This window comes from Melanostigma gelatinosum (assembly GCF_949748355.1).
Source record: "Melanostigma gelatinosum genome assembly, chromosome: 1".
NCBI lineage: Eukaryota > Metazoa > Chordata > Actinopteri > Perciformes > Zoarcidae > Melanostigma > Melanostigma gelatinosum.
This window is the reverse complement of record NC_136634.1, coordinates 11,826,703-11,935,922: the sequence shown is the minus strand read 5'-3', so window position 1 is coordinate 11,935,922 and position 109,220 is coordinate 11,826,703. Positions and strand designations below refer to the sequence as shown.

General features: G+C 42.4%; 4 protein-coding genes across 5 annotated transcripts in view; 1 reads left to right on the top strand and 3 right to left on the bottom strand.

Annotated features, from left to right (window-relative positions):
* Positions 1–16,808: 16,808 nt before the first annotated feature.
* LOC306781148 (chromodomain-helicase-DNA-binding protein 2-like) lies at positions 16,809–39,428 on the bottom strand. 2 transcript variants are annotated; one of them, XM_079273866.1, is made up of 37 exons: positions 39,264–39,428; positions 36,692–36,758; positions 36,503–36,573; positions 34,144–34,203; positions 30,837–32,736; positions 27,333–27,567; positions 26,665–26,751; positions 26,435–26,496; positions 25,933–26,088; positions 25,679–25,806; positions 25,361–25,586; positions 25,159–25,259; positions 25,025–25,066; positions 24,736–24,914; positions 24,515–24,639; positions 24,178–24,394; positions 24,001–24,090; positions 23,693–23,883; positions 23,377–23,565; positions 23,103–23,265; positions 22,825–22,977; positions 22,217–22,288; positions 21,804–21,953; positions 21,564–21,715; positions 21,384–21,480; positions 21,204–21,296; positions 20,921–21,097; positions 20,558–20,757; positions 20,429–20,470; positions 20,178–20,317; positions 19,949–20,087; positions 19,717–19,867; positions 19,326–19,448; positions 19,121–19,243; positions 18,701–18,841; positions 18,376–18,492; positions 16,809–18,264 (listed from the first exon to the last, which is right to left on the bottom strand). In XM_079273866.1, exons 5-37 carry the CDS (start codon positions 30,896–30,898, stop codon positions 18,106–18,108), a joined length of 4,482 nt encoding a protein of 1,493 aa, XP_079129992.1. In that variant the 5' UTR covers positions 30,899–32,736; positions 34,144–34,203; positions 36,503–36,573; positions 36,692–36,758; positions 39,264–39,428; the 3' UTR covers positions 16,809–18,105. The 2 variants fall into 2 exon arrangements, with proteins under 2 accessions (XP_079129992.1, XP_079129991.1); XM_079273865.1 differs by lacking the exons at positions 34,144–34,203; positions 36,503–36,573; positions 36,692–36,758; positions 39,264–39,428 and having other exon boundaries at positions 19,127–19,243; positions 30,837–30,913.
* Positions 39,429–46,442: 7,014 nt separating this feature from the next.
* On the bottom strand, positions 46,443–59,223 carry st8sia2 (ST8 alpha-N-acetyl-neuraminide alpha-2,8-sialyltransferase 2). Its single transcript, XM_079273600.1, has 6 exons — positions 58,632–59,223; positions 57,157–57,213; positions 55,979–56,119; positions 55,623–55,880; positions 52,956–53,249; positions 46,443–50,864 (listed from the first exon to the last, which is right to left on the bottom strand). Exons 1-6 carry the CDS (start codon positions 58,811–58,813, stop codon positions 50,552–50,554), a joined length of 1,245 nt encoding a protein of 414 aa, XP_079129726.1. The 5' UTR covers positions 58,814–59,223; the 3' UTR covers positions 46,443–50,551.
* A 3,990-nt stretch (positions 59,224–63,213) lies between these two features.
* Positions 63,214–92,801, bottom strand: slco3a1a (solute carrier organic anion transporter family member 3A1a). Its single transcript, XM_079288219.1, has 10 exons — positions 92,217–92,801; positions 84,426–84,882; positions 69,368–69,466; positions 69,005–69,277; positions 68,401–68,565; positions 68,113–68,311; positions 66,685–66,853; positions 66,182–66,354; positions 66,006–66,070; positions 63,214–65,355 (listed from the first exon to the last, which is right to left on the bottom strand). Exons 1-10 carry the CDS (start codon positions 92,373–92,375, stop codon positions 65,003–65,005), a joined length of 2,112 nt encoding a protein of 703 aa, XP_079144345.1. The 5' UTR covers positions 92,376–92,801; the 3' UTR covers positions 63,214–65,002.
* A 16,021-nt stretch (positions 92,802–108,822) lies between these two features.
* LOC306786456 (ras-related and estrogen-regulated growth inhibitor-like protein) overlaps positions 108,823–109,220 on the top strand; it is a gene marked incomplete at both ends in the record, with an annotated part of 1,293 nt that continues 895 nt past the window's right edge. The window contains 3 exons of the mRNA XM_079281235.1: positions 108,823–108,871; positions 108,965–109,018; positions 109,104–109,171. Of these exons, the coding sequence (XP_079137361.1) occupies positions 108,823–108,871; positions 108,965–109,018; positions 109,104–109,171 (171 nt within the window). The remainder of the gene's footprint in view (positions 108,872–108,964; positions 109,019–109,103; positions 109,172–109,220) is intronic.

Genomic DNA, 109,220 nt, shown 5'->3' with positions numbered 1-109,220 from the left:
TAGTGGTAAAATTTCAACCCATGTCAGCTTTGATGCTACACATGTTTTCGCTATTTTTGATTTTAGCGTCTGATTTGCCCTCTCTACCAGTCCTTGTGACTGTGAATGATACACTGATCCAGATCTACTTCCTGCAAATGCTTATTACTGAAATGTGAACCATTATCGGACCTTATGCATCTAGGAACACCATAGCGAGGTATCAGTTGTGTTTGCAGCCACTTTATTACTGTCTGTGCGTCTTCTCTTTTAGTTGGGATTGCCTCCACCCACTTTGAGAATCTGTCAACCATTACCAAGATGTACCTTTTTCCTTGTACTCTGTTTTCATGTCCCATGTCAGGTAAGTATCTGCTGGTGTCTTGGAAGCAGGCTGATGGTACAGGATAAGAGCCCATAGGTGTTTTGTACGGTTTCTTCACATTGTGATCTCCACAGGTGGTGCATTCGTCGCAGAAGAGGGGCACCATACTTTCCATGTGTGGGTGCCACCACAGTGTTTGCATCCTTTGTAATGTTCCTTTCTTTCCTTCGTGCGTGCCTCTGATATCAGTGAGACACACAATTCTGCTGGTGCTACCACTCTGCCATCATGGGATCTCCAAAGTCCACTTTCTCCTTTTGTTGCTCCTTTCCTTTGCCATTCGGACCATTCGTATGGTCCAGCCTTCTTCTGTATCTCAATCAGTGTTTCTTCAGTGATTTCTGGTTCTTGTATGGCTGTTTTCAGAACCATCTGTTTTGGTCTGTATCCTCTTCTTCTTTAGCCGCTTCATCTGCCATGTCGTTTCCCACACTTATTCTGGTTTTTGCTTTGCCATCTTGTCCTTTGCATTTCATGATTGCCACTCTTTTTGGTAGCTTCATAGCTTCCACCAGTGCCATGATTTCCTTCTTGTGTTTGATGGGTGCGTCCATTGATGTTGTGTATCCTCTTCTTCGCCACATGGGCCCATCAACGTGAGCTGCTCCATGTGCGTAAGCAGAATCTGTGAAGATGTTTACTGATTTTCCTTCTGCTATTTTTAAGGCTTGTATGAGCGCTTCGACTTCTGCCAGTTGCGCTGATGCTGGTTGAGGTAGGATACCTGATGCTACTATTGAGTGTTCCATATCTTCGAATTGTCTCACCACAGCATAGGATGCTGTGTTTCCTTCATCTCCTTTGTAGCAACATTCTTCCTGTTTCATAGACAATGTGTGCTCTTGTGCATTCTTTTTGAATTTTCGATTTTCTTTTCCGATTTTCTTGTAGCTCCGAATGTGAATTTCTTTGCTTAGGAGGATTCTTTGATTTTCTTGTAGCTCCGAATGTGAATTTCTTTGCTTAGGAGGATTCTTTGATGCAGCTCCTTCTCCCCCTTTTTTCTGATACAAAACTGCATTAACATCCCTCTTTTTGTTCAGAAACATCTAGGTGGAAAGGGAATGAATAGTCAATTCTTGAAGTGCCGATGCATGTGACAGAGTCTACGTGAGAATGGTGAACACATCTTCTGTTTCTTGTGTTCAAACTAAAGGGGCTGAGGTGTTTCATGATGGAGGATGCTTTGTCTGTGGGCTGTGGGCTGTGGGTTGTGGGCTGTGGGTCGCTTGATGAGAGGATGCGACCCAGGAAAGTGACTTGTCTCCTACATGTTTGGACCTTGGTTCTCTTTTGAGGCTAATAGTTGCAGCAGTCATTCTCCAAATTGCACAGATAAGTGCTCACTTTTGCTGACATGACTTCCTCCTCTGCAATGTTTTCAATAAAAAAGTCTGAATTCAGTATTCCCAAATGTCCACCAGATGGAGCCAAAGCTCCTGTCCACTGTTCTTGTTGCAGTTCCTGAAGTGGCCACAGAAAGAGCCAAAACTCATGTCAAATGTCCTTCGAAATCAGTACAGTTCTAAACTCATTTCGAGGTCTCTGTGTGAATAGATAAAAAAGAAACTCTTCTCCCACTCTAAGATGGCAGTTTTATGCCCTAATCTGATGGTTTAAGCAAGCGTTACATTCCAGGGTCACTGTTATCTGTTCCTGTCGTACGAAAGGATGACGGAGTGCTCCTTTCGGCGTTTTTGACCTACATACAGTGACCTCACAACTCCGCAATATAGCTTTACAAGTATAACGCATATTATTTAACAGTGTATGAATATATTTTATTTACAACTCCCCCTTTTTACCCCTGCTAGGTGTGAACGTCTATGTTTTTAATTACTCAATCAATGGCTGTAACTCTATGGTTTAGATCATCTATCATCTGAATCAGAAGTTGGTGGGGGTGCTTTGTCTAGTACGGGTGTGTGTGTCTGATGCGGGGATGGAGAGGGAAGAGGGGCAGTTGAATTAGATAGGTGCTGGTGTGTGTGTGTTACGTGGTTTCGAATTTCTCAGATTAGTATGGCAACTATATGCTCATAAACCCCCCCCCTTTTTAGTTTTCTTCAGCTCTCTGTCCTTGGAGCCGATACACTCCCTACGGCTGCAACTGTTTTGTTATCAGGAATGCTTATTCCTCCCTTATTTTCCCAGCGTCTGTTTGACTGAATGAATCCCTGCTGTGTTTCCGCATTAAACTTTGCTGACGGTCTCTATGAAATACAAATTCCACTATATTTGAAGTCTTTATACCTACTCCAATAAAACTAACACTTTAGGTTAACCCTCAGCTGTCTCTCAGTTTATTCTAATGTTTTATGTTTGTGTGTGAGTGCAACGTCTGTGTCTAATGCGTGTTTTTTCTGCTCAACTGACCATCAACTTTGAAATCACACACGAACTTGTTGCCACTGTTGGGCTCTGACCATGTGGCTTAAACATGTGCTGTGGACAAAGAAAATCAGGCCTTAACTTTTTCAAGCAAAGGTCTCATCCTGATTTGTAGTTGATAAGAGAAAAGGGATTTCACACTCAGGTGTGAATTCCCCCCCCCAAATAACCATGGTAACCGCGGCAATCTCATTGGCCGAGAGCCAAGAGACCCCAGGACCCCTGTGGTTCAGCCGATGTTCTATAAAACTGTTTTTAGTTCACACTTCTAGGCTTTTTCCAATCGACCTCGGTTGAGTTAGGGAGCACGCAACCGCTCTTCACCCGGACCTTCGTCCTGGACGCATGAAGATACATCGGCCTCTCCTCCCCCCTCCAGCACGACGGAGGCCACGAGGACGCAACGGCCCTTCTCCCCTACTCAAACCCTGTCAGGTCACGAGCCGTTTTGCTGGACGAAACGACAGTGTTCCACTTTGAGTACGGCTCCACTCAGCCCGCGAGACGAATCTGCTTCAGCGATCCGTTCACTGCTTTTTGCTCCTTTTTCTTTCCGTGCACAAACCGGCACAGAGGAGCCCGACGAAGCCTCGCTCCTCTCGTGACCGAGGATTCCCGGCAAGACGCGCAGACACGTCGTCTCATCCGAAGTTAACTGTTCTCCCTGCAGCGAGTACAGACCGGACCTGCGTTTGCTCCAGAGCCACGCTAACGGACCGAAGCCGCGCCAGCTCACCGCCGCGCGACACACAGCGCCCGCTGCCAAGCCGCGCCGACCCGCAAGCTCCCCCCTGTCCCCCTTCCCGACGAGGAAAACGGACAGCTTTGCCACAAACACTTCCACGTTGCAACGAAGCATCTACAAGTAAGATTCTTGGCATTTGGGCATAGCTTAGCTTAAATTAACTTAAGTTTAATTCAGGCCATTCATTTATATGTTGATATTCCCGTGTTTTTGTGTGTTTAAGACTGTCGCGTGATATTGAGGTATTACGCAATCATTACGGCGCAGAGAAGCGCCGCTGTATTTGTGTATCAACTATGACTGTTTCTTTGGGATTAATTTCATTCATTGTCTTCCACTCCGTGTGGAAGTTCTCTTTTCATTAACTCGACTCGGTGAGTGAGCTGAGGTGCGTGGTTTATCACGGCATAAGTTACCGGCAGTTCTCAAGACGACAGCGGTATATTTATGCGTGATAGAGCCAGCCAACTCAGGCTCACTACAACGCGCACCGCGCGCAGAAGTCTGATTCATGAGCCCCCACCTTTTTTCTCTTTCCTCCTTTCACGAAACACACACACACACAGCTCCGAATTCTACCCCTGGGGAACCTCGTTCAAACGAGCGCCTCACATCACGTGCTGCCCAGGCAAACGTGAATTACGCACAGCAGCCCCATTCTGCCATTTTGTCCGGGTCCCTCGACTCCGCCATCTTTGTAGTTTCTAGCTGTAGTTCTTAAGGCCCCTCCCCTTTGGCCAGCGTCACTCGACGCCGCCATCTTTGTAGTCTTTAGCGTAGCTGTAAGACTCCTTCCTGTTCACCCACAGACCCACACACACACACATACACATACACACACAGACATACACCCTCATCCATTTTATTCATTCTTTAGTTTAGGCATATAAAATTGTATGATAATGTTTGTTGGTTGCAATATTAATTGATTTGATCATTTATTATTTTGATTCAATAAACTCTGTTATACTTTCAGGAGCAGTCGTCTGTGATTACTTGTGCATATGTATTTGATAAGACTGTATGTAGTGGCCTGTGCTCGAACTTAAAAACCTTCACTGTCACTGAATGTATAGTCATACGCAGACTATTGACATTATGAGTGACTACTAATTATGAGACTTAGTTTTATCGTTTGGTTATTGGTCCCTGTTCGCAGGGTGGTGCCCCGTTTATATTAATAATCATTAATAATTGTTACATACATCAATAATTCTATTGATGTCAAGAATTCAGTTTCTTAAATGCTGATAACCCAAACACGCTCCTTTAGATCCCAACATAATGGTGCCCCGTGTGAGGCTACGTTATTCCAGTTTTGTTACAGTATATATGCACATTAATCCATAATTATTTTTGAATAATTAATTTTCCAAAAAATATTTTTTTCGAAAAATTATTTTTTTTCTTCTTTTGAATGATCCAAATTCCTGAAACTTATTTCCCAAAATAGGTAGGCTTTGATCTTCAAAATCTTGTCTTATTGTAATTAAATTTTTGATTTTAAATCCAGATTTTTAATCTTAATCTTTAATTCCCTTCTCGAAATTTTATTTCGTTTCCAGGTTTAATTATTCGTTTCATTTCTTAAAACTAACAGCCAGCTGTGTAGTAGATTTGATCGTTTATTTGTAATACCTTGCTTGCTTTCTTAAATCCCTCAAAGAAGTTACACACAGCTGTCACAGGCCCAAAGTGCTAAACTACATTAGCATTTTCGCACCTCTGGCTGCAAAGCAGTAGTGATACCTCAGAGCAGCAACAGTAGAAACGTAAGTCACAGAGCTAGACATTTCACTGTGCGCCTGCATGAACCGTAACACTAACAGTAATTAACATCTAACAGTAGAAATCCTAAGTTACCGAACTAGACATTTCACTGAGAACCGTAACACTAACAGTTTCCGTTCTAACACTAGGGAATTAACAACTACTGGGAGTCGTGCTCATTAGAGAGAATGAGTAACGAGAAATCCCCCATTCCTGGAGCTGTAGCTCCAGAAGACACCGCATTACGAGATGCGGTGGCTGATGTCCTCGGACTCACAGCAAAGGAAAGAGAGTACTTTGAAAAATACACTGCTGTCCTATGCGACGAGCAATTAGAGCAGCTGGTGGCTTATGTAAATAACCCAGCAGGTAACAGAGAGCGCCTGATTCAGGACGTAATCGGCGAAATACTGCTCATCTACCATCAGAAAATGCAGCTGCAAGCTGCCCGAACCCGGGCACAGAGCGACGAGCAGCAACGCGAGATCTGGACACTCCGAACCGAGGTTCAGGAGTTGTCACGTGACTGTAGAGCCCTACAGTCAGAAAATAGTAGCCTGCGCAGTGACCTCAGAGAGGTCAACCTAGAACTCTCTAAAGCATTAGAGAGTGATGACAAACTGAAAGCGCTTCAAGGTGTTCCAGCAACCCCGGTAGGTACCGCTACCCCCTATCGAGCCTTTCAGCCCAGTCATTTCTTGGTCTCGGCTCCCTCATTCCCCGAGACCCGAACCACCTTGCATTTCTTGAAAGCGACATCCGCAACCAGGAGGAGAGAGGACCAACACCAGGTCCTAGTCGGCCCAGGTGGCTTCAAAACCACCTCAGGCGAACGCAATCCTCCACGCAGTTCACGAGCGCGACAAGAACTGACCCCATCCCCCTCAGGGAGGGAGGATGATAGTCGTTACCACCATCGCGAGTATGGAGACTCGGACGGCCCAGGCCCCATCAACCTTGGAGGCCTGCATACTCGACAGATTGAGTCTCTGGTGAAAGCCGTAGAGCGCTTCAACCCCGATAATCACGACTCGAGCATCGATGACTACCTAAGGGAGATCGATCGCTGCCTCCTCGACCTATCGCGCCCCTCATCGCGCGAAAAGCTAAAGCTAGTGTGGAAAACCACTGCGCGAAGCGTCCACGCTTTCGTGGAAACGCTCCAGCCGAGCATCCGCGACTGCTATTCATCCCTTTGTCACGCCCTTAGGGAGGAGTACTCCCTGTACTCTAACCCAGCTTCTGCCATCCTCTGCGCCTTTGCCATTTCCCAGGAAAGGCTAGAGTCTCCGAGAGACTACTTCAGGCGCTTGAGATCTGCGTACTTCCAAGGACGTAACGCCCCAGGTCTAGAAGAAGACCATGCCTTCAAGTCGCTATTCCTGCACAATCTCCACGACAACGTGAGATACGATGTTACCATGCACTGCAGAACGAGTAACCTCACCATGCCAGAGATTAGGAAATACGCGCAACTTGCATGGGAGACACGCGGACGGCCGACAAATCGGTACGAAGACACCGCCATAGTCTTAGGCATCCAACAGTCGAGCGACTCCGACCTAGCGTCGGAAGACGACGAGAGGACTTGGCCTAGCGAGCCCTGTTCACCCCCGAGGAACAGACGACCCTGGCGGTCGAAAGACCGACGGAACCAGGGGGGTGAAAGACGCCCTCAAGGGCAACCCATCAGGTAACGCTGACTCGCAGCCCACCTGACTAAGCCAAGTGACCTTTCCCCCTGCTGCCAAGTCGACGTGGTAGGGGGGGGGAAGATAACTCAGCACACTTCCGGAAACGACCACTCCCATTTCGCACCTCGTTCTTCAACCTTCTTGGGCGACCTTGTTTGCAAAGGCAATGCCCGTTATGTATATATCTATACATATTCTTCAGTCCTACTGGGGGGTCATAACACTCTTGCTCTACCCGACTCCGGGTCAGAAACGAGCCTCATGTGTTCCCCCACCTTTTCGCATACACCTCTAGGGTGCCACAACCTTAGAGGCCCTTTCGAGCACCCTAGCTCGTAAGATCTTTCGTCAACTAAGCCTTATTCTCCTGCTCTCTCAGCATGAGCCACCTCCAGCTTGTTCCACGAAGCCACCGCCTTCTTTCAGCCGAGTCATCGGCCGGGCCTGTCAAGTCGCCAGTGCCGTAGGTAACTGAACTTGACCTGTGCGCCGGACCTGTCTCCATCTCTAATTAGGAGGGTGGGGGGAGGGAGATATCACCAGCCCGCCATGACACACTCCAGAATGAAACTGTTCGCGACGTTTCCCTGAGTGCTGACGGTAACGTGGGATATCCGCCCTCGCCACTTGAACAGCGCGAGGGGGGTGGGATCTCTGACAACAGAAACTTAGAGAGATACACTTCACAGGAAGTACACTCTAATCTCGCCAGTGCCGAAACCAACCGGCAGAATGGCGGCTTACTATTGACTACTAACGTTTAACTGCATGCTCCAACTCACCCTGTAGACATGCACTAACCGCTAACACATCCAACTTCAACCAGAACAGTTGCATGACCTGAAAAACGTTCATTGCGACTGTAAACTGATGCTCCACTCTCATGAACAACTCTTTGCATGCTTTATAGACTCTACCAGAAGTAACCAAAGAAGACATAACCTCTGCCGTAGCAGTCAGATTTAACCCAGGACCTCATCCGAGAAGGTTCAGCTGTCAACAGCTGGAGCAGCGAGAGACCAGCCTAGCTAGTCACACTAGCCGTGCTAACGAAATCTGTAAATCTGCTACCACTACTGTTATGCAACCCTCACAGGTACCTCTGGCCTATAGTCTTGGCAACGCAACTCCAATATCGATAGATTCTAAAACTTAGACACAGGACTCGCTCTAAATCTACCGATTAGAGAGAGAGATAGACGCACATATCATGTACTAATATATCCAGAAGCGACAGACTAAACTGGATTCCCTCCTATTCGTAACACCACGTAGCCAACCTACGACTGCTCCGCCGACGGACTCCAGTCCTGTCTAGGAGGTGAACCAGTAACCACTGTTTGCCCCTCACCTGCTTCTTGTCTTTCTATTCTTTCCTTCTCTCTCTTTTGTGTTTTGTTTTGTTTATTTGGGTTGTTACTTTCTTTGACACTATGCCGCAATGCTAGATTATCACAACATCATAATAAGCGATTGAATTATTTGGGAATAATGTTTTGCTCACCTATGATTTGAATTGTGTATGATAGTAGATGTAGGTAGAAGTAGTTAAAGTCATCTGCCCAGATGCCACCTTAGTCATCTGCCCAGATGCCAATGAACTCTGAACAATGAACTCTGAACTTGAACACCATGAACTTGACCACTATGAACCTTGAACTCTATGAACAATGAACACTGCCTGTTTTAACCACTGCTTTTGGTCTCAGGAACACTTGGACTGTCTCACCTCTTCAGGTTTCCCCACCACATGGATGCACATGCCAGCCCTTGGTTTGCTCTAAAGACCGAAGCCAACACCTCGCTCTTCAGAACAAAGGGGGGATGTTGGGCTCTGACCATGTGGCTTAAACATGTGCTGTGGACAAAGAAAATCAGGCCTTAACTTTTTCAAGCAAAGGTCTCATCCTGATTTGTAGTTGATAAGAGAAAAGGGATTTCACACTCAGGTGTGAATTCCCCCCCCCAAATAACCATGGTAACCGCGGCAATCTCATTGGCCGAGAGCCAAGAGACCCCAGGACCCCTGTGGTTCAGCCGATGTTCTATAAAACTGTTTTTAGTTCACACTTCTAGGCTTTTTCCAATCGACCTCGGTTGAGTTAGGGAGCACGCAACCGCTCTTCACCCGGACCTTCGTCCTGGACGCATGAAGATACATCGGCCTCTCCTCCCCCCTCCAGCACGACGGAGGCCACGAGGACGCAACGGCCCTTCTCCCCTACTCAAACCCTGTCAGGTCACGAGCCGTTTTGCTGGACGAAACGACAGTGTTCCACTTTGAGTACGGCTCCACTCAGCCCGCGAGACGAATCTGCTTCAGCGATCCGTTCACTGCTTTTTGCTCCTTTTTCTTTCCGTGCACAAACCGGCACAGAGGAGCCCGACGAAGCCTCGCTCCTCTCGTGACCGAGGATTCCCGGCAAGACGCGCAGACACGTCGTCTCATCCGAAGTTAACTGTTCTCCCTGCAGCGAGTACAGACCGGACCTGCGTTTGCTCCAGAGCCACGCTAACGGACCGAAGCCGCGCCAGCTCACCGCCGCGCGACACACAGCGCCCGCTGCCAAGCCGCGCCGACCCGCAAGCTCCCCCCTGTCCCCCTTCCCGACGAGGAAAACGGACAGCTTTGCCACAAACACTTCCACGTTGCAACGAAGCATCTACAAGTAAGATTCTTGGCATTTGGGCATAGCTTAGCTTAAATTAACTTAAGTTTAATTCAGGCCATTCATTTATATGTTGATATTCCCGTGTTTTTGTGTGTTTAAGACTGTCGCGTGATATTGAGGTATTACGCAATCATTACGGCGCAGAGAAGCGCCGCTGTATTTGTGTATCAACTATGACTGTTTCTTTGGGATTAATTTCATTCATTGTCTTCCACTCCGTGTGGAAGTTCTCTTTTCATTAACTCGACTCGGTGAGTGAGCTGAGGTGCGTGGTTTATCACGGCATAAGTTACCGGCAGTTCTCAAGACGACAGCGGTATATTTATGCGTGATAGAGCCAGCCAACTCAGGCTCACTACAACGCGCACCGCGCGCAGAAGTCTGATTCATGAGCCCCCACCTTTTTTCTCTTTCCTCCTTTCACGAAACACACACACACACAGCTCCGAATTCTACCCCTGGGGAACCTCGTTCAAACGAGCGCCTCACATCACGTGCTGCCCAGGCAAACGTGAATTACGCACAGCAGCCCCATTCTGCCATTTTGTCCGGGTCCCTCGACTCCGCCATCTTTGTAGTTTCTAGCTGTAGTTCTTAAGGCCCCTCCCCTTTGGCCAGCGTCACTCGACGCCGCCATCTTTGTAGTCTTTAGCGTAGCTGTAAGACTCCTTCCTGTTCACCCACAGACCCACACACACACACATACACATACACACACAGACATACACCCTCATCCATTTTATTCATTCTTTAGTTTAGGCATATAAAATTGTATGATAATGTTTGTTGGTTGCAATATTAATTGATTTGATCATTTATTATTTTGATTCAATAAACTCTGTTATACTTTCAGGAGCAGTCGTCTGTGATTACTTGTGCATATGTATTTGATAAGACTGTATGTAGTGGCCTGTGCTCGAACTTAAAAACCTTCACTGTCACTGAATGTATAGTCATACGCAGACTATTGACATTATGAGTGACTACTAATTATGAGACTTAGTTTTATCGTTTGGTTATTGGTCCCTGTTCGCAGGGTGGTGCCCCGTTTATATTAATAATCATTAATAATTGTTACATACATCAATAATTCTATTGATGTCAAGAATTCAGTTTCTTAAATGCTGATAACCCAAACACGCTCCTTTAGATCCCAACACCACACATCAACTCAGCTTCAGCTCTCAGCTCTCAGCTGTCTCTCTCTCATATGTACGCTTCAAACATTCACTTTCATTCAAACAAAATTGCAACACACTGCCATTTTTGAAATGCGCACAGATCACAAATACGGTAAAGGAATATCTTTAGAAATACAGTCAAACAAATAAACAAAAGTTAAAACGTACTCCTCAGCGGCTCAGCTGTCAGCTCGCTCATGTACGCTCCAAATAGTCCCACTCATTCAAACAAACTTGACAAATGCTGTTAGATGATGAACAAAAGTGAAAACGTATACCTCAGCAAATAGTCACACGCATTCATACTCTCAAACTAAGCAAACCGACACCTCTTGGCCACCGCACAAATGACAAACTGCTTCTCAGCAAACAAACACAGTCTAATGATAAACACAAATTAAAACCAAATCTGAAATGCGCACAATTCACAAATACGGTCTAGAATGTAATTAATATCTTTACAAATGCAGTGAAACAATGAACACAAAGTAGAACATACACGGCTGTCTCTAAAGACAATTAATACACAAATTAAAACATACACTGCCGTCTCTTTAAACATAAATCAGTCACAAGCGCGGACCTTTAGAGGAGATGTACAGCTCTTTTTTTTACACACTCATCGCATTTCAACAGCAAGTTTCTTTTTTCTCAACCTCATCAAACAGACTGTGGCGTCACTGATCTTTCGATCACAACGCAAATGACAAACTGCTTTTTCAGCAAACAAACACAGTCAAATTATAAAGGATTCTTTCCCTATCGTACACATATCAAAGAAAACAGCGCTATTTTAATGCATCACAGCGACCGCTGCGTATCATAAAACACAAGTACAATATCTGCTTTGGCTGGGCCGCGAGCACGGCCCTTCCGCGTGGAAGTCCGCGGTGCTACCAACCACACCACCAACGCAATACATCAAACAACACAATTTAATACACTTTAAGTAACCTAGGACTCTGCGGGTCCTTTTCGCTTCTGGTTACTTTATTACACAGCGTCCGTTATCAACGACACATCAATTAACGTAAATTTTGTGCTCTCGCCCAGAAACTCCGTCGAGGATACTCTAAGCAGAGATATCATGGTTTTCCACTAAACGCCACACACAAATTTAGTATCCGGAGATTTGATGATCTCAATAAGGTAATTTTCTCTTCGTCCGCTATCAACGATGCATCTGCTAACTTAAAACCTGTGCTCCCGTGCAGAAACTTTCTAAGAGTTACTCTAAGCAGAGTTAACTTGGTTTTTACACCACACGTAACACACTCGATGCCTTGATACGGTAATATTTCACGGTCAATTCTCTCAATACAGTTTATCAATGACATCAATGACATATACATATATCCCCGTCATGTTATGCAATTTCTTCGTAGCCCAAAACGTCCTATAATTACGTTAAAGATTACGCTTTATTTGTGGCAGGAATTTGAGCGCTTCATGCGAGGCGCGTGACCGCGACAGAAGAGGCGCGCGACCGCGTCTCACACTACTTCACTCTACGCTGCCACAAAAAACGTCATTTTTCGCCTTTTATCTAACGTCTTCTGCTGGACTCATTCACGCATATGTACAAAAAACCCCAAATGCTGGGCTGAACAACCCTGCCGCTGTGTGATTACTCTTTACAATACTTTTATGACTATGTAATACTTACAGTTCGGACAGTCGGATAAAATTTGGAGTATGTCTATAATACAATATGCAGAATTCAGTTAAATAGGCTTCTGCTCACCTTGTTAGTTGTGTCGACACTATCAGACTGTTCCCGAACTGCAGGCACGACCTGGTGGCAAATACCAGGGCTCCCAACCTCCAGGGAGACTCGCATTTTGTTTTCTGAAACACAGATAGAGAGGTCTGTTAACATTCCAACCCGATATGCTCTGTATCAAACTTGCCCGCATCCTCCACCAATTTGTTGTGAAAATAAAGCTATCTTTCACACTTAGAGCAGGTTTAAGAATGAAACAGAAGCTCTCAGAGGCGTATAGTAATATCAAAGCAATAGATTTATTTATCAACAGAGTTATTCATCAAACAAGCTTGGGTGCTAATGGATGAACTTCGCAGAGATTCACCATGAGACACGCTTGAACACATCAGCGTGAAGCTTAATATAGGGGGTCCACCCCTTGATACACATTGGTCAAAGTCAAAGATGCAGGCGTGGCACGTTTGTACGTTATGGCACCTGGGTGGAAGCCGTGAATGTCCATCCACCTTGGCCCCTCCCAGTAGGCGTTGGTTTCCATCAGTGTGAGTGAGGTGTTGCATGAGACAAGACCTGAGAAAGTGTGTGTGAAGAAGCCGGGCTCAGCTGGGGCGTTGTCCCTCGCTTGAATCTAACTGTCCATTGTGTCTTTCTTATCTTCTCTAAAGATGGCTGCCTGTTCCTTGTGGCGCAGTTAAATAAGTAACCTTCCTCCTGCTTCTCTCTGGCCCTGCTGTGTTGTGAGCACTGTATAAGTGGTTAATAGAGCTGCATAAGCTAATGGTTATTAAAACTACAAATATGCTAGTGATTAATTAAACTGTATATAAGCTAGTTGCTACTTAAAGCTGCATATAAACTAGCTGCTGATTAAGCTGTATATAAGCTAATTGCTGATTAAAGCTGTATATAAGCTAATTTTATCAACACGCTTCGCATTACTGTGTGAACAGCCGAAACTGCCAGCGATAAGCCGATTCTCCATAATATGACAGCTGCTGTCGCATTTCATCCAGACCGCAGAAACTACTGAATGAACACCCTGCTTGCTTCTTTTTATTATTGTCATTATTTCGGCACCATGGTGACATACAATCTAGTATTAACTTTCCTCATCGCGGCTCTCTGGCGGGTCGGTGGCGAACCACAAACTCCGTCTTCACCTGCGACGCAGTTAAATTCAACATCGTTGTTGGTCACCAGCGAAGATCAAGAGCTCACACACAATGTCACAGACGCCGGCGGCGTGGGATCCCGGATTTCATCTCTAATGACGCATCTTCCAGTTCTGAAAAACATTGTTATTTTCATCTGCGTGTTAACAGCTGTTCTCATCACATGCCTGGTCATCAAAGTGGTCAGGTAGGTCAGGGTTGATCTCTTCTATTAGACGGTTCTATAATAAGCAGCGTTGCAATGATGCAGTCACAGTTTGGTGACCACGGTGTAAATGTCGCTCTTTGTAGTGTTTCTGGTAAATTCATCGATTGGGAGCACGTGGTTGTGTTCGGTCTGGGCCTGTTCATAATATTCCTTCTGCGTGAAGGCACTCAGCAGCCTGATGGTGCTGTATGTGGGCTATTTTGTGTCCTTATGTGTTTGTGACCATACCATCTCTGTATTCATCACATATGATTTATTTTAGGTGTACTGTTTTCATATTTCATATTGTGGCTGCAATTATTCATGACAATTCTGATTGCAGATGAATCTGTTGCTTTTTTTCCGGTTAATCAGTGGATCTTTTAGTAAATAAGATATCAGAAAATAGTGACGTCTTTGAATTGCTTTACAAAGATTTGAAACAAGGGGAAAAAGCATATTTAATCTTCATTTGAAAAGGTATGAATAGAATTTGGCATTTCGGTTGATAAATCACACAATTTACACACAAATGGTGGCAATCAATTTTCAATTAATGTCGATTGAATAATCGTTCCAGCACGTTTTCTTCCTCGGGAAGTATTAGTTTGAGGTTGTAAGATGTCACCGCTTTAATCCTCACTATCTGAACTGGAATAGCTGCACAGCTGATGTTGTGGTTTAGTCAGTCAGACTAAATGGGCGAGATTGCATTTCTTCTGCTCGGCTCATGTTTGGCAACGTTTTTCTTCCTCACAGATCTGGGAGACGATTGAGAAAAACAAGGAAATATGACATTATAACGACACCTGCCGAGCGTGTGGAGATGGCCCCTCTTAATGAGGAGAACGACGATGAGGACGACTCGACCCTCTTTGACGTCAAATACAGGTTTGTTTGTTTCTTTAATTTAAAATGCGTCATGTTATTCTCAGCTGGAAGAACACTTTAGTTTTTCTACTGTTTCTACTGACCAAATAAGAACGATTGCAGGCCGAATCCCATTGCGAGAGATGTCCACACATGAGATACAGTTACTGTAACAGTGGAGATATTCATCAGTTCACACTCTGGCCCTTTATTTCTACAGAAATGCATCTGTACAGAATATTTCCCAAATAAATAGTGCTTCTTTGAAAGGGTTTAGCTCAGTCAAACAAATGAAACATAAAAGATTAGTGTATTTTCAAAGAACTGAACCCTTTTGTAGTAATTTTGTCCTTTTGAATTGTCTGGTTTTACTTCTCTTGTTTTTCCTCAATGCCTCTACTTATCTAACCAATGTTGTGGTCACATATGTTAACCTTTATTTCCCTAAGGTAACGCACATGACTCTCTTTTGACTGTCAAATGTTGCTGGGTGGCACCATAGTTTTGACAAAGTTAGTGTAGTGCCACTAAAGCGGATGTCTGACTGCTTTTACTATTGTCCTTAATATTAAGCACACAACAATTAGAAGTACTGCCATGCAGTATAAAACCACAGCGTCAGAATAGGAATATCAAAGTATGCATTTCAATGTGTATTTCTCACTTGAACTTCCTGAAGAAACATTGCAGGTATCTGATGTTGGTATTAGGTTTCACCCTTCCGTCCTCTCCATTGTTCTTTAACGCACAACACTTCCTCAAAGGAAGACACGACGTCCTGTTTACCTGACATTCTCGACATGCAAGTCAGACCGGACTGCAGGGGAACGTTTCCTCCTAACCATATGGGCGCACCAGATACAGTTCACTGTAACTGAGTTTTCATTTTGTTTTGCAGGTGAATCCCAGCATGGACATCACTATTTGACAACTGCTGTCTTGCACGGGACAACTGAAGTGATTTCCTGTTGTGTTTTTTTGTGTGGTTGAAGATCAGCAACTTCATATTCTGCTTGTGCATGGCTTTCATCTGTGTTACAAGGACGGGAGCCACGTGGATATCATTGTTTGCAGCTTTACGGCTGCTTTATGTGGCACAAATTACCTGCACACTTCTCTCTGATATTACATTTTCTGACAGTTCTTGCCATTTAAATTTCTACGCTTGAGCTACAGGAGGAGTTTATAGTAGAAAGGAACCAGCGCCTGCTTTGATATACACTCATTAAAAATTAAGCCCACCAGTCATTGCATCAAATGTCAACATGCAACAAATATTACGCAGAGAATACTCTATTGAACTGAAAAATGTGCACACTTTGAAGAATCTATTGACATACAGCAATTGATTTTTTTTTAAACAAAAATTTCATACCAAATATATTTCTATCTACCAACCACTTTGCTGTGCATATATACTGTTGAAGGTGGTCTGTCCTTTTATGTATGAAGTAAGCGTATATTTTTTTACTGTATGTGGTAGACGTTCCTGTTTTGCTGCTATCTCAGCTGACTTACGTTTTTTCGAGGTTCAAATTTGATTAAAAGCTCAAATAATACAGTCAGGGTACATTTGTGAGGTGTTTATGAAATGCATCTGTTTGCTCTGAATGTGAATCCTGTGATCAAGTGTGTTCAATCATGTGATAATGTCGTTTAATCAAACAACCACAGTATTTAACATGTGCGACACGCACTCGGTGTCTTATTTTCCAAATCAAAGACAATGTTACGTCAAAATGATCCCAAAATCTGGTATCTCTTGTTTGAGATATGAACAGTCAGTAAAGTATACATGGATCATCTCCCACCATCATTTCTGCTGATGGCTCACTGACTCTTGTAATGTCTAACTAGAAATGGACTGTTTCCACCCCTGAAGAGTTGGCTGGCTTTGACTGTTGTGGGAAATGTTTTGACAATGTGAGTTTAAAATGGAAGTTTTACTCGATTGTGAATAAGTCCGTAAAACCACTTGGCCCACTAAATAGAGTTAATTACTTTAAAAAAAATAAAATAACTCAAAGCACAACTGGTTCGTTGAAATTGTTCTATCTTTATTTCAAATACAGAATATATAATTAACCAAAAGTCTGATATAAAGTACACAGAAGAAATAACAGAGTTCACAAACGTCTCTGTCTGCACACTAAATTGAGTTAAAGGAAACTAACACCGTTGCAGAACACACCTAGATTAGGTTTCTGCACTAAATGGTGTTGTAGGAGACTTTGTTTTTTTTAATCCAAACTGTTATTTGATTGAGTGCACCGTGGCCTCCAGCTGTGTCTGAATGACTACTACCACAGAAAATATTGCAATGCCCAACTTGTACAACTTTTTCTTTGCAGGAGAAGGAACAGTGTGTCATAAACAGAGTTTCTGACATTCACAGAAGATTGGATACCTTTGTTGTCGCTGTTTGACATACAAGCGACATGGAGTGATGTGTGTGAATGTCTGAAAAGGTTTTTGAATCAAACTGTCAAACATGTTTTTGATACAGTGATCGTTAGCAGATTTCTGGCTATTTCCCGTGTTATCCATCAGACTGTATGACCACTGTTCATTTCAGGAGTGTGTCATGTCTCATTTTAGTTTCGGACTATGTGCAGATCAGATTTCTGCCTGTTTGTCTGAGTGTGTCTTCCATCATGGAGACGTCTTATTTTATCTTTATTCGTTGGTGAAACTGTGGAAAAACCCTGCTCATGTACAGAGGCTGATTCTATGCTTTTATTAGAACTGAGTCCTCTGCTACAGACAGTTCCTGTTGTAAAATGAATTCACGTCATTGTGGTAACTATTTGAAGACTGTAGCTAATTCCCCTATTCCCACATCTAAACCAAAAACAAGTTTTGCAAGTTTATTGACGAAAAACAAAGTCCCTGTTTAATTTTTTGACACAGAGATGTGTGTACTCACAGCTGTTTCCTCCGTTTCCATTTCTTTGAAAACGAGACTGAAATAAAACTGCTTCCTTTGAAGTGTGAACGCGTTTTAAGGGAGAGGCTTGAAGTGTTGTTTTTTTTCCCCCATTCTGATCTTTTGTGTGTTCTGACCCAGAAATGTACATTCACTTTGTCATAACTGCACAGTTGAAGAGTCCTTGAGTCACACTGAATATTTTCAGAACTAAAAAAATGAAATATACTCACGTTGTTATGTATCAAGACCAAGCATGCAAAAGCATTTGTTTGCGGGAATTTGGACATCAAGCAGATGTTAACATGAAGAATACATGACAAAAAGTCCAGTAAAACTATACAGCACCATCCCATGCGTTTTTTGTCAGAAACCACGTCAGTAGAAAGTAAATTTCAGATTCTGGGTTAATTAATTTTTTTTTTTTTAAGGCACTCTGTGATTCGGTCTCCAATCTTCAGGAGGCATGTGCGGGTGTGCTGGAGCTGCTCCTGGTCAGACAGACCCTCATCTGGTTTATCCAGCTGCTTCAGGGCCTTTTTCACCGGCCTCATGCGCTCCTTACACTGGACACAATGTGTACAAAGTGCTGGTGTTATTGTAATGCACTGCTCGCAAGTTGCTTATCAAAGGTCACCGGCTTAATTCTTTGCACAGGAATGAAAGAAGAGACTTACAACACTGAAAGTGTCCTGGTCGAGTTCATCATCGTCGTTTCCTTCAATGGGAACGGGGTCTGACCCAGCCGTTATGTGAACTGGACCTTGAGTCTTCTTCCCTTTGACCGCTTTAGCCTGGAAGACAAAAACAGCACACATAAAGACAAGCAACCCATTTCTGCCATTCATGCCGTCAATGGCTGATTCACAGGATGGTGACGGACTTCATCGCCGCGTTTCAATGCTATAATGAAGTGCAGCATATAAAACATTATTCCATCAACCTTATATCCATGCAAGTTTGAGAACCCATGATGAGGTCATGAATTCTCTGCTGAAATACCTTCTCTTTTCTGGGCTTGGCACCCTTTTTCTCTTTGTCCCCGTCCTTCTCCTTTTTAGGAGTTCCCTGTTTTTCTTTGTTCTCTTTGTTGTCCTCCTTCTTTTGTCTTTTCTTGGCGGGGGACTTCTCTGTTCCATCATCCTGTTCCAACGCGAGACAGCGTGTGTTAAAACAGCGTAACAGTAGGTCTTACTGCGAGAGAGGATTTACCGAATCAAGTGGAGCATTGCTCTGCCTCTCTAAAGATAAAGCTGACTTACACGTCTTTGTTAAAGTGGTGACGTTGTAGTTCCCTACTTCACGGGGCCTGACTTATAGTCTGGCGGGTCATTTATCCGCCACTGCATTTAAGTTTTTGGTTCAAATCAAACCGCAACACAGAAGCACAACTCAGCCTCCAGACCAGCAGGTGACACCGACCTTTACCTCGCCCTCCTCCGACGGGTTGTCGGACAGGCGGGGGGAGGAGATGTCGTTGCCCTGCTCATCCTTGAGGATCTTGTTCTCCTTTTTCACCCGAGGCTTCCTCTTCTTCACTTTGACCTTTGGAGGAACAGACTGGATGAGCGGTGCGCGTCAAAGGCAAACGCCGTGTGGTGAGAACAGTACAGACGAGTCAGCGTACCTCCTCCCCTGCTTTAGACAGGTCTGCGTTGTCTTGTTCTTTTTTCAGCAGCTTGAGGAGATGCTCGGCTCTCGCCTGCAACTGCTTTGCCTGAGGCTTCTTGCTCGGATCGTCTGGGAGAATCTGTGCAATGGGAGGTGACTGTTAGACTGATGATTGAAAGAGGTGCTGATTGTAGTGCAAGTGCTAATAAGAGGACGGAGGAATCTATCTGACCAGAACTTATAAAAACAACATTCTCAGAGCTTTTACAATATTTAAAAACGGGCCAGTTTTGGTCCAAAAGTACAAAATTAATGCATGCGTTGAAGTCGAGTGTGTGCTGAATTCCTAATATTTAGATTTTCATTCATCTCCGACTTGGTGATAAAGGTAGAAATTAGAGATTTGCCTTATCAGCGAGTTTAAGGTCAGGATCCGTCTTGATCAGATCCCAGTTGCCAAAGCCGTGCTCATAGATACCAAGCAGCAGCTGAACGTCATCCTGCAGCTCCCAGTCTACATCAAAGTGGGCCACCTTGACTCTGCATGTCAGATTGAAGCTGTGGGAAACACATTTGTCAAATGTAATCATTTGTAATGCAACGCCCGTGTTGCTCCTCATCTCTGCAGCGGTGTCTTACTTATTTCTCTCGGCAGGATTAGAAGGCACCACTTTGTGCAGCGGCTCAAACTCTTCCTCGTGCTGGATGATGGACTTGGCGTTGACCTGCACTCCCGAGATCTTGATGTTAATTCCTCGCCGCTTCCCAGGACCTTTAGCTGAAACAACAACATGCGTGTTTGTTGGGGGCCCCGGAAAAAAAAATGCTACGATGTCAAAGACACTCTCACCAAGTAAAGGCAACATACCTTCAACTGGGTTCTCTTTAAGGTGCTCCTCGTGCTCCTGCACTGCAGTCACACAACTGGTATGAATCAGTTCACCGAGTCTCTTCAGGTCTGCAATGGACTTGTCAACCAGCTCAGAGTCTCGGGCAATGGCCTCCAACCTGGATACAGAGAGACGCACGTGACTCTTTGAGCTATTACGATGTCTAACAAAGCATGCGATCCAATGATGAGCCGTACATTTACTATTAATATCATTTAACAAAGCTGACCTTTCGAGTGGAGATCCAAATTTCTTGTATGCCTTAATGAACCTGTTAATGATATTATAATGAATACATTAAATTGTGTTCACGGAAGGGAACTTCACTGTGATACAAAATAAAAAGTAAGTACTTTACCTGCGGATCTCTGCATCGGTGAAACCCTCCACATTGTTTTTGCGGGCTCTGGGTCTGCCTCTCTTCTTGGGCTTCCTGTCGTCGTCACTGTCATCGGTCTCACTTTCGGAGCCTGAGGAGCGGTTCTTCAGCTTGGAGCCCACATCGCTGTCGCTGTCGCTGTCGCTGTCGCTGTCGCTGTCGCTGTCATTGGCCCGAGCCTGAAAAGACAAGAGGAACCAGAGCAACACCTTATGACCAGATTTACATCAGCTGCTGGCAGACAGAAAGCCGTGTAAAGTAGGATTCAGAGATGCAACACTTCATCGTGTCTGTTGCTGAAATGTGTGCACAAACACAAGTTAAAGTCAAGCAACAAAATACATCTGTAAGAATCCTCCTTCTGCTTCTGGGCAGCATGAAGATGTCGTCCATCTCCCGCTGCTTCTCCTCCTCCTCGACTTTGCGTCGCTGCTCTTCGGGGATGATGTCATTCCATTCCCGTATGGACCGGTCCTCAAACTCTGGAACGCTCTCCTCCATGCTTGAGAAATTGGCTACCTGCAGCGACACGAGGAGGAAGGGCGGGACAAATCAGATTTATGCAAGAGGGGGATCTTTGGATGCTTCACAACAATGCTACGGTATACAAAGAAGTGACGGGAACCTTAAACTGAGACAGAAGTTCATCCGTCGCACTTGAGCCCTGGTCACTTTCTCTTGTTTCAGCCAACCTCAGGATATCCTCAATATCCATCTCCTACAGGAAGAAACACATTCCGGTTCAACTCCACAAATACGTAACATGTATTTTTAATGCACACAAGAGTATTACTTGATGGAATACCTGCGGTTCAGACTCCTCTCCTTCTGCCTCTTTGAAGAGCTCCTCTGCACCAAACTTGAGGATGGCGGTCAGTTCTTCTTTGTTGAATGGGTTTGAACTGGGAAACAAAAACAAAAACAATGTTGAACACACAGAGGTTCAGTGTCCAAATATTAAACAAGATGATTTCTGACATCTTACTTCGTGTTTGTGTCCGAGTTGCTGTCAAGTACAGTTCGACCAGTGGTGTCCATCCTCTGGATGACAAGATGGTCCAAAACCATCTTCTTCTTTGCCCTCTCAATGATGTCCTCCTCCACTGTCCCTTTGGTGACCAGTCGATAAATATTCACCTACGAGAGGAAAGCATTGCTGTACAACTATCTTCTTCATTCTATGTCACATGTACAGTGAAAGTCATGATTTGGGGCGAAGGGTTACCTGTTTCTTCTGGCCGATCCTGTGAGCCCTGGCTTGTGCCTGCAGGTCGTTTTGAGGGTTCCAGTCAGAGTCAAAGATGATGACGGTGTCCGCCGAGGCCAAGTTTATCCCTAAACCTCCAGCTCTGGTGGACAACAGGAAGCAGAAGTCCTGGAAAATGGATGAAACTGTTAATACGGATCTCATTTAGCAATACACCACACACCATTTGGAAACGCCTGATGAATAAGAGCAAAATAGTAAACGTGAATGAACTGCTGCTGTATATTTGATCCTTTTTACACCATTTATAAAATACATCCTGCAAAAAAATGAACCGTATGTTTGTTTGAAACAGTCATCATCCCAATAAGATAAGAGTCCTGTTTGTAATATGCAAATATTCAACTAAAATAAAATATGAGTATACATACCTCTGAGCCTTCTGCATTAAAGTGGTCAAGGGCTTGCTTTCGTATTTCTCCCTTAATGGAACCGTCCAGCCGCTAAGGAGGAAAGAGACAGCGAGAGAGACATTGACATGCCATCGTACCCATACGTCTCCGTGCTCAGACCGATCACAGCAGTGTACACCGATGTCGACACACCGTCAGCAACAACAACCAAAGTCCAGTGACTTTCCGGGAGTTAGTCTGGTCTCCAGCGGAAAACAACTTGTTGATATAAATAACATAACAGGATCTCTCAGCCCGGCGGAGTACATGTGCACCAACACTGACATCCGACCCAACAGCTCCCTGCACTGTAAACACCAATGAAGACAACAAACTGTCAGACTAGACACCGTTTCTGGAGGTACTGGTGATACGATGATGAGGTTTTTAGAAAATCTGATGGTTGACGAGCTGACAGCACTACATGCTTGATTTCATGGACATTTTTCAGCAAATAAGAACAAAAAAAGGGTAGTCTTAGTACATTTCACAGTTATGTTCCAAAAATCATTTCCTTTTGGCAGAGAACCAATCAGACGTGTCGTACGGAGATGCACAATGAAGCCCTGCAGATGTTGACAGCGTACCTGGAACGGGTAGCGATTCTTGGCGAGGTATTCAGCCAGAATGTCCAACATCCTGACCATCTGGGAGAAGATCAGGACTCGGTTGCCTCTTTCTCGGAGTCTGGTCAGCAGCTTGTCCAGCAGCACCAGCTTCCCGCTGCCCCGCACTACACTCTGAAAAAAAGTACAAAGACGGGACACATGAAGAAGCACCGAGCCCTCACTTTGGACTCGTTTCCTTTGCAGAGATATCCGGAGGTGTTGCTGGGAGCTAAGGAGGGTTCAATCAGGAGACATACCTGCAGGTGTTCCTGTTGTGTTTCACCATCTATATCCTCAGGCTGTTTAATGAGGAAACTGTGGTTGCAGCACTTTCTAAGCTCCATAACGATGTTCAGGAAGCCAGAGGAGCTGCCTTGGGTGCCTTTGTAAAGAGCTCTATAGTTCCTCATCAAAATCCACCTGGAGATATTGAGGAACAAATGAAGTTAATGGGGAGGAGAAATGCAGCTACTGTACAAGACGCTGAAAGACTGAAGTAGTGAAAACAAAAAGACAAAAATACAATCATACTTGTAGAACTGTTTTTGCTGTGCAGTCATGTCTACACGGAGAATCTGCTCTACTTTGGCGGGGAGAGATTTCTCCACGTCTTTCTTAACACGCCGCAGAAGGAAGGGCTCGAGGACTTTGTGAAGACTCTGATAACCGTTGTCACTTCCTTTCCCGTGTACATCGTCAAAATCCTCCCAGGAATCAAACCTGTTGTGCACGACAAAGACAACAGACGTCACTCATCCACGGCTGGGAGTCAAACCGGTGGTGTTTCCCTGCTTTTCCTTGGGTATCATGTAAAAAAAAAAAGAAAAACGTCTAAACCAGGACGTACTTGTCAGGCATGAGGAAGTGCAACAGTGACCAGAGCTCTTTGAGGGAGTTCTGCAGTGGCGTGCCGGTAATGAGGAGCCTGTGGTTAGACCTGAACTCCATTAATGATTTGTACAGCAGGGAGTCATCATTCTTCAGCCTGTGAGCTTCATCCACACCCAGAAACGCCCAGTTGATGTTCCCAAGCACCCCCTGCAGACAAACGGTAAGCTCTCGTAAGCCGCAGTGATCCGAATCTCTTCAGGCACAGACATACGGCAAAGAAAACCAGAAACACAACCGTGAAGAAATGCTGATCCCGGCACCTACCTTGTCTTTGAGCAGAATTTCATAAGTGGTTAACAGTGCATTGAAACGGATTATTTTCGTTTGATGGTTTACCCACTCGTAGTCACGGATCTACATCGAACAGGAGCAAAAACACAAGTTCATGTAACCAACTCCGTAGAGACCAACAGACTCTAAGACATTCAGGAGTCAACGTACCGATTTCCTGCTCATGACGTCACCGAGGTAGACCACCACGTTCATGTGAGGAGCCCAGGTTTCAAACTCCCTCTGCCAGGAGCTGAGCGTGGACAGAGGCACCACCACTAAGAAGGGTCCGTACAGCTGATGCTGGTTAAACAGGTACGACAGGAAGGAGATGGTCTGGATGGTCTTTCCCAGCCCCATCTCATCAGCGAGGATAACGCTATTGCACCTGAGGACGGAGGAATAAAAGAAAAAGGCACTTTTAAAAGAAAAGAAAAGACACTTTTTCAAATGAGGTACCATAATCAAAACCAACCCAGGTATATTACAACACTCATTTACACAGTACCTGCACCAGGAGTGGGCCAACCAGTTCACCCCATCCAGCTGATAATCTCTCAGTTGAAGGTTATCATCTCCAATATACGGCGGTTGCTCCTTCAGAGGAGAGAACCTCGGTCTTTGCTTTAACACCTGAAATGATCGTTAGAAAAACACATTTAACGAGGAGGAGAAAAATAAAAAAACAAATCATGAAGACTCTTCCATCTTGGGTCATTCCACTCTTACCTTGCAGTCTTTAGAGGGGACGGATTTACTGGAGATTCGGTTCTTGAAGCGGTCGATGCAGTGCTGGAACTTCCTTCCAACCAGGGCTCCATCCTCCCAGCTGCACTCGGAATAGGGCAGGCCCATCCACTTGCATAGATACTCCGGCTCATTGGAGGACGGCGTCTTGTGACTGTGAGCTGTTGAATAAAAAGAGCAGACAAATGATTACGACAAAAGTAACATTCAGAACATTTAAAAAGTCAACAGAATGCAACAGTGATGGTAAGAAATCAGAAAATGGACTTACAGGGGAACTCAGTGGATCCTGGTGTCTTCCCAGTTTTTGTTGCTGTTGACAATAAAATTCTTTTCAGTAAATCTTAAGGGTAATTTTTTTTAAAAGACGATCTGCTGCAAATACGTCAGACAATGAATTCGTACCGATAATGCGCTCCACAATCTGAAACTGCTTGTTCAAGTCATATATGAGCTCCATTTGGCAGTTATGGAACTCTACATCCTCAGGAGACACTCTGCTCAACCTACAATCAAGGAACAGAGCAGACAGTGAAAACCCTCAAAAGATGAACATCAGCAAGACATTCGTCTGTTGCCGTGAGGACGCGTGGTTTTTTTTTTTTACCATGAATTGAGCTCATCTTGTTTCTTTTTGTAGTTGTCCATTTTCTTTAGTCCCTTGACCTTCTGCTGCAGCAGGGTGTCCATGCTCTCCCACGTGTTGTGGATGTAGGACCAGCCCTTCCACTTGATCAGATAGTGAGTCTCCCCTTCATCGCTCTCGGGGTCAAAGCCTTCATTCGGGTCCCCGTTTTCCTGCACGGAATACCCAGTAGTGGTGGCCCCGGTGGCTAGAGGAGAAAAAAAACAAAAAACTTTTAGACATTTTAATGAGATACAAAACGGCTTTCAAAATAGGAAGAGTCACGTTAAAATGCCCAACCTCCTTTTTTGCCCGTCCTGGTGTCCATAATCTTCTCAATGGTCTCGCTGTCGTCATCCTGCTCCTGCTCGGCTACGTCCCCCGTCATTTCAATCAGGTCATCAGAGTCCGTTTCAAAGTCTTTGTAACTGTGACACAACAGACCCGGGGACAAGCATTAGCCTGACGTGCTGAAAACTAAACAAAACGTCCAGGTGGAAAGATTCGCCGCAGCGGGACACGGCTGATGAACCGCTTTGGGTTCAGAAATGCACCTTTTGACTTTTGTTGCACCCCTTTTTCGAGTCTGTCTCTTTGGAGTGCCATCGTCGTCGTCTTCATCGTCGTCTTCAGCAGAGGAGTCCTGTTTCCTGGACTTCCTGCTTTTTTGAGACAGTTGCTTTTTGTTGCTTGATGATTTGGTCTGAGGTCTGTAAATCACACAGTTACGCAAACAAACACACAAACCACTTTAGGAACCAGCCTCCTGGATCATCGTCGCAGTGGGTTTTGGGCTCTTTTGGCCGACTGTGTGTGACAACATTTCTTTTACGATTTTGAAAAATGTTTGTGTCATGATTGGAATACATTTTACATGTTGTATTTTAGACACCATGCTGCAGGTGTGAACTACTTCACAGCAAAGTAAAAGCATCTTGCTAAAAAAAGGAGTTTGGTGCAAGTGTCTCAACATGGCAGAATTGAAAGAATAAGGGGCTGCAACATGAAATTAAATAACAACAAATACCCAAAGATGTTCTCAGTCTTCACACTTACTCTTTTTTTTTAATTCGGGATGATTTTCTCTTGGGACTCTCACTCTCAGAGTCACTGCTCCCCTGTAAATAGTCAGAAGAGCTTTGTTTCCACATGAACTGTAGCAGCACTTCTTCACAGTGTCCACTAGGTGGCACAAGAGGCTCGTTGATGCCAATAGATTGTAAAAAGCCGGGCCATGATGAATATCAGTATTCTTTGTCTTTATTGTTTCAAAAACATCTGCTTACCCCAGCTCCGATGTTTAAACGAGCCGGCTCCTGTCTACTGCGGTTCGACCTCCTGACTCCATATACATCTGGATGTTCGTCCCACATCTGTAAACAGAGCGACTGCTATCAGAGAGAACCACTTTACAAATATGTCACGTCAGATTATAATTTGTAGGAATGTGCCATCAGGCTGCAAATACTCGTTCCATTATCTGACTCTCAATGAATTGATTAGTCTATGAAATACTGGGATATAGCGACAAATGTCCCATTCAGTCAGAGTCCACGGCGGCGTTTTTAAATGCCTTACTTTGTCTTTTTTAGAGTTACATAAAAGTACATAAAACAGAGAAAACATTCTCAATCAAGAAAGCTTTAAAGAGTGATATTTTGTGGCTCTTATGCTTACAAAATGACAATGAAATTACAAATCAATTGTCAAAATAATTGCTTATGACGACTTTTGCAGCTACCTCGCCACCAGCTGCTACCTACTGGCTGCAGTCTAACATGGACACAAAGAGGGAAGTAAGAAACGTGGCTTAACACTACAAACGTCTTGCATTTTAAACCTTCCTAATGACATTAAGAGCCTGATTAAACAAACAAAGTTAACAGGAAGCGCTTTAGAAACAGGAAGCGGCCACAGGAGAGCTTTCAGCAGCCAGGTGACCTTTCACCTTTACCTTCTTCACATCTGCCAGTCGCTCCTTCTTTCTAACTGGCTTGTCTTTCACTCCTGCTGTGGTTTGCTGTGATTTGGACTCTGCAGACTCGCTCTCGGACTCCGAGTGACCGTGTGACTCTGAGGAGCTGTTGGACTCGGAGTTGTGGGATCTCCTCCTCTCACTGCCATGCTCGCTCTCCGACTGACTCGCCGACTCCGACGCAGAGCGGTTGGATTCCTCTGAGGCCGAGTTGCTACAGGAACAAGAACACGTTGATTCTTTTCCATTTTGCACAGTGCATTTGTTGAGCACCATTTTACACCAAACAACAATTCTGTACACCAAACAACGACACGTGTGAGTAGAGTTGTGGCAGCAACTTAAAAATAAATAAACTCAAAGTGCACACACTCTCACTGAGACACGGAGAAGAGCTTGATGGCATGAGTGAATGGTGACCGTCAGCTGAGAGGAAACAGAAACCTAATTACATCATGCAGCATCTTCTTTAGTCCGCTTACAGTCGTATAATAAGCTCATTCTCTCTAAGGCACACAAATCGACTTAGTCCTTTTGAAAAGACGGACTTTTAATTCATCAGTAAATTACCGAGTTAAAACTGAGTTTAACACGTCAGCGCTGCTTTGAGTGCAAAAATATTTCCTCTCTGCTAACCTACATTGATATAATAAAGTGGAACAGAATGAAAAGGCCAACACAGTTAACACTTAAGAACCTTAGCTGATGACTCCTTAAACTGAAGTGTCTGCTTGTGACCCATCGTCACAGGTTACAGCCTGAGTTCAATAAGTGTTTTGAGCATTTAACATAATTCAGATTCAAGAGGCCTGAAAAGGACGACGTACTCAGTATCACAAGAAAAGGGAAAATATTAAAGAATATAAACAATTTGTGGAATAGAAAAAAGTAAAAAACAATCTTTATCATATTTTGACCCCTCAGATTTATTGAGCCTCCTTTAAACCCCCTGGTTGGTAACAAACCACTGTCACAGCATGGGGGGGGACTCACCGCACCAGAGGAGCTTAAGGGGTATATCCTGATGCAATTGATTTGAAACAAAAGTATACATTTTGTAAACAATAACACTATTAGACTGTATCTGGTATGACTGTACGTTAATGTTATGGGGGGCGAGCTTGAAATGGTGATCTCTCCTGTCTGGGTTTCTCTGCGTGCAGTACCTCGTCTGGACACATGGGGGAGCACTCACTCAGTGTAACTCACTGCCTCACATGGATCTCTCTGGAGAGAGATGGGTTTATGTATAACTAAGAAAAACATTTATGATTGTCGTTTCATCTTTTGTTATTTTTTAGAACAAAATAATTCATATTTGTCTTACTGTGTATAGAATGACCATGACTGTATTCTGACATTGATACAACTAAAATAAATGAATTAACATGACTGGTGTTAATGTCAGTATTATGAATGAGTTACTACTGGAGCGAGTTACTAAATTTCACAGCCTGCAATAAGCAGCAGCCTCGATTGCCTAACTCGGAAGTGCATGCCTTCTTCCGCTTTAAATGAGGTCAATAGTGGGCGGGACATGGTGAAAATCTCGAATTATCATTGGCTGGCGTGTTACTAGGTGGAACTCTAGCCTATTAGAGCGCAGTGTGCAGGCCTTTAAAGGTCTGAACTCTTCCTGTTCCTCCTCCGTGTAGTTCTGAGCTTTAATACAGATAAGTGAGCAAGCTGGGCCCACAAAGCAAGGGCCATTTTGTGACTCAGGAGAGCATGTGAATATACATATATATGTATATAGCACTTTTATCATAATTAATGTTGCATAGAGTCAAACAAGTTTCTGTTCTTTCTGCTGCAGTGCATGCCCACAGTGCTCATCTAGCAGTCTGTAAAAGTTAGGCTGTCATCAGTAGCAGAGGACATATTTCACACACACACAGCTGAAAATACCAAAATGGCTGCCACAAGATCACACAGAAAAACTACACGTGTGATGTAACCTGCTGCAGTGTACAGTCAGTAAAATGCTGTGAGGGTGATTACCTGCATTTAGTATCCAAACTTCTGTGTCTTTATCTAAAAACACAACAGGCTATTGTGATCAGGCTGCATTATTTATTGTGAAAACATGGCAGCAATCCTAACACTAAGAATGTATGTTGGGCCACAGCATTTACACAATAAACAAACATTTAAAATAAGAACAGTAATGGCTGGCCACTTGTGCAGTTTCTGAATTCCTGCAGTGTTCTGACACCATGCAAATGCACCGGTTATTAGTTTTAAAACACATCTTTATTGATGAAAATAGAGGTGTTTCCACTCGTTTTGATATTTGAAGATTCAGATACCTGAGGATAATGAATACACAAAGTTTTACTATCTTCCTAAAAAGAAAAGCAGACAATACTGTGAAATATATATATTTAAGTGTCAAGACTCTTGGCCATAAGCACTTAAATATAATCCACCTGTCAAGTAATACAGATAGCCAGATTTAAACAGAACAGTGTTATTCTGTAACATTCACAAGCATCAAACGGGTTCAACTAACACCATCAATATCCATAAAGCCAATATTAATACAATAAGTGCCGTTTAAACATATCTGATGACAGTAAATGCATGTGTTAGGGGCCAGCAATGAATTAAATATCTGGCTTGACAAGTGAAAACAACCATTCAATATTCTAATAATAATAAACATTTGATTTCAGAGAAATATATAAGACTGAAATAGTTCATAAGGCCCTAAAACTAAAGTAAAATCAACCTTCTCCTGAAAACATATGTTACATAAGCATGTAAACATTGACATACTGTCATAATACACAGAGTAAAGTAGTTTTAAGTTTTGCTATCCATCTAAAACAAGAGACAATTACATAAAAAGACATTCAAATGTTTGAGACGAAGGGCTTGAATGAGCTGGAGTGAGTCTAAACTCACTTGGATTTCATAAAACTCTCTAATTTGATCAAAACTTCAACTACAGGTCCAGATAAAAGCTTACAGATTGATGTAAAAATAAAAAAATAAAGTAAATTAAAGCAACATGCAACCTGATTTAAGGCCAAAGAAGTAATGATAAAGTATGTTATATACAACACATCTTAAAGACTGACCATGAGTGACATCAAAGCAAAACATTGTGTGAAATAAATAAAAACCAAAAGCAACAACGTGGATAAAATGGTGCAATGCAGCAACAACTAGTTAGACAAGGTCGTTACATGAAACATCTGTGACGAACCATCAGAACATAAAACAGGACAGATGTTTACCTGTGGTCTAACACTGAACACGTTGTGGGCAATGATCTCTTAACACAGGCCTGGAACCTCAGTATTGAGTGTAAGAAATGGTCAAATCAGGGTGTGGCTGTTAAACAATAGCAAGGTCATCCGTGACAGTGGTACACTTCTTTAAAACCACGTCGCACACACACACACACGATCAACCATGCTTGACATGTAAACAATCACAGCAGATATGAAAAGAGTATAAAATGTACAAGGAGCATACCTTGATGCATTGCTTTGAGTCGATGCTTCCTCCTCTTGTTTTTTACTTTTATTCTTCATCATGGTAGTATCCTGAAAACCTTTTTGGTAGGATGATCTTTAGTCCTGGTATTTACTGTCAAAAAGTTAGAGCAAGCAGGAACTATCATAAAAGTCCCACAAGACAGCCTGTGCTCCAGTGGCAGTAAAAACCTCAGGCGGTGCGACACGAGCTAAGAAAAGGGCATTAAATCCAAAGATTTTAGTAGTATTACTTGTATCGCTAATTTAAAATACAGCTGAGAAATGCTGCTATAATAGGTTTAATATCCGACGTGAGTCCTTCAATACACGGATCAAGCCGCATGCAATTAATTATAACTGCGTCATCACATGAAGGGGTTGGAAAAATAACATTTAAGGACGAAACAAATCCGTTAACTATAAACTACACAATGTAAACAGACCGATTCAATGTGAAGAAAGGCTGTAACCTATAAATGAACGATTAGATTCGCGTTCATTTTTTTTTTTATCCGACTCGAAATAAAAACAGCAAGCTGTGAAAAAAAAAGAACCAAACAATAAATTAGAAATAAAACAAAAAAAAGCTTTGGTTCGTAAAAGCTTTTCGGCCTTTAAAGTCTGCTGTCAGGCTGAGAGCGACAGAGAGCCGCTGAGTAAAGATGGAGGCGCCATAGCAGGCAGACCTCAGTCTGGAAAACAACGACGAGCAGCTCGCTCTGCTCACGGCTCGTTCAGCTCGACAAAACGGCCCAAAAAACACGCGAAAACGCCCAAATACGCGATAAAACACCGATCGTATGAACAGCACTTTAATTTTTTGTCAGAATCGAGCGGTCTCCGTCGAAAAACGGCCGAGAGAAACGGTCTGACGAAAGCCCATGGCACCCTTCCCAAGGCTCAGCCGCCAACTAGAGCTCCTTCCTAGCTCTGAAAGCTTCGCCTTTGATTGACGTTATTTCCATTTACCCCCACACTCAGGTGATGTTTAAGTCCCACCCCTTTTAATACGTTTAAAATGTGCATTTATATGTAAACTGAACGGTCATTTAAAGCCCAATACCTGAGGTTGAGACCTTTACTTCCAACTTCGTAAAAAAAGTACTTATATTGAGAGGTTTAAAAGTATATAAATTGGGGTTGCACCAAATGCATCACTTCCTGCTCAGACAGGAAGAAGGACGACCAGAGGCCATTTTAGAGAGCCTTTGGAAACCATTTCTGTTCAGACAAAATCCTTTGTTGAAGCTTGCTAAATACAAAATGTGTGTCTTTAAATGGATTAAGCGAAGACTTCGCGTTGGGACTGATTGGAACCGACTCATTTTCAAGCACTTTCCCTTCATCTCAATAATCAAGTGATAATGTTTCTTCGTAGAACAACACTTGAATAAGAGAGCATTACTTCAGGAGACTCATCAACCCAGGACGAAGCTAATGCTAATCTATGAATTAGCAAACATTGATAGTGCTAACCAAATTAATTTGTTGTACGGATTAGCGGAAATATTAAAACCAAGAGCCGAGCTAAAGGACTTCAACGTTAGCCAAATATTACGCTCAATGTCCTATTGTGATTTTCTGTATAATTAGTTATTGAAACAAAGCCAGGAAAAAAAAATACGATCACATACACTTTATTTAAGAACAACATTTGAAAATCAAATGTACAAAGGCGGATTTTGCGTTTCCCAAAAATAACAGTGTCATTTTTTCAAAGTCCGCTATGCAGCCAGCAACAGTGTCCATGTTGTCGTAAAAAATAAAAATCCAAACGTCAAAGTCCAGTCCAAAAAGAAAAAGGTTTCATCGTGTCAAATTTTGGTTAACTGCCAAATCACTTTTCCATCTTCACGTGAAACAACGCTGTCTCCACTTCAGTAATATCCAGTTGACGTCTTGATAGGACAAAAACAAGAAGGAAACAATGTGAGGCCACAGTGCAACTGAAACCAGCAATGATTCACTGTCCAGCAGTTAAACAAGGCTCGCTAAACTAATACGCTCATTCACATTCATGGCTAGCTTTCACATGCGTTGGCCAACATTAAGAATGTGCACGTGTCATTCTGAAAAATTTGTTTGACCAAGTACATTTAATTCTTTTGAAACTAATTTGCTATTCTCTTAAATGTCATCTCATCGACAACGTATCGAACGCTAGCGACGGATTGTTGGACGTTTGTAATCCAGTGTCAAAACTTATATATTTAAGACCAAACTTGTTGATGCCAAACGGTGATGTTTTAAGTTCCAATAACACATTCAATACAACTTTTTATGCATCACATGTAACGAATAAACACATGTTGGCAGGATGTTGCACATAGGAATTCTTGGTACGAGGTTGCACAGTGAGAAACAAGCCGTTCGGGTAATGGAAGATCTGTCAAACTGTTGTAAGGCTCTGGATTGACAGTTTAGTGGATTCAAAGAAATCCGCAGAATGAAGTCAGAGTCGAGTAAATGCGACAACAATTTGCAAATAAATTCATCAACTGACCAACAGGGGTGTGCCGAGTCTAGAGACAGCCTAATTCACAACATGCAATTTGCATAAATCTTAATTACGCAACAGCAATGTTCAAATCAATTACGATCAAAACACTGGCATGTGGGGAAACAACGCTGTATGCTAATTAGTATCCATATAGACGTAATAAACAAAATGTTTACCAAAGTCATCAAAGCAAATTCATGATCGACCAACATTATCGCATCCAATAAAAGCAACCCTTCAAAACAGCAATTTCACACATCTGCTCAAAATCAGAAAAATAAATACCCCTGTAGCTCTATAGGTGTTGAAATATGGCATTAACACAAAGTTCTTACAAGGCATCGGCCATGTTTTATCCTGTTTTTAACTTTAAGGCCAATAACCTTTCAGAGATCTTAGCAAAGATGGATGACATAGAAACTCCTGGAGAAAGGTGGGCTTTCTGTAAAGTACCAACAGGAGGCAATGCAGTCAATGTCCACATAAAGCCACAGTAAAAATAGCGTAATTATTAATAATGGAAGTAGCCACATAATGAAAATTGTTGCGCATGTACTACCATAAAGTTACATTTACAAAATGACTGTTTGTTACACTACCTGCTGACATCTTAAGTCTTTTGCTAGCTTTTAGAACTAAAAGTGAATAGTAGCAATAAATAATCAAGATAAATGATGGGTACAGTGTGTTGTACTCAACCTATCTGAATGGGATGTCGGGAACATTTCCCCGAGAGTCAAATTTTCTGTTCATTATATCAATGAGCTCAGTTAATAAATACTTAATTCAAACAAAGAAAACTTACAGAGCTGTCTTCTTTTTCTTCAAAATTCGAAAATCTTCACACCATGTCTTCAGGTATCCGCTGTGGAAAAGATAAGACAATTAATGATACCCATATTAACCCACATCAACACACAGATGGAACAATAAGTGACCAATTACTAAGTGAATCAATGTGATTGGCGCTTAGGTCTTCGGATTATAAATGTTCTTTGCAACCGACTAAAGATGGACGGACAAAACCAAAGTTTTCCAGCATACAATCATTTGAATGTGAGGAATGAGTTCATCTCAAAAGACCGCAATAACTATAGATCAATATCTGATGTTCCATACGGCAAATGTTTTTGCTGGAAATTGATTTTTAAAAAAAATTGTTCTTTTTTAAACAGAAGCCAAAGTCTTTGACTTTATTGAAACCTTCACCACTGCAACATTCTAGATGGCCGTTACTAAAAATACTTATTGTAAGCCTATTGTTGTGCGGGTTAAACCAACATTGTGAGGTTTAAAAAAAAAAAAAAAAATCTTTCTCACAACAGAAGAAGCGATGCCAGTATGACTTAACTTAAGTCAGTGAAGCATATTTAACGAACTGCAGCCGTGAACCCAACTTGTCTCTCGGTGGGGTTGGCTGTTCTTGTGCTGGGTGGTGCAGTTATGTGCTCATGGGAAACTCCTCTCATAGTGGTCAAATGATTGCAAAATGGAAACCGCTTTTTGTTTACATTATTCTCAAATCTACCAAATACATTTTCTCACATTAAGAAAATCATATTGCTAGCTGTATGTTTTGCTTTTATGTTGTTTTTGGGGAAAGTCGTCTGTTGTTAGGACTCCTGACAGTTTCTACTGCTCCTTCTAAAACGTTGGAAAAAGAAAACAAAAGAAAATATAAATTTGAAGAGGGCAGCCAAATAATTTTGTTTTCTAGACTCGGAGCAACTTTCTACCAATTGTTGTTTTTTGTTTGGGAACGTGCATAGAAAAATATTTATTGTTTCATCTTCAGAGAAGATTGAATGGACTGAATCAGTGTCAATGTTTTGCTGTACATACTGATCAGAATGGTGCATGTTGAGACATTTCTCACGTTTAAAATTTTCTTATTCATATTTAGGTAGAAATGTTTTTTGCAACACTGTTCGTTTGAAAGCAAATATCATTGCAGCTGCAAATGAGGTTGTGATTAACAATGTTGTGATTTTGATTTGGATGAAATGAAGGTGTTGTCTGAGAATGGTGTCCAGCTGTCACATCGAAAGCAGTGGCACGAGGAAATAATGAACGCAGATAAATGCACCCCATGTCCCCCATTATTAAACGCATTTTGGACAGATTGATATTAAAATAACTAATGTGGCTGTTGTCATGATGCCCGCTGTGGGTCAAAATTAAAATAGCCCTTTTAGAGCGCGGCTGCCAAATTAGCAAATCATTCTTCTACGATTACTTTGGCAAACTGCCACCAGTTTGCTAACTTACTACATGTAATCAAAAAATGTTAATGTAATCGAATTGGGATAGTTTGCACAGGTTGTCAAACTATTGACAGATGTGGCACCATGAGCGATGTTTAGCATCCAATGGCCGACTTATACTAGGTGTCTTAGTACAATTCTTTAATTGGAGTAAAACTCTAAAAAACGGCAAATGATCCGGGATCAAAGGTCGCATGTCAAGTCTCGTCACACTGCCGATCCGACGCATCAAGTTTACTTCTCGCCGAGGAGTCAGTTAATCAATGGCCTTTTCACAAACAACGCGCTCTAAAACCCAACGTTTCCAATGGCTTGCGCTACACCTCAGCGGCGTTTCGCTGCCTTGAGCAAAGCGTGGGCCCAGTACGCCACTCGCCGAGCAAGTGATCAACCTGTGGGTGCAGCAAATGTTTTAACTATGATTGATGAGCGCAATGTGATGATCGTCAGTTGTTATGATAAAAAGAATAAATATTTTACGGTTAGCTAGCTAGTTGAAAGACCATCATTGATATTGTACATATCTGAATGTTATTTTTAAATAACTGAATGTTTACTACAAAAAAATACACAAAGGAATCAGAACTGGATGCATCCTATGATTTTTTATCGTGTTTCAGAAGTGTGCTTGTCAATTTTTTTTAATGATGAGCCAAAACCCCAAGTGTCAAAGTATTGTACCCAAGTGTCAAAGTATTGTACACTTTATTCGATTCATTTACATAATTATTTTAAACTAACTACGCAAATGTCTCTCTCACGGTACGGTTCTTGATCACTTACACATTTTTTATTAATATGTGAATACTTGCCACATCATACACTAGGGGGCAGAAATTACTTTTCGTCAAAAGAAACCGTTACTGAACACATTTAATCTATTTAAAAACATATACTTACAAATCTCTGTTGCAGTGCGAATCTCCCGCATCCTTCGATTCACGGCTCCGTGATGGTTAAATGTCAACCCCCTTTAAAAAGATAAAATAACGGTTCAGAGAGGAGACGTGATAGCAGCACCCCCTACTGGCTACACGTGTGAAGCAGTAAGGACAATGGAGCTGGTTAGTCGGATTAAACGGTACATACCATTTAGCTCGGATCAGATGATCCCTTTTCTTCGTTGACACACATTTGCTAAACTTCAAGGGAATCCCTGCAAAAGACAAAAACATGATTTATTTTAGTAGTCGCAATTAACAAAAATCGCAACATGGGTCGGCATAAAATGCGAAATTTAATAGGTTATTCGTTTTAAGATCATTTTTTAGAATGTTTCAGGGCTCATTAAGATATTAACAGAATTCTAAATAACTCGTAGCTTGTGTAGTTGGAAAAATGTTTCATCTTTGTGCGCTTTGGCGACACAAAATGGAAGTAAATTCGTGTTAAACGGGAACCTCTGCCTCAGGATAGCAGTGAGAAGACATTTTGTTATGTGCAGGGTGGTAGTAATCTTTTGGATTTAGCAATATAGCTTAAGATGTAACAATCTGTTATAAAAGATTGTATGTTATCTGTTTTAGTAGCTGTAGTATTTACCGTCACATGTGGATAAATCCACAACCTTGTCCATGAGACTGTGGTATTAAAATGTATTTATTTATTTTTTTAACATTAATACAATATTTTGAGTTTCCTCAAATTCTCATTGAAGTGTGGCTTTCTAACATAAAAGTCTTCCTTTACACATCTTGCCGATGTTAATGTAAATGGGAAACAAAATGAATGTAGATATTTAAATTATTCTCCATTCAGTGTGATAAAGGGTTAAAAGCCAACACCCTATTCTGTATTTCGAAGTATATCTAAGCTTTCATCACATACAGAACCTTTATTTGGCAAACAAAGCAAGTATAGCTTAAGTATTGAGTCTACAATGGAGTGGTCTCGTGTGACGTCACAGTTTAGCTGTCGGCCATGTTGGAGTACACACAAAGCCACTGGCATGCACGGCTGAGTCGCATAACCTATCGGTGGTGAACTTTTGTGCTGTCTTTGGTTGTGGCAGCAGAGCTGATAGAGACAAGAAATCATTCTTTCGTTTGCCAGCGGTCATTACACATCAAGGAAATGACACGAAGGAGCTATCCAAGCGAAGTCGCGAGAAATGGCTGTCACGCATCTCTCGAGATATAACGGAATGGAATTTGGCGTACACTCGAGTATGTGCGGATCACTTTATAAGTGGTCAGTGATTTTATTTGCAAATTCGTTTGTGAACAGTATTTAATAAAGGAAATATAAATTAAACTTTTACATGAGAAGGTTACCGAAGCTTCATCGGCCGGTGACAGCAGTCGGTACCAGAGACGTGTCGAGCGCGTACAACAGGCGAAACACAGAGATGCAGCCTCAGCATTGCTTGATATGAGTTTAACGTCGGATCATATATATATATATATATATATATATATATATGTGTGTGTGTGTGGGGGGGGGGTGACGTTAGGAGTTAGTTTAAAGTGAATTCCTGCACACAATGACATGCACGTACAATGTAAACAAACACACGTGTCTGTTTGCGCTGAGTAAACATAGAATATTGCTAAATATCGGACCAGATCTGTATATATTTACCCTTCCAATGACGATATGAGAATTCTCGACGACCGTTGCTTTTAACGTCTCGGACCCATCCACTGACAAACTGATTATAAGCGTCGAGCCCTTTGTAGCACTCCAGCTCGTCTTTTGTGTAAGGACTGGGGGTGTTCACGAGATACGTGTAGATGTTGGCGTAGTTTACCGATGGAAGATAAGTAGGATCGGCACTGAAACGATCTGCACTCATCGTATAGGGATCCAAGTTACCAATAACCTTCAATTTGGCCAGGTAGCGAACCTTTGATGCACTATCCAGTGATTCAAAGTATTGTATTTTCGCCGCACTTCCTTGTTTACGCGCCGCCATGTAGGATCTGTATGTACTCCAACATGGCCGACCGACCTCGTAACTAAGGAGATCGTGACGTCGGTGAGACCACTCCATAGACAAATTCTTCACAATAGTCATATTGAGAGCATTTTGGCAACTTGTCACAATTTATTTATAATCTATTTATAATTAATAACTATTTAGCATCCAAGACTTTCTTAAATATGGTTAGAAACTACATCTATACACCAAAATCACAAATAATGTGAATTATAATCAATTTTTAAATATTTTTTTGATGTACATTCCAAGTAAAAACCTCAAAAAACGAATTTACTGAAAAGAAACTAAATAAAAACGCTTCATCTTGAAGTGTTGGTGTCCACGAGTCTCAATACAGCGTTTAAAAGGGTAAACGAAGACTGCACGAGACGTTTATGTCGAGTAAATTCAGACACGAGCATTTGCCCTTTTCAAGGACAAAGCACATTTTAAATGCGTAGGTTGAAATAACTCCAAACAGGTCGAGAACAAACGTGCCTGTCAAAGTACTAACCACGTCAACTCGAAGTAGAGCTAGCAAACATGCAATTCCCATGAACTAAAACACAAATAAATGCAGTTAACGCTCTCTGGGCCGGTTTTCTGTGTTCTTCGCTGAGAACACACCATGGCCATTTCTTTACAACACTGCGTCTAACTGTCGTCCTATCCACCATTTTGACGATCACCCGAGTCGTATTTTAACAGCTACAAATGTCTTGATTGCTCGTTAGTTCTTACCCATTGCTCAGGCCATAGCTACCCGCCGTCATCTACCCGGTCTTCTGTCGTCTTTTTGGGCATTTTTAGTCGTTTTGGTGAGTCTTTCGGCCGCATCTTTTCCGCCCTTCCTCTTCTCCGTTCTCTTCGCCTCGCTCCTCTGTAGTGTGTGTCCTCCTCGCTCCCTCTGCCTGAGCCCATATCCTACAGCGGCTCTGCCCACTTTGCGCTCAACGTAAGCCAAACTCCACTTCCTCTCCAGCCCCATCCAGCTAACTCTAGCAGCCTATACTGACCCTCAAAAAACCGCCGAAACTCTTCTTGCATTTAGCTGAGCCCAAAACTATAACAAAGCATGAAACAAAAAGTGGCATTGACAACACTTTATGGAGGAATATCAACAATATTAAAACAAAACTGTTATTGTCATCAACCACGTGTGACCCACTGATATGAAACTATTTGTAAATAACATCTATGTATTTGTAAAACAGTGATACATTGTAATATATGTAGATACCTGTTTAGTGGTATTGCTGTAAATATTAAGATAAATGCATATTCGAAAAACACATTTTCCTCTTTACACTGGTCCAGTGTGCCTGTTTTCAGACTAAATAAATGCCTTTCCTCAAAACACCTATATAGTAGGCCTAAGGCCTTCTTTAAACACGTTTGAAAAGGTGAAAGATAGTGTATTGTAAATGCAGATCTGTCAATAAATTGTCAATAACATGTTTATGGTTTATGTAGCCCCATAATTCAGACGTCAGGCTTAGTTCCTGATAGTGATGTAGGCTACCTGACTATGGCCATGTCACAGTAATGAAGGAGTGATAGGGGCCATGCATCATTCCATTTTGGAGTGAGATATGTCATTTCTTAAAATGTTTGCTGCTCTATTACAAACCTATACAAACAATGAATCTGAAGTCAAACTGTGCAGCTGCCTCCTTAGGGCTTCTCTGATTCTGGATAATAATAACTGAAAGTGAACGCCTGTCTTGTTTGTGATCAAATCAATTGAGATTGCATATATCATTTGATTTAACTGAAAAAAAAAGTTTGAACACAGTCTAATGGAGACAACCAAAATTAGCAAACGTTGGCTGTTCAGTCAGTGCAGCCTTTCTTGGACAGTCCATGGAGTCTGTGGTATGCACTCCACCCCCATCACCGACCAATGAGATGTGTGCCACGACAGCGCATGCTCTCTGCAGAGGAAGATTTCCTTAAAAAGATCTTCAGCCTAGCAACAAGCGAGCCCTCTCTGCAAATGCAATTCCAGACTAGTAAGTGAACTCAACACAGTCTTGTACTGACTGGCTGGTTGGATCAGTTTGAACAGGGAAGTGCTTACCCACCAGATCCCAAAATAGTGTCTTTAACCTTAACGTCACCTGAATGTTGCAATCTCAAATTGTGCTTTTACAGATTGAGAATTGGAATAATTGGCACTGTTGTTGCAGCACAAAGCTCAGTGAATATCAATAAGAATGCAATACAATACAATGTTATTGTGAAGTCGCTGCAATCAAATGTTCCATTAATGTGTTGCCATTTTATATAGAAGAAGACTCCAGTTAGCAGTCAGCAGGGAGAGCTTTTTATTGGCCCTTTATATACACAATAGTATGACTTACAATGACACATAAGCACACTCTGGACTCACACTAATCTGCAGCACAAAACAAGTCTTTGTGAGAATGGGAATGCGGAAATGCAGCCATTAGTTTTGTTGAAAGAAAAGTAGCCTTTGCTGTTACAGAAGGGTGTGCCTCAACAGCACTAACAACAGGTAGGGTTGCATTCATGGCTGTTGTATTTCAGGTCAAAGCACACACACCAGATGTCATTTTACACTGCAAATTACCTTTAACAGTTGACATAAGAACAGGTCTGCTATGTTCTTATGTTTGCTTTTTTAATTAGCGAGACAAAGGATTCGGTATACTGGTGTGGTCATGTTGTTCCACAAACAGCGGAGATTAATGGTGAGGCATGTCCAGGACTTATATGGCTTGGAGGGACTAGAGTATCAAGTTTCAAATGACTCAAGTATAATCTTCATTGAATTTAACACAATAAACATATATATATATATATATATATATATATATATATATATATATATATATATATATATATATATATATATATATATATATATATATATATATATATTAACAAAAAACTAAAGTAAATACTAAATATCACAGCAGTGCATCATTTCCAGACAGTTTCAAATGTTCAAAATGTATTTCCCGTATTTTCAGGGTATATTCCCAGTACAAACAAATTGACTCGTTAATTGATTTCCTTTCCAATTATAAGGCTTATACATTCACTCTTAAACAATAAATGAATTAACCGTTTTCCTCTCTGCACTTTACACAAATAACCCGAACATTGGACATTGAACATAAGACATTTTACTTAACCTGCTAGGTGTTGCATATGTATTGTAATAATATATATATATATGTTGATTGTCCTAACTGTGTTTAATTGCAGCTAAACTGAATAGGAAGTGTAAAAAGACAAACTGTGGTGTAAGCCAGTGAAAAGCAATGTAACCTGATCACCGTGGTCACATTCAGAGCTGCTTCTCTGTGCAAAGTGCAGGCCGTCCTCTCAGAATGTGACAACCCCCTTTCGCTTCAGACCTGTATCTTCCCTTGTGAGGACGAGGGAAAGTGTCCTCAATAAGAAATAAAACTCAACATCAACATAGTGCACAGGCACCATATGACTTTGTGTGCATGTTTGTGTTCAGTGTGTTCCTCCCTTCCTCTCCTGCTTCAGATCCTGTCCCTAAGGCCCTCTCACAGCAGTCGGTGCTGAATTTTGAACTGTGCGTTGAAAGAAAATGCATGTTGTTGTTTTGTGCTGCCATCTAGTGGGCTTTGATCAGCTCTCACACGCAGGAGAGGATTATAAAGGGGCCAGCACTCCCCAACAGTAGGTGTAGAGAAATAAGATCAGACATCAAAACAGACAGAACCACACAGGCTGTCTTTGTTTTCAGATTCAAGGTTTGCACACTGTGAGGGATTTCAGAAGTAATGTTAATGGCAAAGACCGTACCCACTAGCCGCTGAAGGGATTCTTTTGTGTTGGTCTACTTTTTCAAAAGGACAATGTAGACTGTAAACCCATGAGTCCAGTGGAAATATAAGTCGTGGCTCTCTGTGTGTCTGAGTGAGTGAGACAAGGACACATATTTATTTTGTGTTTGCGTTATGCTTATATATTAGGACATTAGTGATCGAATGATTGCTTATCAACGTCTTGGCTGGTCAAGATTTTCCCTTGGATCTGCAGCCGTGACCCAAGAGTCTGCTGCCCTTGGAAAATGTGTGTTTGCTGTGGCTCAGGGGAAAACAAAGAAATGCTGCCTTCAGATGCTGTTGGAAATTTGTCATTTACCAGTGAACTCCAAATGTGCAGCGAAGTGGTAAGAGAACGTTAGACTGAATGACACCCAAGCCTTTAGGATGGGATGTGCACTGCGCACTCTGTCAAAAGGTATTGTAGTATTTAGAATTTGTAGACATAAGAATTGGTGCTATTTTCCATGTTTTGTCATTTTACATAAAATAATCTATTGCAACACTATTGGCTGACGTCTACGTCGAGCTGTGTCTCTTCTTCTGCAAAGGAAACAATGCAGAGATCCAAATATAAGACTCTAAATAGAGCCATGTCGAGCATTGATGCCACCACGTTTACGTCCTGATGTTTGAAAGACACACGTTGGACATTATGTGTTAAGCTTACTGCAATACCTTTGACTATTAATTCATAACATCTGTATCTCTGATATTAAAAAAATGAAATCAGCAAATGTAGTTTTTATTCCCCTGAATTGTATTCCTGGTAGTATGTGAAACTTCAGTTTTTCCACTTTATACTTCTACTCCCCTACATTTTAGCCAATGTTGTACTTTTTACTTCAATACACATATTAGATAACTCCACTGCACACCATTAGTTATTAGTTACTTTACAGATTTGGATTATTAATATGGGGCAGGCTGAGGCTCAGAGGTAGAGCGGTCCCCCAGCTCCTCCAGTCCTTGGGCAAGACACTTAATCCCAAATTGCTCCCTTAGGCTGTGCCTTCGGTGTATGTGTTGGGTATGAATGAGTTAATTAGTCCTGATGGGCATTAATGGGTGAATAACATGTAATGTTTAGCGCTGTGAGTGGTCGGAAGACTGGAAGGTGCTTCAAGTACAAATCCATTTACCATCATACAAAATACAAGTCAACTATTGCATTCTGATGTATTATTATGGATTAAAGCTGGCCGGCAGTTTACAAGAATACAATAAAATACAATACAATACAAGAAATATAATAATCAGCCCCACCTTTACCATGATGCTTACATATGAATGCATCACCAATTATAATCCAATGATGCTAAAAGGCATACGTACCGGTATGCACTTTTACTTCAGTAAGATTTTGAATCCAGGATTTTTTTAGTAGTTCTACAGTAAAAATATTGCTATATTTATAAAAGCAGCCTAAAATATACGAGTCTCCTCCTCCACTGGGGTCTAGTCTTTTACTTTATATCTAAATGTAGTATTATATTATATTATATGATGTTATATTACATGATAGTATATTTTCTTTAAAAGCGTAATCAAACATAAGCCACTAAAACAAATAGTCGACTGAATCTGCCCAACATGTTCTTCGTGTTGACAAGCAGGTCTGCAGGTGTTAGGAAGTACGAGGCTGCAGTGAAGGCAGCACCAACCCACACGCTGCTCCTCTTCAGCACCGGGATCAGTGGGCCAGCCTGCAGAGCTCTTCCGGAGGCGGATAGTCCCCATCTCTACCCTGCACACAGCCCAAATGCTATCAGGAAGGATTGCTGTCACTCACCTCAAGGGAAACACGTTTTGGAAGCGAACGCAAGCTACGGCCTAGAAGTCCACCATTAGGAGGAGCTCGGAGGAGGAGGGAGATGGATGTTAGCGCTTCGCATTACTGTGTGAACAGCCGAAACTGCCAGCGATAAGCCGATTCTCCATAATATGACAGCTGCTGTCGCATTTCATCCAGACCGCAGAAACGACTGAATGAACACCCTGCTTGCTTCTTTTTATTATTGTCATTATTTCGGCACCATGGTGACATACAATCTAGTATTAACTTTCCTCATCGCGGCTCTCTGGCGGGTCGGTGGCGAACCACAAACTCCGTCTTCACCTGCGACGCAGTTAAATTCAACATCGTTGTTGGTCACCAGCGAAGATCAAGAGCTCACACACAATGTCACAGACGCCGGCGGCGTGGGATCCCGGATTTCATCTCTAATGACGCATCTTCCAGTTCTGAAAAACATTGTTATTTTCATCTGCGTGTTAACAGCTGTTCTCATCACATGCCTGGTCATCAAAGTGGTCAGGTAGGTCAGGGTTGATCTCTTCTATTAGACGGTTCTATAAGAAGCAGCGTTGCAATGATGCAGTCACAGTTTGGTGACCACGGTGTAAATGTCGCTCTTTGTAGTGTTTCTGGTAAATTCATCGATTGGGAGCACGTGGTTGTGTTCGGTCTGGGCCTGTTCATAATATTCCTTCTGTGTGAAGGCACTCAGCAGCCTGATGGTGCTGTATGTGGGCTATTTTGTGTCCTTATGTGTTTGTGACCATACCATCTCTGTATTCATCACATATGATTTATTTTAGGTGTACTGTTTTCATATTTCATATTGTGGCTGCAATTATTCATGACAATTCTGATTGCAGATGAATCTGTTGCTTTTTTTCCGGTTAATCGGTGGATCTTTTAGTAAATAAGATATCAGAAAATAGTGACGTCTTTGAATTGCTTTACAAAGATTTGAAACAAGGGGAAAAAGCATATTTAATCTTCATTTGAAAAGGTATGAATAGAATTTGGCATTTCGGTTGATAAATCACACAATTTACACACAAATGGTGGCAATCAATTTTCAATTAATGTCGATTGAATAATCGTTCCAGCACGTTTTCTTCCTCGGGAAGTATTAGTTTGAGGTTGTACGATGTCACCGCTTTAATCCTCACTATCTGAACTGGAATAGCTGCACAGCTGATGTTGTGGTTTAGTCAGTCAGACTAAATGGGCGAGATTGCATTTCTTCTGCTCGGCTCATGTTTGGCAACGTTTTTCTTCCTCACAGATCTGGGAGACGATTGAGAAAAACAAGGAAATATGACATTATAACGACACCTGCTGAGCGTGTGGAGATGGCCCCTCTTAATGAGGAGAACGACGATGAGGACGACTCGACCCTCTTTGACATCAAATACAGGTTTGTTTGTTTCTTTAATTTAAAATGCGTCATGTTATTCTCAGCTGGAAGAACACTTTAGTTGTTCTACTGTTTCTACTGACCAAATAAGAACGATTGCAGGCCGAATCCCATTGCGAGAGATGTCCACACATGAGATACAGTGACTGTAACAGTGGAGATATTCATCAGTTCACACTCTGGCCCTTTATTTCTACAGAAATGCATCTGTACAGAATATCTCCCAAATAAATAGTGCGTCTTTGAAAGGGTTTAGCTCAGTCAAACAAATGAAACATAAAAGATGAGTGTATTTTCAAAGAACTGAACCCTTTGTAGTAATTTTGTCCTTTTGAATTGTCTGGTTTTACTTCTCTTGCTTTTCCTCAATGCCTCTACTTATCTAACCAATGTTGTGGTCACATATGTTAACCTTTATTTCCCTAAGGTAACGCACCTGACTCTCTTTTGACTGTCAAATGTTGCTGGGTGGCACCATAGTTTTGACAAAGTTAGTGTAGTGCCACTAAAGCGGATGTCTGACTGCTTTTACTATTGTCCTTAATATTAAGCACACAACAATTAGAAGTACTGCCATGCAGTATAAAACCACAGCGTCAGAATAGGAATATCAAAGTATGCATTTCAATGTGTGTTTCTCACTTGAACTTCCTGAAGAAACATTGCAGGTATCTGATGTTGGTATTAGGTTTCACCCTTCCGTCCTCTCCATTGTTCTTTAACGCACAACACTTCCTCAAAGGAAGACACGACGTCCTGTTTACCTGACATTCTCGACATGCAAGTCAGACCGGACTGCAGGGGAACGTTTCCTCCTAACCATATGGGCGCACCAGATACAGTTCACTGTAACTGAGTTTTCATTTTGTTTTGCAGGTGAATCCCAGCATGGACATCACTATTTGACAACTGCTGTCTTGCACGGGACAACTGAAGTGATTTCCTGTTGTGTTTTTTTTGTGTGGTTGAAGATCAGCAACTTCATATTCTGCTTGTGCATGGCTTTCATCTGTGTTACAAGGACGGGAGCCACGTGGATATCATTGTTTGCAGCTTTACGGCTGCTTCATGTGGCACAAATTACCTGCACACTTCTCTCTGATATTACATTTTCTGACAGTTCTTGCCATTTAAATTTCTACGCTTGAGCTACAGGAGGAGTTTATAGTAGAAAGGAACCAGCGCCTGCTTTGATATACACTCATTAAAAATTAAGACCACCAGTCATTGCATCAAATGTCAACATGCAACAAATATTACGCAGAGAATACTCTATTGAACTGAAAAATGTGCACACTTTGAAGAATCTATTGACATACAGCAATTGATTTTTTTTTTAAACAAAAATTTCATACCAAATATATTTCTACCTACCAACCACTTTGCTGTGCATATATACTGTTGAAGGTGGTCTGTCCTTTTATGTATGAAGTAAGCGTATATTTTTTTACTGTATGTGGTAGACGTTCCTGTTTTGCTGCTATCTCAGCTGACTTACGTTTTTTCGAGGTTCAAATTTGATTAAAAGCTCAAATAATACAGTCAGGGTACATTTGTGAGGTGTTTATGAAATGCATCTGTTTGCTCTGAATGTGAATCCTGTGATCAAGTGTGTTCAATCATGTGATAATGTCGTTTAATCAAACAACCACAGTATTTAACATGTGCGACACGCACTCGGTGTCTTATTTTCTAAATCAAAGACAATGTTACGTCAAAATGATCCCAAAATCTGGTATCTCTTGTTTGAGATATGAACAGTCAGTAAAGTATACATGGAACATCTCCCACCATCATTTCTGCTGATGGCTCACTGACTCTTGTAATGTCTAACTAGAAATGGACTGTTTCCCCCCCTGAAGAGTTGGCTGGCTTTGACTGTTGTGGGAAATGTTTTGACAATGCGAGTTTAAAATGGAAGTTTTACTTGATTGTGAATAAGTCCGTAAAACCACTTGGCCCACTAAATAGTTAATTACTTAAAAAAAAAAAAAAAACTCAAAGCACAACTGGTTCGTTGAAATTGTTCTATCTTTATTTCAAATACAGAATATATAATTAACAAAAAGTCTGATATAAAGTACACAGAAGAAATAACAGAGTTCACAAACGTCTCTGTATGCACACTAAATTGAGTTAAAGGAAACTAACACCGTTGCAAAACACACCTAGATTAGGTTTCTGCACTAAATGGTGTTGTAGGAGACTTTTTTTTTATTTTTTATCCAAACTGTTATTTGATTGAGTGCACCGTGGCCTCCAGCTGTGTCTGAATGACTACTACCACAGAAAATATTGCAATGCCCAACTTGTACAACTTTTTCTTTGCAGGAGAAGGAACAGTGTGTCATAAACAGAGTTTCTGACATTCACAGAAGATTGGATACCTTTGTTGTCGCTGGTTGACATACAAGCGACATGGAGTGATGTGTGTGAATGTCTGAAAAGGTTTTTGAATCAAACTGTCAAACATGTTTTTGATACAGTGATCGTTAGCAGATTTCTGGCTATTTCCCGTGTTATCCATCAGACTGTATGACCACTGTTCATTTCAGGAGTGTGTCATGTCTCATTTTAGTTTCGGACTATGTGCAGATCAGATTTCTGCCTGTTTGTCTGAGTGTGTCTTCCATCATGGAGACGTCTTATTTTATCTTTATTCGTTGGTGAAACTGTGGAAAAACCCTGCTCATGTACAGAGGCTGATTCTATGCTTTTATTAGAACTGAGTCCTCTGCTACAGACAGTTCCTGTTGTAAAATGAATTCACGTCATTGTGGTAACTATTTGAAGACTGTAGCTAATTCCCCTATTCCCACATCTAAACCAAAAACAAGTTTTGCAAGTTTATTGACGAAAAACAAAGTCCCTGTTTAATTTTTTGACACAGAGATGTGTGTACTCACAGCTGTTTCCTCCGTTTCCATTTCTTTGAAAACGCGACTGAAATAAAACTGCTTCCTTTGAAGTGTGAACGCGTTTTAAGGGAGAGGCTTGAAGTGTTGTTTTTTCCCCCCATTCTGATCTTTTGTGTGTTCTGACCCAGAAATGTACATTCACTTTGTCATAACTGCACAGTTGAAGAGTCCTTGAGTCACACTGAATATTTTCAGAACTAAAAAAATGAAATATACTCACGTTATGTATCAAGACCAAGCATGCAAAAGCATTTGTTTTGCGGGAATTTGGACATCAAGCAGATGTTAACATGAAGTATACATGACAAAAAGTCCAGTAAAACTATACAGCACCATCCCATGCGTTTTTTGTCAGAAACCACATCAGTAGAAAGTCAATTTCAGATTCTGGGTTAATTAATTATTTTCTAATTTGCTGAGCTCAGAGGAGCTTTCACAAATCTTGTATTGCCTCCGACTGCTCACGTCTAGTACAACTTTTGTGTCTATTCTTAACTTTACCCGTGGCGTCGGCCAACATACAAGTCAACTGGTGCATCTTGTCAAAACATGAAGAAATCACATGACAGGCTGCTCGTTTAGCTGCAGAGCTCTTGGAGCAATTCAAATTTGTCTGTTAGTTGTTATTGAAAGAGGCAGTTTGTTGCAGAGAAATACCCAAATCATTTGCCAAAAAGCACATATCAAGACAACTCCTAAAAAACCTAAAAACTGAACTTTGAAACTTCAAAGTACAGAAGTATAATACAAACTAGCTTTGAACTGATGTATTGGTTTGACAAATACGTCTGGTACGGCCTTAGAATAAACAGAATTACATGTAACTCTGTCCCATTGTGTTAAGAATAACTTGGATAAACCCAGTTGTATTTCTGGGCTTGTGAATGGTCTAATTTATTGATTATTATTATTACAGGCATAAAATACTGGCAACTTCAATCAAAATCCACAAATATCTATATCAACCTATGTTGGTTGAAATACTAACCCAAACCCTCTACACAAGTACAATTCATACATCATTTTAAATGGATAAAGGCATACACGTTATCGGTTTGTACTCTGTTATTGCACTACTGCTAACTAACTATTCATTTATTTAAAGCACATTACGAGGTTCATTTCTTTTGTAAGAATATCACCAATGCATTCATTTGAAAAAAAAAAAAAAAAGCTAAGTTCTCACTTACTACCAACACACAGCTACAGCCTCACTACCAATATTTGCGGTGCAGAAACAAGGCTGGTGTTCGTTGAGAGAAGTTCACAAGTGAGTTTACCGCCGCCCTACGTCTGTGCAAACAGTCTTATGTGAACAGCGGGTACACTCCTTCGTTATGCTCACAGAAGCTCGATACAATTCAACGTGTCTCCTTTCGGCTCTCAGGGTAGATCCGACGTTATCACCTGGCAGCTCTGGTTGACTTGACTTTGGGAATTCTTTGCTTATGAATAACCTGTTTTACACCAGCGGCTTTATAAGAAGCTACAAAAGCACAAAATGTTCTCTACCAGAGGAAAGTTGTGTTATCACAAGTTGAACATCATATTAAAACAAACAGTTGACCAACAATTTCTCTGTCATCATTGATCTCCCTGATTATTAAGTGCTTCCATCTTGTGGGCCACAAAAAGTGTCTCACAGGAGCCAATAATTCAGCAGCTCCTCGTGACGTTGACATGCTGGGTAAATTACAACACACCTGTAATGGAGCCCTGTTAATCATTAATACATGGCATCTAAAAATATGTTCTGATTCCGTAATTTATAACCATACTGGAAAACGTGATGCCCTTTTAAAAACGGTCTGTTTAAGAAAAATAAGGGGCGAACAGATGACAGTGTCTCCATGGACACCGGTAGAAAAGGCTCTCATTATTTTAAAGGCTGCCATAGAAATCTCATTAAAGTTAAAACACACCAGTGAAACAAGTCACTAAAAGAGCTTGAAATAGAAAAAAATTCATTCCACGAATGAAAATAAGTGAATTAAAATTTCACAAAAGTACGGTTACGAGAAAACAGCGTGTACGGAGTCCGCTCAAAGTGTTTTCCACGGAGATCCTTTGAGCTACTTGCTCCGCAGCTCCTTCTGTGGTCTGCTGGCTGACTCACAGGTCCCAGTGTGGAGCTGGAGCGCCCCCTGTCTGTGCAACGCGCTAAGGGTCCTGAACTCCAAAGGCATGGTGTGAGGGCTGGAGCTGGACGTGTACTCGTACTTCAGAGCGTCGTAGTAGTGGTATTTGACTGGTTTGCCCTGCGGGTCGAGCGGGAAGGGCCAGAAGCCGTAAAGATGGATCTCTTCACAGAAGCGAGTGGCCATCGTGTACATGAGGAGCCCAGTGGTCGGACGCTTTATGTGGACGTTGTTGGTTAGCCAATACCTGTTGACAAAGACATATAGTGTGTGAGTGGCTGCATCCGATAACTCGATACCTGCCACCTAGAAATACAGCAAAGGGAAGAATGAGCTCTAAGTAGCACACTTAAGTCAGTATTCACTAGGAGGCAACACTTCTCCTTCAGTGAAACCTTCCTCCCTCAGAGTTTTGATATAAATCCAGATATATATATATAGAATGCCGGATCACACAGCGTGCAGCTGAATCCTAAGAAGTCACTCGAGTAAAAAAAAAATGTAGAGCCTGCCGGATACGTTTCTCCTCTGTGGACCACCGAGCTGCCCCTTCAAAGACCAACTGCTACAGATAATCAATACGTGAGCTTTTCACCTCTTCTTCTGTTTGCTCAGTGGATGAACTGCAAAAATATCACCCTCAACAAGTTATTTTGAAAATCTTGATTTTAAATGAATGCTGAAGCAGCTGGCTGATAAATTGATAGAAAATGAATTCTCTGGTTCCAGTTCCGAGCTACCTTTTGTCTCTTTTACATCGTTGTAAAATGAATATGTTTGAGCTTTTGTTCATTGGACAAAATAAGCAATCAGAAGATGTCATTTTAGCCTCTTGAATCGAGTGCAGCCATCTGCCCAGGAAACAAACAACATCTATTTGTCTTAGATCTGGACAAAGACATGTAATAATGAAAGTAAAAAAAAAAGAAGAATTCTCTCACCACATTGGCAGAGCTTTTACTGCATGTATCTTTGGAAAAATAACTCTTGTTTATTACTTGTTCAGGATATGTTTTGCAGCATGTTTGAAAAGAAGAAGCTGCACACACTGCCGCTGCTCTGCACACTTGCATTCTTCTTCTTCTTCAGGTGACCTCGGAGCTGCTAGGACAGATGCTGCCCTCAGAAGCAGCTTCAGGGACAAGGCGGTCAGACGTGCACTTGCCCCGACTTCATTTTCCTTTCCAGTCACTCGCCCATTTCTCCAGCCTCGGGGCTACGGCTGCCTTCTCTGGCTGTACGCTCCGTGGTTAGAGTGGAAGGTCACCTTGAGATGCAGAGGTTGTACTGTTTAAAGCAGTTTGTGTGACATGAAGGAAAACTCTGGAGGGCAGGTTTACAGTGCAACCGAACGACTACAGCAGGTGATCAGCATCTTAACACGCAGCGGAGACAGCCTGATTATCAGCAAAATGGTCCGATTGTGGCGTTTGGTTGGAGTGAATACGAGTAGATCTTTTGTCCTCTAGGGCACATGACGGGGAGTCAAAGTCCAGTCGTACTGAGAAAATGACGAGGTCAGGGGGAGCTTTTATCAGACACCACATTAAAAAGCAATAAGGCATTGGATTCATCTCCAAAATGATTTTAGGTGACTGCTTTTCTCTTGTTAAACACTGACCAAACAGACTAGAAAAAAGTAATGGCCCAATTCGACCCTTTTGCAATTAGAGTGTTACTTGGGGCAGACAAAATGGCATAATCTGGAGACTGAACAGCGGTTGTTAGGCTTTCAACAAAGCAGAAAAGATCCCGAGCAGAGTCTGCTTGTGATGAGAGAGAACCAATGACAGCAACACAAATTGCACAGATGGGTTTTAGAACAGCCTGCAGGCAGTGAAGGCTGTATTTTGACAGATCTGGAAAAAAAATCCTCAAAAAAAGATCCAGTTCTAAAATAAATCATCAGAAATAATAAGGATAATCAAAATGTGAAGGTCCTATTATACCACAGCTTAACAGCATATCTTATTTGTATCAATATCTAAATATCTAAAAACAACTATTTGGAGCAAACAAGTAAGTGATATTTTGCACATGGTTTGACATTTTGGGAAATGCCATTATTTGCTTTCTTGCAGAGCACTTTTCTGTAGAGTTCCTGCTTTTTGCCTGATAACTGCACCGGGACGACAAGATTACGGGAAACCACTGCACTTGGCGTTGGATCACCAAGAAATAGCCAAAGCATGTAGCTCACATTAAAAGCACAAAGTGTGTGTTTGCAGTCGAGCTAGCAGCATGGCTCTAGGGAGGGAAGTATCGCTCAGTTTTCATCATGCTGCTCACAGGAGCTCTGAACCCGGAGCAGCGGTTGCCAGCCTGAGCCGTCTCTTACCCTCTGACAGCATGGAGAAGGCGCAGCGAGGGGAAGGCGGTGCGAACGTCCACAGTGTGCAACAGGATGAGACGAAGGGCCCACTCCACGCGCTCCTCTCCCCCCTTGGCCATGAAGGCCGGGATCCACAGCACGCTGCCGCTGAGGCTTTGAAGCCGCTGCAGGAAGCGGCCCCTCCACTCTTCGCTGACCAGGTCCCGGAAGGCCCGCTGCACCACCGAAGGGTTCATGGTCACCAAGTTGGTCCGCCACCCTACGTCCCGAGAGTACTCCTCCACTGGTGCCAGGTTGCACCTTACAACAAGCAAAGCAGATTCATTGACTGAGAAAGCTTTGACGTTACACATAGAGCGAGCACATTTTCTTCTTACATTAGTCTCAACTCACACTTGTGGGACAGATCCTGAAAGGCCTCTCTGTGTGTAGTGGACTGCTGTTAATCATTTGATCAAAGTTTAAAAAAATTCAGAATTCAGAAACTTCAACAGACTTCTCTCCTGGCTTTTTAGCACCCTAAAGCATTTCTGGAAATGAATATAAAGACAGCTCCTTCCCTCATTTGTTTTGTTAAACTCTGATTCATCTCAGGTGCAGATGGGTGACAAACCTGAATAAAAGAGTGTGGAAAACATTATTTAACTAATGCAGGGTGTGAGGGCTCACTGAATGGTTTGATAAATATGAAAATGTTTCATATGCTATGATCTTCAGTCACCAGACTCACAAGTGGGCTTAAATGAAAGCCACAAATCTACACTTCAATCACACATGTCCTTAAAGTGAGCTTAAATGATTTGATGTACCCGTTTTGAGAAGTCATTCATTTCACGAGCAGATTACAGTGACTGCTACTCTGCAATGGTTACTTAACTTCAGACGTGTACCTTTTCAAAAATCGTTTTCTTCCGGCACCTCGCACATTACGAACACATTTACATTTAGTTTTTCCCCTTTAAATCTACCCTCCATCTGTTTGTGTCCCCAAGCTATAGTCAGACCATTTGTCAGGCAGAAGTGTCTACCAGGAGAGAAACAATACAAGTGCCATTCAGCAGAAAAGCAGCATGACCTTTTTAGTTTATTGCCGTTAACCTCGGCCTCCGAGTAAATACCAGAAAACACAAAGACGTAATTATCTTCACGGTGCAGCAACTCTCTTCGCTCCAGTGTGGAAGGACAGCGAACCGGGAGTGCTCGCGTTTAACAACTTAACGGATTCTAATTTTAAACCTGTGGTCGCTGTCCAGTGAAAACCCACGTCTCCAAAACATCAACAACACAATTCATTTCATTCAATTTAGTCCGTTTCATCGGGGAAAAAAAAAAAATTCCAAATCATGATGAATAGATGCATGACTTTCACTGGACAGTAACTTACCACTGCAGCTTAATGGTTGCCGTCAAAATACTATGACAGCTGATGCACCTGCTGCAGGAAACAGTTCAAAGATCACATGCAAGAGGAAAACAGGACAAACATGCACCATCAGCCGACTCTAATTTATCCTTGAAAGCTCTAATAAATTGCTCAAGTACGCCAAATGATTCCATTACATCATCACAAGACACAAATGATCTCGAACCCAAAATGCTGTCAACCTACTCAGTGGAACCGCAGCGTATAGGGCAGAGAACTATATTTAGCTGAGGCATTATCTCCGGATCGGACACGTGAACGTCAGAGTAAAATCCTCGGCTTCTCAAAAATGCCACTTTCCCTGTTGTCTGCCTTCAGCCAACCATTACCGCCGTCATTATCGTGCTGCGGTGGTCGAGAAATCACGACCTCGCCTCGTCAGCACAACATCGCAGCACTTAGAGAAGACGAGATTCGCCGACAACAGAATCAATTTCAGAATAAGAAAGGGACACAAAAGGATTTTGAGGCCTATTCAGCTGTCGATCAATCCGCTCAATGAGGTGGTACCACACACACAGCTACTTCCTGCTCCATTGATACAGCAACATTAACGTCATTGATTTATTAGAGGCTGTTTCTCACAGTACTCACCTCTGCAGTTACTGCACGTTTTGTTAGATTGTTCTGCTGTCCACAGAATCCCAACAAGAATATATTTCGTTTTTTTGCATCTTTCATTATAATACAACCCCAGACAGATTTATTTCCCTCCGATGACAAGTGAATAGTGATAAATAACCCACTCAGCGACTCCTTAAAACACAAGGCAGAGCCGGCTGATGGCAGAGCCGGCTGATGGCTTCGCGAACACAATCCTCTGGTAAATGAGAGCAGGACCCCTGAGAGCGCCGGCGTTTCTCTAAGAAGCACAATGTGTTTCTGCTGGATGCAAAAGACCTTTCAAAATGTCACTCTAATGTATGATCGTGCATTTAATTGCTCTCAGTCCGGCAGCTCATTTCCAACTTTTAAATCATTTTTTAAAAAAGCGTTTACCAGCTTTTTCAAAAGTGCAATTATTATATTTCCACCGACTCTGAACCTGAATCAAACCGAGAAACTGCTCATCATTCCAACGTGAATTACACTCTCAGTAAAGTGAGATAAAGCTCAAACTGACACCAATGTGCTAATCCATTTCAACTACGGTCCACTTTCACTCGCATGTGTTCTGGTTTATTCCAAGTGGAAGCCTTCCAACCCTGTCATCACCGATGCCATTTCTAAAGAAAGAAGAGAAAGAATACCTGATAACAAAGTCGTGAGAGTCGATGTCGGGTCCGCAGCTGCTGTTGAGCAGAATCCCAGAGTTCCCCACTATGGCGCAGCGCCTGTGATGTTGGTTCTTCATGGGGGATATCGTTGGCAGAAGACGGTAGAGATTCTCCGAGATGTTGGTGGTGCTGTGGCGATCAAACACATAGTGGATGATATCTCCCGGTTTCAGTGTGCCCTTCAGAATAGAGATGTCCCTCTCTGGGTCGAGAAACCTCAGAATATTCTTTCTGTGAAGAGAGAAAATGCACACGAGTTGTAAAAAAAAGACTCTGCTGAGCGGAGTGTGAAAGGATGTTGAGGTAACTGTGGCGAGCGGTGAGTCTGCCTGATGAGGTTGGAGAGCGTCTTGTTGAAGGTCCAGTCGTTTGACGGGAGCTTGACGGTGTTGTTGCAGCTCGGACTGAGATGATTCACGTCTTTGCTCGATCGTGTCAAAGCAGTCGGATCCACGTGTGCTGCAGCCTTTCTAAATGAGAACGGGAAGTGGTGTTACTGACACGCTATTGTTGATGTTTAAAGTCCTGATCAATAAGGAACAAAAGCCTTGATATTTGGTTCATATATTGTGTTAATTTCGCCCCCTTTTCCCCCCCAATGTAAGGGTTCTTTTTTATTTTTCCTTTCTGAATCGAGGGTGTAAGAACAGAGGACGTCATATGTTGTACAGAAGATTAAGGAGACACATTTGTGATTTTGGGTTATATTAACAGTAGTGGAATGTAACTAAGTATACTTACTGAGGAACAAATGTTGGATACTTGTTCTTAAATAAATAAAGCTTTACTCTTTTATGCTACTTTACACTTTTACTTTGATTGCCCGACACTTATTTCCCAGCATAAGCTATTAACTACATTGTACAGTAAAATTTGACATTATATAACATTCATGGAGGCCATATATTGCATAATGAGTACTTTAAATACATTTGAACACTTATGCACCATATTATGCAGGACCTTTATTGTAATGGAGTATATTTACACAGAGGTATTCCTACTTTTACTTAATCAGATCTAAATTATTCCTCCACCGCTGCATATCAAAAGAATCGTCTCGGCTGCAATGAGGCTTACAGTCATTTAAAAGCAATAAAGTTGAGGTTATTTGCCATTTTATTCAGCATTATTCTGATGGCAGATGTTTTTGTTATCACATGGATACCACCACATTGATGGGTATTTATAGCAGCTGCCTTCTCGCTGTAAAAAGCAATGAGACGTTCACTGTGAATGACTCACTGTCAAGGCTGCAAAGGAATAAAATGCCCAATGCCAACTATACAAATGATATGGAAAGACCATTAAGCTCCCCACTGGTGGTCTACAGCTATATGCATTTGTATATACAGTATATATATATATATATATATATATATATATATATATATATATATATATATATATATATATATATATATATATATATATATATATATATGTGTGTGTGTGTGTGTGTGTGTGTGTGTGTGTGTGTGTGCGTGGAGATAATTGGATTTCAGACCTGTGCGGTTTAGGGATGAGCCGATGAAAGTTCATCTTCTTTGAATGTCCAGTATTTCTACAAGGGGGGGGGGGGAAGAAATGGTTATGATTGAATTATGAATCACATACTGCAGCATGAAGGCTTGGTTGATAATGGACTGATGTTTCAAGTCCTTCCTGTATCCTGTAACAATAATGCACCTATTCAATCCCAGCTGTACCGTGCTTCCGTCTTTCTAGACAGAATAAAGGTGGAAAGCATGCATCAAGGTATTTTTAAAGCAATCCACTGTGGGTCCATTTGCTGATGGAATGAGGAGAAATGGGGCCTTAATGGAGCCCCATTATACTGAAAGGAGGTGTTATTTTCTCAAGATAAGGCAGCAATCTTTTTAAAGAGGTGTTGAATACACCATGCAACCAATATGCATTTTACAGTCACACTAAATCGGCCTATTTTTCAATCATGACCTTGTTCACATGTGATAAAATAAAGACAAGCTGCCAGCTTGTCTTGAAGGAGTGAGGAACTGAAACAGAAGAGCACTTCCCTGACAGACAAGTGGGCCGTTCTCACTCGTTTTACAATCCTGGTGGCTGTAAATATATTGTTACAATCGCGTTAAGCTACATTTATGCAGAAATGGAATCGGTGCTGGGTCTTCTCCCACCGCGAGTCACAAACCAATATGACCTCATTACAACATGAGCCACAGCCGAGTAACTGTATTCAAAGCAAAATGGTCTTGCTGAAAGGCAGATGTGAGAATCCAAAAGAGAGAGAGAGAGAGAGAGAGAGAGAGAGAGAGAGAGAGAGAGAGAGAGAGAGAGAGAGAGAGAGAGAGAGAGAGAGAGAGAGAGAGAGAGAGAGAGAGAGATTCAGGTAGCACAGTATCTATAAAGCGGGGATGATAATGATGAGTGGAAGAGTGGGATGTTGCACTGTTGAGGCCTGGTTGGTTTTACATGTGCCCGATTTATTTTAGTCCTAAATTAAGAATGCATTGTTTTTGCAGGTCAAATATAAGCGTGACTTGGAAGATGTCTTCTGCACTGCTCAACATTTCAAGGACTGAAAATTAAAAAGAAAAGAGGAGAGACTCGTTTGTTTCCACCCCTCAGTCTTTCTTTCCCTCACACACGCACACACACAGTCTACCCCTATAGTGTAAATGTATCCCATCCGGCATGCAGGCTGCTGCAAGACAAATAGCCTAATCCTTGGAGACCCTGGCCAGGCTGCTGTCGGAACAGCTGCTGCACCCAAGTGTTACAAATTGAAACAAACCACCAATTGTCCAAATCCAACTCTAAACTTCAATGCAATAACGATAACCTCTTTTATTTCACTCATGTATTCTTTTGTCCCCTCTTCCACTTCACAGATTCAACCCTGAGAGGAAATAACCTGCTGGCCAAGAAAACAATGGACACACGCACGCACACACACACACGCGCACACAACGCATGGGTAAATTGCGGGGTGCTACTTACGCAGTTTCTTTCTCCACTTCTGCAATATCATCAATTATCAAAACCACAACCAGCAGCGTTACAAAGCCGAACAGCAGCGTGCGGAATACAAGCGGCATGGCTGAGGGGGAGGTGGGCTGCAGCCGGGGTGTCCCTTCTTTCAGCAAACACTGTGCTACATTAACCTTCTTGCGTTTTCCCATTTATAAATCAAAAAAATGCGCTCAGCCATCTCTCCCATTGTTCTTATCGCCGGAGTCGGACACTCCCAGACGAGCTGCGGAAGAAGAAGACGGTTTCCTTGTGTCGGTTTCCCGGCGGGGGCTGCTGCTGCTGCTGCCGCCGTGTCTCCGGTGTTACCCCCTTATTCCCCAGTCAAACTTTGAAAGCGTGCACCTACACCGCCTGCCATGGGAGCAGCGCGATGTGGACCACATGCAGCCTTAAAGGCGCAGCGGACAACAACTCCGTCTCGCGACCCCGAGCAGCCGGTTTGATTTCACTCTCCAGGTGTTGTTGGCTCCCTGAGAGGAGGTGGAAAGACAGCAGCACAGAGACAGTCAGACAGGCGCACCAGGCACGCTTTGCACCGAAGTAGTAGAATCTTCTCCGATGTGCAGTCTTGATAGCCTACATTACAAAATAGAGGTCAGTGCTTCAATGAAGCTCACGTGGCCACCAAGCACAGTACTATGAGTGAGCCCCAAATCAGACGAGCACTGAATCTAATGGAGAGGCATCTTTTAATAGCTCTGGTCACCAGTGGTAATGAGACACAATACACCAAACGTGTCTTATTACGCTCCACCACTTTCAGAGAGGAATATTGTCATTTGTACTCCACTACATTTATCTCACAGCTGTAACGGTGTATGCATTGTTCAGGATTAAACTAGTAAATCCCAATCTCTTTCTTTTCTTTTTGCTTGTAAACCCTGACAACAAAAAGCACTTGACGCCGCTTGTCTCCAGTAGTTCCACCAACGACTGGTTTCACCTGCACACTCCCCAGATGGTTTCATTTAAAGAGCTGTTTAAGACCCAACGATGTAAAACGATCTAAATACAGCATCAATAAAAGGCAAGCAAAGAGAAATGTGTGCTGCGCAACTTGTGTTTCTTCTTCTTTCCAATCCAATCAATCACCAATGACCCTTTACAATTGTCTTGTGACCCGATGGAGGGGGTCTGACCCCTATTGGGAACCACTGGACCAAATATAAAGTAGTTAAAACTAGCTCTACAGTTGCAACAATACTTGACACTTTTGTGCTTCGGTAGGATTTTTACATTGTTGTTATTTCGGACCTAAATACTTCTTCCACTACTGATGCAGGTTTTTGGTGCATTTCACAGTTTGGAGGAAGTAATCTTTCTTTTCACTGAGCTATTCCCACTAAGAAATGAATGTTGGACACCACTATCATTTCAAAAAAAGTCTCTGACACTCCCATTTGTATCGCTCAGGGTATTTTTCTGGTACAAAGTGCAGGACTGCTGATCTTGTAAAAAGAAATGCATCAGACCATATATCTTTGTATTACCGTCACTACGACCAGCTCTGCTGTGTCTACAGTTTTCTTTGTTGATATATTTTCTAAAGCTATATGTTTATCCTGAGAAAGCGAGCTGGGCATATTTTCTTGCAGTTTCCTGTTGAAATGTTTACTCCACCTCGGGCACTTAAATGTTAATGGTGGAGTTACACTTCACTTTCCCTTGAAGCAACAATGTACATTCACTAATTGCTGCTTAATTATAGTGCTTAAGCATTGAGTGTAAACACATGTTGAGATTTTAATTATCTATAAATTACAATCGTTTGAGCACAATGGCCATTTAAATGATAACAGCTATATTAACGACACTGGAAGCCATCAGTGTAGTTAACTAAAGTATGCGAGAACACCGTGGCCACATTTGAGCAGTTATTGTGTCAGTAGATAAATACAAGCAACAAAAAGAATGCAGTTTTCAGAGTATGTCATATTTAAAGCAACCACACGTTACATTGGACATTTGCTCATCATCAGCATCATCCTTCAGGGCTGTCTCTTCGTCCTGCTCATCCTCATGATCATCGCCAGTCTCGCTAGTCCTTCATAGTTGCCTAAATATACTCACATTTGCAGCTGAATCATAGTTTATTATGATCTATTTACTGACTTCAACTATATGCATGACAGTTGAGCACGTGGTTGTTACATGGTCAGTTTGGCTTTAATTGCAAATGAAGCATTCATCAGTCAAAGCAAATGTAAAGTGTTGTCTCTGGCTTTCTCAAATTACATGCATATATTAGCGACACAATTCAATTTCACATGGATAATGGGCTGATTTACATAAAGTGAAAAGTGCAGCTGCAGACTTGACAGTGTGCATAACGACATGACTCATATTCACCCTGCTCATAGCATTTAATACTAATGCTGATTCATATACTCTGCGTGTATGTGTGACATGTGAAGTCTCACATTTGCATTCACATTCGGCAGTTCGTGATGGTGTTGAAAAATCAGCATCCAGGCATGAGCATCTAAATGTCAGCGGGCTGAACTCACTCACTCCACTAGATTAATATTCACTGAAACACAACACAGTACATCCCTCAACAGTATGAACAAGACATAAAAGTCAAAGTTCTCCACGGATGATTTATTGCTTTGTGTGGTCTTTTTTTCCCTGCTGGAGTCGTTGTGCAACAGTTTGTCTCACTAAAGCAGCCATTAGGCTAATTGGCGCTGCTTGACTGAAAGAGAGAACTCTCGCCTGCAGCAGCTTCTATTTCGAGGTTGCTTGCTTTCTGTGAGCGCTCTGGCTTTTCAACAAGGACACGTTTTCCCGGAGTCTCGCAGTTGCATCTCGGGTGTCTTTGATGTGGCGAGTGCCAGGAGCCAGGTGCGTATCAGGGAGTGATGTTAACTGAGGCAGATGCTGCCGATACTGTAGCTGTTGTCATACACCAGCTTTCTGTCTTGTTGAAGAGTGTCATCGTGCTATTATTAGACGTTACAACCACAGAAACACACTCGTTTTTGAAAGTGTGTTGAATTTGGATTCACAAGAACTTAGAAATGATAACTATGACGTGTTTTCACAAGAGGCTTATTTCTTTGCTCGGTACTACACAAGCCAAACATTAACATTTTTGTGATATATTTATCTTATCCCAGAGAGTTCTTTGATTTAATACAATGATGTGATTCATTCCAGTCCAGCAGACTGGGTTGTGTTGTACCAGATAATAGGAAAAACAGAGCCTTGACGAATGTTTGGCACCAACACAGAACGCTTAGTTTTGGCTCGGTTGTTTCGAGCTGCAGAGAGGCTTCTGCTTTCATTATTTTTGATTCATTAAAACATTTGAAGTACACGCTTCTCCGATCAGTCCTCAAATTCACAGCACATACCATGTGCGCTGTGTGACAACACAATAAACCAGACCCCCGCTGACCCTCTGCAGCTGGGACTCAGGTCAGCCTCTAATTGGCTGTGTGCAGGTGTGACAGCTTCTTTGTTTGGAACATCGAGGGTGACCTTTGGAAATATTTTGGGAATGTGGTCGTGGGCTGCAAAGAAATGTCATCGCTTATAGTTGGCCAAAATGTTACAGTCAAAGCTCCAGCTTTCGGTACATGTCAGTGTGGTTGATAAGGTGGTGTGTGAATGTCCCAGCACGATGTCAGGGGCATCAGCAAAAAGGAAAAAAACTGTCTCAAGAAAAATAATAAATGCCCCCAAAATGATGATTTATTAAGTACAATCACACAGTCTTCATTGTGTCACGTAGCAGCTGAAAGAAAATGGAATTTGCTTGTCAATACACTGTTTTGGGGCTTTTATTTTTGCCTAGAAAGGGTCATCACTCTTAAAAATTAGACAATATTTGGATGCATCTTTGCCCGGCCACTATGATCATTAAAACAAAGAATAGATTAGTCCAGTTCTCAGATCTTAACACTGGCTTCCTGTGTGTCACACAGATTTATTTAAAAGACAACTGTTGGACGCAGTTTTCTTCTTCTTCTTCTTTCTTTAAAAGACAATAGAGTAGCAGTCTGAATAAAACCTTTTAGAATCCAGATGGATTACAGGGATCTTTTACAACCTCTCTGTATTCTCAGTTGCTCCTTTTTGAACAGTGACCGAAGGATAAAAGATGAACTAGAAGCTGTAAATCTGCTGTGTGACTCAAAATATCACTCGTCTGTGAGCTACAGTCTGTTTTCAGGTCAATACTTCATCTTCCTGAAGTACAATATTGACTCAGCACAATATTGAGATCATGTGATGAGCCGTGAATAGACTGAACTTCATGCTCTTCTCTTTATGGTGCCTCGACACTTGTTTAAAGGTTAAAGGGGGTTTGATAGAAAATAATGTAGTTCTGTACAATATGTAGAGTCGATCAAAGCGGCGTATTCGTCATAAAATGTAACTTAAATGTTACGATGAATTGTTGTATATTTATAGCTTGTTTTACTTTTGTGAATATGTGCAAGTACATGACAGAATAAATCCAAACCAAACGTTGGACAGCTAGCTCTCTGAAAAAAACCAAAAAGTCTTTAAAAAAAAAAGACTGCAAAAACACTCATTTGAATTTATTTTCTGAAAAATAATTTATTTCCAGAGTAAAATAAACAATATGTTGCCATACAAAAAGTGTAAGAAAAGGGACAATGTCAAAACTGTAAATGCAGAGCGAACATACATCAGAGTAACAGTTCGTACAGTGTGTGCCGAGTTGCATTAAAGAGTTCTTCAAATACATGTCCAGGAATAAATTCAGTGTGTTCTTTGTTGTTCACTTAGACCTCTCTCTCTCACACACACACACACACACACACGCACACACACACACACACAGAGAGAGACCTCTGTAGTATTGATTATTTATCCCAGATCAGGACTGCACCATTTTGAAAAATAAATCTAATTGCGGTTTGACCGATATTGCATTTGCGAGATTGGTGGGAATGATATGTTTTACATCATCGTTCTCATTTTTGCTGAAAAACAATAAAACGACAATGGCGTGATTTTTGCAGGGGCTCTGTACCAAACCAAGATGCTTTCTTAAGTCTGTAGAATATGAAATGTGGGCCGGGACATCTCTGCAGCACGACATTGTTCAATCTGAAATTGTATTTTGACACAGATTTAACCTCTTATAAATAATGCACTGAATGCAATTTGGAAATTGTAAGCAGCCAGTTTGGCATTTCGATTAAAATGTTGTGTAACTGTGCAGCCCTATTGCAGACATTACAGGCCCAGGGTTGTTTCGTTTGCCCCAACAATGCAACATGCTATGACTTGTCCCAAATCTTCTGTGACATCAGACATACACATCCCAGACAATTAGATTATATATAATTTATACTGTCCTTTCAAAAACAATCTAATAAAACATTCTGCACCTAATGAAACTAATATATTACTCCCTATCTCTTTTACTTGAATGTCCAAAAAATACAGAAATATTATTTTTGATTTTCTTGTTTGCTCTTCCACTCGGTGCAAAAGTCAAAAGAAAATATAATTAACATTCTTATTTCAACAAATCCCTTATTAAGACGCGTTAGGCTGGATAAACTCTGCAGGTATGGAAATAAAACAAACTGCTATCATGAAAAACAAACCTGCAGTCTGACACAAAACTAGTAACAAACATCGATGTATCAGATATGAATTGCACATTTGCATCTGTGAGACAAGACTTCACAGTCTAGTCTAAACAGTATCAAAAAGAGTGGCTGTGCTCCAGCAAGAGAACGAGGAACTGAACAGTGCATGATGACACGAAGACACCACCTTGTTTTAAGGTCCTAGACTGAGTTAGTTGACAGTTAACACATCTAGTAGGCCACTATAATAACAACCCAGTCCGGGTGTTTCTGTTCTCGTCTCGTCGTATAAGAACCCTTCCTGCATTGAAATAAAATGCAGTAACTGAACTATTCGTTTGTAAACACATGGCAACTTTTAAATGTGAAAAACGGAGGAACCACCCAACTTTCGTTTTTTCTTATCATAAAAATCTCCTTTTTTGAGAGCGTGACAGGCAGAACACGGCCCTAAAACAATATGGCAACTAGTTGTAATAGCATCATGTCCACTCGCTACTAATCAGCTAGGGCCGAGCCTGACAGTACTGTAGTCTGACCACCGAGTCAACACGGGAATTCACCGGCAACACTGGACAAACACCTCTAAAATGGACCCTTAAAAGTTTACCGAGGACGTGGAGAGCAACGTCACCTGTGACGGGCCGTTAAATAGATCGCCTTGATCTAAAACACTTTATTTTATCCTTTGAAGAAAAGAAACAGAAAATGTTCTTTTGCGAGAATGCGAATGTCAACATTGTCCTTTTCTTGCATAGCAAACTACAAAACTGACTCTATATTTTCACAAACCTCGTCGTCCTCCAGGTTGTATATAAACTTTGTCCTGTCTACTACTTTGGGGTCGTCGGTGAGAGAGGGGTAAAACTCCGTCGCCGTCATGTAGCCCTCGTTGCTCTTGATGTACTTCTTGTAGTTCCTGCGTAAGCAATACCACGTGGTGGTGTAGAGGAGGAAGGCGACGCCCTTGAGGACGATGGCGAGGCTCACGTACAGATGCCTGTAAGCTACGTTGTCGTAGAGCAGGCAAGCGCCCCGATCGCCGCAGTCTGAGCTCCAGAATAGGCAAGTAGAGTCGATCCCAGCACCGAATATCAGAGGAGGGGGGATGAATCCTGTCAAACAGAAACACTGACTGAGCCCACGTACTCTTTTTGGGTCAATATCAAATAACTCGGCAGACTTTTTTCCTCTCTTTTAGATTTTTCTTGTTCAATGTTCAAATCATTCTCATAGAAAGGTTTTTTTTTTCTTTTTTGGAGGAATATCTTTATTCGCCTTTGTGCTCTGAGAGTCAGATGATACCAAGTAGTAGAAGATAGAGTAATTATTTATGTTATATTTAACACAAATATGAAATATATATATATTTTTTAGATTATTTGAGAAATGCGTTCCTTCTACTTCCTAAACACTGAGCTAATCAAAGATAATATCTCTTTCATGATCTGTAAAATTTGACCAGCGCGTTTCTAGATAACTGGATTCAGTCTTCCTTAATTCCATTACTCCTCCCACCAATACAGGCCTCCATCGACCCGAAACGCTTTGCTGGTTTCTTGTTCCCACACGGAGACAAATCAGATCAACACAACAGCATTAGAGTTGATGGCACTAGAAAAACAAATGCATATTCAGGCCGATCGAGGCGTGTATTGATGGGAGCGACGAGATTATCTGAGCTCTGTGAAACCTACACACACTTAACGGGTACTGCGGCAGTATTGAGACGTAGTACACCGTAGTATCTGAGAGAAGTCCTTACCGAGGAGTCGCAGCAACAGAAACAACACTCCAAGTGCATAGGATTTCAGCTCAGGGCTCACAGTCCTACACGGGAAGCAGAGAGAATAAATAGTTTGGTTGTTGTATTAGATTGGGTTGCAAGAACACACATCCACAAACACAGTGCACCCACTCATCCGTTTCTATCAAACATACCTGATTAGGATGATGACAGAGGGCGTCTGGGCCATGGCTCCGACCAGGCTACAGGCACAGATCACACACAGGAAGATGAGGAAAGACTCCTGGCAGCCCGGCATCGGACATTTCCCCGAAACGGCTGTGGCCAGGTCACTCTCGGAGGATACACAAGCGCATCCCGTCAGGTTCTGTGAAGAGAAGAAGACAGAGCTTCATACAAGAACCCTTTGAAAAATAACCAGGAAATCAAATGACAGGGTACAGAAGTACTGCTACAGCATCAAGTCTCTTCATTTAAACATAAAAGACACTAATCTGCAGTCGGCATCTGATCTGGTAAAAAACACATGTGATAGCTGGCGACACGACAATACTCGGACTCTTCTTTACCTGAACTTTAATGTCAAAGCACATGTTTAAGAAGTTCAGAGAAAAGTTTGCGTCATGTGTGATTCATTTTCAGTTTTTTAAATTATTTTTTGATTACTGTTACTGATCGAGACTTAAAGGCTAAAGACCTGGGAGATGTTGGTGGCGGTGCGAGGGCTGCCCGTCTGGGTGCAGCCGGCCAAGCAGGCAGACAGGTAGGTGACACCGTTGGAGCCGCACACGGGGCTGATGGAGGAGGTGAAGCAGTTGCAGCGACTGATGCACGGAGCGTCTGGTTTCTCGCCCACCCGCAGAGTCCTGAACAGAGACACAGAGAGGAAGCTGAGCATCCGCTCCAACTGCAAGTACCAGGTCTATCTGTATGTGGCACAAACTAAATCGAAGAAGCACTTTTTTATTTTTATTTTTTTAAATCAGGGACACTATGGTTCACTTTCAACATCTCCATGGAAACTGCTCTGGAGCCGGCTGGGTTCAGGCTACCGAATCGAAAAGTAGCGAAGACCTAAAGTCAGTGTTTGTGCACGGAGAGAAACACTGACTTCACGGTGAAATAACGAGACATTCAGGCAACTGTGTGGCTGCGTATGAAACCGGAACACTTTTTTTTGGAAGAGACCAAAGTGTGTCTGTAGTCAAGTGTGTTGTTAATCCCCCCCAACAAATTCAGTGCACTGTCACAGAAGAGCGAGAAAACCCCCCAAAAAACATTTACTTTCGAGACACAAAGTTGTTCGAATAAAGAGTAAGCCCACTGTGCTCCAATGACCGTCAGCGGTAAGATTGTATTTACACATTTAGACCCTTTGCAGTTCACCTCCAATAAAGCCCTCCAACCTTGGCAGCAGTGTTACGTTTCACTGATACAATGTTGTTTACTGCTCATGTTTATTTATTCGAATAAGTCCTCACGATAAGACACACATTCACAGTCTAGGGTGTAAAAACTCTTTGTGGCCAAGGGTATGTAATAAAATAACTGCATTTTATCGATAGTTTACTGCTCATAGTCAACGTCTAACTTTCTCTGCTGGATCTAGAGGAACTCTACTAACTTCCTCCTGGGGATGAACTGTTTAATCTCATTTTACATACAAGCTGCATGCGATTGGTTAGTTGGCACAAAACCAGCTTTGTAATGGAAATTCAATCGTGGCTAAACTGGAAGTTCTTGGGTGTACTGTAACTATGGATTCCTGGCGATGCCACACGGTGAGCTCTGTGAGGAGGACCTGCTCCAGATGTGCATATGAAGGGCTCGTTGGATGCTCATTGTAGTCACTGTACACTGATGGAACCACAGCTGTGAATATAATATTCCATGTTACACACCGGTCCTTTGAGGAATCATCTGTTTGAAGAAATCCAGTTGAAGAATCTGGATTTGTTTTGGTTGTTTGGAGGTAAAGTGCAATTAATCAATCAATTAAGAACAATGTTTTTTGTCTTCTGCTTTCCTGACCTCACAACCCCTCAGATAAACACGTGTGCCGCGTTAACCAGTGTTCAACGTTTATAATACACATGGCTGCCATCTATCCAGCTTTCTCTCTTACTCGTTGCCGTACGGGACAGTCACCCCTGCGACGGGGCCGGTGTCGCAGCCCACGAACAGGAAGGAGACGTAGCAGGCTGTGGAGATCAGGTTGACCAGCATGGCCATGCGGATGGCTCCCAGCGCCGACAAGTTCAGCTTCTTCACCAGCAGACCGCCCATGAAGATCCCCAGACATGCACACGGAATGGCCGTCATACCTTGAAAACAAAGTGGAACCTTTGTGATGATGCTGTTAAACGGTACGTAGTACGTGTGCGCTCACGGCCCGTTTGCTCTGGAAACGCACCTAACAGCTGGTTGGCTGACGATGTGGTGAGGTTGAACTGCTGCTCGAGGTATTTCCCCAGAAAGGCAGCAAAGCCGGCCACGACCGCGATCTCCATACACGCCGCCAGGACGATGCAGGTGAACACGGGGTTCGACAGGAGGTGCTTGGTCACCTTGGGGATCACTAGTCGTGAAGAAATAAAGGATGATCATTAACATACGAGCATGTTGGTGAGCAGGACATACTGGATCCTCTCGTTCCCTTTAAGTCGGTTTTAATCTAATATGATGAACTTATTTTAGCAATCAAATAGCATAATACTAATACATATTATAATGAACCAATTACTTGATGGATACTCATTGTTTACGTTTGTTTCTTTCCTACTTTTGGACAATCTGCATACTTTTTATGCTGTTCGTACTTTTACTTGAGTACTTTCCCAGAGCATCACTTAACTTGTGAGTACTTGTTATTGTAGTATTACTACTTTTTTTACTGAGTTTAACATTTTAGTGTTATTCACATTTGTCAAATATAGTAAATGAATGAATATGTGTTTTAAAGAGTCATTTCCTTGCATTACGGCACTGCGGTGCCGCAGTGGCTCTTGCACACTCACCCCTGAGTTGCTGACAGCAGGTGGGGCTGTTGGCAGGCTCGTGGTTGCGTGCAACCCCATTGCTGGGCTTTGGAGTCTCGTAGTCTGCACTCGGAGAGGGAGGAAGCATGACCTGCTCACTCTCTGCCCCCTCCTCTCGCTCGCTGGTCGGCAGTGACTGAGGGAAACCGAACATGAAGAGAGCCGAGCAGAAGAGCAAGGCGCCACACAGGAGGAAGCCTGCCCACCAGGCCCCGATCCACCGCGGGTCTTCTGGAGTGATGCCCAGCTGATCTGTGGAGAGGCCCAGCAGGAGGTCAACAAACCAAACGCACAGAGAAAACACGCGAAAGCAACGCAACACTGGAGACGTATTCAACTCACCGGTGTCAATGAAGATAGCGTCCACGTAGAACTTAGTGCAGAGGGAGCCGAGGATGAACCCACAGGCTGGCCCGAACACCAGAGTAGAAAAGAGGATCCCTGCAAGGAAACAAACACCCACGTTACTGGTTTGTTTGGGCTTATTATATTCAACTCACGCTTTTATATTGACAGAAGCACGGTTTTATTACAGCAGCTGTGAATGTTGTACTTTAGGTCACCAATCATAATCAAGAGAAGCACCTCCGATATACAAAAACGGGATCCTTTGTACAAAAAAACACGACATACATGATCAAATATAATTGACTTTTGCCTCTAACCCACCCTAAGAATCAGGAGGAGTGGTGCTTGGGGAGCTATTTGGGATTCAGTGTCTCGCTGGAGGACACGCAGACATGTGGACAGGAGGAGCGTGGGATCAATGTCCCCATGCCGGAGGGTTTCAATACGTAGCATCAACGTTTGCAGATGAAATGTAACACGTTCTGTATTTATTATTTGTATTGTGTTTCATTGTCTTTATCTGTGAGATAAAGAGGCTCATTTCCTGCTGTGGTGGGACAATAAAGTTTTATTTTATTCTAAAACCATATTAAAGCCCTGTGTGTGTGTCAGTAGAAATAGTTTTAAACAATCAACATTTTATTTTGAATGATGAGAACACTTTTAGAAACGCATCCACTTTCAGGAAGGCCACGCAATGTAAAAAACGAAATCGGAAAAATGCAGTCTTCAAATGTTTTGCTTTGTCCAACCAGCAATCTAAAACCCAATAAGATGAAATGATATAAAACACAGAAAAGCTTGGTTATTTGAGTAGCTGGACCCACAGAATATTTGACATTTTAGCTTCATTTCAGCTCTACGTTCATGTCCCAGGAGGTACGGCGGGAAGCAAGACAGCAGACAGGGAAACATTTTGGCTGTACGACTCCGCTAGTGCTGAGAGTGAACGCACGGCCTGCTTCCCGCCTTTGACCACCCACATAGGAAGGGAGGGGACACATTCACATAATTGTTGCCTCGTTCACACCACAGTTTATTCTTCACATGAAGGAAATGGCTCACAGATTTGTTAGGTGTGGCTCCCCAACTATGACGGGGCACAAACACACTCATTCAGACGAGGAGTAGAACAAAAGAAAAGGAGCTTTGATGTTGGGATTGGAACAAACTGCTTTTATCATAAACAGTCAGCTGAAACATCTTTGCGGTTGACAGTCAGGCCGGCGCGGAAATTAACAAAGATACAAATATGTATCTATGAGGCGCCAGAGCTTTTTTTTTTTGCAATATGAGAAGAAATGTAATTTCCTCTTCTTACAGTCCAAATGCAAGACTGAAATCAAAGTTTAAAGCCATTAAGCTCAAACAGTGTTTAACCACCTCTGTATACAGACAGCGAGAGGGACTCGCACCCACAAACACACAGGAAGGAGCTGTTGTGGCACATCGGGGAGTGTTTAGCAGAAACCGTGCAGTTTAACAGCACTTCCGGGAGGGTGGCAGCCCCCGTGTATACAGCAAATGTGCCTGTGGTGCTGCAAATGTGGTGCTCTGCTTTGAGTGTTTCCTTAGAAACTGAGTGTTTCCTTCTCATAGCAGCAACATCACAATTTCTTTCGCCACAGGAAACCTCAAAGAGGAAATTCAGTCAGTGAAATCACCTTGCAGGAGACAAAGGCTCAGCTAGCCCACGGGGCCCACGACCACAGAGCGTATAAACGTTTCCACAGAGGTCTGTGCAGAGCCCCGCGCTGCTCTCAGAGACGCCGTCTCCTTGATGGAGATCACTAATCTATGAGGGAGCATGGCTGCTTATCAATCTGCTGCTTCTGCACCAGAAACAAGGCCAACACAAGTTTTAAATTGATGACATTCGTAACATGAAAGATTTAATAAATAAATAAATATTTTTTTATTTTCTTCTTAAGGTCAAAGCCAGCAGAGGAAACGCATGCAGCAAGTAGAGTCTTCCACATTGGGATTAAACTGGATCTAGTAGTCAAAACATAAACAAAGTATTGCTTCAGTTTAGTGCTTCAGTGTTTCTTCTCTACCAAGCAGAGCCTAATCTACTTAATGTGAGCTGCTCCAGATAAACACTGAGCTGCTACATGTTGAAAACACACACACAGCCTTGTGTCAAACTCTCCAGTTTGGCTTAAAGGAATTGGTCAACATTTTTGGGAAGTTATGTTCTCATCTAACGCTCATCAAGAGAGGGAATAAATAAAAGAATATTTCCCAAAATGTCATAATATTCTTTTAAAGGCAACTTCTTCGGCGTACAGGAAGAGGCGGAGCAGCGGAGGTAGACGCCATGTGGCCATAACGTTGGTCATCCAGCTCAGCGTCTCCGTATCTTATTTTAAATAACCAACCGTTGCACTCAGGGCACAGATAAAAAGACAACCGTGCGCCTGTTCAAGCTGAAAAGGGACGCGTTTCATATTTATCATGACAGGATTAAGCTGGGGAAAAAGAAAAAAGTTAAGCACATTAAATCTCCATGAAGGACCGTCCACGACCATCTTTGTAACACACTGCTTTTTCTAAAATGCCTCAAAATCCCTTTTCCCTTCCAGCGGTCCGGTTACAAGATAAGCACAAAACAGACAAATTTGTTGACGTTGTTGTGCACCCGAGCCTTTTAGGATCCTGTGAATTATACTCTCAGGGGAGCGTGTCAGAAGTAATTCAATAACAAAGCTCCGCTCTATTGTTTTTCTTTCCTTCTAATTGGTTTAGAGACCAATAGCAGGAGCTGGGAAAGCATCCACGGGGCCAGTGCTTTCCCGGATATTAATTAACCCACAGATGCATCTTATAACCAAGAACTACGCTTGAAAAGTTGAACACAGAAACACCCACGCCTTCCCTTTAAAGAACACAGAGGGACGCTTTTGTATCACTTCACATGAAGCTCTTGACGTACCTTCCACAGAAATACGGTAAATGTAAAAGCGCTTTTCTAGTCTCCCGACCCTTCAAAGTGCTTTAACACTACACGTCATTATTCGTTCATACACTGATGGCAGGGGCTACCTGGGCCACGTGGGGTCGGGGGTCGAACCAGCGACCCTCTGACTGACGGACGACCCTGCTCTGCCACCGAGTTTACGAGGAAAGTTTCATTCCATGTGTGCGTCTCTCTCAGAAGAGCTGGAAAGTCTTATACTTTGATTGTTTGTCTTGTGTCTGCCTACGACATCGCACCAATCGTATATTTATAGTAATTTTTGTTAAATATATTGACTCAGCCAAAGATGAAGCCATAAGAGAGGAGATGATAACCGTGACAGGCTGGGCTGCACTCTTCTTAAAAAAAAAACACTCCGGAGACGACTGTGGAGCCAGGTGAAGCCCAGCAAGAGGCCGATTTACCGCCGTTCCACCCAGATACAAGGTTCTCTGCAGAGATAATTGGCATTTAAAAACCCCTTTTGTCCCGGAGTTAAATTTCTTTAGACCGTCAGAGCAGGGTTGATATTGTAATCCAACGCAGCGTGAAGCTGAACAGAACAGCTCACGGTAATCGAAATGTCGGCTGCATTAAGCCCGTGCCCTCCTCAGTTTATTTCCCACTCTCACTGTACAAAGGGAATGCCTTCTCCTCCATTTCATCCGGCCCAGGTCGGCTGAGCTACATAAGAGCGGAGGGCCGGTGCGACGTCGGAGGCCAGACAAACAGCTGGTGCCACTTCCACAAGGGCCCAGACTGAAACAGAGAGAGCCAAACGACTGCTGAAGGCACAGCCAGTGTCTCAGCTCTGCATCTCTGTCGTCAACTGAGAGCAGGAACAAAAAGAGTCTTGGGAGGGAAGAAGTGCACGAAGCAGACACAGAGACTTAAAGGTTACTGTAAAGTTTTAAGAGCGCACAATTTACAGAGCTTTCAAACAAACAGCCCCGTCTTCCGCCTCGGCCGTACATCATGGCCATAACATCCTCCGCGTAGAAGCGTGAAGACGTTTTGAAGATTGAAGAGACTCGGGAGAAACACTCAGAGATCAGCACAGGCCGTTTCCTGCATGTCCAGTGAAGTAAGGTGGCCTCACTCACGCCGACAGTTACACAAAGGACTCAGACCCACCGTAAGTCATGCACCACGCCCAACAACTATCCTCCTGCTTCCTCTTCTCTCATCAACGCCACAGAAACAGCCTGCACAATAACCACTCAATCCGTCTTCAAGATACGATTATTATGAGAGCGTTGGTCCCACAGTGGGGACATTTGCAGGATTACAACAGCAAATGACAAAAGTGATAAATATGAGAAATAAGAAATCAGTCAAATAAATACGTAAACCTGAAAAAACACAGCTTCACATCTGTGGTTTAAAAGCCCGTTGGTTTGTTAATTGTTGTGAATCAATATTGAAAATGAGGGTTTATCACATTTGAAATGAAGTTTTTCTTTTGATGGAGTCATAGAATACATCCTTGTTTGTTAGTTATCGTCAGCTGGTCTTCTCTGTTGCTTTAGGACAGGAAGCTGAGCTTGTTAGATTGATGGGCTAGTGAATATAGCTTCATTTTGGCACATTTTACAGTGTGTATCGATAACTGGGTACACTTTTGCGTCACCTTCAAATTGCTCTTCACAAATACACCGGCCTCGTTTGTTCTCTGCCACTGTAGCCCGACTCCGGACTACCAGCTCGCCGGTAAATATGCACGGAGCTCTGCACCGCGAACAAACGTCCAGGATTTACAATTTCCACAAGCAATCAGAGTGATTGGTGGTCGTCAACTTGTCAATCAGTGCTCTGTTGTTACGACGAGGACCCGGTTCAATCGCCAGCATTGATGTTGCATGTAGAAGCACACTGATGTTATATGTGCTGGTCTAACTCTGACCTCACATCAGCCACATGTTAACCGGCTCGTGTCCTATTTCTCACCACTCACAACCTGCCGCAGTTTCTCACTAGACCTTCATCAGAGAGTGCATTAAGATATCGGGTCTTAGTACTTCACTCAGAAGCTATTCGAGCATGCAATGACATAATCAGTGGCTCTCAAGTGACTGGCCACTCCATCTGCCAATAACACTGCTTCACACCTCAATATATTTCAAGAAAAACAAACTCCAAGGAACTGGTTGTGCAGTCTCCATAAAGTTTCGTCCCATTTCATTTGGACTTTTTCTGCAGTCGCATCTGATCTCAAAGTCATTCGTCTTCAGGCACTCTTCGGGGAACTGACAGAATTCTTATCTCACATTTCTCAAGCAATATCTTGCTGAAGCCCCATTTCCTCTTCCTCTTTCTTCGGACAATACCACTAACACCCTATTCCTGCAGACTGATGCACAGCGACTCCTTCGTGATGTGAACCTGCGAACAGCAGCAAAAACAGACCTGCTGAGAGGAAAGGAGCCAATCGCAATTAACAAATCTCCTTCTTGAGATTAAACAAGAAGGACTTTAAATTCCGTACACATGATGATCAATTCCTGCAGACATCAGTTATGTAAACTCATGTTAAAGTCATGCAAAAGTACAGGGGATATTAACGGCAACTAAATCTTCAGTGATCCAGACGTCAGCACTAATAGCATTAGACACCTGATTTCACCCCAGGAAGTGAAGCCTCGCCCACCTGAGTGGCTTTTAGCATCAATGTCAACTTTATTCACACTGAAGGCAGCTTTAAAAAAACAACAACGTCTTATAGGATACAGTTAATTCAATTAATATAGCTTCTCGGTCCTATGAAAACTATTTCCAGTTTAGCAATGCATTTTGCAGGTCATCCAACAGGTTTTTAATGGTTCATTTATATTGTATTGATTATTGATCAGTCTGTAGATTATTTTCCCCCGATTCATAAAATGCATGAAAATATAATTTCCAATCGCCAAAGGAGATGTGTTGAAAATGCTTATTATATATTTATATGATGATATGATACTGATGATTTCTCTGTTGATGGACTAATTAACCATCAGTTTATCGTTACAGAGCCGGTCTGTTGGTCAGCTGCAGCCGAGAGTAACCCTGTTGGCCCTACACAGCAATGACCTAAATAACAAGCCAAAGCTTAAAGTAGGCTCTCAACTCACATTCAAATGCCATTACATCAGGATCATCCTGCTTTAACTTCCGCTTACGTCAAACCATCTCAAATTTGAAACCAGCCCCCCCGCAACACCCGGTCACGTTAAACTGAGCTCTGGCTCAATCTAAGCCCCCGAGAGGTCACGGCCTGAGATGGGGTCAACGTCGGGCCTCGTTGAAGCCTACTTCATATGTAGACTTCTGATATGAGCCTAGACTACTTGAACCCAAGTTATTCCTAAGTAGCAGGACATTCACTGAGAATCCTGTACATTTAGTCAGATTTTTAACATATCGTCTTCTGTAATTTAAAAAGGTAAACCACAGATGACAATTTTATTGTAATTGGTGTAATATTCTTAAAAACGCACACTACATATTCTGAACCGTCATGGATTTAAAAACACGCTAAAAGCCCAATCATGTTCCATATAAGTATTTTTAGTAAAACAAAGCTGAAATGATTTGATCGATTGATCAATTTGTCGTTGAATAGAAAATAAGCAACTATTTTCATGAGGGATTAATTGCTTCAGTCATTTTTGAAGCAAGCTTTTTCTGTTTCCAGCTTCTCAAACGTGAGGCTTTTCTCTCTTTCTCTGATTCATATCATGTTAATTGAATGTGTTTTTTTGGTCTTTTGAAGACGTTACCGTGGACTTCTATCATAGACTCATTGATTCATCGACAATGCAAATAACGCCGACTGAAGATCTGTTTTAAATGTTTTTTTGTTTAAAAAAAAAAAATCTGTTTTAAAAAAGTGGGATACACGGCAGAGCTGGAACAGTGAAGCCCCGTCGTATAAATACATGTTGTTTAATCTGGAAAAATCAACATCCAGCCCTCTTCCACTACATAAGACTGACTGAAGCCATCGTATTAATCAGGTCCGTAACATACATGGAGGTGGTCCTGCTCCTTCGTCAGTTATACTTCATGAGGACTGAGATGATGTTCTGATGTTACCAGCAGACTGTGCGTAGTAACCACAATGATACACGTGTCATCTGTCTGACAGGAGACTGGAGGAGATGCTAATGAAGCAGCATCTGAACACGCCCACACAGCCCTGACGAGAGTTCCAATAGGTGTTTTTAGACAATTTGTCATGCCACAGTAAGAAAAGCACAGGTGTTACAAATTAATGATTTTATTTAGCTGGTAATATGCATGATGTCTCACTGTCAGCATGCAGTGAGACATATAATATCTTATAGGACTGTTGGTGTATCGTTTCTTACGCTCTAGTCAAATAAAATGTAGCTCATCGAACCATGCAACATGTACTCGTGTTGCGCTCAGGCAGCCTGTAGTCAGGCTCTTCTTGCACCTTGTAGATCAGAGACATTAGGCTACTTTAACCTGACATGCAGTCACTTAATCTTTGAGTCCCATTAACCGTGTGTCATCACACTCCCAACTTATTCCAGGAAGCAGAAGCCCTCATTAACCTCTATGGCATCAGTCCTCGTTCGCTCCAACTGAAAATCCATTTCTCTTCGTCCGACAGATTAAAAATCCACACTCCCAATCAATGAAATGATCTTCATCGTTAGTAAAATGATCAGTGCATATGCATCAATGCTGCCGGGTCTTTTTTATGCAGAGCTAGCGGTTTCCAGATATTACAGCAATGCACGCTTTGACTGCCGTTACAGTAATAATGATGTTCTTTCTGTGCCATAAGATTGCATCAACGGACTGGGCATGTTTTCAAACAGGGCCGTGATGCGATGCTGGAAGCAGACTGCCAGCTCTGTGAACACCGGGTCAGCAGAGAGAGAAGGACGGGTAGACGGGACGGGTAGGAGTTAACAGGAACAGAGCGAAGGCTTGTCCTTCTGCCCCGCTACAGTGATCCCTTTGTAATCCTGCAAAGATGTTTGCTCGGAGCAGAGACGCAGCTACCCACAGTCTCCATTGTTGGGGCAGTTGGGTGGTGGAGGAGAAAGGGCAAAAGACCAGAGCGGGTGCATCTCTCTGATGGAGAGTCGCAGCTGCTCTATTGAAGACGAGGAGCACAGAGAGGTTTGGGACTCTTTGACAGCAGCTGGTAACAGCTTCTTCAGCAGGTGGCTAGGCCTAATTATCAGGGTAGAGATGCCAACAGCCCCCCCCCCCCCCCCCTTCTCCGGGAACATGTGAGGCGCACAATATACGGACGATTGTACAACATCGTGTTTGCCGCCAATTATAACGGGGCAGTAATTGTGCTGCATCCTGAGGAAGAGGAGAATCGATGGGGAGGGACACATGTGGGAGGAGTAAAAAAATAAAGTCGACAGAAAACTTTTAATTATCTCCATGTAATGCATAAACTGAGGGATTGTGATGACTGACATGATACTATTAGCGACAAGGTTTCCACCGAGATAAGACCATCCTATTCGAACGTGATTTTGAGATGATGAAGTGGTGCTTCTATGTACAACAAAACACAGAACAAAAACCAGATCAAAGAGACTTTCATTTTGACAAGTTATTCCCGGTTGTATCGTTTATTAGCTCCAGCTGATGGTTGTCATTTCAGAAGGTGACGATGACAGACGGTGTAGAAGTGACAGGCCGGCTACCTTCCTCTTTGGTCCACATGTTGAAGTGTGTGTGCAAATGAGCGTTACATTGGATCCTGATGGGCAGGTGGCACCTTGTATAGCTCTTTACAGCAGCCCGCTGCTCCTAAATGCTGAGGACGGGTTAAATGCAGAAGTCAGACTCCATGTGTGTACGACGATTGAAATTACGTTGAACTAGTTTGGTCAGAAGTTTGTCAGTTGGTCAGAAGCAGAACTATTGGATCAGAGCGAAGCCAGAAAAGAAAAAAGGACCAACTTCTGTTTCCACATTGATTAAATAACAGTTGACTCAATCAAACGGTTAATTATAATTACGGCCCACCTATTGATCAGAGTCCATTTAATTAGGCACAGTTATCCCTCACTCTTCGCCATCAGTGATATGGGGATTAAGTGCTGAACATGCTTCGGAGTAATCCTAGGAGCCCAGAGATCAACCACTTACACACCACTCAATCAATGAGGCTTGGGATTTGTGGCAAAGCCACGAGCGCAGCACGAATTTCTACTTCCTGAGCAAAGTCCTCGCCCAAGGTCAGGTCTAGATGTACAAACTGCTCATTTTTCTGGCAAGTCCAAGACAGGAGCTGACCAGAAGCCATTTGTGCGTTCCACGTGCTAATTAGTATGCCATAAAAATATGAAGTATGTCTCAATACATGTACTTTGTAAGGGCGGCTGCAGAATGTACTAAAAGTGAAAAGAAAAAGCGATCAGGAACACAGCTCCTGTGTGGTTTGAAGTGGACTGAGCATCTCAACCCAATAGTAAAAAAACAAACAAACAGCCTAACAACCGACCGCTTCTCTGGCAACGGCTGGCCGATGCTACCGTGTTTATGATCCGCCTCCGCCCACCTCTTATCCCCACGCTCCTCCCCCCCACGGGTGACCAAAACAAAAAAATCCCCTTTTTAATCAGCGGTGACTGAGCCTGACCCAGATCGCCTCGAGACGGCTGCGTGGTGGCATGGTGAGGTCTACTGAAGCCACAAACTAGCCACAATGCAGCAGGAGGCCACATGGGGGACCTTTCAGGCTGCTGGGCCGCCACTCCACTGCGATCTGGTAGAAATAAAAACAGGGAAACATGCTCATGGCAAAAGCAAGGAGCTTCAACATACGGCTCTGCAGGCCCCGGTGAGACGGCCTGAGGGTTTCACATCGGGAGATGCAAACACTGATCCATTTCCTGCAGAGGTCTGACCCATTTACTGGCCCCCAAACGGACACTTTCTCAGTTCCCTCATCGACCAGCTGAGGGATGAAAGGTTCATGAGGCCTGAAATGTTGGCCCATCATCAGTGGAACTTTAAAAATAAGGTTAAAATAAGTTTCATAAGGATATCTTAGACTGGACGTAGTGTGTTTCTGCTCTTAGATTAGTCTGATGCAAGTTAGACACACAAAACTAAAGACCTATTTCAAGCGTAATACATTATCCACCCTACCCCCAAGTTCGCTCTTTTTTAGTTTTACTGTATATATTTGGTCCTCGGAAACAATTAAAATAGAAATTGGTTCACAAATGTTCAGCTGCTTTCCTCTATTTTGTGTGCAAGCTGTCAAAATCAAAACAAAACGAGGGATTTTGTGAAACCTTTGGATGTTTATCAGACGTCCAACAGACAGCACCGTACACTGTGGGAAAACATGCACCGTCATAACTACAGTGTCACTGCAATACTGTCCCACAACAGCAGCAGATTGACTGGGGGAGGTGAATCACCAGATGACAAGTCCTTATGAGGCTATTGTACAGCAAGTCCACGCCCCTCTGAGGTCAACACTACCCGATAGCTTTGTACACCCGTCTGACTCACGACGTCTAAACAAACAGGTCAATCAGCTCTTGTCATCTGCAAACAGCCGGCGCTGAAAAATCTTTAAATTATTAACAGCAGACAAATTTGCTGCGTATGTTTTGCCTCATCAACAGGCAGGACTGAGAGATCACCTCAAAAAATCTAACAGATTTAATGAAACTTTAACTTGGGGAAGCCACCCATCAACCACAATGACTTTCCATTTCCCGAAAACGAGAGCACTTTGAAGCTTTGCAAATGCTCGGCTCTGTTCCTTTAGGACTCCTTTACACGATACTCGGGAGTATTTGGGGATAATTACTGATTAGCTTCGAGACAGCAGCAGCATGTTGTTGACAAGTGGGGGACAAGATAATCTCAGTGCCTTCTCTACCCTCTAGGACCGAGGTAAGTGAGCAGAGCGCAGAGAAAACGTCTCTGGGTCATTCTGACTGTCGAGCTTCCTGTCACACGTGGTGGAAAGACAAGCCCACAGTTCATTAGAGTCATGCAGAGGAGCAGCGGCTGGCTGATGAACGTTTACCGCAGCGGCGTTTATCATCTTGAGATAACACAAACTGGTGTTGCTAGGCAAACTCGGCACGCAGCTTATGGCAGAGACGGAAAAAGCCATTTAGAATCTAATCCTTCAAGATGACATTAACATGCCCCGAGTTTAAGTAGCTTATATAAACGCCCTACTGCAGCAACCGTTTGGAGTCGGAGCATTTCAGCAGGAATGTTGACTAGTCTCTCGAGGATCCCTCGGAGACCATTGCCACTGCAATCAGTTTACCGAACAAACCTGAAGCTACAGTTATCCCTGCAGGGTGATACTAAGATGGTTAAAATGATTTGCTACAAATCAGCACGTTAACGTTGCCATCGCGAGCCGTTTAGGCTGCTAACATTAGCATTTAGCTTCAAACACCACAGTGTGTACAGACTTCCCGAGCAGCTACCATGACTGCAGTGAGCACAGGACATACTTTCAGTTCAATGTTTACTTTCAACGCTGAAGCAGAATCAAACTAGAATTACTGCCTCACGGTTGTGAGTCATTTGTCATACTGTAGTTATTAGCATATGAATTATGCCCCAAAATGTGTTTTGTCAAGTCACAACGACCGTTGACCAACAAATTCCAATCGGTTCATCCTTCAGTTCAAGTAGATGTTACTGCCAAATTTGGAGAAGTTCCCTCCAGGCGTTCCTGAGCCATCTTGTTCGTGAGTATGTTTTTTTGGGGGGTTTTTTCCACCTGGAAGGACAACTTAAAAACACGATGCCTCCGGCGACATCTTCTGCTGGCGCGGAGGCATACAAAGAAGCAACTCAGACTTTAAACTTTGTTATGACAACTTCAGCAACTGTGTCACTTCTGCCAGCACCAGAAGCTGAATTAGAAAATTGCACTTTAATTGCACTTCTTCATTAGCACTCTTTTGAATCTGATCATGCATTTCCTATACAACAAGCGACGTCCACACACGTCCAAATCTGTGGGATTTTGCAGAAAAAGCATCGACACTGATGAATTCATTAATGTCATACTGTCAGTCCACCCCCCCCCCCCATATATATGTAATTTACCACATGCACTACACACTGTAGATTATATTTTAATGACCAGATCCCAGGCTGTTTAAAAGCTTCTGAAACAGGAGGGTGGAGTCTGTGCTTTCGGAGACATGACGCCGGCTCTAAACCAGTCTGTGTGTGTCCTATACAGTATATTTATGCAGGGGTCCTGTGGGAAGAGACAGAAGTAGCAGTGGCTAGTGAAAGGTCACAGAGCAGTGGGAATAGAGATCCTGTTGACGCAATCTGTCCAATCATGTTTACTTCCTTAGGCCAGAGACCAGTGCCTACGTCTCGGGGAAACAAACCAAAACAACAACGTGCCACACAAATACATGGCATTCAAACGCTGAAGCACTTCCTTTTAAGAAGATGTGCCACGTAGCAAGCACAGGCTCCGAAACAAATTCTTAGCCGCGACAGTGAACATATCTCAACCAGACAGAGACAAAAAGCTCTCGAAAGAGTCGCAGCCAAACCTTTGCCAGAGTGTGTTTTACAGCTGTTTAAACAGCAGTAAGCCTGTCTGCTGCAGTATACACAGGGAAGGCAGCGAAGCCTCTGGAGGAGTTGTTTTTCACCGGCCTGTGTGGTATGCATGTGCGGCACGGCCCACTCGGACCCACCTCATGGCTGGCTGGTTGGCATTCCTGCACTCCCTCTGTAATTATGGCTCCTCTCCAGGCCTACCCGGCTCGGCTCCTCCTGCACCGCCGTACTCGTACAGGGCGGGGTTCGCCTCTGCCAAACAGGCAAGACACTTTCCACCTGGCCATTTGGCTCAGCCTCTAATTTTAACAATAACACGTCACCGGGGAAAAATGTGCACAGACAACAGCAGCAGGCGCCAGTTGCCTGCGGGACAAATAGTTTCAATTACACTTTGGTGTCATGTATCGGGGCTCATCATGATGTTCTTCACCTTGGGCTGAGCTTATGTGATATCAGATAATTAAAGGGAATTAAAGTGAAGTGAATACTTTGCATTTAACTCTGTCTCCCATTGAGTGTGTGTGTGAAAAAGGTTGAACACGTAAAGCTGTGCAAGAGTCTACGTGCCTAACAGCATGAATTTGTACACACTTGTAATGTGGCAGTATGAGAGCTTTTACTCTACATGCTCACACAGCACATCCGTCTGCAGCTGTTGTGAGACACGTGTCAGGTTAAAGTTTCTGCTCTCAAGATTCCAAAAGGTGTTTTCCGCTTTCTTCGAACCACTCCAAAAAAATTCTCCTTCAAACCTTCTGCGATACCCGTCTGCAGAGAGAAAACAACACGACTAGGAGGAAGGAGGATAACAATGTTTCTTGTTGACGTAAACAAATAAATTATCAGGATGTGAAAGGAAATCTCACAGAATTTCAGACAATCTACTCCATTCATGCAGCTGGGGGCACATGACACGCCTGCAGCAGAAGGATTAGGACGATCAGCTGAGCGCCACTCAATACCACATTGTTCCCCGCTGCTCACCGCTTGCTTTTCCTCCAGCTCTCTTTGCAGCTTATCAGAGGAGGACAGAAGCAAATCTCGCCTCCCTTATGCCTGCCAAACTTCAATCACTCGCAGTCCACTCCCCACTGTAAACTGCTTACAAGCCACTACAGTGGCGCAAAAAAAAAATTGCAAAGACATTTTTTGGTGGCAATTTGTCAGGCCATTTGTTGTTTCAAACAAAAGCTCGAGGCGCTCATGTGTTTGGGACAAATAAACACAATGAACGGCAATTAAGAAGATCATCTTTGGGCTTGAGATTACAGAGCACACTGCTGCCTTTGTTTTCGCAGGTCACACCTGTATTTGAGTGACAAAAGGCGGCCACACACATGCACGCTGCTGTGTGAGTGCCAGCCTGAACTCATCCTCCATTCAGGCTCTCATTGTCTCTGCTCCACGCCGATAACAAACAGCACACGCTACGCAGACGCATCGCATCTACTCCATCAAAGGCCGGCGCGGCCGTCTGGACGACCAACAGGCAGGTCACCGTCAAAAACAAGGAAGCCTACTGTTCCATGGGTTTGTGGCTGAGGCTTCGCAGCTAACTGCTCGACTCAACAACATTAGAGCAAAGAGGTTTTTCTAAATCCTTATTCGCTTTCGTGCCCAAAAGATCGATGAGAAGATTGATGCCATCTCATGTCCTGAGAGTGGTGTCCATCTCTTCTCTGCAAGAAAGCAAATAAACGCATTTCCCAACGTATGTTGCATAATGTTGCTCTTCTCCGTGCAGACTATATGTTACGTCAACATATTTCACTGGGTGGTTTGTTGCTGTGAAATATCCGGCGTGGATCCACAGAAAAAAAAAGCTACAGAAGTGAAAATCCTCCGTGGCTTAATGAGCCACGCATTAAAGCTTCCTTCTGCATACTGAAATGGGAAAAAAACATACATATCACAGCAAATACATATCCCCTAAACAGCCATTGTGTTTTCAGAACTTTGCACCAGAAAGCACTTTGGATGCACCTTTAAACCTCGAAGAAGCCACATCAGCAGCATCTCGCCTTTGAGATGGGATTGAGCGAAGCAGAGACATTTAACCCGCATCTGGCCACTGAAACGGGCCGTCATGGAGATTAAAACGCTCAGAGATTTGCTCACCTGGCACTCACGTGATCAGGCCTGTTCGTGGAACAAAAAGGCATATGGTGTGCAGCAGAAGAGCACACACACACACACGCACGCATGCATATATATACTGTGTTGACTTAAAGTGTGCAAACATTGCACCTGATGAACAAACACATCCATGGCTGTCTGTCCGCGTTACCAGTTTTAGTTGCCTTGGGAAATGAGTGTGCTGCAGCAAATAGATTTTTAATTTCCAGTGTGATAATCATCTGTTTAATTGAACACTGCTCATCTTCAGCAGCAATTTAATTCAGCTATAGATTATCAAACCATCATTCAGCAGAGGCCGTTGGCTGTCTGACTTTGGTATTTACCTTTTTCCAACAATTAGGTATAATCGGGTTTTTAACACTTTGGTCACACAGTTTCAGAAATGTGGCTCACCTATATAGAGCGACGAGTCTTTCTTCTTCACGTGATCGTCGATGTACGACACCCCCAGAGGTTGCACGGGCGTGGCTCCGAGCCCCAGCAGGACCTGGGCTCCAATCAGCAGCAGGTACATCATGTTGGTGTTGGCTCTGTTGTTGCACACCAAGTCTTCAGCCCGCTGAGCTTCAGCGCTGCTGGTGTTGGAGCAAACGTCCCGGCCCGTGTCAGTCCTCCACATGACCCCTATCTCATACGGATTAGTTAGAAACTCGGGCAGAGCCGAGAGAAGGGCGCCGAGCGCCATGACGATGCCACCGCAGCCGATCAGACGGGGCCGATGTGCTTTGGCCCCGAAGTAGCTGACAAACAGGATTAGAGCCAGGTTCCCTATCTCGAAGCTGCTGGCTATCACTCCGACGTCAGCACTTTGCAGGTTGAACCGCCGCTCCAGGGTCGTCAGCACACTCACCTGAAAACAACAACAGGACACGACGTCAAACCACGGTCATGAAAAATGTAACAAAAGTACAAAAACCAAGAATTCATTGTACGATTTATCGATGTACAGCATCATGAGCATTTTAACTCTATGACTCCATTTACACCTGGCATCAACATGCAATCTGTGTCTGGGTGTAACATCTGGATAAATAAATGCATTTTGACCGGAACGGAGATCGGGTCTGCCAGTTCGCGTCTGATCAGATCTCAGCCAGGTGTAGATGCAAAGGCCTGTGGATCAGATGTCATCATCATCCAGATCACACATTAATATATCAGGGGGAACCGGGGCCGGTATTCTTTAAGAGGCACGTGTTCATCATAAGTTCTAAACTGTAGCTTTCCATTAGAGCAGAGGTCTTCAACAGGGGGTCCGAGGTACTGCAGGGGGTCGGCGAAATCTTTGGTTGATTAGAAAATAAAAAAATAAAATAAAAATTCTAAACATGAATCTGTCCATTATTTTAATAGTTCAGTATTGTATAAAAGATAACAGGTATCTTTATGCATGGCAGTGGTACTAATAGGCCATCACTCATTTTTCGTTTCCACGTTTAAAATGAAAACATCAATTTCAATAGCTTGTGTGCATGATTATCATGCAATTGACAGACAATGTTGACATTGGTATCAGCTGACAAGGATGTTTATAAAAGGCAGTGGCACGGCCTCCCTACTCACTGTACCTGTTTAAAATGAAAACATGAATATATGAACCTGTGTATTATTTAAATAGCTTAGTACTGAATGCACAATAAGGTATGTTTATACACGGCCCATTTAATATAAAACACATTTATACAACATATATAGTCGGGGGTCCCTGCTCCATCTCTCTATCAGTTTGAGGGTCCTTGGCCTGAAAAACGTTGAAGACCCCTGCATTAGAGTATCCTGAATAACAAGCTGTTCAGATGTTCCACACAGCGGCTCCTCCCTGGAAACGGGCCTCTGTTTCTGTTTAGCCGGGCACAGCAACATGTAGCTCATCACAAGCTTCCCTCTCTTGCACCAGCTGTTACGCACACAAGCGCTGGAGCCGACCAGCAGCGCCCGGCGCCCAGTTGGTTTGTACACTTCAGTTTGCAGTTGAAACTAGAAACGGTGCACTTAAGTGGAGTTCAGATCTCCACCAGGTGTGTCTGCAACGACCACCGCTGTATTGTGAGATTGAAAGATATTGCCAAGTCAAAATTAAACTGACCAAGCTTCCCGCTCACCCAAATTATTATGCAGATTAGCCGTGGACAGACACACTGTGTAGGATTGTGGGAACAGTCTCTCTGTGCCATGTGAACAACAGAATCACATTCAAACAGTTACGAAGCTATTTTCAGATCTGTCCCAAACTGCCCTTGAAAGGGCATCACACTTTCCCATTTCATCACTGGCTCCGTTCAAGAGTTCTGACTGTGCTCAACCCCCCCCAAAAAAAAAAAAGAAAATGGGGGATCGTGCCAACACAAACATCCCTGGCTGGAAAAAAAAAAAGAAGAAGTGACTTCACTGTGTGATGAATTAAGTTGTGGTTTTGCTGTTGGAAAATGTTTTGAGTTATGTTAATTCAATGTATACAGTTGACGTGGATTAGATCAGAGTATGTTTAAACAAGGAAATGACCTTTGAGGCTCCATGCAGGCCGAATGTGGTGGTGACTTATCTGAAGAACTCGTTCTTCGTTTTACTTCCACATTGGTATCAAACGTGGCCACGTATTAAATATCAGTAACAGAGTTTCTTCTGTTGGTAAAATGGAGATAACATTATTGTTAATGTTTGGCTGTGTTTCCTCCCACTTTCCGCTGCATTCAGCACGTGTCATACACTTTTGACGTCACACAGTGTGAACACTTTGCGTCTTTGAGTTTTCCATTATGTTTGAGCAGAGTGGAAAACCCTTTACTCTTCAGTCCCCACTGATAGGTTTCTATAAATACTGTCCTACATTGCTCATTGATCCATACAGTATTTTCCCCTTTGAGACAATATTAAAAGGCACAACAGGCATATAAGTGAGGAGACACTGGACAGCCCGTCTGCTTTTTAATTACAGAAGTCGTCTTCTGTGAATTTTAAGAAGCAGAAATGACAGCAGGTCGTTCTTGCAGCTGCTCCGGACACAGCGGCAGCGCTACACATCGCGGGGAGGACGATTGTTGGGGGCGGTTCGTGCCGGAGTCCTTTTAGTGATGCCGAGTTGGTAGAAAACGTCAGGCTGATTCATGACGTCCCCTTCGGGGTGGCTCTCTCTCTCACTAAATGCAAACATACTGGACAGGCTGCATTTACGCTTGTCTGGGCTGGGATCTGATCAGTGTTTAGAAACCATGCCGGGCCTTTATAACCTGTTGACACTGTAGCTTCGGCTCGACGCAGACAAGAGACACGGCAGCAACATCTGAGTTATCCGAGCACGTCCCATCAGCTGAGCAGTGGAAACACTCTGGACGAGTTAAGCCCTCGTCTCCCGGTTCAACATGTTTATGCATTTCCACTCTGACGTAAACAGGCAGCCTTCCAGGAGGAATACACCAGGAACAAATGATATAGGAAAAATAGAGTATACATGGTCAGTGGTCACGGCTACACTTTATCCACATAACTCAAACTGGGGAAATGTTTAATCTGTTGCATGGCAACACAACAAACCTCGTCTTGCTAACAGAAGGACGAGTCTCATCCGACCACAAGGAATCACAACTTTTTTTCCCCAGGATGTACCGACAGGGTCTCTATTACCAGCTAGCTGCTAAAAAGCAGCTAAATGCCAACATTCACTTCTTCACATTCAGGTTTAGCACAGACGTGAAAATGCCGACACGGTGCCGTTTGTGAAGGCACAGCAGCTGTTTTTAACTGAAGCCTCGGCTATTTACCATCATTTGCATTCAGCTTCATGAGGTGACGCCTCCTGAAGGTTAGCTAAAGGTACTTTAACTGCTCTGAATACGCTAAAGAGTTGTTTTATTGGCTTCTAAAATAAGCTACGTCTATAGTGCACCCATGTCATGTGCACTCATTGTATTGTTATTCAAGTTTCTTTGTCTTCTATCCTTCATTTTTGGGCATGAGTGAAGTTTACACTTTTTTCCAGTTCATGCATGTGTGTGCAGAAAAAAATGAATGAACAAATAAAATGACGAAATCAGTAATATATAAAAAAATGAAGGTGCTGTATTGAATCATATCTATTAATGCTGATATCTAATGTCTTTTCTTAAATGACGATATGGTTTTGTATTCGGGCTTCTCTCACAAGGCTCGGCTGATTCAGTGCGCCCTCAGTTTGACAGACTTGCTGAGCTGAGACGAACACAGTTGAGGTTCAGGTGTTAGTTGCACTTCGCAGCTCGAGCTCTGCCGTGTCAGAATTGGTTCTCATCAGGGAGGCGTGAAATAAACCTCAGGTGATGCATACACACAAGTCACGAATAAAGCTTCAACGGGCTTCATTTATAGTATAAAGCAGAGGTCTTCAACAGGGGGTCCGCGAAATTTTTGGTTGATTAGAAAAAAATTTTTAATTAAAAAATATATAAAAATTCTCTAAACATGAATCTGTCCATTCTTTTAATAGTTCAGTATTGTATAAAAGATAACAGGTATCTTTATGCATGGCAGTGGTACTAATAGGCCATCACTCATTTTTCGTTTCCACGTTTAAAATGAAAACATCAATTTCAATAGCTTGTGTGCATGATTATCATGCAATTGACAGACAATGTTGATATTGGCATCCGCTGACAAGGATGTTTATAAAAGGCAGTGGCACGGCCTCCCTACTCACTGTACCTGTTTAAAATGAAAACATGAACATATGAACCTGTGTATTATTTGAATAGCTTAGTACTGAATGCACAATAATAATAATAATAATAATTCCTTATTTTTATATAGCGCTTTTCATAGTACCCAAAGACGCTTTACAAGGTTCCATGCCCACCATTCGCCCAGTCATACCGGTGGTGGTAAGCTACGTCTGTAGCCACAGCTGCCCTGGGGCAGACTGACGGAAGCGTGGCGACTAATTTGTGCACAACGGCCCCTCCGACCAACACCAAGCATTCACTCGCATTCACACCAAGCATTCATTCCTTTGCATGTTTTTCCGAGGTGAGGGAAACCGGAGTGCCCGGAGGAAACCCACGCGGCCACGGCTGAGAACATGCAAACTCAACACAGGTTGTACCAGGAATCGAAACCAGAAACCTTGACTGGGAAGCGAACCCAGTACCTTCTTACTGTGAGGCAGTGATCTTAACCACTCTGCCACCGTGCCGCCCAATAAGGTATGTTTATACACGGTACTAGGCCCATTTAATATAAAACACAATTTTATACAATATATATAGTCGGGGGTCCCTGCTCCATCTCTCTATCAGTTTGGGGGTCCTTGGCCTGAAAAACGTTGAAGACCCCTGGTATAAAGCATGATTAAAATCCGACGGAGTTGCCGCAGTAAAGTGTGAAGGAACCGTCTCATGATGGTTCTGGGATCAGCTCGAGCTCGAACCGAAGATTATCTTTATCATTGATGCATGATTGTTTTGGACACAGAAAACAAAACACACGAAGACGTTACTTTGGGCTGTGGGAGATAGCGATTGGCATTTCCGCCCTGCTTTTTCCACATTCATAGACAAAATGATAATCAACTAATCGCTTTTAGCAGCCCTAAAGTCCATTAGACCAAGTCACCAACTGCTGAAAAGAATCGTTCATTAAATGATTTACTTCAGATATAAACTGATAATCACAGGAGCATTAATTCATCATCTCTTACTCACGGCCGGTAAACATAGCGGAGGGACTTTCTGAGAAAACCACAAATGAATCTGGAAACAATGACACTTAACTCTCTACTTCTGAGGTATTTGCCCGAGCAGGTTGACCGTGTATTCACTTGCAGTCGGGCTGCTAAATCAGGACACCCAGCATGCCGCTAACTGTCTTGTACAGTAAGCGGCTCACAGAAAGCAAAGGGGGCCACGATAGCAGAGTTGTGTCCGTTCTCTGCCAGCAAGCACTCTTAAGTCCCATCATCCAATCAGAGATAGCCAGGTCGAGGCCAGTTCACCAGATTGTCACCAAACCAGTTACCCAATGTAAAACATTGTGTGGTTTTATTTAAGAGGAAATAATAAAAAGCCTCAACTGCTTTATTGTTCAAACTGTTGAACAGGTGTCCAAAACTGATGCAACATAAAAAAAAAAGGAGAACAAACGCCTCTTGAAATACACAAGAGGAAGTCCTCTTTAGGAAATCATCCTAACTGACTCTGAGTTGCTGTCGCTGTTGTGAGCAGCGGGATGCTTGATGCTCAGCAGGTCCACTCACAGAGAAGATAAGATGTTCCACTCCAAATATGGCCGGTGCATTCAGGCATTAGTCTACTAATTATGAGCAACTACGGGGAAACAGTGTTATTCTTGGAGAATAAACACGACTAAAACTAAATGTTCCACGTTGGTCACCTTGCGGAGCTCCTTTTGGGACACTGAGGATTATTTGGGAGCGTAGTCCCAAGCTATAAAACTTATATTACAGTCTCTGAGAGAGTTAAGATCTTTCTACGTTTGCACTGAAAGCGCAAAACAAAAATACACATTTTGAGGTTTTATAAGAAGAGGGGGACGTATCACCCTGATTAGTTATACGTGTGATTAATATTAAAAGCGAAAGAGCCAGTAAAACAAAACCAAAGAGGAAGTAAGATGGATGGGGGGGGGGGGGGGGGGCCTTGACCTTGAATGAAATTTTGGGTAAAATTAGCCAATTATTGCCTTTGTGAGTATGATAAGACTATCACTATCAATGCGAAGCAGAGCTGTAATGTCTGCCTTTAGTTGCTGCTGGAAGGTTAATTGAAAAAAAGGCTGAGTTTGAATTGTGACAGCCTAATAGATAAATATACAGCCCATCAAATTACATCATGGCACAGAAGCAGCATGTTTTCTCACAACAAGAGACAGTTGAGCAGCATGAAAGATGTCCTGCAGACTGTACTCCACAGTAAAGAGAGAGGTTTCTATGGAGTGGTCTCACCGACGTCACGATCTCCTTAGTTACGAGGTCGGTCGGCCATGTTGGAGTACATACAGAACCTACATGGCGGCGCGTAAGCAAGGAAGTGCGGCGAAAATACAATACTTTGAATCACTGGATAGTGCATCAAAGGTTCGCTACCTGGTCAAATTTAAGGTTATTGGTAACTTGGATCCCTATACGATGAGTGCAGATGGTTTCAGTGCCGATCCTACTTATCTTCCATCGGTAAACTACGCCAACATCTACACGTATCTCGTGAACACCCCGAGTCCTTACACAAAAGACGAGCTGGAGTGCTACAAAGGGCTCGACGCTTATAATCAGTTTGTCAGTGGATGGGTCCGAGACGTCAAAGCAACGGTCGTCGACAATTCTCATCTCGTCATTGGAAGGGTTAATATATACAGATCTGGTCAGATATTTAGCAATATTCAATGTTTACTCAGTGCAAACAGACACGTGTGTTTGTTTACATTGTACATGCACGTCATTGTGTGCGTGTGTGTAGGAATTCACTTTCAACTAACTCCTAACTTCATCCCCGCCCCACACACATATATATATATACATACATATATATATGATCTGACGTTAAACTCATATCAAGCAATACTGAGGCTGCAGCTCTGTGTTTCGCCTGTTGTACACGCTCGACACGTCTCTGGTACCGACTGCTGTCACGGGCCGATGAAGCTTCGGTAACCTTCTCATGTAAAAGTTTAATTTATATTTCCTTTATTAAATACTGTTCACAAACGAATTTGTAAATAAAATCACTGACCACTTATAAAGTGATCCGCACATACTCTAGTGTACGCCAAATTCCATTCCTTTATATCTCGAGAGATGCGTGACAGCCATTTCTCGCGACGTCGCTTGGATAGCTCCTTCGTGTCATTTCCTTGATGTGTAATGACCGCTGGCAAACGAAAGAATGATTTCTTGTCTATCAGCTCTGCTGCCACAACCAAAGACAGCACAAAAGTTCACCACCGATAGGTCATGCGACTCAGCCGTGCATGCCAGTGGCTTTGTGTGTACTCCAACATGGCCGACAGCTAAACTGTGACGTCACACGAGACCACTCCATAGCCCGCGGTTTCTCTGCTACGTGTCATTTAGTCTAAAGCGAGCAGAGCAGCAGAAACCAAAAACCCCAAAAAACAGCCCAGACCCGGATGACAAAAGTCTGAATATGACCCACAGTAGCAGCGCGAGTCCCGCGCGATGAGCTCGGCTTGTGTTGCACTCACCAGGTATGCTCCGACGGTGCCCTGAGCCAACATGAGGGCGCACTCTGATATCAAGAATATCTTGATATTTGAGAAGCATGAGACGTTTTTGCGGAGGCCGTCTCCTTCCAGCATGTCCCCGCCGCTCCGGTCCGAGTCACGGTGCTTCTTCACCTGCATCCTCGCCTCAATTTACCCACACGGTAACCGAAACACACGGGAGGGTGGACCGCAGGGGGAAGACAGCGATTCGCTTTTCCCACCTGAAGACTACATTCGCGGTGCTCCTTGTCGCTAATTTCGTCTTCGCACACGTTGTCAAGCTACGAAAACACACGTCCAAACTCCGCGGGGCTGTGCCGGTAGTCTGTCCTTAAACATTGCCTCTTCGTCGACGCGCAGGAACATGTGAACTCCCTGAAGGTGTTCGCGAAGGCAAAAGTGAACTACGCGCGCGCAAATCTCTGTCAAATCGCATGTTTCCGTAGCGGGGGGTTTTGTGGGTCTCAGGTGCAGGAGGGAAATGTCCCGGTTGAAGGCTGCTTCCTCCTCCTCCTTTTCTTCTTCTTCTTCTTCTCTTCTAACTCCTGCCGCTCCGGACTGTCATGGTCCTTCACGCACAATGACTGCTCTCTGTCACTGCGCTCCCACCTCCCTCTCTCCCCTGTCAGCACGCGCACTGCCCTAGAGGCGCTGCGTGGCAGCGTCACAAGTCTGCTCAACTTGCCTCCGACTTGAAAAATCACTACAGGCGGCCCTGTGTGTGTGTGTGTGTTTAAAGTGACTCACTGCTATTTTCTGATGTATAATTTGTCCTCATGAAAACTAAAGGGATTCTATCTGTGGTGATGATTGTTGAGTCTCAGGGCTGCAATTAAGGACTATTTTTGCTGACGCTATAAGTCGCCAGTCGCTAAATCGATCACTAAGTCTCAACACATAATTATTTGACAACTGTTTTGATAAGTCATTTATGTATGGGAAACATGCTGTTGCTCAGGCTTCTCCAATGTAATTGCCACATAAAACTTGACCTGCCAGATGGTTTGACACAGAATGAGCTGAGAAGCCCTCATTAACTGTTTGGAAAAGGGCACTGTAAAAAAATTAACTTGGTTGGTGATTTGATGAACCATCTGTCAATCAAACTCTTACCGAAGTCAGTTGGGAAGAAGGTAAAACCATGTTTTCCATTTAGAAAGGCCTACTGTGCCGTTTTTGCTCTTCTTTGCAATGAAGCAATACTCTCTCAGATGTAACTGATGCTACTGCAGCATCTACGCTGATGTCTTTAGGAAACGCCATTGTTGTTTGAAACAAACAGGTGCCTCTCTGTGTCATCTTGCACACACTTAAACCAACCCAGTAGCTGCCATATAGCTCCAGACACAAACACATTCATACAACCTGACAAGACGGATTTTTAAATTCATATGATATACAACGATTCAAATCGCGAGAATCCTGCTGCTGAACAAGGTAAGTGTTTTATGTTGTTATAAATGGAATATCTTTGGATCATCTACTCCACCGACCAGTCTTTCCAACTGTATATTGTTAAAATGTATCCCCATTAACAAGTCAAACATGACAATAAATGATGAATGAAAACAACCAAATGAATACGTTGTGTGCAGACAGTAACAGCACTTGGGGCTACAACTATATTAACCAACTTATTTTTGTCATTGATTGCTTCAAAGTTACATTTTTAATCAATCTTTTAATCTATAAAATGTGGTACGTGGCCATTACAATCTCCCAGAGTCCAGGATAATCTTCAGCTCTCATGCTGTTTCTGACCAACAGTCCAAACCCCAAAGATGTTTAATTTACTATATTGTTAAGAAAAGGAAAACACACGTTTCTCACACACATTTGAGAAGCTTGAACAATCAAATGTTTAGAATTTCTAAATATTTTTGGGAAATATACTATTTGCTTTCGTGTTCAGAGTTTGATGACAATATTGGATACAGACTGGAAATAGGGGGGAACAACTAGCCCGGCTCTGTCCAAATGATCAGCCAAACCAAGAAATGGCCCGTCACATTATTGCCATAATGGGCCAAGTTTTTATGCTAAGCTAAGCTAACCAGCTGCTTCTTTTAGCTTTATATTTATCGTACGGACATGAGAGTGGTATCAATCTTCTCAACGATGGCAAGAAAGTGAAGGAGAGTTAGTATTTCTCAAAACATTCAATCATTTATTTAAATAGTTGCTGATGAATCAAATTATAACTGCAGCTCTTGTCCTTCAACAGCACTTTGGTAAAGTTGTAGCAGGAGATGTTTCCAACATTTATGATGGGATTATCGTGTTGTCAGCATGTCTGGGATGAGGTATTGCGGTGGTTATGATGTAATGCAACCACATAATAATATGATGATGATGACGGGGTGGAACTGCTCAGGATGATAAACAAATCGTGGCTGCGAGGGTTTTCTGCAGCTGTTTGCTCTGTTTTGAAAACAGCAGCAGCATGAGGACATGTAAAGGTCAAGGAGATGAGCTGGTAATTGCTGAACTATGAAATATGTTTTTGAACCAAACTGAACATTTAAAAAAACTGGTCACAAGTTAACATGCAAGACATTTTACAAGGTTATTATTAGATATTTCAGAATCAGAAACTTTATATTGCCAAGGACGTTACACATACAAGGGATTTGGCTTGGTGATTTGGTGCATAACAGTAAAACACACTGCAATAGTATAACGTAATTTAAAAATAGAAAATATAAGCATTTACAATAAAATATGGTGAACAAACAAATGCCGAATTGCCGAAAAGCTGAATTGATTAGTTGATTAACGACTTAGTCAATTGACTGACTATTGAGTGGAAACAGTTTGAGTCACTTTACAAGCAAAAAAGGTAAATATTCCCCTTCTGTAGTTCCCATCTCTCCAATATAATGCTTTGCTGCTTTTGTCTTTTTTATGTCGTAAACTAAATATTTTAGGATTTAGGACAAATCAAGACAAATGGAAACTGTGAGGCACATTTTTCACTATTTTCTGACAATTTATAGACTAATATATTCATGATATAACCATTACCACTCCTTGGTTAATTTAATATTCTTTTATTGCCTTGTTCGACCTGTTAATTGATATACTCAATACTAACGTTCCCTAAGAAATGCAACATATAAGATTATACATCTAGAGATTAGTCCAGAGGTTAAATCTATTTTCATATTTGCCATTTGAGTTAGTTTAGTTTAATCAAGATACATACTGAGATCTTAAATACATGAGAACATATCCTTTTACTGACACGAATCACTTTCCTCTTGTAAATCACAAAACAACATTTGAGTCAACATAATGAAGACGGATTTAGTGATAACTGCAGTAAAAAAATATCTTATATCAATATCAAGATGATTCTGTGGTAGCTATACAATATAATTGTATAACATTCATTTTGTCCATTCGACTCACAGTTCCACTCTCATAGTAAACCAGAGGACCTGAAACTGTCTCATGTTAGAACAACCACTGAACCCACAATAAAAACGAGAAATGATCACTGATTTAACAGTCGACTGTGATTCAGGGCGGCCCCCTCATTGTCTGACTGGGATTTTGGCATGTGTCCAATGCAAAAATGGTCATCAATCGTAGACGCTCCCGCCCTCTCGACCAGCACACACTCCCACACAGAAATCCTTCCTGCGCCTTTGCATGCTACTTCCTACGTTCATCCTGCTGGGAGAAGCAACACGTTGACTGTCCAGCTGACAGTTTTTAAAATCCCACTGAGCGCTCATGTGACCAAAGCTGAAGTATGTAAATATTGGAAGCTAAAGGAACAGCCTTATGAGAACTGTAAATCTAGCGTGGTCTGAGCCACATGCTAGTTTTCGACCACATGAAACCGACCTAAGATTATTGGTTCAAAGACCACGTGCAATAGTAACGTGTGAGCTCAGGACAGTGACCGCTGAAGGCAGCTATGCTTTAACTTAAGTGCTAAAGGCCCTGCACACCTACACAGTTGTTTTCAATTACTCTGCCTGATTTGAACTGGAGGCAGCTGGGTGCTGTGGAAGCATCCTCAGTGAGTTGAATAAAGACAGAGCTGCAAATGTTCCCACGTCAAGTTTAAAATGTGTGCTTGAGGTTTCAGTTGTAGAGAAAGACAAACTCTTGACAGCTGCAGGTAGACGACAGACAAGGAGAGACTGTCCTGAGTCATAGAAGTCTTAAAAAATAATGGTATACTGCGCTCAGTCACACCTTGAAACGGCAAAAAAAAAAGAGCAAATTTTCTTTTCAATAAGCTAGCTATCATGACCATGATTCTTACAGTACCGTTGTGACAGTTTTAGTCTCATGGTTATAGCACAGCATGTGTCCAATTAGCCAGCTTTGTTCTTTGGCACTGCCTTTCTCGTGAGGACTCAGTCATTGACTGGGTGTTAACAGGCAAAAGTCAGGGAGACGGCAATCAAACAGTCTGTATGCAGCCACACAGTCCTGAGATGATCGAGGTCCAATCAGGGAAGTGAAAACACTTGTGTGGGAGGTTCACAGGTGTGTAGACTCTTTAAAATGTATCAGTGCACCACTCATGACTCAATCATATTTGCTAATTGTGACAATTTCACACAAATGATTAATTGGATAAAATGATGAAGTGATGACATTTTAGACAGACATGGATCTAAACTGCAACTTGACGGAGGCAATCAACCACAAGGTGGTAATTCTAGTTCCTAGATCATTTGGAGGCCAGTATTTCACAAGAAAAAGAAAGTGAAAATGAATCAATCAATGCAGGATTGAGTGGGGAAGACTATCAGACCCTGCTACAGTGAATTGAGAGGTTTTCTAAAGCGACTCTGGTGGTCAGACACATGAAATGAAAGTTCCTTGTTCCTTCACATCAGTTTCTGAGTTAAAAAAAAAACAGACTGGAAAACAGTGCAGAAATGCATGTGTGTGATCATAGTGTCAGTGTGTGTGTTTGCAGCACTGTTTACATACAGTAGACGTGCACGGACATGAGTCAGGTAGTAACAGGCAGTGGGCGGAGACGCCTCAGACCCGTGCCAGGAATGTATGAATGGAAAACCCTGCAGACTATTGTTCTGCCCTCTGAAACAGCTGCTATTTAAAGGATTTGACTGTGGAAAAGAAGCCCAGCCTGTCTACTGGGAGAAGCTGGGGAATGGGAGTCTGAGGCATAACTGGGAGTACAAACAATGCTGCTGTGAGGCAGCTTTTCCTGCTTAAACTTTCGAAGAAAGCGTGCCCGCATGACTTGCTATTTCACAATGTTTACCAAATAAAAGTTCAACTTTGCTAAAAAATATCTAGCTCTTTTTTCAGTAAAATTATTTTAGAAAGCCCATCATGGAGCACATGAGGCGACGTTTATGGTGCACTTCAAGTCGTGTCATCAATGTTCTTATATCCTGATTGTGTCAATTAAATTCACACTGCAGACGCATAATGGCATAGTGCATTCTGATCCTACTGGATCTGATGCTGAGAACATTCTCAGTATTGCTTTTACGACATTATGGTTGGAATTATGTGACATTGAAGAAACTAGATCTTGTATCTTTAGAAACATCAAGTGAGCTGCAAATCCCGGAGTATTCACTGGATTTTGTAAAAAGCAGTTTTGTCAGTCCTTATATATATATATATATATATATATTCATATATATATATATATTTATATATATATTTATATATATATATATATATTCTGAGTGTGTGTATGTCTTAAGGCCCTGAATGTGTCCAGTATTTACATGTTTAAATTTGCAGGTGTTGGGACTGTGGAGACTCTGACTGGAACCTTTTATGTGTAATTGTTTCCTTTTATGAACAGTATTTTTCTTGTACAGTTCCAGTATGTAAAAGAGCCATAAACCATTACTTTCACAACGCAAAACTGTCTCTGATTTTTCATTGTTCACTGCACTTTTGGTCTCACACAGGGTTCCACCTCGAGTGAAAGGCTCAGGACAGTCTCTCCTTGTCCGTCTGTTACCTGCAGCTGTCAAGAGTAGTTTCTGTCTCTACCACTGAAACCTCAAACACAAACTCAAACTTGACATTGAAAGGGAACATCTGCAGCTCTGGCTTTATTCAAATCACCGAGGATGTTTCAACAGCAACCTGACTTTTAGAGTTGTAGTTTTTCAAAGAAAGTCAAAATATTGTTTCACAGTCCTCTTCTCATCTGTCGTTAAATCTTCGCATCCATCTCGAAAATCTTCAGCCTTTCTCTTAAGCCACAGTGGCTGTCAAGGGAGAGTGCCAGGAAGGGAGTCAGGGCCGCGCCAACAGACTGAGAGCTGGAAACACAGCGGAGGAGAGACACAAGACTCACTGCAGTGGCACGGTCACAGCCGTGACAATAGGCTGCATGGTCTGGACTACGTGCTGTAAATCTTTTCGACTGATTTTGCAGGGAATCAGACCCGGATTGAGAAAAACTATATATAAATAGTGTCTTGTTTGGTTATGTACTGAAATGAATTGAATTGAGACTATTTCACAGTTGAAAGATCCTTGTAGTAGCTTTAAAGGAATACATTAGCTTAAGCTTTGCTAAGCATACAGACTGAAAACAGGGGGGAGCAGTTTGCCTGGCTCTTTTCAAAGCATATGAGTGTTTGTTGTCTATTTCTACCTAAAAGATGTGTTTCTTTCTAAACTTCTGACAATTCTCAGAATGGAAAATACAAATAAAAATGATCACAATCAACACTTTCATTGATTTTCAACCTGAAAACAATGGTTTTAACTGAAGTTATCTCTAACTTTCATTTATCCACAAACACACAAAAAGGCAACTGTGTTATGCAGATTTCTCATTTAGCCTCAGACTGAAACCAGTTCTTTAGGAATTCCACTGCATGTTCAAACTGTGAGAGCGTCCTCCTTAATTCTGAGCCCAAAGTTGGCTCTGTCAGACAGATACCTAGCTACTCTGGCCTCGGGCGCTGCATCATTCAGACATGCAGCGCTGCTGAGCTGGAATTTCCCCTGGAGGGAGTGGCCTCTGCAGAGGACGGGGCCTTTTTAAAACTCATAGATACTGCTGTCGGGACTTCACCATGTGGGGGAAACAAAGAGAGAGGCCTACATGAAAAGAGAAAAGCCTCGACTATGAAACTGCACAAAACCCCCATCAGGTGTCAAAATCTCACCTGAGTGTGAGATTTGTCTTAAGACACAACACTGGTGCCTCATTGGACGAAACCCACTGGAACTGTTGTGTTTACAAACACTTGGATCCTGAAAGAGAGAAGGATAATTCTGAGAGTTTTTTTGATATCACCTGCGGAAGGAAGATTAGGAATTCCCGGATTCTTCAAGTTGGCATCCGCTGTTTTCCCCGCTGCCACACGAGGACCAGCTTGCCGTTTAACCCGCCGACAAAGCGCTATGGTCTCCTGTCATTGGTTGGATAACTCTGCTGAACGGAAGAATGCACGCCGATAGCTACGAAGTGATCTCAAGAGGCTGGTGTCTGGGCAGAGAAATGTCAGAGTGTGTGTGTAACCTTGTTTGTCTGTTTAAGTTTTAACTTCACTGTTACCGTGCTAGTGTGTATTTAACGGACCGCCAAGTCCCATTCAGTGCTGTAAATATAATTGTTGGTGCTGTATGTAATAGTGGCGCCCCACACCGCTGCACACACACACCCCTCGCCATGTGCTTGTTTGTTGCTTGTAGGTTTAGTATGCTTGTCGTTGTATAATAGATGTTTGTTGATTTATAATATTGATTTTTGATCAGTATTTTTAAGATCAATAAACTGTTTCAAGAGTGATGTGATTATTTTGTGCATGTGTGTTGTGGTAATAGCTGTTTTATTAATATCAATAATCATTTTTTGTGCTTGCGAAAACCAAACCCGCTCCTGCCAGATCCCAACACTGCAAGGAATTATTTGGTGGAAAACTCCCAACATGTTTCCTGTGTTGTCGAGTGTCCTTTAAGATAACTTACAGGAGGACTTACATATTCACTTTCAACACAACAAAGACAGAGTTTTAAAATGCTACTTCATCTGCTGGAATGATGCCATGTAAAAAGAAGCCATTTGTGTTCAGTGTTTGATTTACTTCTTCACATTGTGGCACTTTATAGAGTGTGCCTCCCAATATTTAGTGCCGTAGTCCATTTGCTTGCATTCACTCGCAGTGACCAGAAGTGAAATAACACCTCAAAGTGAATGTTCTCCTCAGATATCAATAGAGATCTTAAGGGGAACATACATACTGCATGAACTAAAGTACAGTGAAATGACATTTGCAGCTTCAATGGGGAGCGGCCAAAATGTCACGCAGTACCTTTTTTTCCGATTGTGTCCTGTCTAAATATAGCGTGCTGCTGTCTGCTCTAGATTTTAAACCATTTCATGCCGCCGCTCTGCTGTCTATTTTTACACCAATATCAATAGAGAGGGCAGCTTGTGGTTTTCAAATAGAGTAATACCGTCTGCTGCTGGGGAGAGGATTTCAAACATAGTAAGTAAAAAAGCAACATGGACCAGTTTCCTCCACCGTTTAAATAACGCCATGGGATGCGTGTGCTTATTTCTAGATAGAACCTGACCTCATGAAACTCAGCCAATCATCTAAATGTTTCCTGGAACACGTGATAATAACAACCACATTAGATTTACAGAATAGTTACTCCACCCAGCCAAGGTGGCATTCTCACAAGCACATATTTGTTGACGTCTCTGTGCCGGACTTTTTAAACACCAGCCCAACCTGCTTCATGGGAGTGACACAAGAATGCGTTCACTGGGAGGAAAAATGCAAAACTACTAGAACCAGGGAGTCAGGTGGCATTTAAACAAAGAGTGAGCGACGAAGAAGCATCTGCGGGCTGGCTGAGCATGGAAATACACACAGAAAAAGTTTAGAGTTACAAGTGGGGTGAGATGGAAACAATGGCAGAACAGAATAGATAGCCCCGGGGGGGTCGACAGGACATTTCGGTCAGAATTTGACTGGATTGTTTTTACCACATCTGCCTGTATTTGTCTGTCAAAACAATATTTGCAAACAGGAACAACTTGCTCCTAAAGCGAAAAACCACAGAGCTCAGCCACCATGAGGTCATGAACATGTACAACCTGGAGCGACTGCACCGGGGCTTTGTTGACTGTACAAGCTTCTATGACCTCATGAGCCTAATTTCTTTAGCTTTGAAATGATGTGATCCAGAAATATGCAAATGTCCCCTGAAAATGCCCTGAAGTTTATTGTCCCAGGATAATTTGCTATACAAATTGAGGTGTCGTGAGGCTGAAGGCAAACAGATCCAACCCCAGCATTCAGAGTTAGTTAAACAGCTTATCCTAAGATTATTCTACACTGTATATCTTGTGTTAAGAAGTTTAAGAAAAAGGAAAAGCTTAAGCAGCAGTCACATGCCTCTGGATCATTTTCTTCCCACGATGTACTACAGTTGAGCCCAAACTCATTTTGCCTGCCCTCAGGGGACACTTGCACATGTTTTTAAGTGACATTTTTTTTTTTTTAAATCATTGTATTTTTCATCTATTCATATGTCTGGTGGTAGAATGAACAAGTTTGAAGAGGTCAAAACTCCAGTTACTTCTCCGTTACGCAGTTTCACAAGCGTGTCAGAGATCTACGGTGGCCTTCAGGTGATGTAAAAACATGAAAGACTCACTAAAGCCAGTGTTTGGTTTGTCTGTTCTGGGCGACTATAGCAACATGACTCCATGAAGACGACCTGCTCCGTATGTGGATATGAAGGGCTCATTCTAAGCAAACAAAAACACAACACTTTATATTCCATTTTTACTTATAGATCCCCAAAATGCTACACAATGGCCCTTAAAGAGTAGAGGGTTGTGGGTAAAAAGCTTTTAGTGCAAGAAGTATAGTTTTGTCATGTGACTTCTTACCACAGGCCTATGATCCCTTTAATTAAAGCCTTCTTTCTGTGGCTCAGCTACAACTGGCAACTACGAAGGAAAAGACTCACAAATCAAACGTCGCCATTCTGCACTTAAAGGGGAAGTTTAAGCAAAGCTTTGTTTAAGATGGGTGGGGTTATCCACATGGTGGGATCTGACAGCCACCCTGATGAGAAACAGTAACCAGCACATACCTCTGCAGTGTGGTCTTGAGGAAAAAAAAGCACAAAACAGTCCATAGTGACAGCGAAGCAGTTTTGTAGGCTCCATCCCTTCACTCAGCAGATTTCATCGACCCTTTTGCAAGGGAGATATTTTCGTCGCTGACATTTTGATTGTCAATGTTTGGCATGTGGTGGGCTGATAATTCATGTTGAAAAGCTGACTAATTGGGCACCACATCCAAAAGGCTCTCTGTCACTGGAGGCTGTCCAGAGTTAAGATGATTTCATGCAACTGAAGAGATAATTCACTTGCACATTTTGCTCAGCACAGCACAAGATATTCATGCGACTTCCCTGGCCTCAGTGGTGCTCCTAGTATCAGTGTAGTGTCAGCGTCGCAAGTTTAATACAACATTTGATTTTGTGATACTGTTGTTATAACTGTTTTTATTTCAAGACTAGCCGTTTCTGCAATCCTGGCTCAAAACATGGCCAAATAGAGACCTTTGAGTGAAAAGAGTCACGTGGTAGTAACGTCGCTCCAGTCTGTCGTGAGTACATTTACATACAGTACATGTATGCAAATGAACAGGAAGCTACTTAGTGCGCATGAACCTTCCGGCCTCTGTGATTCTTCTCTAATCTACAGGGAATATAACTATTGGAAATTACTTTACAACTGCCTTAGAGTCTTCACAGATCGTGAAATGTTGCTCAGCCCCCTGAGTTCAAGAATATCGGCTTTGGGGGAAATATTTTTAACTGGGGGCACTATTTGTGGCATGAGAAAATTTGTTCATCTTCGAAGCTGCTTCAATTTATGTTTTGGCCGCTATTGAGCAGCACAGCAAGCTGTTGTAGTAAATAACACATGCTTACTGAAACATCCGGAGCAACATTATCATTTATTTTGAGTCGTGCTTTTGGCCACCAGATTACTTTTTGCCACGAGTCACTTTTAGCTCTGTTTTGGTCTCCACCAACCTCTTTAGTTGCGAAATGCTCCACCAAGTTCACCAGCTAGTGGCTAACTGTGTCTGTCTTGCGGCATGCAGTGAACAGAGGGCTAATGGAGCGCTTTGGCTAAAAACAGCTGCCTGCTACTGGAAATGATGCGAATGAAGCTGTGAGAGCGAATCAAATCTGTAAAGATGATGGCTGTAAAACCAAAACAATGGGTTAAAAGTAGGGGTGTAACAATACGCGTATTCGTATTGAACCGTTCGGTACGAGGCTCACGGTTCGGTACGCATGACGAACCGAATACGTTTTTTTAAATTTTTTAAAACCTTTATTTAACCAGGTAGTCCCATTGAGATAAAAAATCTCTTTTGCAAGATGTAAGTAACAATACAAGATGTAAGCAAGATGTAAGTAACAAGTTTTGCTGAACATGTGGTTTAGGTGTATTGAAAACATTGAGCCGCTCTCTTGCCCCGGGGCACAAACTGAGAGGAAACATGGGAGAGATGGCGAGGACATTATGTGGAATTCTGAAGAGCCTCCAGGGACCATTACAAACCACTTACCATATTTATACCAGCACATATTCAGGCAGCACTTTTCCCAGTAAGCACACAACCCCTTTATGAAGTCAAATGCAACCAAACTAAAAGCAACATGTGAACATATGGTCACTTGACAAACTCAGCCGCAGTGGGACAGCCGCCTGGAAAATGTTTTTTTTTTTTCATTGAGGACGTTGGCAAACTGGAGTCAGTACTGTATGTGCGTGTCACAGCTTTAATATGATTAAGTATGATAAATAAACTTGTTATATTTTTCAATCAGCTAAAAACAGACTTGAGGACATTGTTGAGGCTTCTACAGAAGTTCTTTATTCACCTACGCTCGATGTATTTGCTAGATTTTGTTTGGAGAGGCCTCTTTCCTCCTCTGTCACTGCCAATGCTGGCAGGAGGAGAGGAAGAATTATTTCAGTCTCTGTATATAAAGGCTAGTGTGCCCTGGTCTTTTTCCTCATCCTGTAAGTCTGAAAGCTTCCTTCCTGTCTGGGAAATGACATGCTAATGGCCTGCTCTTCCCTCTTCTCTAGTCCTGTATCACAGCTGTCTAATGAGAGCATCAGTGTAGAAGTGGCTGCTGATGATGGATGCCTTCAGTTTTATCAGCTGCGAGCAACTGATTAGCTCTGAAGAAATGATCCTTTTGCTTTGGAATGAAATCTCAATCTGTCTTTGTCTGCAGATGTCCAAATATAGATTTCTGTCCCGTGTCCTTTAGTGACAGAATATTCTCATTTAAGATCTCATTGTTTTACAAAATGTAGATCAGAAATGCACTTTCAGTCCAAACATTGTTGTCCAGTGTGCACATATCCAAAGCTGCTCTCATCAATGTTTTTAGCCTATAGCAGTGTCTGTCTGTCTGTCAGACGGTCAGCCCACCACTTTGGTCCAGACTGAAATATCTCAAAAACTGTGTGACAGATTGCGATGACATTTTTTACATCCAGTCATGGTTCACAGAAGATGAACCCACCTGATGTTTGGCGAGCCTCTGTCTTTTCTCCTAGTGCCACCATGAGGTTGACATTTGTGATTGTGAGTGAAATGTCTCAACAACTACTCGGTGGATTGCCATACAATTTGATTCATTCATGTTCCCTTCAGGATGAATAGTTATAACTTACCAAATACCAAATACATGCAAAACCAATGACATTTCCTTCAGCCTCAGTTGTACGGTTGTGTTTATTGAATAGCAAATGTTAGTGTCTTGTATTTAGCTCAAAGCACTGCTGTTTCTAAGGACATCACAAAGCTGCTAGCATGGCTGGAGGCTCTTACTCTTGTTTCATATCAAGGATTCATTGACTATGTGTATTGTGAAAGAGGTCACCTGTAGTGATGAACCCATATCATCCAACTCTGAAGTTCCCCCTGAGCGCTACAAAACATCTTAGGTCGTTCGGCTTCTTTTCTTGGTTTTATAGCCTGCAATCGTATGGTTTGGCAGACACTTCTTTTCAGCAACACATCTCTGATAAACCAACTGTACACTTCCTGCTTAGCCGTAAAGAGCGGACTGACACAGTTAGCAACTGGTGAACATAGTGGAGCATTTAGCAATTTAAGAGTCAATGCACAGATGCATGACTTGCATGGAGTAAATACATGCAGCAATATTCCAACTCAACCAATACAGGTAAGAAACCCTGAGCACTACAAATCTGAATGTCTTTTTTACCGGCAACCTACAGTATAACACACTCATATTTCTTAATAGTTTTACATGAATGTGAATTTAATGTGTGCACATCACTGACAAGCTGAGCATCGTACTACTGCCTCAGTTCAGTTTTATCCTTCTCCATTTAAAGTGGTACATTTCAAGCTTGCAAATCAAGTGTAAATTTAAATGAGGCCTGCCATCTGATGTCTTTAATCGGGAGGATAGTTTTCTGTTTATTTCCTTATCGCAGCCCTGAAACAGGGAAAAATGGAATTATCACAAACGTACAGTGAGAGTAAGTTCAGTCCCTAAGAAGATGTATTTGCATAAGCACACACAGCCAAAGCAGCTTCCTGTGAAACGTCTTGATAAAAAAGACGTTGTTGGAGTATATAAGTACTTTACCTCTGCGTATCGCAGAGGTTTGTGTCTTAATTCCTGTAATTTATTATAAGAATATGCATTTCAACGTACTAATACATATGTTTGATGGTAACGTTAATACCGACAGTAATACCTGAGTCCTTTGAAATGTTTAAACCCTCAAATGTCTCTTTTTAAAGTCACTGAAGGATGTAAATGAATTATGGAACATGCCAGATAAAGATGTTTTGCTTAATTAAATCCTTAAAATTCCACTTTTTAAAATAGTGTTTGATGTTGCATCATTGAGTTCATGTTCACTTACACATCACACGCTGGAAATGGTTATACAGTTCGACAGTTTGATGAAGTTAAAGTTCAGTTTGCTTACACATCACTCACACAGGTGTGAGCGCCCTCATCAGCACTGAGGTACATTTACATAAATTAAATGTCAGAGAGTTTGTTATTTTCAACAATTGTCTCCCTTTGGCTGAGGGTGATTTGACAAGAGCAGTCAAAAAAAACAACAGTTTCACAGCTAGTAAATAATGGCATTCTCTAAAGCTGAAACTCTGTTGTGTTGTTATGCATCTATTAAGAAAAACTGAGTTTTATTGGAGATGCAAAGGATTTACAGTTTAGTAATAACTGAATTTCTCAGTTTCGGTCATATCTCACCACTCTAGCATCTCTGCAGCTGTACAATATGAATTTTCATGAATGTGGCGCCTTCACTTGCCAGGAAACTTAATGTGCTTCTGAAGTCTGTGATGAATTTCACACACGTCGGGATGGTAAAGGTCACCGACGCAAGAGAATGTGATGACTGGTCAATTCAAAGCATTACAAACCATCGTGTCTTCATTATAACGTGACGCTCTCAACTGTGAAGAGTTTTCTACACGTTGATTGTGATGCATATCATGTTTTTGTAAACATGATATTAGTTATGATTAATTTGTTAATAATATAGCCTAATTATATATGTATATATTCATATTAAAATGTGTACATAGTAGTAAAATGTTTAAGCTTACCTTTGTTCTAATTTGGTGTCCTTGTTTTTTGTTTAATTGTCTATTCCTGTTTGTACTTTGAGACGGAGTGGGCATCTGATTCTGATATATATTCATATTCACATTTCATGAACACAATTTTGTACATTATGGCTTTATTTACCTTGTTTTAATGATATTGTCAAAATGATGAATACAGCCATGTGAACTACTCTATTCATTTGATCAGGTTCCTTATTATAATTATGTTCACAGTTAATGCACCAATAAACAAGGATTCATAACAATTACTACAAATACCGTACGTGTCAAGACATTTCTAATTAACAAACAAATAAGTATAGAGCACTTTATTTCATGACACACTGAACGCTGCAGTGTTTGCAGTAAACTCCAACAAAACCTTTGAGGGTAGAGCTCAAGCTATTCCACATATTATGTGCAAAATATGTCCCCAAAAATCAGGCATAGCCATCGTATGGAACGGAAACAGCCAAACGCTTAAATACATCTTCATGGAGCTTCCAGTCTCAGAATAATTTGTTTACACGAGATAAGAGAGAGGACATTATATCAGAGATGATATGAAAGGTTTCTGTGATTTGGGTTTACTGCTGCAGCTTAAATAAGTGTCCGCTGTCTCCAAAGGAGCTTTTCTTATACAACAATATGAAATGTGGAAGAAATCAGAGGTAAATGAAAGAAAACACATGATTCGTAAAGGTGTATCTGAAAATGGCACCTGCCTTGGTCTTGGGTGATACAGAGAAGTATTAGCAATCATGCACAACTGGTACATGCACACAAGAAACCAGGTTACTGGGAGAAATCAGATTAAAAAAGGAAAGTGTAGCCCGCAGCGGAGTAAGTAAAGCTGGAAAAGATAAAGATAAAGACAAATCTCTGTCTGTCTGTCTGTCTGTCTGTCTGTCTGTCACACACACACACACACACACACACACACACACACACACACACACACACACACACACACACACACACACACACACACACACACACACTCACACTCACACTCACACAGAGTTTCTGCTTAGCCAATCAGTGTCCAACTGGCGTCCTCTGCCTTTTCTGAAGCAAAATAAAGTCCTCTGTTTGTGGAAGACATTTATTGAAATCTAGTTCCCCCTTGTGGTTGCTGTTAATGCTGCAGCAACAAATAGAAAGAGCATTCACTGGATTGAATGATGTACATGAAGGTGAAACATTAACTATACCTGCAACTCTTCAATCCATGACACAGATTCACACTTAGACTGAAGTTATTTGTGTTTTCTGATGCCGTGAAAAGTTTCTTTACATCATTTAGTGCATACAGATCAGGCACAATGTATTTTTTTCATCTACAAGACAAACTCATTGATTATTTATGTGACTTTAATTAACATAGTAAAAAAGCTTTAGACTACATTTTACAGCCTCATACAGATCAACTTTGACTTTTGCTTGAGAAAACTTGTGTTAATTGCTTTTCTCTAGTGGTGGAGGAAGCATTCAGGTTCCTTATTAAACCAGTTATACAATCGTGTTAAAATACTCATTTACAAGTTTAAAAAAAATGCCAGCATTAAACATACTACCAATGTAAAAGTATATCAGCAAAATGTAGCATAGGCTACTTAAAAAAGTACAACTAGGCCTACTTGAGTAGAGGGACTTCAGTATATATTCCGTTACTGACTTTCTTAAAATGTCAAAACAAAGAACAAGCCTGTAAGAAAACGTGTGTTATATCAGCAATGTTCAAATACCTTTTTCAATTTGCATTCACCTGCCATAGACAGACGCGTGTGCGAGACCACGTGAGTGAAATAATTGCTGCTGTTGTTGTTATTGATGTTTTTTTTTTCTTCACCCCGCCCACCTGTGTGTCCTATAAAAGACAGCTCACACTGAGCGCAGCGCTCCACACAGCTGTCTCACCGGAAATGGATGCCAACGTTGTTATTATGGGGACAGAAAGCGTCGGGAAATCAGGTAAGAAACATGACTGTAGAGGAGAAATAGTTCTCTATATCTATATCTATATCTATATCTATATCTGATGCGTTAAATATTGTTGTTTTCCAGCGATTACTGTGCGCCTGTTAACTCGGAGATTCATCGGAGAGTATGGAGATATCGGTAAGTGTCTGTTTTACTAACATCGATGCAATGTGGCGTTTTTAGCGTCATCTAACTTTCCATTAACTGAACTCTTATCTTGCAGAATCCATCTACGGACACAGTTTTGGGAGGGAATTCACTCTCAATATTTGGGATTCGCCTTATTCTGAGGTGAGGAGAGATATAATAACTATCAGACAGTTGTGATCACTGATTTCAT

Coding starts and splice junctions, on each gene's coding strand:
- LOC306781148 (XM_079273866.1), bottom strand. CDS start 30,898: ATGATGAAGAATAAAAGTAAAAAACAAGAGGAGGAAGCATCGACTCAA. Junction 23,266..23,376: donor CAGCAAAAACAGTTCTACAA/GTATGATTGTAT, acceptor CAATATCTCCAG/GTGGATTTTGATGAGGAACT. Junction 20,758..20,920: donor GAAGGAGGATTCTTACAGAT/GTATTTTGTTGC, acceptor TTGTCTTTTCAG/GCTCGGGCCAATGACAGCGA.
- st8sia2 (XM_079273600.1), bottom strand. CDS start 58,813: ATGGGAAAACGCAAGAAGGTTAATGTAGCACAGTGTTTGCTGAAAGAA. Junction 56,120..57,156: donor CTCATCCCTAAACCGCACAG/GTCTGAAATCCA, acceptor GTTCTCATTTAG/AAAGGCTGCAGCACACGTGG. Junction 50,865..52,955: donor CTTCTCCATGCTGTCAGAGG/GTAAGAGACGGC, acceptor CTTTGTCAACAG/GTATTGGCTAACCAACAACG.
- slco3a1a (XM_079288219.1), bottom strand. CDS start 92,375: ATGCAGGTGAAGAAGCACCGTGACTCGGACCGGAGCGGCGGGGACATG. Junction 66,854..68,112: donor ACTGTCCCGTACGGCAACGA/GTAAGAGAGAAA, acceptor GTCTCTGTTCAG/GACTCTGCGGGTGGGCGAGA. Junction 65,356..66,005: donor TCTGTTGCTGCGACTCCTCG/GTAAGGACTTCT, acceptor TCTGTTTGACAG/GATTCATCCCCCCTCCTCTG.